This window comes from Molothrus aeneus, chromosome 5 (genome assembly GCF_037042795.1).
Source record: "Molothrus aeneus isolate 106 chromosome 5, BPBGC_Maene_1.0, whole genome shotgun sequence".
NCBI lineage: Eukaryota > Metazoa > Chordata > Aves > Passeriformes > Icteridae > Molothrus > Molothrus aeneus.
In genome coordinates, this window is record NC_089650.1 from 24,516,085 (window position 1) to 24,660,263 (window position 144,179).

The following is a 144,179-nucleotide window of genomic DNA, read 5'->3' on the forward strand; positions in this document are numbered from 1 at the left end:
AGTGCAAAGCAAATGCAGCCAGACTCACTAATCTTTTCTATCCTACGAGGTTTAACAGGAGCACTGCCTAGCTGGAGCTCCTGCCAGGGCCATTTCTGTGAGGTGCTTGTACACAAACCTAAATATACTTAACTCACCTGCTGCACCTAGGTACAGGAGTGATATCCTTCTTCTTCTTCTTCTGCATTTAGGAAACAAAAGCACAGGAACTGGTTCAAACACTCACAAAAAGGCTCTCAGAGCAAAAGCAGCAAAAGGACATGGGACTCCCATGTTTCCAGCTACCATGTGAACCCCTGCACCAAGTCTCCCCAGCACTAATGGTAGCTAATCAGAATGACAGGTTTAGATCTTGTACCATGTATCCTTCTGGCAAATATAGCTCTAATTCCAATGATAGCTTTCCCCTCTGTTTTCATCTTCAGAAAGGGCACTATTTTTCCCTTTTTGTACCAGTTCTGCTATGCTAAGAAATAATGATTAAAAAACATGGACATCATCCTGCTTCTTAAGCTCTGGCATCCCTATCATTATAAATGTTTTCCTACATTGTTACCATTACACGAGTTCTATAATGAACTATTTGTTCATCAGGGAGCTAACTTGTAAGCTGTAAAGATCAGAGCCTTATTTCAAAGGGAGGGAAAACATTATAGCATTTCATCTTATGCGCATTTGTCGTGGTTTAACTCCAGACAGACATGAAGCACCACACAGTTGCTCGCTTCCTCCCCACCCCCTCCATAAGATGGGGAAAAGAATCCATTTAATGAGAGTTTAATAGGTAAAGGAAAAACTGTGCATGCAGGCAAAGCAAAACAAGGAATTAATTCACCACGTCTCATGGACAGGCATGTGTTCTCAGCCATCTTCAGGACAGCAGGGCTCTATCATGCACAAGGATTACTTGAGAACAGTCAACAAATATCGTCATTCCAAGCATCCCCCCTCTTCTCTCTTCTTTCCCCAGCTGTATATGCTGAGCATGACTCTATATGGTACAGGATATCTCTTTGGTCAGTGGGGTCAGCTGTCCTAGCTGGGTCCTTTCCAGCCTCTTGTCCACCCTCAGCCGCCTCACTGGCAGACTGGTGTGAGAAGCAGGAAAGGCCTTGACACTGTGTGAGCACTACTCAGAAGTAATCATAGAATGGTTTTGGCTGGAAAAGACTTTTAAGATCATCAAATCCAACCAGATGATGCAATGCAACACTGGAGGCACCAAAAACTTTTGGCCATATACCACAGCTGTGACCAGCCACAACCAGTAACTATCTCCCAAAACTTCGCATTCAGCTAAGCCTTGTCAACATACAGACAAATCTTTAAAGTCAGCTGCACTTACCTGTCCAGGTCTCCAACTGCTTTGGAGTAGACATGAACGCAGCTAGGTAAGTCCACTATCCAAGAGTAAAAACATCTACTAACACTGATTTCAGCACAAATACAAAACATCCTCCCATACTACTACTATTGCTAAGAGGAAAACTCTATTCCAGCCAAAACCAGGGCAACTTTTAGGCAAATTTACAACATAGAGTAGAATCATAGAATAGAAACGTAAAATCACTAAGGTTAGAAAATAGCTCTGAGATCATTGAGTCCAATTGTTAATCCAGCAGTGCTGTGTTCAACCCTAAATGATTTCTCTAAGTGCCACATCCACATATTTTTTAACACTTCCAGGGATGGTGTCCGTCTCTGGAGAGCCTGTTCCAATGCCTCACCAGCCCCTTCAGTGAAGAAATATTTCCTAATATCCTATCTAAACCTCCCCTGGCACAATCTGGGGCCATTTCTTCTTGTCCTGTCAATTTTTATTTGGGAGAAGAGACCAACCCTCACCTGGCTGCAGCCTTTCTACAGGTAGTTGTAGAGAGCAACTGAGCATTATTTGTTCCAGGTCAAATAACCCCAGCTCCCTCAGCCTCCCCTCATCAGAGCTGGGCTCCAGACCTTCACCAGCTTCCTTGCCCTTCTCTAGACTTGCTCCAGCACCTCAACATGCTTCCTGTAGTGAGGTGCCCAGAAGTGGACACAGGAATAGAGGTAGGGCTGTACCAGTACCAAGTACAGGAGGACAATCCTTGCCCTGGTCCTGCTGGCCACACTATTGCTGATCCAGGCCAGGATTCCATTGGCCTTCTCAGCCACCTGGACACAGCTGGCTTGTATTCAGCTTCTGTTGACCAGCACTTCATGAAAGACATTACAGGACCTTACTCACAGCTATGGGTGCACCAAAGAGGTACAGCAGGATTTAGACATTTTGGGTATTTCCAGAAAGAGCTGTGGACTCCATTTTTCAACACATTTTATCCAATGATCAGAGAAGTTAGTCTGCTTCCAGTTCCCATAAACTCTCTTCTGCTGCAATCCTCTTTTTGTGCAGGTGATTTTTTTTTCTGTGGTGGACACCCGTCCATTTGGAAATATCCAAGCCACAAAAGAGCTGTTTGACAGTAGCAAGTTTTGGTTAGTTAGAACTAAGGCTGGATTCAACCCAACAGTGACTGAGAAGTGAGAGATTTGATATCATGTTAAGTGAGAGATTTGGTATCATGTTAGCAATTTTCTGAGCCATCTGGTTCAAATTTGTGCAACAGTGAAGGGTTTTTAAAACCAGATTATTTATTACCACAAATAATCTAGTAGCATTTATGAAGTATAAGACTAGAATGAACCTCCAAAAGGATAATCCTATCAACTTCAGCATATTACATGTCTAAAATATATCTACCATTCACAGTGAAGCAAAGAGATATATATATATATATATATATATCATTAAATCTAATGGAACAGAAAAATGATGCTCTTACAGAAATATCTCACCAAAGTGTTTGATCTATGTCAAAGTAACACATGTTAATCAAGACAAAGACATTAACACAAGATAAAGAATTTAGTTTGAACTACTGTACAAATCTCCACTAGAGTACTTCACTTTTCACATAAAAGGTAGAAAACATCTTCTCATGTACTGCACTATTTGTATGCAGTGCCATGAACCGTGGCAGGGTGTGACAGTCTTCAAAGCCTGTAGAAAGTAATTTAATAGCTTGCTTCTATCAAACCCACTGCTCTAACTTCTGAGTGTCCCAAGAATTTCAGTTGAGACAGACCAATTCCTGATAGGATATACTTTTCAGCCTTCCTTCCTCCACTCCTCCTTATGGCCATTTTCCAGGTGGGAAGGTGAAGCCCAGGCACCTACCAAGACCTGCTGAAGATCATATAAAAACTCTCTAGCACAAGAATAAGCTGACAGGCTTTCCTCCAGCTTCAGGTTTGCATCCTTGCTGGATGACTGCATGACTTTTTATTCTCCTCCTCCAATGTACATGTTATTTTTATGACTCATAGTTCCTAAGGTGTTTGGAAGCATGGAGGTCAGCCTGGGTGGACAGTCCTTGCAGCCATTTGGAAGCTTTATTAAAGTTAGTACACATCTAGGAAAATGAGGGCTATGATCCCTACTACTGAAATAGTACTTCAATATTATTTAAGATTTTATTTGAACTTTTAGTAAAATATTAATTCCTATCCTGGTCCTAATATAAAATTCTTTATTATGTACTGGTACCGATTTTCAGAATCTTGCAGTTTTAAAGTAGGCCAAATGTCAGGTTTAAATATCCTGAAAATATATTTCTAGAAGATAATAATCAGTCAAATGCAAAACTGAGTTTGAGAGGTAACGTGTCTATATGGATCGCTGCAATTTTGAAGACTAAATCATGTCTAATTAACTAGGCTGAGAAAGTAGCTTTTTTTTCCCATCTCAAATTTAATTTAATTGTTAAAAACCAAAATCTATATATTAACCAGCTCTCCACCTGAAATGTGGGGGAGTGCTGCTTGCAGAAATTTCTAAAATCAGACCTAAGGTATCAGGCTGTGCAGTTCCTTGCAGCTAGGAAATATGTCAAATGCTGCTCTCTGTGTATCACATCCCTGACATTGGCTTTTAAGGAAGGATTCAGCCTGAAAACCCCTTTGAAGGGGAGCAGAAACTTTGAAGGCATCATCAGAGCAAAATCATGTTACACTCTTCACATCAGTCTGTGCACTTGGCAGATGCCACACACCAATAATTTAAATTTTCATTTTCATCTTTCATTTTCAGGCATTGTGATAATTCCAGGGCATTTCCTCCATCATATTTGTAACCTATTCATTATACCATTTTACTGCATAATGAAGACAAATGCCAACACTTTAGCAACAGATTTGGGTAATGACAAGATGTACAATAACACAGAGTAATGTGACCAGGCCTTCAAGTTCTAATTGAATATTTTTCTGATCCTGCTTTCATTAATCTTTCCTCCTGTTTCATTTTCTAACCATTTTACTGCTGCCTTCCCCTTTTCCCCTTTCCCCCACAAACCACTCTCTGAAAGCTTTTTTGGGAAATAGATTCTGCCTCTATTGTGGGTTCAGGCTTTCTCCTTATCAAAGTACATGGCTCACTTGCTGATGAACCATCGAGCCTCTGATGGAGGCAGCAGCGTGCATCCCAGGCACGGCGCTTAATTGGTATGCTGGCCCATGCAAAGCTATCTGATTGCATTCAGTAACTGGCAGGGACAGAAAGCATTTCCAAGGGAAATAATATCTAGCTGTGAATGTGGAATATGTGTGTAAGAACTGAACAGTAAACACCAGCCTTAATTTTAATATCTCACATTATGCAAAACTAAAAAAAGATGAGTGCTCCAATATTCAAGCAGACCCCCGCGGGATAGGAATGTTATCACAAGAATATTATAGAAACCAATGCAAAATATCCAGCTGCTGTGAGAGTTTAAGGGGCATCAAATGATTTTGAATCACCATTTTCCTTCTACAAATGAAAGTATTTACCTATTAACAGCAGCAAAACTATATTATTTTGCTGGGCAGTATGACCGCAAGCAACATTGCCTTTCAGTTTAAGCTCTGATATGTTAGCACTTAATGTCCCAAACAGCCCTTAAAAGCTCCAAGGTAAAAATGTAAAACCATAATCCAGTTCTAAATGGTCATTTAAAAAATGATCATCCCAAAGCTCAAGAGTGCCTTTATCTGTTTATGAGGCATTCCAGTTAAAATAGTTACACTAGGAATGCAGGGAGGATGATACCTATTTAATTTTATGGTGTTTTTCTCTCTCTCTCCAGTGATAAAAGGTGGCTGGGACTGCAGCAAAAGCCAAATCCTGTTTGCTTTGTTCACACAACTAGTCACACTGACTGCAGCAGGGCTGTGAAGGAGATTTGCCCTCACCTCTTACTGTCTAAATTATCTTTCTTTGTAAGCCACTTCTTGTTTGTGTCCCACTCTCTAGTGAAACCATTACTCATATGCTTCCAAAAGGAATGTGGGACAGATAAGACCTAAGACATGAAAGCAGAAAAAAGAAACATCCATTCAGATCAGTGGGTTCAGATTAAAAATAAAATCTTGACAAAATAAACTGTCTTGCTGACACAATTTTTTGGGAGTTGGTCAAGGAAAGTTTGCACAGAATTGCTCAGACAATACCTGTATTGTTCATCCCTTAGGACTTACATCACCTTTCCCAGAAATGAGATGGCAGGAAAGAATTTGTGATATTCAGAGAAAATTTGTGTCCAATTTATAGATCATAAAGATGTACAAATGTTCTTAAGCTGATTCTATTTTTATTTTTTTTTCCTAAAGTAATGTGTGACATAAAGAGAATTTAGTGCTGATCTTGCTGGGCAGTCATTTAGGCCAGGGTGATAAGTAAACAACTTGGCAGCACCACAGAGCTCTGTGTTTGAATCCTGCCCTCTGAGCAGCCCAATGAGCTCATGCTGATCTCTTTTCACACCTCAAAGCTAGATCTCAGCAGCCTGGGTCAGTTCCTGGGTCAGACACATCCAGAAGCACCTCAGCAGCAGGTGGCTGCCCTGGTGTTGCTAGAATTGCTTGCTGCTGTCCAGAAGGACTTTTGCCACTTTGGTTGTGTGTCCCCACTTCCTCAGCCTGATCCCAGCTCTGCTTGCCAACTTTCTCCAGGGCTGCTCCTGAAAATAAATAAAAAAAAGTCTGTTCTCTGATGATGTCCCCTCTGAGTGAGGAGGAAGAACTGGAATTTTGTGGCCAACTTTCCAGGCCCCCCTTGAACTCTCTGCTCTTGAGGGATAGGGAGAGGGTTGTTCTGTAAACTTTGTTTTGTTCTTCAGGTGGCAGGAGAAACCTCAGCAACCTGGGCAGACTAGCTCCTTGTAGAGGTCCAGCCCTGTGAGAGGAGGGGATCTTAGTATCACTGTTCTCTGGGGTATGCCTCAGGAAGGAGGAAGAAATTTCTCTGCAAGAGCCCAGACATTCATCCTGAGAGACTGAAAAGCACGACATGGTACTGGGTCATTTCTGCAAGCCTGGAAGAAGCACTGAGAGGCCTTGGGAAACTAGCATACCTACTGAACAGAAAAACTTGCTCTTTTTTTGCCTAAAAAATTTGCTGATTGCCTAAAATCAGCAATTTTAATAATGCAAACACACTCCAATGAAAAAACCCCTGGGAAAACACCACTGTTATTTCCAGAGCATAAATGCACTATTTTAAACACCGTCCATTACTTTTTGTTCCAGAAAAAGATGTGGATCATATATTTATTTGAGACCAAGACCAAATCATCCTCAGTCCTTGCAGATGCCTTCCTTCTTGTAAAATAATAGCAGGGAAGATGAGAACTTTAAAAAATATTTTAGAACTGAAGATAATAGCAACAAATCTCCACAATGGCATAAACCTTCAATTCCCCCTATTGAATTTTTGGATTCAATTAATGGACATTAGGGACAAAGATTTGATAAACTGTTCTGTGCGGGTTGTGCTGTATTCTGGGTGTGTGTCCTACCCTGCAGCAACTGGAGATGCCAAGTCTAGCTGTCAAGGCAAAAAAGAAGAGAGATAAATGGTCACCCTGCCTCACAGCTGTAATTACTGCAAACTAAGCACAAACACTGTGTTTAGAGCCCTAACATTTGAATAGGTTACAATGCACCTCCAAATGAAAGGTGCATTTTTTTTCTTTAATTCGTAATTAAAGAAAAAAAAAAGGGACAGAATTTCTTTCCCTACTTATATAACACTTTTCTAAAAGACAGAATTTGAGAGAGATTGGATTCACCTCAGTAAATTGGGTGAACTTTTGGATTTCAATGCATGAGACTCCTCATGCGTCAGGATGAGACAATTCTGTGGCTTGGACGATTACTTCTGAAGGCAAAAGGCCAAAGTTTTCTCCTTGAACTTTACATATGAATTGATCAGCTCAATGCCTTGACATAGTTTTAGGTACCTCCCAGATTTGCCTAGCCACATCAAGGGAATAGAGTGGTAAAAAGCCATTTTCTTTCTACTTGTAGAACACATTAGCATTTGAGAGGGAAAAATCTGTAAAAGACTCTATAAAAATATTCAGAGAATGCATTAATCCCAGATATTTTGTCCATAGTTCCTTGCAGAGCTATCCGAGTGTCTAGGTTACTGACCTATAATCCACTAATAGGATTTTTAAGAGTTTTGTTATGGTTACTCTTCAGGAGATGAGTGAACAGATGGATAGGATGGTCACCCCCTCGCTGTAACCTTTGCCTAACAAAGCTGATTAAATTCAGTCGTTCTAGTTGATAAGGCATCAACTGTGGCTTTGTCTATAGATAATTAACTAAGATCCAAGCCAGAGAAGTCAGAGGAGGTGAACAGCAATGTGAACTTTCTAGGCTAAATCCAAGAGATTGAGGTCTAGAAGCAGGGGTGAGGTAAATGATGCTGTAAAGTATATGTCAGTAAGCACCACTGTGCCAGCCCAAGCTTTCGTGAGCAGAGGCAAGATAGAGCCCAGCAGATGAGCAGGCAGTGAGTGACATCAGGCACCAGGAGCATTTGCTGGAGCTTTCACAGGGTACCACAACTGCAGCCCATCACCTCATTCACTGCTTATTACACTTACCTGCCCAAAACATTTAAGCCACCAGAAGACAGTCCACCTGTGTTAGGCAGCACTGGAGGTGGCATAGAGCAAGCCCCCTGCCCTGCACAGGGGCATTTCCAGAGCAGGCAGAGAGGCAGAGGGAGCAGTGCTATAGCTGCAGATGCCCTGCAAACCGGTGGCAACATGGTTCTCCTGTTTACTTTTGTTTGGCTCTTTGGAGCATTTCCACAGACCTGTGCTGGACCAGGGGCTAGCAGGTCTCTGCCTTGCCTCATTAGACACGAGCTGTAGGGGTTGCAGCCATCTACCACACTTAAGACATTCAAAAGCACCCAGACACATAATTGACTCCAGCTCCTTTCAACCCCAAAGCAAGCTAGCTACAGTCAACAATGACAAATAAAGAAAGAATTCAGGCCTGGTAAATAACCTGAAGTAGAGCAGCTGCAATGGGAAGGGAAGCAGCCAAGTGAATTAAGCCTCCCATATTCCTTGCTTAGCCTTTCTTTTCTCTCTCTGACCTGCAGCTGAATGCAGCCTTTTACCACTGCTCCTCATGGCTTGCAGCTGCAGCACTCTGAGGCTGTCAGGAGCCCTGTAACTCTTCTCTGGGCAGTAGTAGGCAATTTGGAATACCAAGGCAGGTACACCATGGTGCTGCCCCTTTCACTTGCTCCTCTAAAGGCACATCTGCCTTCCTTGGCATCCTCCCAGCTCACCCCTGAGACCACTCCAGCACACACCACTGACTTCATGTTTGCAAAGCAGGTGTCCTAATAAAGTACCTTAGGAGTCAGCCTCAGCCACCAATTTGCAGCAAGGGGGTTGACATAGATATAGGTTAGCTGGTCCACTGCCTCACTTTTCAGTGGGGAGCAGAAGGAACACACAATCCATACCTTGTTGGCAGAGTGGTGGACATACTATTTTTCACTTCTTCAGTGCAGAACCAACACTTTCAAATGTTGCATCTTATGAGCAGCTGTGCAGAGGTTTTAATTCTATTTCTGAATGGAAAAAAATTAAATTCATTGTGCCAGAGCCCCCTTTTTTTTCCCAAGAACACAAACTGAAATACTAACACTAAAATAGGAGGCTGTGCAAAAGCTTTGGTGGATTTTCACACTTGGACACCAAATTCTGATTTACTAACTGCTGATCCAGCTGTGGAATAGTACCATAGCTTCCCAAACTTCTGCTTTGGGATTGCAGAATTTTGCATTGTGCTACTCCCAGAGATATCTGAATGTTGCTAAGACAATCCAGCTCTAACCCTATGTCATGCTCATGCCTCATCAGAGGGCACAAATAGGCAGCCCTCTTCTTACAGGCTAATTACCAAATTGAAGGCTCCTCTGGGGTGGTGTCATGTTGAGGCTGGCTCTCTGGAAACAATGAATTTTGGTTCAGTTTCTGTCCCAAAATCTATTTAATGTATTTTATTCTCTTCCTACTTAAGGTAAACTACATATGCAGCCCATAGGAGAGAACAGAAACCAAAATCAGATTTGCTGTGAGCCATAGTCAAACTGACACATTGCTCCCATAAGAAGCTATGATTTACCCTCTTTATTAGCTTTCTTTTTAGATCATTTTCTTAGAAGCTGTAAGACTTAACTTTAGTGCCATGCAGGCAGAGAAGAAACTGAGCTCAGGTTTATCCCGTCCTAGATTAGCTCTTTGAATACCTAAATAATGTATTAAAAGGTGACAGTGACACTGGTACATGCACAATGCTTTACAGTAAGGTACAGATAGGAATGGAATCCCATCTTAGCCAAATTTTAAAATTTTATACATCTACATACAAACTTACACTCAGGATTGTATATATACCAAATTTCAATAGAATTGGAAGGAACATGCACAGTTAAGCATTTTAACCAGTGCATAAACATTTATGAATGTTTCATGCATTTTTGTCTAGCACGGGTGTTTTTGCTCTCTTTACTCAAATGAGCAGTGCCACCAGAGAGGCTATTCACGTGAGCACAACAGCCTGATTTAGCTCTGTCTGATTTTTAAAACTCATAGTAGTCAGGATACAAGCTTCAAAATCAGAGTGACTTGGATATTTATTAGCACAATTACGTCTGCAACCCCTCCTAGACTGAACACAATTTTGGTAGTAATTTTCAAATCATTAGCACAGTCTTTTAGTAACATCTTATCTCAGCTATTAGACAGGCTTTACTTAAATTAAAGTCATTAGCAAACACTCTATTACTGTATTGTTTTGCAGTATGCATTTAGTATATTGGATTATTTTGTAAAGTAAATATCCTCTGAATATGAAACAAATCAACATATATCTATAAAACATAATTATAAGGCTACTTAATTCTGCAATGTATAAAAAGTATTTTCAACTTTTATATGAAGTAGCTTCTAAATAATAGAATTCATGGTACATGATTAATTATAGCAATCATCTATCTGTGCTAAAATATGACAGTTTAATCTTCTAAATCGCATCGGGAATGAAACAATTCTGAATCCAAGATATCCCTTTATAGGTTCTAAGTACAGCTCATAAATTACTGTGGCTTTTAAATCTCATCTATATTTCTGCAGCAGAGAGGCAAGACAATACAATGTTCAAGTCTGCAGTCTTCTTTAAGTAAAATTCTTGTTCATAAAAAATATTTTAGAGGTGTCTCCCTAAAAACAGTGCCATATAGCTAACTTCCTCTGGAAGAACAACTTCAAATTCAGTGTTTGATAGGGTAGATAATTTTTACCTTTTGGGGTTTTTGAGAAAGATTCCCTCAGGTAGCAGCTTTGCCACAAGGCACAGGTAAAATCTCTGTGAAACCCCTGTGAGATAAACCTCAGGTTTTTAGTTCCTTCCTTTTTCTGGTAGCATTGAAAGCTTATATAAGAATCAAGAGTCTCTTGCCTCATAAACGGCCTGAACTGTGACTTTATCTGTGGTTCACAGCTCCTTACGGCTGCCCTGATCCAGACTGGGGGAGCCTACACTGTGACTGAGGTAGCTCTGCAGCTAAGTTTGGGGGCCCCCTATCCCTGTGCTCAGGACACTGTGCCAGGACCTGCTCTCTAAATTACCTGCAGGCCACTTTGGTCATCAGTGGGAATCAGGGAAGCTTGAAGAGAAGACTATTGCTCAGTGAGCACAAGACAATTTGAGACTTTCATTTGGAAAGAATAGTTAGCTCAAACCTACCCCACTGGCATGTAGGTCTAGCTTTAACAAAACAGTGCTGAATAATGTCCAGATTGATTTAAGCTAATGGCACAAGGCAGAGCAGCATCATAATGTAGCTGAGGTGCATAGAACCAACCAATGGTAATAGAAACCTGGGGTTTCAGTAACTCATTGGCAAAAGAAGAGAAGAGACAAGAAGCTGTGTCATTGTGGTATACCTGGATGTCTATGCTGCCATCTTCATTTGTAAATCTTTGCCAATGCTAACTGCTCCTGAGAAAAAGACTGGTTTAAAGGCAAGGCTGGAAAAGGTCAGGCTATGGCAAATCTCCTTTCCTTTTATTAGCCTTTTCCTTGGACTTGTCTGCAATAATCATCAAAACAGCCACACTATTCCATGGTGGTGGGAGCAGGGGGAAAGGTCTCAGTAAAAAAATAACAACAAGTGAAGTTCCAATACAAATAGCACAAAGAGTAAAAATTATGGACAAGTTCTAGCAACATTTACAGAAGATTTTTAACCAAGTGACCCACTGGCTTTTTTTCTCCACCCTTACTATAAATATGTAATACCAGAGGGAAAAAAAATCTTCACTGCACAAGTATTTGGTTATAAAAGTGATCCAAAAATATGTTGTTGCATCAGAAGTTCTTATCAGGACGATGCAAAGGAAGTTCTCAGTAAAACCTTGGTTTATATCTGCTGGAGCCCTAAGAGCACTGCTGTGCCTCATGCAATGAGACAAGCAATGACTGTGCAGCTGCCTTTCAGGAGAACATCATTCTACTATCACACTGATCCTTTTCCAAAATATTTTAATGCACATGTCAAGCTCAGCAAGACATTTGGCTGAAAGTTGTGATTGCATGTAAATTTTCACAATATAAATAAAATTAAGTTTCCTTTCAGCTTTCTAAGCTGAAATGGTGCTTAGATGCCATACATGTATTTCCAGTTCTCTTCTCCAAGGTCAGAAGAATTAATAGCTTAGCGGGTAAATTGGCCAACAAGGAAATCCTCTCCTGAGTTTTCAGTAAAAGAATTCCTCTTCTGTTTATCAGACTGCCTGAAGGTAATTTGCCAAACATGAGAGAAAAAGGGGATTTTTATTTTGTTCAAAAATGCTTTTTAAAGAAATCTGATTTTTTTTCTTCCTGAGAGGCTTTCAATAAGAATTAAATACTCAAAAACAACACCCACTTTAGAGTTCTCATTTGGCTGTATACTTTTTACTTCTTTCAGCAACCTCTTCCAAGTTGTCCCTGATTTGAAAGCAAATGCAGAGGAAGAGGAGACTGTAAAATGTAGGAGAGACAAAGTGAGGCCTTGAGATGAAAAACAGCGGCAAAAAGCTTTTATTTTCTGGTTTTTTTTTTTTTTTCAATCCAACTGCATTGTTATTGCCTAAGAACTTCATGATAAAATAGCATAGCTCAGTAATGCTATACACTATAACATTAGGCACCCAAACTCATAATCCAACATTGCTGCACATATGGATATCCTCTGAGAAGGTGCTGGTTATTATGCATTCCAAGCTACTTTTTAAGATTTTTTTTCTCTGTAGTCCTATATATCAGCTCTTCAATTAGTTTCACTTTTCATGTTGCTATCTGCTTTAAGTTCATTACAATCTTTATTTATTCCTCATTTCAGTGCTCTATATCCATTTGTCCCTGTTGAGGGCACCTTCACAAAGTCTCAACAGCAGCAGGGGAAAGCAACTAGTGAACCACAGGGAAACATAATCTAGAAGCAGGTCATCCTCTGGACAACCTCTGCTTCCAGCTCCCATGTTGGCAGCTCCCAGCATGCTCCCACAAGCAAAACCTTGTACTGAAATACATTAAAATTCCATTTTACTTCTTCACTCTGTTTTAGCAATAGGGTCGATTGAGGAATTGATTCAGGAATTCAAACTCTGTGAATGAATACCTATATATTTCTGCCCATTTTTAGCAGCTCTAGGCAATGGATTTGGGAAATCTCTGCAAGCAAGATCTGGAAACCTGTCACAACTTCCATCCCTTTGGGTATTTCCAGATTTTTCATTGCTGTTCCCACCTGTCATCACTTTGAGTGATCAATATTGTTCTGCAAGTTATAATGTCTAAACATTTATGCATGGCTAGATAGGCTCCCTTTATATATTGCCCTAAAGATTAACTACCAGCTATCAGAGTTTTTCCTAGCTTAATCAGATATACATCTCTTTAGTGTATTAGATACAATAACAGCATGATAAATATCCACAATTTATATGGATATTTATATATGGATAAACTATATGATGGATTTAATCATTAATGGGCCATCATGAAAAACTTACTAAGGTTTTTTAATAACATCAATACATTCTCAGTTTAGCACATTTTGAATACCAATGAATGGTGATCTATAGATTTACTAAATAAATGACATACTCCATATTCCTCATGCTACTACTTCATGGGACTTCATTTTTCTTGCTGCACTTTTTCAAATATCTTCTAATATATCTGGAATCCCCTCATTTTTGCTGCAGTATGCTAAATATTACTTTTAACTGTGTAAAAATTCACAATTAGACATTTTAGAAATTATACAATGTACATTGCTTTGAAGAACTGCATATTTTTTTATCCAGAGGATCTGGTATTTCCACCAAAGTGAAACCTGGGACCAGACAATCCTGTGTTATGACCAGGGAAAAAGCATGTTTTCTCAAGTGGGTTGGATGCCTCTGGGCATTGATGTCTTTTACATTATAGGTCTAAACATAGTGAATGCAAAGTAAAATTCCTCACTAATGGAAAGTAGACTCCTCCTCAAATGCACCTATTGTCCTATCAATTTTAAGGTCAGGTGTAATTCCAGAGTAATCGAAACCATTTAAACAACAAATTGTTACCTATAACTTGGTCTAAAAAGAGATCACTGGGATTTGCAGATATGACAGCACTGAGGTGGCAAAATCACCAGCAGGATTTCTGGTGTGCCTGACTGCAGTTTCAATACCTATTACTAATAAATCATTCAATTTTCCCTCCCTCTGCCTCCATTCAAATGGACACAGTTCACATGGGTGGAATATGACATGGCAGAACATACTACTGCTGACAAATGACTCCCCAGCAGAATTGTCTGAAGCACAGGCTGCACAGATGATCAATAGCAACCGTCAGTGTTTTGGGATTGTTTAGCTTCCCATTTACGTGAAGTAGAATCACAGCCGAGAACCTGAATTTGCACAGGCTTCAGGACTCATCCCTGCTCAGTAACAGCTCTCCAGGAAGCCCACAGCAATGCCTCTGTCACATCTGTGACAGCCAAGCCCGGGCAGCTCCCCTCCCTGATGCACAGAAAAGATCTAGGAGTTCTGATATCCTGCGGTGACAAGGGGCTCCCAGCTGCCTGGCATGAAGCTGGTACTCAAACCACCACATCAAAACATGGATCATAACAGCTCCAGCACACTCAGACTGCCCAGAGATGACAAATCTTCTAGCTGTGCCACCTCTTACCAGCCATTAGGAATGAGTCAGGTTTTCATGAGGTTTTACCTTGCAGAAATCAGAGATTTTTCAAACCAAAACCAAAACAAACCCAAGAAAAGAAACAAAGAAACCATGAAAAACAAACCACCAAAACACAACCCATAAAGAAACCAAAAGGTAAAAAATCCACCAAATCTCTTCATTTACCGGTTTTTGTCTGGCAGCAATAGTTCCAATGACACAAAGGTTGAAGTTTCCACACCTGAGGATTAGATGCATTATATTATTTTCAGAGAACAAGTACTTGCAAGGCTTTTGTGTTCTGCACTTGCAAAAGACTTCATTGAGGTATTGGTGGAAAAGATGCTATCACAGACTAAAGCAGAGGTACCTATATTAGCATTATTGACTAGCAACACTGAGTGATCTATTTTATTTAATACCAGATTTATCTCCCTGGTGCCTGCAACTGTAAGAGCTGTAAGATTAGCAATTTATAGGAAACGTCATAGGAAAGGACAGGATGAAATGATGTGGTGGGCTTTCATACAAAAACCAAATTGAAATCCAAAATCAACCAATCCAAAAAAACCAACCCAAACCCACGTCACAATGTAGGGTGGTTTTTGTTTTTGTTGGGTTTTTTAATCTTTAATTGCCAATGTTGCATATTGGCTGGAGGTTTGAACCATTCTGTAGGTGCTATTCCAAAAAAGCAATGTCCCTGGAGATTAATAGCATACGATCACTAGAATAACTCTTCATAAGTCCCCTGAGTCTCTGTAATTAACATGTTAAACTGCACTTAGAGGGAATAAAGTATCATTATACACAGAATAAATCATTTGAAATTACTGAATTATTTGTCTGTAAAATTACCCAGATAATTATCTAAACTTTATGAATAAAAGGTTTCATTAGCTACCACTTACTCTGGATAGAGCCCATCGAGCTTTCACTCTCAAATACACGAACAATGCGAAATACAACATAAATGTTATGGACATTTTAAAAAAGCAGAACTAAATTATATGCTGAGCATGATTTTGAGTCCATATTTTTGTTATATAGGGTGCTTTACTGAGGTGAGCTAACTGGAGGCAGATTCTGCAACATAAAACATAAGAAAGTAACTGAGTATTTGCTAAAGCATAATCAGCCAAGGTGAATCTTAGGCTTAAGATACAGGGTTGAAATTGAAGAAAAGTGACCTGTGACATATTGAAGCAGAATTTAATGTACCAGCTTGCCTATATTTAAAGGTAGAACCTTCCTTCAGCAAATTTAGAGTTTATCTAAGCTATTTGCATGGTGGTAGATAGTTTGAGTTTAATACAGGGGTAAGATAACAAAGTGAGAACTAAAATTGACAACAAGGCGGCATTACTGAAAAGACTAAGACCAGTGCTTAAGCAAGGTCTTCCTAAGCAGCATGGCTGATCATGCACATGCCACTGCTCTGAGGGCAATGAAATCTGAAGGTCTTGCTCTTTCTAGAGCTGAGGCACACCAGATGCAGATATGTGACCCAAAGGGGATGACTTTATCTCTGGAGCCAAGGCTTTAACAGTCTTACACTAAATAAAACTGCCGTATGATCTCATTATTGGTAAGATGTAACACCTTTGGGAATTTTGCTTTCTTTCCTTTTAAATCAAGTCAGTAATGACTTTGTCACTGTTATAACCTGCTGCACATGCAGGATTCATGCATGCGCTTGGTATCCTGCTGTGGCCCCAGGTTCAACTCCATAATCCAGCCACCACATCAGCTGAACGCCAGTAACTGCTGCCAGCCCTCAGCAAATGCAAATTGAAATGATTGAGGTACAAAGTCGTATTTCCTTTAATTTGCAGCAGACTAAAAGCATGCACATGGACAGCTATAATGCTATAAACACCCGTTCTGCAGCTACCTCAGGCATAATTCAAGCACATGTCTAAAACCTTAACCATTATGGTACGTGAAGAGACATGTAATGTTTTATACACAGACTCCCTTGCCATTTATAAGTTGCACAATCACACTTTTCCTCCCACAAATCTCACTTTTGATCATACAGCTTTCCAGGAATGAGGCACAGAAATACCTTTGTTTTCTGTCTCTGAGGGCCTACCAATTCCTAAACTTCCCATATTAACTGTTTCCTTCTGGTACATCCCAACCTCAGCTGCACAACTCATAAATTTACTCGAGAGCTGTACTCTAAATCCTTTGACTTCAAAAAACACCCCATTTCCAGATGTGATACTGGTGCTGCTCATACTTATCCAGCTGATGAGTTATTAGGATGCTTAAGGCTTTACCTGAAAGCTCTTGAGCTTGTATTGGATATGTGAGTTGGGATATCTGGAGTGGAAATTCCTCACCCTTTCCAACTGAAGTTGTTCCACTTCAGGTGAAACCCTACCTGTCTTTGTAGCCATAAAGAAGATTGGGTCCCAAGTGCCCTTTCCATTGGCTTTGGTGTGCAGTGTGGGACCTTCTGTTAACTTACTATATGTAACAGAAGACTTTGCCAAAATGCATGTAAAAGATTGCTTCTCCCTTCTTTTGAGATTTGTATGTGCCTACACTTCCAAACAGAGACCTGGGCATCTTTTTTATTCTTTGGTTTTGTGCATGTCGCTTCATAAGTTTTTATGTTGTTTCACAATTCTATCATATGAACATAGATAATATTGAGGAACTAATGCAGTAACATAGTTCATTAATAATGTTGGAAAGGTCATAGTCACCTATAACTATTACAGCAATGTTGATACTTTTTTCCTAAATAATATGTGGTTCCAGGGTTTTGGTTTGAATATTTTTGGCAATCTGCTGAAGAAAACAACAGGCATAGAAAATTTCAGCCTGATCAAGGTATTGACAATTGAAAGCAACATATTATAATAAAGCACTGTGCAACTTTGACTTCAAGAATCACTGCTTCAGATAAATAAAGCTATTTATAGACTTTCACAGTGTCTTCCAACCTTAGATTTGAAACTGCCTTATAGTAGAGAAATATCAGAAACACTGGTTTTCCTTCAGCTAGAAAAATTGTCAAAGTCAGGACAGACTTGGCTACCATACAAATTCCAATTCAAGATATAACCTCAGAAAAAGATTGCTAATTACTGGGATCCTGCTCCCACTCTTGGGAATGGAATCATGGCAGGTATGAGCATCCCCTCTGAAGCAGCTGTAGTGATTGGAAACAAATGTGGGTTCTTACATATACACAAGCAGAACTTGATACCTTGCAGACACATCTGTATTTGCCTGGTGACTGAACAGGAGACTAGCATTTCTGCTTCCCATGGTATGGGCAAAGGAAAGAATTGCACCTTAATTTTTATGAGTTTATAACCCCACTTTTCCATATTCAAAGGTATTTCTCTGTCTTGAGAAGCACAAGAGATGGAGATGGATTATAGAAAGTCAAGCTTAGCAAGAAGTTTTGTGAATAGCAAGCAGTGTGCACAATCCTAACTGTTCATGAACCCATCACAGCTCAGAGAGTATGCCTGGCAGTCACAGAAGACCATGTAAATATATTTTTTCTGTATGTTAGAAACTGCATTACTGATGCAGGCTCATGGAAGGAATTTTTTAGAACAGAAATTATACCATGGCAGTGGAATTCTTACAGCTATGTCCCCAGGATTGTGCAGCCCCAGTCTGCTGTCCACAGCTGTGAGGGAGGACACACAGACCCCTCTGAGGACAACTATCAAAGCAATTTGACTTATTTGCGGAACTAGAAAAGACACAGGCTTAAAACCAGTAGTCCCTCACTCAGCATGCCCAAGGATTTCTGCCATTAAAATGCATAAGACACTGAAGGTCTCACTTCACCTATGTGCTTACTATCCAGCTCCACAAAACAGTGGTTGAGAATCAGCATGGTGGAGAACTGCCTATAAGCCTGTAGGTACTCTCATGAGCTGCTTTTCAGTGGAGAGAACTGTGCAGTTATGATGAAAGTAAGATTATTTCGTCTAACTGTTGCTCATTACTGACATGAAGTGCAATTAGGCAGGGCATTTGCTCACTTCTACCAAGGTGACAATGTCAATTGGCCTCCAACCTACCTGGTTGTCTCTGAACTGTCCCCCAAAGCTGCTGCATGATGTTGTCTTCTTGCCCCTAGGTCAGCAGAGAGCTGAACATTGTCACAGCCTGAACAAAAACAACCACCACTTTGCCCAGCTTCCTGCACTCCAGAAAACGCTGGTGGTGGAAGGGTTAAGAGCCTCTCTGATAGCAGACAGGTCGTATTGAATTCTTCATTGTGAGATATATAAAAGTGTTTTTCAAGATTACATATCTCCATAGGTTATACTGTCATTATAAGGAACTGCATTTACACAGTAGGGAATTTAAGTTGGAAATGTGACACTCCTAGCAAAAATGTGAACTGGAACAAAAATTACCCAGGGAAGAAGCACCTTAAACCTTTCATTTCAAAGAATCTGCACTAAGCCTGAAGAGAGCAAATAATGAGTGATGAAAGGCGTCTTTGTTATGCTGTGATTTCAAAGCTCTGCCAAAATGTCAAACAATCCATTTAATCAATCAGAAAATTAAAGAATGTGGTAGATTCCCAAGGTAGCTTGACGTTTTAGCTCTGCCAAGTAATTCAGCTACTGCACAAAGCTTATGTCACAATAGCAATTACTTAATAAGGCATTTTTGTCTAACTGTGTTGATGTAAAAATGCAGTTTAGTTTTCAAATGATTTGCAGCTGTGTTCCTTGGATCAAGCATGCAATACCTTCGATGTTTACATTTGATGCTTTAAGCACTGACTTAATTCAATTTTTATCATAATGTAGCCTTCAAAAGTTTCCTATTATCTCAAAACAGAAAGAAATTTATTTCTTAAAATAGGTGTTCATAAGGTCACGTAAGAAAAAGGAGACACTGTCTGTTGTTTCACATACAAGACTCATTACACACTTCAGACACCACTGGCAGAACTCCTGTGATTTCAAATACATATTCTTTATGATGTTTACATTTCAGATTTGGTTATTTATGTCAGGACAAAGTTAAACAATCTTGGGAATCCTGGATTAATATAAATTAAATTTCAGGAATGTGAAACAGTCTACACTGAACATTTTCTATATTACAGGTAATTTGTTTTCTATTTCTCCCAAAGGAAAAATGTGATAGACTTGTTACAAATGTAGATTGTTTTTTCCTTCTGACAAGCCAAATAAAATTAAATATCCATTTTGTTAATGTGAAATTAAATGCAAAAGTTTTAAGGTAAAAAGTTCAATGAGCACTTAAATACATTGTTACTTTAGAAAACTTGGGTATACTAATATTGTCTGCCAAAATAATAATCCTCAATAAAAATGAAATAAAAGTTCATTTTATTTATAAAAATAAAAATGCATTAAATGTAATGTCTTAGTTTTAAATCAAATTGTTTGAGACATGGTTTTATTATCTACACTTTTGCACATTCCAGAAATTTCTTTTGAGCTGTACCTTGTGTCAGTGGCAAGAAATACATTCTATGTCTACCTGCAACTATACGGACAGTATCTGCTTTTCTTTTTTATCTTTTAAAATCTGAAATGCTGACATGAAAGAATCATAAACTCCACCAAATATATACCTACACTGCAGTTTTTAAAGAAAAAAAGCATTCGGCACAGCAAACAAAGCCTGACCTGCACTCCTGACAGCAGGTGGTGAGTGTCTTTGTGATCCTGGAGCCTATTAGTATGATCTCCTTCAGTGGCCGGATGAATAGGGACCTTCCTTTCAGAAGCCACAGTGAGTTGCACAAAAGCTTCTCTGCAGAGGAGGGGTGGAATGAATCCAGTCATGCAGCTTTCACTAACCCTCTGATCCTTTCTTTGGCTCCCCATCTCCACTACCTACCTACCTCTCCCTGTCCCCCTACATTTTGTTTCCTAGTCTGGTCTTATTGCCAATGGAAAAAGACTACAATGAAGACAGCAAAAATATCCCACAGAAATGCATTGAAATAGATCATAAGTGGGGAGCTCCCCAGCATGACCAGACCCGCACTCACAGAAAATTCTGCAGAAAATGCAAGAACTTTGGCCAGAGATGAAGCACCAAATTTGTATCACCTCTGAGTACTGTCAGTCTCCAGATTTTATCAGAACAGGGCACCCCCACATACCTCCTCTAACAATTTTCAGATGCACAAGTGCTTCCAGGGCTGAAGTATCAAGGAGACACCCTCCCCACCATATTTTCTTGTGGAAGTAGGAAAATTTACTCTAAACACTAAGAAACATAAGTGAAACAACAGTAAAAAACCTATTTGTCCCAAATAGGAATCAAACATTTTTTTCTGTAATGATTATTGGAATTTCCCTTCTTGCTGATGTTTTAAAAGTAACCAAGTTAACTCGTTCAAAACAACACATAGGATTGACCAAATCTATTGAAAACTCAGGTCAAGTCAAGTGTTTAACTTCAAAGTTGAAAAAAAATCCTCTCGAAACATTTAGCTGATCAAGTAGCTAAATAGGAACAGGTGACCCTCAAGTTGTTTGCATTATTCAAGAAAGACTTAGGAAATCCTGCTTGGATCTGAGATTACCAAGACACTGCTTCTCCTGAGAGCTGGTATGTCCACTACCTCAGACAGTATTTTGGAGGTATAAGTAGAACATTTTCTTGCTCTTGACTAAGGCTGTTAATTTATTAAGAACACACATAACATGGACATTTACAATATATTAAACAAAGAGGTAACTTTAACATTTCATCTTTGTGACAAGACCTTGCTTTTTTCTGACAACTGACTACATTTTAAACATATACACTTTTTACTCAATTTGACACTGACAAGAAAAATACTCTCTTTGCCATCATGGCAAGGTGTCACTTAAAACCTGATTGTCATAGTCTTATAATGCATAATTCAAAGAAGTATATCTGAGTATATCATATTTCAGGATATATAAGAATGCATATTTCTTGCTCAGAAAAAAAAAATAGATCTGCTCCACCCAGGAGGCAGAAGGAAAGGAAAATAATTAGGATATAAATAGTAAATTTTTTTCAGAAAAGAATAGACTAAAGAAGGTTATCTGAAACATCTACAGATGAACTACTACTAGAACGAAAATATAATCCCAAAGTAACACTCTCTCCTCCACTAACACCTTGAGGTGTGACCACTCCAGGACAGGTCATTGCTCATTAACTCCAGGGTTGAACTCTCATGGGCACTTGCAGCTGCTTCTGAAGTAGTCAGTGGAGTTAAATCTGCAAACATGTCATGAAGAGAGTTATTGAAGCACATTTGGGCCATTCTAGTGCCTTGTTTCCAAGGATGAACTCACCTCTGATGTTATTTCAGAGTGCTGTAACTTTTGACTCTTGAAGTAATTTGGAAACAAAATACAGTACTGAAAATATACTCTACAGGTGGGATTGTAGACTACTTTCCAAAGTACAGTTTGCAGTAAAGATGAATTAAATTTACCAAAAGAATAGTTCAATTGCAATTCATCATTAATTGGTAGAAATGGAGGAAAAGAGTATGGGGGCCCATGTTTAAAGGACTTTGTCTCAGGTCTATGAAAAGTTGCAACCAAAGTAGGTATTGAAAAAACAAAGACAATTTTTAACTCAGCCAAATAAAAAGTTGAAAAATAAACACAGCTTATTCTCTTGGCTGTACACCCTGGATACTATTGGAAAAATTTTTGTTAACACATGAGAAGGAAAATAGTTTTTCTTAGAATAGGAGTCTGAAGATAATGTGATTTATAGGTTTTTACACTTTTCTTTCACATGGCACCATTGAAGCAAACCTGTGTCTACCTTTTTTAAGCCCAAGCAAGACTGAAATAATTGCCACACAACATCTGGGAATTTAATCGTGGTTAATTTCTCCACGTGCTTTTTGATTTAAAGGAGAAATTAAAATTTATATTAAAATGGGAAATATACATTCTGCCTAATTATTGCTGGGGCTTTTCACCAGAAGATGACCTTAGTTACAATAAAGTCAGTATTTTTAGCAGAGAGAGAGAAAAAAATCATACCTAAGAAAAATAATAAAGGAGTCAAAGTACAAAAAAATCAATAATGTTTTATTAACATATGCTTCAGAGAAATATTACAACAGAAAAATTGGAAATAAATAACATTCCCCAAAATATTCTCAAAGGAAACTAGTATACAAAAGCAAAGGAGATAGAGCAGTAAGGCAATATGTGGAATAGCAGCACTGTAAGGAATTTGTCAGAAATTTTTTTCTGAGCCCAACACTGTCAGCCTTCATTCCAGTTCCAGAGAGGAAAAGAACAAAGCATTTTCAGAAAGACATGCAAGCAGAGAAAATAATTCTTTTTAAATCCCTGGTTACATCTCAGATTTGCTCTTAAACATGTAAATAAAGAGTCTGGACCAGTTGCTAACAGGGTAGACCTTGCTTTGTTCCCTTCCTTATTTCCAAGCATTTAGAAATTCATTGGCATTTCTTTGTATTCATTTTGGCATGTGTTTATTAGCTATATTAAATTCTTAGCTAAGTGTTTCATATACAGTGTTATCTTTGGCAGAAAATGAAAGATGTATGAACAATTTAAATACTGAACACCGATGTAAAGATGGATAATCTCGTTACAAACTGATTTCCTCTCATCAACCTACATGGGTGAAGGATGAAGAAGGAAAATGCAAAAACATGGTAGTCAAAGTGATGACACACTAAACCATCTTCCAATCATTCTCCATAACTCTACAACTACAGCATGCTATCCTGATGGCCCCATCTGAGTTGATGATTTTTCACAATGTATTTCATGGCTTCCATCCCTACATGAGACTTTATTACTATCACATAGGAATAAAAAGCCATAAAACACTAGAGTGAATTTATCTTGATCAGATGCAATACTTATTTTCTTCACATGATTTCATCACCATTCCAAAACTAACCAATGATTTCATGCTACATTACTGAACATTTTAAACTACATTTCAATGACAAGAAAGACACTGAAATGGTTACATCACAAATTTACAAAGCTTTAGCCTTTAAACACATTCCTACCTACGAGAATCAAGAAACAATCACAAGACACAACCATTTAATTCACTGATAAAAGACAGGACGCCACAGAAAATATCACTTCCACATACATCTTTCAAGACATAAGGAAAGACAAGAGACACAAAAGAAACTGGTATAGATAAACGCTATGAAAGCACACTACCAGCATCTTTTTCCTAATTTTCCTTAGTAACTTCCTGACATGCATTATTAAAAATTCGCACTCCAACACTACGACATCTTTAAGACATCTGAGCTTAATTGAAGAAGCAGAACAAGATTCCCTACTTATGACACTGAAACAGCCACTGTCACACAGCTCCTGTCAAATATGACCCTCTCATCCCTAGGACTTTTACCTTCTTGGCTATGACAAATTTACTATATAGCTCCAAAGTCCATATTTCTCCTGATGAAAGACCAAATGAGACAAATTATAAAATATCCTTATTTTCTAACCCAGACTATAATACTGAGGTCCTGGTCTGAACACAGTTATTTATTAGTGTAATTACTATTCATCTTCCTATTACTACTAATTGGCCAAGTAGAAACACAAGTCTCTAGGGTCATTGAAAAGTCAATACAATAATTTAACTGCCATTTGAAAATAATTTTGCTTGCAAGCAAACTAGGCTACATCAGAAATGTCTCAAGCTAAAATCTCTGCTTTGCCAAAAATATTTTACATCTTCCCAGCCATGTAAACCCACTGGCATGGGACCAATATTAATTCTGATCTAGTGGTGACACTAGAACTCAAAATTAACTCAGGTTTGATTTATATACTGCTATCCTTTCTTGCCTACCAAATCCAACTTCTTGCATAATATAATGTTGATAGCATAGAAAAGAGTGAGAAATCATTAAATGAAAGGAAGTGCATAAATAAATTCAATTATCATGCATAAAACATGCAAATGACTTAAAGACTGCATATGAAACTCTAGTTTATATTCATTAATCTCAGGTTGCACTTTTGAGGGAGAAAGAGACACTAATCTGATCCAGATTAATGCACTCCCAAACCTTCCCATTTGTTTTTAGGTGAGGGTTAAAATAGATGTATTAAAATAAACACAGCTGCTCACCTCCCTCAACCCGATTTCATATGTGGAAGAAAGTGAAAACTAAAAATTATATCATAGGTTTGAGACTCTGGGTTTCTCCTCAGGACAGCTACTTTTCCACTCTCCCTTTTTTTTTTTTTTTTTAAATGGAAGACAACTTTGTCTGCAAACTAGTCCAAAACCAAGCTAGTGGCTTGACACAGAGAGCAGGGTGGGAAGTGTTTGGGCTTGCCTAAATCATCCCCTTCTATTCTCCCTTCCCTATCCTGAAAAATAATTCAGATGGATCATTTTAGACCACGTGCAGTCACACCCAAAAGGGCCTCCATCCAAGGCTGTCACATTGCTGCTTCATTGTGTAGGAAAAGGGGATTCACAAGTGGGCTTATGCAGCCTGGCTTTGCTTACCTAGCCAGTAGGAACACGATACAGAATAGGGCCAAACACCTTTAACCTGCCACCTGCTCCAGGTTTCACTGCCCAGGGATTCCTCCCGGTCTCTGCCCAATCATCTGGCTATACAAGTAGCAACCCCCCAGCCTCCTCTCACTTCCCCTGCTGGCGCTGGGTGCTGGTCCCTGTCACTTACCCTTGCCTAGGGAGCACTCAGCAGGGACAAGCCCCTGAGGACGAGACCAGTACCTGCAACAGTGAACAAAGGGGAAGTGGAATTCCTGGGGCTGATCCTGCCCCAGGAAAAAGGGAAGCACATGGAAGAAATGTGCCCAGAAAGAAAAAAGAATGGAAGGCCCCATTCCCATCCACTGGGAGAGGAAGGTTAAACAAAGCAAACAAAAAAGGTCACCAAACTAATTTCGTACTGAAACCAATGAATTTAGATTAGAGGCCCAAAGGGGAAAGGTTAGGATGTTATCAGTGACATAATTTCTCTTCCCTTTTGTTAAAATGATTGGATATTAAACCCCTCCAACACAATGGGACACACTTTCTGCAGGGTGGAGGGAAGCATTTGAAATCTTACATTTCTTTGATTATTTTTTACATATTATCCTCCTGAACTACAGACATTACACCATGAAAGCACAAAAACACATACATGTAGACTCAAACATATATTCACACATATGGTTTCAGACACAGACCAACTTCTGCTGACAGCCTGATTCAAGAGAGCTTTTATTAGAATTAATTTCTGCGTGTTTGCACATGCCAAATTAGTTGCAATAAATAACAACAATAAGGCTGAAATCTGTCAACATCTTGACAAATATTCAGAGAGCTATTTAGTATACACTTATAATATTCATTGCTCCTAAAAGAGAAAATGATCATACAGTAACCAAACCCTAAGTAAGAGCTAAAGATATTCACCTCATGAAGCCATTTCTCAACTAGCCCCTTGGCACTTGCTGGAATTATTCGCAGCACGAGATCTACTTTTTCATTTTCCGCTGACTCCATGTGGGTAATTTCTCTCTTGTGATTAAAAGTGAGCTTGTCAATTCCTTCAAAGCATTTCCTTAGGTTGGAGGTGGAGTGGATCCTTTGTCTCAAAAAGGATTCTTAATAGATCATTGCAGCATCTAGGGAAAAAAACCTGAAAAATGATAAAAAATGAAGTTTAGAGGTATTTATATAAACATATTTTACACCAACACCAACAGCAGACAGATGAAATGGACTGTTTACCTTGAAAAGAATAGTCTTTTCTCCACCAGATAATCATTCAAGGCCTTCCTGAATGTCATCCAAAAGCGATTCTGCCTCCTTCAACTTATCCAGCATCTGGGGCTGTGAGATAACCCTTGTGGCATTGGTCTCCTCCACTGACTCCCTCGTTATTAGCCTCCTGGTGGGTGAGATAGAATACAGTGAATGTAATAACCATACTTCACACAACAGGCTCTCTCTCTCTTTTAAATTGAAAATCCCCTTATTACAAAACAAGGGGTGTTCTTTTTCTTCTACCTTTAAGTAGGACTGCCACATTCATTGCTTTTTACAAAAATCCAGCTGCTTTTTAAGCTACAGATAAATAGAATCTGCTAGGCAGTAATTCTGCTCAGTCTGAATGTATTATTTTCTAAGTCACTTTGGTGAGGCACTTTTTATTATGAACTGGAATGAACAGGGAAAGTCCTTTTCTCGACTAATTATGACTATGCTTTGTTCTATACTATTAACTTACAATGCCAGATTGGTCAGCTTTTTTTTTTTTCCTTCTTTCAACAACTTCAACAAATTACCATGCTTTTTCTGGGAAATTAGAGAGTTAATTAATAAGACTTTATGTACTAATGATGAAAATATAAATAGCACTGAACAACAGTGTATCGGTAACATTCACACAATCCCTTTGATATGCACAAGGCAAACTCCTATCTTAACACCACTGATGTGTGGACAGGGGTTACTTTAACACAATCTACAGTATTTTCTTCTCAAAAAGATTTGTTAAACTAGGTACTTTCTAACTGAGGAAAAAGGAAAGCTGAAACACCATTTTTCATATACCTATCCCTAGTATACTATTATTGTACTCCCTATTTATGAAAATCAGGAAAGACAGAATCGAAAGAAAAGCTATAAAGACATTAAACCAGGAAAGCATCAGGACATCTGTTGTTTCCCACTACAAGACATAATGTTGTATGTTTGATTTGAAAGACAGTTGTGGTTTGTTTGTTTTTAATTAACTACTTTAGGGAATGGATTAGTTTGCAAAGAAGATTTCAATATTCCCCAGTAACAATAAAAGCTAGAATATCATTCTGAGGTGTTGAGGCCTTCAGCAATCCATAATGCCTGGCTTTAACCAGGTAAGTAAAACATAAAGTAAAACATAGCTACATACCAAGTGGAAAATAATATTTTTAGCTTCATGGTTGTCCATACAGACATTCCAAGAAATGCAATGTAAGCATTTGGATACCAGAACACAGATCCTTTTATGTACTATATAGTGTGCTGAATGGAATTCAAATAAATAAATAAGAAAAATATTTTCTCCTTAAAGTTTTTTTCCAATACTTTTGAGCTGAAAACCATCAGTAGAAAAACCTGTCAGCAGAACTGCTGCTACCCTGTATTCAGATTTGCAAATTAGAAAGAATTCTGGAAATAAGAACTTGTTCATTGAAAGAAAATTCACATCTCCACCACCATAATATCCCACTTGCATTCAAAATTATCCCATTTTTATCTATTTCTGCCTGAAATATTATGGGGGATATTTATTGTATGTTTTTCAAACACCTACCAAAAAAAAATATAGATATAGCACCAGTGACATTGCTTTGAGAAGCTAAAATTTGCTTCTTCCATGAGGTATTTCTCAGACCTCTGATAATTGGTAAACTGTGGACCCTTTTGGGTTGCTTGTCTCCATATCTAGAGACCAACCTGAATGCTGGAGTATTAGAAGCCTAATTCATGTAGACTGAAATACAGTTGATGGTACTAAAAAATAACTCTGTATCAGCAGAGCTTCCAGGATGTGAAAGCAAATGAACACATCCCCACAAACATTTATTTAACTTGATTTTAATACCAAGCTGAGTGTTCGTGTACATTCTAATATGTCCCTCCATATTATCTCTGAAACAAGGACACATTCTAGCATATTGCAAATTTAGGTATGTTATCTTCTGCACTAACCTAATAAAAGAATTCTGAAATGCTTATTCCTGCTTGATTAAAAATATAACTGGATCTGTCAATTTAGCAACATTTCTTTTCAGGAAGTGACAGTAAGGACACTAAAAAAATACCTGTGAATGTGAGAAACCTTACCAATGTGGGGTACTGTTTTTCCTAAAATAATTTCAGAATTAAAGATATCCTCAGTAATTTTGTTGAGAATGCCATTCTTTCAGGCATGAAAGGCCTTCAGATTACTGATTATCCCACTTTCAACATGGCTAGTATCAATGGAGCACAATATAGTTTGATTAAAACTGAACCTATTTCATTTTAGTTGAATCAATTAAACACAGTGAAATAGTGGGATTCTACCCTGTGCTCATCCTCTGCTGAGCACTCCCCGAGAGCTTTTCACAATAGCCAGGTTATGGTACAAAGTGATTGAATGACTTGACAAACATTACAGCCCTAGTAAGGGCCCATTTACGTACAGGGGAAAGATTTAGAAACTCCCAGTTTTGTACTTTGTCCACCTGACCATGTTTCCCTTCACTTCAGAAGAGAGAATCAAAATGAAGAATAATTCAGGGAAAAAAAAAATCAAACCTCCTATCTTTACCAAACCATTTTGTAGCTACTCCTTTTCCTTGCAACTCTATTAAGATAGCTAACATGGGAGACATATGTCTTCCAATGTATTACTTGCATGATTAAAAGGAAGTGTTTTACAGGTGCTTTTAGATATGCATGCATTTTGAATATTCTGCAGATCATTCATTAGCAGATCACATATATATCTAAACACTGACTCAATATTTCAGGGAAAAGAAAGCAGTGAAGCCCAGTTTTTTATAAATTAAAAAATAATTAAAGATATATTTTGCTAAAAACATTCTTGACCTGTTTCTAGTGGAGTACTTCACGGAGTACAATGAGAAACAAGACATGAGGAAATGGTTGCTTGTCTTTGTCACTTGAATCCTAACTTACTGAGAGGCTGTGTCTATTGTTTCTGAGCTCACATCATAAAAACTAATTAGAAATCAATTTAAGACAATGAACTTTAAACTTTACTTTTCCCTCATTATTCTAAAGTGGCACAGCTAAGTTGGAAAAGTTTTAAATAATGGAAGTCAGTGAAGCCTAAATCACACACAATGGTGAAAGCTGAGATGCGAGATGGAGATGAAATCTAAAAGCTAATTAAATTCAACAAGAGCCTCTCAAAGGCAACATACCAGCTTAGCCTCCCATGCTAACATTTCATTTTGAAGGGTGCACTAAATGGAGGGCCTTTCATGGCTGCAGTTTTCACAATATGATCCACCAGCTAAACCTGAGAGGGGAGAGAAAAAAAAGATTAGATGCATGGATTACTGTACTGAATAGATGCCAAGGCCAAGATAAAAAGAATAGATAAGTTAGGGCTTCTGAGGAGCTAAATTTGAAGCCGACCGGCAAAACGGATTGAACTTTATTACCTCTAGTCACTGAGAAATTCCCTAGACAGTTGGATGTAATTTGAAAAGGTCAGAAAAAAAATTTCCTTCACAGTATTATTGCTTCATGCTTTAAGGGTGTACGATTGTGAGGTGCCAGCTCTAATCATTTTTATTGACTTGCTCCAGAGAGACAGACAGATGCACTGGGAGTCACGACAGACAGATAAGACATATCCTACCTTTGTTTCCAGTTTTAAAACGTATCACACAGTATTAGGTATGTTTTAATGTTACTCATTTCATTTTATCCTTTGCCATATCTGAGAAGAATTTCCTTGTTTCTCTAAGCACAGGAAGGGGGAGGGAGGGAAACCCTGTGCATAACATTGGAAACTTGCTACAAATATTCATATTTGATTTGAGCACTCATTGAATTCTATGTGAATCTGAAATACATAACTGGAATTCAGTAAGTGTAATAGGATTTTCTAGGCATTTTTAGGTATGCTCAGTTGATTTTTTTTTCACCTAAAGGGGAGCAGATCTTCCTGAATAGATTATAGCAATGACCTTCAGCATACTGACAGTACAAGCTTTATTACCAGTGTGGGATGTCTTGGGGAAAAAAATCCCCAATATACAAAAAACCTCATGAAGAAACAGAAAACAAACCCACCCCAATTAAAGTAATTCAATTCTTTGACTTAGCATTCACAGATGCTTGTAATCAAATATAAACATTTGCTAACATTACACTTACAGTCAATTTTTTGTCATGCAATTAAAATCAAAAGAGACTTAAGAACACAAAAGAAGAATTATCCAACCCAACCCCTGGAAAATTTTAATTAACATTAGATTTTCTTTTGCTCAGAAGATATTTTTTCCTTCCATTCGTAACACAAGCATATGTATTCCATGTATCCTGACCCTGAATGCACAGCTGAGGCAATTAATGGCCATTAAAATACAGCTCTGTGAGTTTCTCTACTGTATTGTTTAAGAAATATTTTGAGGGGTTTATGACCCCTCCTGCAAGCTGACTAAACTGTTTCCACTTGGATAAGAAAGCCATTTCCATATGGTCATGTTCCCTCCCTTCAAGCCCTGTACTTCAGAGGGTAACATGAAATTGCAGCAGAAGAGTTGCATATATATATTCACTCCTCCAGCACTTTATGCCTCTGAAAGGAAGTAAGAAACAAATTATTTTTCCCAACAGAAGGAGTGACAGAGAAATTAACTTCTGTTGTAAGTTCTGACATAAGCTCAAAGTTGAACTCATGTACCCTATCAATCTTTTTGCCAAAAGACCCCTTATTCATCATGAAAAAATATTTGATCAAGACACAAACATTTAATGTCCAAACTCAATTTTCCAAAAATATTCCCCCATCAACATATTTTGATGCCATTTGCAACAATTTAGCATGATGTCATTCCCTGTTTACAAGACATTCACTACCTTTTTTGCTATTCCTTTTTTCCCGTCTCCTCAAGGGCAGCACACATAACAGGAGATTCATTGTACCACATATAGAAGGGGTAGATCTTTAAATGTTCCATATGACATCCCTCTCACTCTAAGACAAAAAACATGTGAGAAGCTGATCCTATTATCCCTTACACATAGGTGACAGCACCCTCCACCTTTTTATAATAATTTCTATGCTACTGTTTGCCTCCCATATGACTATTAGCCATGCTGATGGCAAAATTGCACAAAATCCAAAATACTGCTAAATTGCACTGTAACAATAGGTTTAATTAACCACCAAAACAGTTTGCTCAGAAAGGTGAGAAATGTTCACTTACTTCTAATCAGGATTTCATTTTAAACAATATTCTCACAGTTTTACAACAAATTATTTGGTTAGGTGTAGGAATCACACTTCTTTCCTTTAGAGCCTTTAAGACTAAAGTGTTGTGATCCAAGTGGAACACCAGTTGGTGTAACAGGATCCCACCAGTAGGATGTCTTACTTTCTGTTTTTCTCTGTGTGACCAGGAGACTGTGGCGTTTATATACATTCAATTTGAAAATGAAGACCTTGCAATTCTGTGTTCTAACAATGCAAGAGCTGTAGGTGCCTTTGTCTTGTGAAAACTAGATTACTGAAACACATCCAGCATGTGATATTAGCCAATTGAAAAAACATGAATCCACACAATATTTTTTTTCTGTTGGCATGAGGGCTACAAGACAGGTATTCCCTGTAAGGTCTTCCACTTGAATGAATCCTGCCCTTCATTTCTGATACAAAGCTCCTCCTCCCCAGACAGCTGATAGCAAAGGAAAATGCCATTTGTCTGTCCTGACCAACAACCAGAGTCCTCACAGGACTTGAGGGAGGGCTGCATTCCCATGTTTGTTTTACCAAAATTAGATATCACCCATGTATTCTTCAGTTTTGTTCTGACCAGCTGACATGCCTAAACTGTATCTCTTTTCTTAAGAGGAAAAAGTCCAATCAAACAAAAAACCCAGAAAAACTAGAACAATGAAAAGCGGGCTTCAGAACATGCCCCAGACACAATCCTAGTTTCAGATGAGCTCCAGCATCACTTCAGCCTGCAGCAGGCCATGTTGCTCACATACATAGCTCATGCAAAAGATTAGGTAACTATTTCACAGATGAAGAAGAAATGCTTGAGAGATGGATATGAATATAATTACTAAGATTTACTCCAGAAAGCAGAGTTAGGTGCTGGCTACCGGTTTTACTACTTCCAAATTCTCCAACAGGTCTTCTTTCTGAATGGACTAGCTACTGGAAAAGGCTGGTGAGCTGGTTTGTTTGTTTGTGGGCTTTTGGTTTTGCTTTTTTTGTTATGCTCAATATAAAAAGCTTCTCAATGAAGACATAGGAAACATTTCAGCATCTAACATCATACTGGGCCAGTTAAACCTGTTTTGTATCCTTCAGAATAGGTCACAAAGATTCATAGTCTTAAAGGTCTTTTCCAACTTAATGACTCTATGATTCTTTGTCAGTTAATCACAGCAAATATTTGCTTTCTCTTAAAAGCCACTCTGTGATGTGTGTAATTTGAACCTGTAGTTTTTTGCTATACAGAAGAAATAAAGCATTCTGAAAAAAGGCTGCAATACACTTACTAGACACAACATTTATGTCTTGAATGGCAACTCATTCTTAAAATAAATCAGACCTTCTTCAAGACATAGGAAAAAAACCCCACTTTTGGATTTACTATGCATAATAGTATATTTTGGCAAATTCTCTCATGTGAGCACTGATTCAGCTCCCAGCTCTAATATAATTAGACTTAACATGCAAAAAATTAGGTTTGAGAACAATGAAATGCAATTAAAATACCATATGTACTGCAGCAGAGATAACATTTTATGTAGGTTTAGTGGGAAGAAAGAGAAAATCCTTTCTTGTTATTAAAGTTATAATGAAGGGACCTCAAAAAATATACATAGGTAAAGGAGGAATTTATAACTGATTTTTCCTCTCAGCATTTCAGCTAGCAATTCACTGTTGGTTGATCATATTAATGAAAATCTAAACATTTGATAAACAACAGTTGCTATAATTTGAATTCTCCTGTGTTTCTAAGAAGAAAGGTGATTATACATTTCCAATCAGCAGTTGTTTAAAAGGATTCTCTGATAAGTTCTTCATGATTTGGGCATTGCACATTGAACTTTAGGCCCTTCACCATTTTTTCTGGAGAAAACTTAAATCAACTGTCAGAACACATCGTTATTCAGGATATTGTTGAATCCTCTCCAAGTTGTACTCACTATAAATAAATATTTAATAAAAATGAATGTCAGCTTTTGTACATTTTTTCCTTGATATTAGAACTGGTTTTGGAACCCAGAAGGTATAGGTGAGTAAAGTGTTTGGCAGTCCTACAAAAGTATAATGGAGATGCAGCCAAGGTTCTTCTCATGCTGTTTTTCATATAATCAAGAAAACTAGAATTTATATAAAGCAATACAGGCACCATAGGTTTCTTTTTCAAATTCTGTGTTCATAATAGATGAATGTCTTTTTTTTTCAGGCCTCAGATTTCACTCTGAGTGAAGGTGACTCTCTGTGCTTTCTACTCCAAAAATTGAACTCTGAAATCATTTAAACCTAGTAGCTGTGGTAAGAAAAGTTCTTTTTAAGGGCAGACTTTCTTTAACATCTACCATTTACCACTGAATTTAGGTATTCAATCATTTCTTTTAAAGAGTTTTGGAGGACTCTTTTTGGCTTTCTGTCCTGACACAACACTGACCCATGTCCAGCCACACAAAAGGTAGAAGGAAGTTATATGCACTTACTTTTTGCTGAATTTCCTTGTTTGTCAAGTAAAATTAACCTTTCAGTTACATAATACATACATATAAATATGTATACATCTATAAATGCATAATATATTACAAATAAAGCCATTGGTGAATGGTCAGGACCATCAAGAAGTCATTTTACTTTGTACTATATAAGCAAGAATGGATGCATCTGTTGCCCTGAAGAGTCTTCATTGAGTTAAGGAATACAGTGTTTTCATTATTTTGTAGCTGTCCACTGCAGCCTTGTAACATTTCAGTATTTGATCAGTTACAGCTCATTTGTCTTTGACAAACAAGACCAAGAGTTAAAATGGTACCATTCATATTTATGCCTTCCGTCTATGTCATGCTATTTATAAGAATGGGGCTTTTTTTCCTTTACTTGTATCAAATTAGTACCTGGAGTCCCCAGCTCCTTCCAGCACAGACCACAAACAAACAAAATCTCTACTTTTTTTCCTCAGAGGCCTTATAGCTGAAGTGGAAATGAAAGAAAAGCACAGTGACTTGCCTAAAATCTTTCTTTTATCTCTCCTTCCCACATGCATGGACTTACAGAGTCTAAAGAGAAGAAAGAGACCTTATAGAGAAATACATGAAACAAGTAAAGAATCAAAGTTCATACTATAATGAGGAAATAGGGAGAGAGTTAGTATTGTGCATAACATTTTAGAGCACACTACCATTGTTGAAGGCAGACTCAAACTGTATAGGTACAAAAGGAAAAGGAAAATCAAAGCAAAAAGATTTAAAAGTTACACAATCTAAGGAAAAAAAAAAAGCTGGGTAAAATATTACCAAGATTTGATTTTACACATCTGAGAGCTCATGTGCTTGGAAAGAAGTATTTTGTTGCACTGGGAATTTGTCTGAGTTTTCTTCCTTCTTTCCAAAAGTAAAATTTCCATTCTCATATCCAGAGAGAAAATTAACATAAAAATAGTCTCTGATTTAAATACAGTCTAATACTACTCTGGGGACTAATAAGCATACAGATAATTTTCATCCAAGGGGAAAAGCACTTTTTCGGCTGTTTGGAAAAAGACACTAGCAATTTCTGGAATATGCTCCAAATGCCCCCAAAATGGTCAACCAAAGTGGAATTGTCAGGAAAAAGAAGAGAGAGATGGTGAGAATTTTGAAACATTTTCTGTGTGATCTTCACAGCCGTTTTGATGAGCTATGCATTTGTACATGCATACACATGAGTATGCCAAATACAGACAGAAACACGTTTGTTATACTATGCCACCACAACTTTCAGACAGCCTTTTTCACTACTTTAAATGCCATTAGGCATATTTTTATCTGGTCTTGCAATTTTCCTTCTGAGAACCGATAGGCTTGGAAAAGCCATTATTCAAAAATCATGTCTCTTGCAGTAGGTACTCAACTTAAATGCTCTGTGTTTCTGGCAATATAAAAATGCCACACACAGACTGGTTCATAACTGCTGTGCAAGCATCAGTCAGTGCATACATACACATTCAGGAAAAATCAAACTAAATTCAAATACTCATAATGTTTGTTCTATTTCTCAGTTGGCGCAGCTGACAATTGAAACCTGAAATAGACACTTTAACATAAGAAAACTTACTAACTTATGTTGAGGCTTTACTCATTTCATGCCAGTTCTGTCTGAAACAGGAACAGGCCCAAAGTATGAACTTCATAAGTTCACACAAGTGCACACACACACAAACACATATACAATATTTGCCAGAAGAAAGGATTGCATCATTGTCATCGATTACGAGGAATGTAGATGGGGAAAACACAATAATAAATGAGGGACCGTTGAGGAGAGGTAGTGAGAACAAAGCTATGTGAGGTTGAAAAGAAGACATCTCTAATGCCATAGAGACAAAGGAGCTAATGCAGTTATCTATGAAAGGAATTTATTCACATGGCTTGAGTCTTCCTTTCTGAGGATACTTTTGCAGAGACATGCACAACACAAAAACAGACTATGTCTAATGTGGCAGAAAAGGTGGTACTGACCAGCTCTGCTTTTCCTTCTCTTACTATCTTGTGTAGTTTTAGATAGTTGAAAGTAATTTTAGATCAAAAGTAAATAGTTTCTAATTAGTGTAAAGAAATACAAGAGGAACAATTTAATCTGTGTTGAACAATAGAGAAAAATTTAGGAAATATAATTTTAAAGTAAAATTAACAAAGACCAGTGATGTGAAAAAGAAATTTTTAGTGTTCAGCCTTGATTTGATGGAAGCTTGCAGATATCATAGAGTTATTACACTTGCCCTTTTGACATACATATGGTGGCTTCAAATATAGACATGAAGTAAATTAATGAATGAATAAATGAAGGTTGAAGCTGAATCTGAGCAGAAGAGGCATAAGAACATCTAGCAGAGAAAAGCACATGAAAAAGTTCACATACAAAGTGAATGTGAATCTGGGATAACACAGAAATAGTTGATCAAATAGGAATTTGCAAGATGTTTTGAAATCCATGCTGACACAAGACACTTAGAAAAAAAATTCACTCTTAGTGATAGCACTCCCAGATGTCTAGAGTAGTCTAGTAGAATATTACACTTTGGTTTTGTCTTTCCAAGGTAAAAGAAATTTTTTTTTCAGGTGCATAGCATTACTCAGACACTATTAGAAAGACAGAGCAATTCAGTATAATGAAGACTAAACTAAAACTCATGGTCAGCCTTAAGAGCTTTAAGTAGAAGAAAAATATGATCAACTAGAAAAATCAAAATTACCCAAATTGCGTACCAAGCACAAAGAGAAAGGGACAGACATGAAAGAGGATCAGGGAAAAAGATGAGGTGAGATACAGTGATAGCGCAGAAACAGAGTGAACATAAAATAGCAACTGGACTATAAGAGAAAAGGAGTCTGGAGAAGGGGGGACAAAGAATCTGGAAGAGACTAGAGGACTTCACTTCTGGCAGGGTCTTGAAGGCATTTTTAAACAGGGACCCTTCATACCAATGGATACTTTGAGATGCAATGTGAAAGAGAAAGGATATGTAATATGTGCTTCCCTTTTTCAAGGGGAATGTTAATTGCTTAATGTTATACAATGAACTTGAAAAATAGCGAACATTTAACTGTGAAATAGATTTATACTAAAACAAACTTTAAAAAAGCTCAGGTGGGTAACTGAGGTGTAAGTTATTTTTTGTAAGTGCACTGTGAGGTGTTTTAGTAAACGTAGAACAAAACAACTACTTCAGAATGCATCAGATTTCAAAAATTCAATGCTGGAAATTAGAACAGATATGAAAAATGTCAAAAATTATCCATAAAAGCAGAAGATACCTTTTGACTTGGACTCTATAAAAGATTCCCCAAAGCAGCAAGAGTAGTCTCCTTGTTTTGAGAAATAACTTAAAAAGTCAAAGAGGTAGCCCACAGAGCCAAAACGGACATATTAATTGCTTGGAAGACCAGAAACATTGCCTTGATTTTGTAACAAAAAAATCCCTGGAATCCACTGGAAATACGCAAACAGAGGGAATGGATAGTCACTCAACTCATCCACAGAGGAGAGACCAATACAGCACAGTGTCTCATCTTTCCTTCCAAGTCAACCCTGTGTGACAAGAATTCCAATAATGTGGACTGACAATAAAAACCCAAAGGCATTTAAGGTGGAGATGAAGAGAGAATTTCTGCATTAGCAGCAGGTTGGTCTTTCTGTTGTAGGAAAAAAAAAGGCAAAATTCAACATGAATGGTTAAGTAAGTAGCAAGACAGATGATTTCAAATCAAATATATAAATAAATTGTGCTAGAAACCATTTCCATTTTTAGATGGGCTTGTTCCCGACCAGAGATGCAATGTCATTACACAAGGTGGGAATGTAAAACTGGTAAAGGTGATGTTGAGTGAGAAGGAATCTCCTTTTCTATTATTCCTCCTTGGTTCATGTCTGCTGTTCAGGTTAAGTACATTTCATAAGAACAAAGTCTCCTGGATACTTCAGATCTTTTTATGAGGGTGCTTATATCCATGGCTTTCACATGGGCTGTGCAAAAGTTTCACATTTCAGTTCCAGTTGACCAAAAGTGATCTATTTTCCATAGGAATTTGATGACCACTCACTTTTATTGATGCAGATTTTTTTTAAGAAATAAAAGCAAAAAAGGCAATTTGTCATGACACTATATTTTTTTCCTGCATGATTTTTGTGTCCTTATTTAAGGGTTGACTGCAGAGCTCATGAGTATTTATTTATTGTTATTTGGTTAGTCTATGCTTAAACTAGCTAATTTAGGGACTAAAGAAAGATATAATCTTAAAAAATGTTATTGTATCTCTTCAGTACATGATTTTATACAAATTCTGTAGAATGCATAGCAGGTGTCAGGAGATATCACACACACCTTTACACTGTTGACTGGAAACAAGAACCTGTTGCAAGGCTAAATCAGCTTTTGCAGCTGTATCATATAGATGCCCTGAGTAACAGCTGACTGCTGCCCCCAAGATTCTGGCTTGAACTTGTATTTTAAAGGCCAAAAGCAAATACTGTGGACTTCTTTCCTACTGATTTTGCTCTCAAACAATGGTAGAGTAAAGGTCAAAGTTTGGAGAGATTTTCTATATCAAGTGTTGTCTTTCTTTAAACATTTATGTGGAAGTTGCAGCTTTATTTTCTATGGAAAAAAGGCCTTGGTAGATTCTTCTAAGCTATGGGTTAATTGATTCTTTCTTTCATCTACCAGTTTATTTGAAGATCATCAACTGCCCAAAAGATCTTGTCTATGAATCATTTATTCCAGAAATTTCCAAGTGAGAGCAATGTCCGGACGCAAATTTTCATGACTTTTTCAAACTCCATCTTAAAACTAAATTTTAAACTTTGGATTTGTGTGTCTCCCTCTTTCTGTGTTCCATAAGCTGATGCTTCTCTCTTTTTCAACTACTCCTTGCATAAAGAAGTCAAGCTCTATTGAGGGTGGTGAAGTACTTGACATTAAATGGTCTAGTATAACATTTTATGACTCAGAGCTCCTGATAAATGTGATTTATTAGGGATAAAAGCTTTTTCCTAGGTCAGATGTCTGCACTGAAGAGACAGTTCATTATAGAGGATCACTCATATTTAGCGATGTAATAGGAATGAAGCAATTTTTTTATCATAGTGGTCCAAATCTGACTTGTACCACTACTGTTCTCTTCAGCCAGAGTTAATTGTCTGCTGAACAATGAAGGTACCTGGAACTAATTTATTTAGGAATATGTTCTATCTGTAAAGCCTCTGCTAATGGAGTACAAGAGGCCATGACTAAAGGATTCAGGTATAAAGTTTAAGACCTTAGATAATTACTTGCAGAAAGTATCATCAGCTCTACGTGTCAACTTACACAAAAACAGAACTATTGAACCTTTTAAAAAGGAGTATTGTGTCCACAGGACAATTTCTATTCACCATAATGGTGGAATAACAGAGTCAAAAGAGTTCTCTCTCTCTCATTGCAACGCACAGAAGAAAGTAGATTCCAACCAGCTGAGATCAAAAGATCTGACACTCTTTATAACTATAACTGTAGCTACCTACATTGAGCCAGGACCACTACAAATATCTTGAGAACATTTGTGAAAGAACTGTCCAAAAAGGAAAATTAGAACATTACCAGTCCAATTATTATTTTGGTACAAATAGGTGCAGTGCTTACAACCCCTGCTTTTCACTGTCAAGACATTGTGCGTAAAGCTTCTGATGGAATTACTGAATTTCACATGGGAGCTGACCCCTGAATATTTAAGCTCTGAAGCAAACGAATAAATGGATTGAAAACTGGACATATGCTGTGTGGCAGTTGATCTATATTAAGAGCACTTATGCTCTAGATATTTTTTTGTACCACTTTAAGACTTATTTACAGGTTTGCATCCAACTGAACCACTAAGAGGGATTAAGTGCAACAATGGAATACCTTAATCTGTGTGCTGCTCTAAATAAAATTAGGAAAATAGATTGCATTTGTCAGATTAGTGCAGTTAAAAGCCTTTCCACAACAATCTGAAACATGTAGCCCAATTGTCCTATTATATAAAAAACTGGGTATTTTTTAATTCTTGCAAAAGGAGAAATCTCTGCTGTTGCAGAAGTTCTTTTAATGAGATCTGTTTAATCTTTCTGTTATTTGGTTTTATTCCATTTACTATCTAGCCTTATTACATTTGCAAAATAGCTTGTTTATCTTCATTCTGGGAAAGTAGGTGCCTATAATTTGTAAATATGTCAGTCAAAAATAGACCAGTTAGATGTTCCTGGTTGGCACATTGTCAAGGCACACAATGAGGGAGGCTCCCTCCTCTCTCTCACACACACTCCTTTCTCTCTCACATACACACACTCAAAAATGTATCCAGTAGAGTAAAATATTCACATTAATACTGGAAGCAATGGAGAAGAACCCTGGTCGACATCCCATCTGTTCCCTTGAATTAAATTTAGAATTCATATGTAATATAGACATTTCTGTCTGAATATCATAAAGCCCTGACACATTCAGGGTTTCATTAAAAAGCTCTGAGATGTGACTTGAATAACAATCTGTCTTAGCTAATTAGTATTTTCAGTTTAGCATATTCACTTTCAAACGTATTGCTGTTTGCACATGGTAATTTAGGTAAACAGAGCCCATCCACAGCTGCATCAATTAACACTGCTAATCAAAACTGAATTCAGGTAATTAGGCACATTTATGCAAAAAATGTGTAATTTGTGGGGAAAGCTAGATTCTTCAGTAATATTTCAATAAGTAGGAGTCTCTTTTTGCAAATAAGGGAAGAATATAGTGATAAATCAGCTTTAACATATACATGATACATAGTCAGTCACAAATATCTAAATTAATTCTCACTAATTGGTCTGTATTTTCAGAAATTTGACAATATTTTTTTCACATAAATGCTTTCCTCAGTGTTTCTACACAAAAGAGTGGATTGGTTTCTGATGGAAGTTTTCGTGCCTTTAAAAGTTAATGTTTGCTCAAGCCGTTTTTGAACTGTTGAACATGATGGTCTGAGCTGTTCTCATTTTCAGACAGGAAAATTTTAATGAGAAAGCCCTCAACTCAATTAAAATTTTAATTTCTTCAAAGAAGGCGCATTTTGGTTTACTTGAAAGAAAAGCTAGTAATTTCTACCACCATCCATTTCAAGAATGTAAAGTGGTACGTACCTCAAAAATATCCTGCCTTGACCTACAAAGTTTCACATCCTTTCCTTCCCTTTCTCTCACTTAATCCAAAATTTGAAACCCTCCAAAAACCACAAAAATCCCCAAACCCAAGCAGTGTAAGAAACTGCATATTCATAAGAGAATTTTAATTTCTATTGAAATGGAATGAAGAAATGTTCAGTGAAACATTATACTCCAAGAGTTTTCATATGCAGCTATTCAAGTTATTCAAATTCAATTCTCTGTTATGCACACTTTCAGAAAACTACACAGGTCTGATGAACAAGGAATGCAATTATCAACTTGCAGCTAATTTTCCATGATGAAAAGAAATACTAGGCAATTGCTGATTTTTAACAGAAGCCTAAAATGAATCTGCAGGTTTTGTATCTTCTCTCCGATTTGAAGCTAACTCTGGGGGGAAATATGCAATACATTTTGTGCAGATTTGCAACATGGAATGTATAGCTTCTGCTAAATACATCATTGAGAAGAAAAAGAATTCTTTACAACTTTAAGGTCTAAGCCTAAGTAGCTACTGAAACTGCAGTGTGTTTTCCAATTATATGTAATGCAGTGGATATCTCACTATTCAGAAACTTTCCTCTATATAGAAAATTGCAGTTTGTTCCATTATAAAAATTTTTTTAATGCTTCAGTTAAAATGGCTTTAAACCTGCAATTTTCATTTAGCTATTGGCTGAGTAACATATTGAAAGAACATTGAAATGAGATGGAAGAGGAAAAATGAAGACTGTGGCAGGAGTAAAATTTTGAGGTGTTTTCTTTTCAAGTTATTGTAATGACTACTGATAATGTTAGAAATGCTGAACAAGACAATTTCTAAGCAATCATCCTACCAACATAAAAATATATGAAGTTCCCTATGCCATTTGCACTGGGAGCAATAGTGGGGGCAAACAAGATTTTAACTGCACCTTTTTTGGGGTTTTTTTTCAAGAGAGAAACATCACCTATATGACATCACATGCTAAGCACCACACTGATCTCTCACGTGACTTGATAACATTGACACACAGTGAAGATCATCAAAACGATCTTATGTGACCTTTGCCAATCTTATGTCTTTGAAAGAACCCGCTTGATAAATGCTTTTTCAAAAGAGCAAAGCAAAAGGCACAATGACTAACGGTGTTTATTTTAGGTGTTATGGTCTGTAGGAAGTGAGGACAGTGACAACATCCTTGTTGAGGGAGGAGGTCCCTCCTCCACCCGCCACATTGCTAGCCCTTTTTTTTGCATAAAGTAATCAGGTATGGTATTACAGCAAACTTCCCAGAAATACTTTACTACACTGGCCTGCCTCTTCAGCCTGACTGCCTCAGAAAATATAAGTAGACACAGTTAGGACAATCTCTTCACTAAACACATATGTATTTAGCATACATTATTACCTCCTCATGAATTTCCCTGATGCACCTCCCATTTGAAAATTTAATATCATGCTAGAGCATCATTATTTCATGTGATTTGGAGGGGGTTTTCCCACAGAGGTTTAAGAAATTTATGGCAGTATTAGCTGATAACAGACAAGGAAATAATGCCTATCTCAAAAGAGAAAATGCTATATATGAAAGTTGGCTGGTAAATAGATGTTTCTGACAGATGTAGCTCCAATTTTTTTTCTGTCCTGCATTGCTCTACTGTAAAATATGGAAAATAATTGAGGCATCTTTCTACTAAAAAAAATTTAAAATAGGATTTTACATTCCAATTACCATTAATTAAAATATGACGGATATGTATGACTACAAAGGATCTATGAATACTGCTTCCCTCAATTTAAATAAAAGTTTCATCCTATTACAAGCACTCAAGAGCATTCCAGAATTATAAGCAAAACAATAAATATTTGAAGTTATTTATTTTTTTCACAGAGCATGCAACTCATTATTCATAACATAAAAACTGTTGCAATGCTTCACATTCCAGGTATTCATATGGTTAATTCAAGAAGATGCAAAAATTTTTAGTTTGAGAAAAGCAAAAGCAAGAGCCAAAAGCCAACAATTAGTACTCTACACTTTACATGAGGAAAAAAAGCTCAATAATTTGCAAACGTTGAAGGAAGTGCTAGTTCCATAATTAAAAATCAGCCAGAGATCCTTTTGGCAAATGGATCTCTTTGTTAAACATCCCACTAATCCAAGCCTGAAGGTATAATTCAGTACCCTGGAGGATCCCCTCTATACTTTTGCCAGCTGTTCCATTTAGGTCACTCCACCACAAGTTTAGCTTTTATCTATTCCTCACTTTCTTCGCTGGGTCCCAGAAGCAGCAACCCATCTCTCTGAAGGCTGTTTAAAGTGTAAATGAAAAGACGAGACAGAAGTGAGCTGCTACCTCAGGGTCCTTAATTTCTGAACTGCAATTCCTTGGACTTCCCTACCTTGACAGATGCAATATAAAATCTTCCTTGATAAAAAGTGAGGAGATAAACTGAATATGGAATGCAGATGGCACATTCATTATCATTTTAATGCTTTACAGCTGCATGAAAGAATAGGAAATTTTACTAGGCAGAAAGTCCACTCAAGACCAAACAGTTGTAGAAGCCCTTCTGCCCTTCAGCCCAATTCCCAGCACTACTGCTGTTGGCATGCAAGCAAAAGCCTTCAAAGATCCATTTTATCTCTTCTCCGGTGGTCAGGGAGAGGTGGATTCAAGCATAGGAAATAAAAAGAAAGAAAACAAAAGGGCAAAAAAATCCTGCATAGTCTGATCCAGTACAGTGTATACCAAAGACCATGAAGATTCCTGGGTGCAGACCTGACTCTCTTGCCTCCCTCTTCTGGACTGGCAGGTGAAGAAAGGAGACAGTAATCCTTGAAGGACTTGTTCATGCAAGTTAAAACAACCCCAAATAACAAAACTACTTCTAGTTTACCATTATTTTGGTGCTTTTAACAAAAATATAATTTCCTAACAAAGCAACAAAAATCTGTGAACTGGATCCATTTATAACGGCTGTAGTCAGTGTAAATTTAAGTCCTCAGAGATTCATTATAGTCCTCCAGAAGGACTTTTTGACAGTATGCTGCTTTATAACAACACCCTGGTCTCTTACCCTGCGGAAGTTAAGTGTAATTCATCATAAAACAAATCACTGCTCTGACATTAATTTTTTCTGCTAAATAAAAATAAAGAGTCAGGCCAATACTCTGGGAGGAATTCCTAAGTGTTTAACTTTTAATGAAAGATTTATAAAAAATTCAGCAAGCATATTACTGAGGTCTTTCCAATTCAATATTAAGTAATAAAGTTTGCACACCCAGATACAAACTGTAATGTGAAGCAGTATAAGATCTATTGGAAATTAACTTTCTAGATTTTTTAAAATTCTGTTCAGTAGCATAGCCACAGCAACTCCGACAACTATCTGCAAGACTTTACACATGTGGAGTAATCCCACATGTTTTAGACATCTACTAAGATCATGCCCTGATCCTACCCATCCAGCACGACGTACTGGCTACAGCCTAAGAAGCAGCTTGTTCACCCTTGCAGGAAGGATGGGAATCACATCCCTGAAGCAGCGCAGCAATTCACACACCTGCACTCAGCCCGTGCTGGAGGAAGCGCTCTGTCAGTCAAAAGTACAGTTCTGCAAGCTCGTACATCCGACGTTTAAGGATCGGGGAGAAGGAAAAAGCATCTCAAAGAACATAGATGCAACTCAATTTCTAATTCTGCCATGGCTCGCACAGGTGAGCAACCCATCTCCGACACGCTGTCCCGTGAGGCTGGGCAGGGACCCTCACCTGTGTCACCTGTACCCGGGGTCTCCACTCGCAGATCGAGCACATCCACAGTGACTTGTTCCGCTTACCTCGCTGACGCCTCCATGCTCTCCTGCTGGCATTCCTGCACGCGAAGGCTCCTTGCAGGCAGCTGCTCCCAAGCTCAGCATCCCCGTGGCACGGCTGCTCCGGCGGGAGCCAGCAGAGTAAAGGCAGGTTGCCACTGGCCAATTCCACCACAGCCCGGCTGCGCGCTGTCTGCAATCACATCTCACTGAGTGCAAAACGAAAATTAAAACGTTTTTTCCTCTTACACTTAGAACAGTATGCTATATCATTTGTGTTTGCATTTAAATTGGACAGAATAATTTACTACTGGCTTTTAATTTCAGAAGGGTTAATCACCTCAGCAAAGGTCAATCAAACTTTAATCTCCAATAAAATTGCAGTAGCTTCAGTCACCTGCAGGACATTTATTATATTCCTATTTCCATGCAAAAGGATGCATCACTAATCTTCTAATTCTTTACATTAGCACATTTGCTATTAACATTTTACTAAAATTATTAATTCCTCCAAAACTATTACAAGGGCTCATTTCTACACATCTCAGAAGATAATCCTGTTAAAAACCAGCCACATCTACTGTGACATTGCTTTAGTTGTCTGCTCTAATCCTCACAACCATTTGATACTCCAACTGAGTTCTAACAATGCACGAAGTCTCAATTACAGAAAATATTACAGGCTTTAGTTTAGAACAACAATATACTGTTTTAGTAACTTAATCTTCCCTATTGTCTGCAATCACAATACTAATCTATTTTGTCACTGCTCACAGCATTTTCTATTCAAAACAAAATATAGATTTTTAATTTTGCTTAGCAGCTCTTGAAAAGCAATAGATTTACAAGGATAACTTAAAATCCATTACCAAGGATAGGAATAATAATCATGATAAGAATATGTTTCTGGCCTGCAGAGAAGTATTTCCTCACAAAATAGAAGTCTCTTTTGGGGTATAACCCATTAAAAAAACAAAGAAATAACAAAAAAGAGTAGGTTGTTCTTTAAATTTGATCTACCAGTTAAGAACAATTTATCTGCTATTAAATTGACTGAGAACTGCAAAGTCTCTCTGAAAAATTCACATCAGCATTAGTTTTAAACTACCATTGCAATAATATCAGCTCAAAATGAGAAAATTGCTTAACTCAAAACAGAAAATTATCCAATATAAAAGAGCACATCCCCTCAAAAATGTTGGTTTTAGATAAACATCTGCTATGCTAGCTACTAAACAATACATTCCTTCAAAAGTCTACTGTAACAATTCCACCTGCATGCCCAGAACTAGTTTACCTGTAAAGACATAGAGAAAAGCAACAGAAAATTCAGGGAGAGCTCATTACAGAACCTAAACAAAACACAAACAATTCATTTCCCAAATTTTAGAAGCTGGTACCAAAAAGTCAGAATTTATTGGGCAGAAAAATACTAATACCACAAAAATAAATGGGTCTCCCTTATCCTCCTACCATGGTCATATTAGCTCCTGCGAGAAAGAAATCTTCTGTCTATTTAAAATGGATTTTTTAGCCATAATAACATTTTGACATACCGTAATGTAAACAAACTGTTCTTTCCCATCCCAATATTTCCTTCTCTGTCTCTCTGTCTCTCTGTGTCTCCGTCTCTCTCCTCTTTTTGTTTTAATATATGGCACACAGACAGACACACGCCCCCGTCACTGTCAATATGCACACTCATTAGCAATATGTCAGACTGGCATTTTCAACACACTCCAGAGCATAACTGAACTACCACACAGTGCACACACACAGGCGTTAAAATACAATTGCAGAGAAAAAGAGCTCAGTGGAACAATGTTTGACTTGGAAAGCTAGGCAAACATACAAAAGGAGTAAGTGAGATTCTCGGGCAGTATTTTACAAAGGAGCTGTGAATTCCCAGCTAACATCATCAATGCTCCCCTCTTTTCATACACACAAACAGACACACACATACACAAAAGAGAGCATTTTAGCAAGACATTCTAATGCTGAATTACAGATGCAAGAACACGGGTTTTCCCCTGGTTTATTCTTCCAACTTTTTAATGCATTTAAGTTACATTCTAACTTGAAGTAATGCATGAAAATAAATGCTGAAAAACCCAAGCTGAATGACGAGTTCCTAGAACGTAGACTGTCAACAGCATTTCTCAGTTTCCAGCTGAGAAAATTAGCTACAAAACAACTGCATCCGCATTTTTTGGAAAAAGCATCCAGCAAGACACTGAAGACCACTTAGAAAGGGTGAGTATCACTGAACTACAGTGTTGATTATTCACCTCTTGACGCATTGATAAAACACATTCTAGATTGCTATTGCAACTGCTTTAAAATACGACAGAATAGCTTCACATGGGACCCTGAAATGAAAGGTATCCTCAAAGAACCATGCCCTTTATTTTTCAAAAGAACGAGCAGTGGAGAAATGCATAGGGAAAGAAACATACCTTCAGTTATCCCAGCGAACGACTTTTCAGCACATCTACATAGTCCTGCGGCTCCACCAGTGCAAAAGTCAACACTGCTGTGCTTGTGATCTCTGTGACAATGGCATCATACTGCCGGCAATTTTTTCGATTAAACTTCTCAGACATGGTAGCAACTTTGTTAATTATGATATTAGCCAGCTGGCGGGTACAATCAATCATCCACTGTAAGAAAGCCAGACAAAGAGACATCTAATCATTGCAACCAGAGCAGATAAATTTTGTTCCTTTCTTATACGTGTCACAGATTCTATCCCTCCTGACCCTCTACACAGCCATCGACTGTCAAATTTAGATTCAGCAAGCTCCCAGCTTTTCTTTATCCCTGCCTTAGATCTGAAACTCCTGGTTATCAGGAAGACAAGCGTCACCAGCTGTCTCAGAACAGGAAGGCAATCAGGTGAATAGTACTTATTATCTCTCATTGCCTTCTTAGGAGCAACAAGATTGATTTTGGATCAACAACGCATCAAGATCTCAGGCACAGCTACTACAGTGTCAAGTCTAGAATGCAGTGCATACCTAAAGCTGACCTCAACCTTTATTAATACTGCATACCAAAAGTTTGAGGGCTGCTCTTTTTTTAGTTTTGTTTTGTGTCGAGTTTGTTGGGTTGTTTTTTTTCATTTTTTCCCCTAAGAAAACTCTTATAATTTTTTTTTTTCTCCAAAGCTGCGTTGGATATTCTCTTATTCCAGGCCTCCATCCCCCCACCTCAGCAAACCCAGGCAAGCAGACCGCACGGTTACTCCGGGGACTCTGTTTCACAGTTGGATAGTCTTAATTGGGCCCACAGAAGCAGTTAGCTACCATTAAAGGCTTCTCTGTATACATCTTCCTCTCAACTAGTCTGATTGTACAGAAAACCCCACAAGTGAAGCCTATGCTTTGGGAAGGTTAAACACGCAAATATGTTATAAACCCAGAATATAAAAGCATCCTAACAGAATCTGAGCTGTTGGTGAATTTCAGCATTGGTCTAGAAACAGGAATATATTTGGGCTTTTCATTTAGAGCAGCATTAAACAATCATGCACTCTTACTGTAAGACCTTTTTCAACACACCAAATGCACTGCCAAGTAGTGGAAGGTGGCTCATATGAAGTAGAAACAAAGGTTTTGTTACAATAGAACAAAAGCTATCAGAATAATGCATTCTGGTACAAAAAGCCCCACCAACTAACTTCATACATTTTGAAATGCCTGCCGACAGTTCCATTTAACTAAATAGAGTATAATAATCAGTGAATACAAATTTATAAGGTGAAAAAATTTTCAGCATCAGTTGTGGATTCTTGGTATACTGGCTGTCCTGGCACTTGGACCAAAGACTGCTTTTCCAAAACTATTTATCCTCAGAACGGTGATCTTGTGTTTATGTCACCTTAAGTGAAAGCTAGTTTCCATTTAAAGTGGTATCCAGCAAGACCATCTCAAATCAGGAAGAAGATTTTGTGGACTTTACAGCATAAAATTACCTCTTTTTTTTAATAAATCCACTAAAAATGATACATTTTTTCTTGAAAGTTTTCACATGCAGTTCAGCTGAAATTTTCACGCTTTCTTTACATGCAAACATAAAATATCAACAGTTAGAAAATAGCAGCTAGTGGGAGCAACAATTACATCCTGACTTTGCTCCCTTCAAATTAAAGTTTTGCAGAACCTGCTATGCCTTTCAGAAGTCAATTTTTTTGTCCTATGTGACTTCTTCATTTGGAAAGTTGAGGCTGGATACAGGAATAGCAATACTGTTCACAATTCATTATTAAACACAGCTAATTGCTTTCTGATATTTGTTTGAAAGGATGAAGACAACAAAATAAATTACATTCTCAAATGTGATGTCATTGTTTCATTCATTTTGGATGACTGAAGTATTCAACCAGCTTCTCAGGCAGCTATTGAAGGCTACACCAGTTCTGCTTTGCATTCTATATCCAAATTGTTAACAAATTGAGATCTAGCTCAAGTACCTCCACAACACATTGTCACCAATGCAATGGCAGACACTGTTAGAAACTCCTGAGTAATTCACTTAAAATATCTACCCACAAGAGGATTTTACTCAGAAGGAAGACCTTAATGAATTATTTGCCCTCATTTTTAATGCTTTACTCAAACCAGATCTTGCTTTATTTAAGCAGCAGCTAAATATGAAGAAATAGTCTTGGTTTTAGCACAGAGATTTAAGGCAAGAAGTAATAACTGAGCATAGCAAATGAATGAGGGACTTGAGAAGCACACAAAAACAGGAGGCTGACATAACTACCGATTCATTTTTCTGGAAGGTTAAGCAAAATCATCAGATACATAAGCCTATGCCTAGCAGTATCTCCTCTCAGCCACCAGCATAGACCTGACTAGGTTTCTAAGCTGTCAGAACAGATCTGAGCAGGCAAAACTGGAAAACAAACAGGATGGTGTCTGACAGACACACATTGACCTGACCAATTATTTTAAAGATGCAGGAATGAAGTATCAAACTTGGGACCCCAGAAGAACATGCTTTTGTCCATTTTCAACAATTACATCTGATTTTCCTCTTATTCACACTTTTTTTCCTTTTCATTACTTCAAAATTCACTGTGGGAAAATATGGAATTAACTTCATGAACCCTCAGCTATAATAAACAAAGCAACTGGGCTTGTCACAATGCTCTTCTCTGTCATTACTAGGATGGACAGCATGACAGGAATCTGCTGAAAATGAATTATTATACCTATTTACATACTTGAATACTGGTGGAACAACTTATACACTGGATGGATGTACTATCTCTATTAGCTCTCATGGAGATTGCAAAACTGGTCTGAATTCAGTTTTAACCCTGCTTGAAGGAGGAGGCTGAACTAATTGACCTCTGGATGTCTCTTCCAAATTGAATTATTCTATTTATCTATGAACTGTCTAAAGCAAAAACAACATAAATAGTAAAAATTATGAGATTATCCAAATTAAAGGAATTAGAGATGTAATTTTCACAAGAGGGCAGGGCACCTCCTCTGAGTACTTTGGCCCTCAATTTCTTAAGTCATTTGAAAAATTAGCCATATTTGGTTGGGGGGTTGTTTCCCCTGTCCTTTGAGACATAAATATTAGAATTACCAAATCCTCCATACAATGAGAATTTCAGATAAAAGGAAACATATCAAGGGGAATACACAAAGGAAGTGAACAAAGACCTCCACGGAAGCAACTAGACAACATACTTGATATAGGAGGAGTAAATTCAGGGTCAGGTAAACGAAAAATTTCATTAGAATAGAGGGAGATAAAGGATAGACCATGGTTAACTAAAAGTATATTCAGTTTAAAAAAAGAAAATGCAAACCATGGCCATAATAATGGTGGTACAGGCTCAAAAGAGAGGTTTATTTTGGTAAAGACTGGATTACTCCAGGATTTCTACAGTATTTGCTACATTCTTAGCATTCCTACATGGGATGGGGGGGGGGGAACCAAAAGAAACAAAAAACCCCTCAAATCCCAAAGATCCAATGTAGAAAAATATAGTAAAGAGTAGGAGCCATTATCTAAAGGGAAAAAAAAAAACCAAAAAACAAAATAAAACAATTTATTTGTAAGCTTAACTTAAAAAATGTCCATCTAATAAACCTTCCATTGTACTCTCATAAATCCTCTAAATCTTCCATTCAGTACCTCATTCTAAAAAATTAAGTGAAATTAAGCAATAATATATGTAAATTATACATTTAAAATAATGAACAATGTAATGAAAGGAGTACTCTTCACATTACAATCCAGTGGGCTTTTAAATTAACTTCTAATGTTCAGCGGCTGCCAATTAATAAGGAGCCTACATGCTTGATTCTGCTAGAAAACACAAACCAGGAGAAGGAAAAGTGTAACACAAGGGCACAATGCCAGTGCAGGAGGGGTACACTAACACCAGTGCAGATCTTTAAGGGAACACACTTAGTAGAGCCTGGGTCCAAGGACCAAAACCTTGGTCTGCAGTGAAGCTCTTCCTGAAAACAGCAGCTTTTAAGGTTTTGGGACACACTGATTCCCATCTCAATCCAAGAAAAAGCATATGCAAGTGCAGACAGCGACCTTATGGTATGGTTTCTCATTTTGCCGTGTCATACGCACCTGAAAGCCACAGATATTTTTTCTTTTAAATTTTGTTTTAAGCAGCTGGCCTGCAGTTTAAACTGCACATATATTCCACTGAAAAGAATGAAATAATAAAGTCTCACAGTGCAGAACAATGTCTGCAAAGGTCACACGTAGCTTCTCGAGGGGGAAGCGCCATGAGGCAGATGTGAAGAGGCCACATGTTGTGTCAATCCTCAGCACAGAATGAGCAGAGGTGAAATATTAATGCATTGCAAGGAAAACAATCTTGCCTATATTCTAGGAACTGATAAAGAAAGAAAAAGGGGGGAAAGACCATTTCTCCACCTGCAGCGTGATGAACAGGTCCAGTTTTGTCCCACTTTAATATTGTCAGGACATGTGAACTAAAGGACTTTTTCTGCCCTGCTGCGGCCAGATGCCGACAAGACTAAAAGCTGCAAATGTTTCTTCCTTGCCACTCTGTTTCACCAATGCTCTGCTGTTTTGCTACCTGCACTAGTAGTCTGACATACCTCTTCTTAAACTGACTATTAAGAATATAGACACTACATATATATGCTCCAGTACCCTGCCTTTGACAACATCCAGTAGCACATGTCCAGGAAAAAATGTAAAGGCAAGCAAGGAGCAATTTTCATTCCTGATGTCCGCTCCCAGCTTCTACCCGCTCATGGCATGGAAGCTAACTTGCCACAAAGCCAGGACAGCTTAATGCAACACATTTGACAAGAATTTCAATTCTGTTACCTACATAACAGAATGACCCAAAAAATCAGTAATTTACAATATATCTGTGAAACAGAAGTGCTTGTTGGAATAAGAAAGATTGAGCTGAAGTCAACAAAAAATTAATCTGTCCTAAACTATTTGTTTGCCTATTTTTTAAAAAAGACAGGCTGTTCATTAACATTCAGACTAAAAATTCTGGATTTGAAATGGGGTTGGGGGTTGTATCATTCTGTAAAGATGAGGCAATAAAAAGCTTGCATTGTCTTAATGGAACGACAGCGTATAAAAGCCCTTTCCCAGAGAGCCTCTCGCTGGGTCAAGTGAGACATCTGAGCACCACAACTCCAGGAGCTAGTAATACTTCTTCCCTAAAGGCACTGCTTGAACTGTTTTACAGGAAACTCTTTCCCAATGTTGTGGTTAAAAAGCCTTTTCTACAGCCTGAAGGCATCTCCTATGCAAAATTTCTCACCTGCAGTAAACTGGAACTGGGATGGCAGACACACACACAGAACAAAATAACAACTGAATTAAACAAATTCTTGTTCTGGAGACAACAAACACAAAACACATTGGAGAAAACATATTGCCATGCTACAGCAACACAATCTCTTTAGATTATATGGTACTTATGTTTAATGTGTCATTTTATATTTTTCTCCAAAATAAAAAATGCACTTACTGCTGAAGTAGTCTCATAAAATTACCCATTTTGTCTGAATAAAATTGAAACATGTAAAACACTAATAATGTGGCAGAAACAAACTCTGGTGCATGACCTATTAGAAAGGTTGTAACTTCAATGATCCAATCAAAGTGACATAAGCCAAACACCCAACAGACAGGAAAAAAAAAATTAAATCCAACAACATAAACCACTAAAAGTGTCTGATAAAATTTCATTAAAAATAGAGTATAGAGTTAATGTAGTTACATTTTGAGTCTGGATTCTACAAAGATAGGTCTCAAATTGTGAAAGTGCCTGACACGGGCATCCAGGATATTAATAATTTTCTAAATTCACTTAATGAGCTTCTTTCAATATAAATAGTTAATTTCCTGACAGATAATACTCTACAACTGATTCCTTTTAGAGCAGTAAAAAGGCAACAGCTCCAAAGGCAAACTAAAAAAACCAAAAAGATAAGGAGGCCAAGTCAGTCATCACTTTTTCCCCAAATTCTAAATTTCTTCCTTATATATCTTTAAAGGTTTTGCCATCAATGTCAGCTACCTATTATTTTCAATGTTAGAGGACAGAGAGCTCTTACAGCGTGTTATACCAAAGAGTAGCTGAAAGAAGATGATCTAACAGCAAGAGAAGCATAGTTTGGGGTTGGAGGGAGGGAGGTGGGGGGTTTATTTGCTTGTTTATTATATCAGGCAAAATTATCACATTTTTTGTTTTGCAACAACAGCAGATGTCATTGTATTATATCAGATTCAGGTCTCTTTTTACTTCTTCATTACAGAAATTATCACTAGTAACAGTGTCATATACTTACATCACAGTGAAATCAAGCCTAAAACAAATAATTTTGTGAGGCTATGGTTCCTTTTAAATAAAGCCTAACGAATTCAAAATTAAAAATGTTGTTCTTTCCCAAAACTTACTGGTTTATGCCTTTTTATCCTCACTTATACAGATGGTATTTGCGCAAGGATGCTATAAGATTCTCCTGTAAGGTGACTGAATGGGTCATATGTCATTGACCAAAGAAGCACCTCTGGAGGATCTGTCTCCATTTTTAAATGCAGATTTCCCCATCACGTAATAATCAACTGCCCCAGGTTTTACCACAGTAAACAGGGAAGTGGAAGTTCTGCACAAGGAGCCTTCTCCAGAGAAACAGCATTAAAAGAAACCCACAAAAACTTTAGTGTTCAAATGCTGGCTATTCCCAAAGGGACAAAATATGTTCCATATATGCAACAAAATGGGGAATGGCTCTGAATATGCCAGAAATGTAAGATGCTAGACTGAAGTGAAATATATCAAACCTCTTATGAGCAAAGACTCAGGAGTTTTGCTGATGTAGACTTTTTGCTCATTTGAAAATGCTCTCTCCACTCCAGCATTACCGATCATGAGAAAAATTAAATTTCTACTCTCACTTGAAGATGAACACTGATTTAAATCTTTTTAAGAACAGAATTTAAACTCTATTGTACGTGTAGAGGGATCAATCATACCATTAAAAAATGCTCTGTTGGTGGTGCTAGTTTCAACTGAAAAGTATAATGAAAATTGTTAATTTGCTGCCTTCATTTGCAAAAGAGTAGGGTTGTCATACTTAAATTTAGGATGGGGTGGGGGGGGAGGGGTGAAGATAACCCAAAATGTAACTGTAGCTCAGTATTTGACTGAATTAGAACATGGAATTTTGAATGTCTTTAAACTCCCTGGAGTAGGATAAACCCACAACTAAGAAAAAGAATAACTTCTTACCAGTTCTTAAGGAGCTGATTAAACTCAAGTTCTGCCCACTACTGCTCAATGCCACTGTAGTTCAGGTGTCAATACCCAGCAGCAGGCTGCTCCAAATGTGTGTACTGTCCCAACCTACTTCTTTGGCATGTCCACTATTTATCACCACTATCACCAAATGCACTAATCTGTAAGTTTGTAACAAATTACACTAATCCCTTTTAAGGATTCTGATCAAGGCTCTAAAATGCAAAGTGCCAACCCTGAAAATGACATGGCTCTCAGAGTCTTTGCCTGCATTTTAAATGCCCGTACCAACCTAATTATCATAATGTTAAAGCTGTGCAATCAAGTTCCTTGAAAATAAAAAGTCATGCTAAAAGAACAAAATAAAATTGATGCATTCAAGTGGAAAAAGGTAAAATAAACAAAATAAAGCATTAGCTAGAAGTTAGGAAGATCATGCATTAAGATGAAAGATGAAACAGATGCAATACACAGCAAAGATCAAAGAGCTCCATCAATTCATTCTGAGAGTCAAAATCCAGCTGAGCATGGGAGCCCTGTCCGCATAATAAGAAAGGTTGACTAAAACATAAGGATTAAACAGATGAGCTGTCTCCAGTGAATGTATGGCACAGGAAGCCCTGCTGAGCCACTTGTAAAGACACTTTGGAATTGTACACCTGCTACTCCACAGTGAAACCTACAGGAAGCCAGCATGCAAGGAGAAAGAAATCCACTAATGGACTAAATAGCTATCTTTAAGAGGAAAAAAAAGAGTTGATGCAAGAAAACAGCAGCTAACAGATTTCCTCTTTCCCCTCCATTTCATTTATTTACCAAATATTTCCACCACAAATGATCATAAAGAAATTGTTATCACCACCCTCTCACTATCTCAAAACAAAAGAAAAAAGCTTACCACTTAAACATCAGCACAGCCATCCTTACAGGATCAGCCTAGTGTTCTCAATGATACTGTCTGTCACAATATTACTGGTTTGGAAGCTCTTTTTGTACTCCAGCACTTGCGTTAACCAGCCAAATCTCTAACAACTTCAGTGCTATGGGATTAATTTTAAGGGTCACTAAAATTTGTATTATTTCTAATGCTGATGGCATTTGAAATAAGGTTATATAAAAATCTTAATTTTTCCTCATCCGCTTTATGGATAGGGATGGAGACATTTCAATCAAAATTTATATCTTATGACTAGTTTCTCTTATCATCGGTAACAAGAAACAAAACTAGAAAAAAGTTATCAGGTAAGAAATGCTATTCAATTTCATTCATTCATTCACTAACTCTTCTATTAAAGTAAAATCCCTATGACATGCATGTAGCCAAAACCACAGTCTTCTCACAAAAAAAAAAGAGAAAATGTCGGGCTAGCAGCTACTCCATGACTCATAGAATCTGAACTGCTGGGGTTTCCAACACCTCTGACAGGATCAGTGCTATCCATTACACCTCCTCACAAAGAGCAGGTCAGGGATGCCCTCACATCATAAGATGGCAAAGCATAACTTAAAACAATCAGGAAGCAAAGCCCACAAGTTTCTTAAGGCTTTGTTTTCTGACAGATGTACAATTAATGTCCACTGTGGGCTACAGGTGGTTCATATTTATTTTTCAAATGAATGTTACTAGCCTGCTTGTCCCACAAATGTTATTTACAATCACATCTTTTATTCTTGTTTTAGCTGACAGGACAATCTCCTCAAGGATCTCTGCAGAGCTGATATATTTGATTTTCAGGTTATCTACTGCCTGCAGATACAAGCACTTTGATTGTTTACAATGCAGGAGTAATTGGTAACTGTTAAATAACTCCAGAGACTGATTTAAGAGTTCTTCACCTACTGCATGAAAGTAGGGCTTCATCCCACAGTCCCTAATCTGGCTAAATACTTTAAGATTTCACTACAAAAACAGGATATTAAAAAATTAGCAAATGCAATGATAATTTAATCATCAATCACATACAAGCATTATATTCAGTTTTAATGATTTCAAATCAATTTATATTTCAAAGTGGAAATTAAAATAAGAAACAAGCATGTTCCCTCATTATACTTCCAAAATCAGTTAAAAATATTAATTTGTGTAGCTCAGTTTAAAGCAGAATTTCTAGTGCTGCTTTCAGCATCTCAAGCCAAAGTAAGGACACTAAAAGACAATTCAGCCAGTGTTCCTATGAGGAATTTCACATGTTGTTTAATTGGTGATACATTACTTTTGATTACATAGGTTCAAGTTGATGACAATATGTAAAATAACTTTCAGAAGCATTTGCCTGGTCTTGCACAGTCAAATAGAATTACTTAGCTATAAACAAATTTGACAAAAAGTCACAGAGGGCATTTTGACTATTATTTGACACCATCTAATTGCCACTGAACTTTCCTGCTTCACAAAATGGCGAGGAAGCACAATACTGCTGTGAACACACTTTTCGTTGGCAGAACTCCTCTGAACTCAGCATTTTGTACTAGGAAAGAGCAGTGAAATGCATCATTGCAGACAGCACACATTACCAGACAGCACCATCATAGATGTAGCCTAAATCAGATTCTAAAGCACACTGTGGGAGACCATCCAGTTAGCATTGCTGTGAGCTCATCATGGCCGCGTTTCACCGCAGAGCCCTCATCCACCATGCTTGGAGGAGCAGCAAGAGATAGGGGTATGTCTCTCTTGTCACTCTCTGCCCCTCTGGCTTCTTTGGGGAGTGCAGCACCAAGGCTTCTCCCCTGCTTCCATGTGAAAGCAATGTGGGTGCTTAAGGGCTGATAGCAGCAGCTTCCCAAAAGAGCAGCTCCACATGTTTGTGGAATGAAGGAGACACCAGTGGCAGAGCATCCACTCCTGTGCAGCACTACAGCCGACCTAAGGAGTCACAGGATCCTCTCCTGCTCCATATAACTCTAATGCAACCCCTCAATCTCATCCAGACAGAGATTTCTTTCCAAGCAGAAAATGTAAGGAAAACTGAGATTGTTCCTAAATAATTAGCAATGCCAATTGTCTGACTTCTTGGAGCATAAATGTACATGCTAGCACACTGTAAATTAGTCAAGTGGAAGCCCAACGTTTTACAATTTACAGCCAGCATCAAGTGACACCTGGACTCCTGCAAATCCCAGGTGCACATCCTGCAAAAATCACATAAGATATACAGCAGAGACTGAGCCAAGTGCTCTTCCAAGTAAGCTGGTGGATATACTATCACAAATTTTACCACCCATGGGCAAACCACAATACGTTCAGACCCAATCACAACCGGTCTCATAAAGACATTTCAAACACTTTTCTCCAAAGAGAGAACTGCCACTTAGAAAAAGTTCAACCTGTTTACCCAGCTGTTTTGGCCCTACAGCTGTCATTTAAAAGGTCATAAACATTCATTTTTATAATGAGGTAATGATTTTACCTTCTCCTGCTCAACAGTTTTCCCTAAAATATTGAAATCACTTTTGTGCTGAAAGTTTACCATTGAAAATTTTAGAACAGTTTGCGAAGAGTACAGAATGTTATGATAAGTCAAATACAGAAAATGTCTCTATTGTTAATTTAACCACTAGGCTTCTATGCAAATTCCACATTGGGATGTATGTACTCATTTATTTGTTCGGTTTTTACATTTGAACACTACATCTGGAGCTCTGTTGCTCTGCATTTTTTTAAACATTTACGTATATAGAATTAGCAGATGGCAAACAATACGTCACCTCACTCTTTCAAGTAAAAAAAATCTCACAACAAAAATCCTTTATAAGCTTTATAGTTAATTTGGAACTGTAAGAAAAAATCCAAACATTTGGACATACCTGTAAGTACGCTAAACGAGGCAAAAGGTGTGCCCTCACACCTAATTCTGAAACATTTCTTCTTTGAGTCTCCCTCAAACAAGGCTTATGTTTGGTTCAACACTAAATAAGAACTGTGGTAATTTACAACTTTTTATATGGAGGTAGGAGCAAAATTTTCAAAAGTTGTGCTCACATGTTCACGTGTGAAAGAGACACAGAATAAATTAGTTTAGCATACTACTCTGGCTTACCTCTGTAAGCTTACTTTTCTGAATTTCATTTCCTAGACTGAAATTGTAGCTCTTCGTATTTCTTGATGGAGAATCACAGAATAAACTAATTGCAAAAGAAAGTGTCATTTCAGAGACTAGAGTCATTTGCAAAACTTTTTTCCTTCTCCATCCTACCTTGCAGTTTGTTAAAAAGTCTTACATGCATTGTATTATAACCTTGGTTTAAAAAAAAAAAAAGAACAAAAATTCATACAATTTTACAGTCATAGCACACAGAGAAAACTCTGCCTTATATGAAAGTATCTATTAACGGGTTTTGTTTTGTTTAAATATAAGATAACACATAAAAGCACGAGTAAACTGTATATGTTGTTATACCCTGCATGAATCCTGTTACTATACTTTACTTTGACACCGTGTCATAAATAAACAAACTCTAGGTCAAATCTAAATACTCAAGTCTCATCTTGATCCTTCACTGTCTCTTGGTCCAGCTTCTTTTAGAGTGGATAAGGTGTGAGAAAAGAGTAAAGGAGCTTGGCCTGCAGTTTATATCTTCAGCAAAGAATATAATGTGAGACGTAAATGAAATTAATAGTAAAAAAAACCAAAAAAACCAAAAAACCCCCCACCAAAATAAATATATTTCCTTTTAGGTTTTCAATAGATGCCCCTATAAAAAGTCCAACAATATTTCCTCAGTCTTCCAGGTTCAGCTTCCACTGATCAAGCTAACACAGCATGATCACACATACGTCATCATGCACAGCTACATACATAGGAAAATCTATTAAAGTTTTATAGAGTTCATAGTCTGAGCCCTTCAAAATGGATTACTAGCATTTCTTCAAGTGATTTCAGGCACCAAATGCTACAAACACATTTAAATTTGCCTGACTTCAGCAATGATCATGCATTTACTGTAGTTTTCATTATTTCAAAAATACTTCAGCTTCATTAGCAACAGATGAATTAATTATTTTTTTTATTAATTCAAACGATCTTTTTTCCAATTTTTTATAAGCCCCAAGGTTCTTTCAGCAATATTGGCTCCTTCTCTCTTCCATAAAATTGTAATCAATCTCTATTATTGTCATAAAAATGGTAGTTGTCACTTTGCTGAGAAAAAAACAATCAATACGTCTTGCAGAGTAGAATAGGAATTTAATGCAGTGAATTGATGTCTGTTAGAGAAATTTAGCTTGCCAGCAGTTTGGGACAAGCTAATAGAAAACCAGAAAATTCACTGAAGGTTGACAGATGAATACACAGACATGCCACAAAAATTAATATTTGGGCACTTTGTATAGCCTGTCATTTCATATGCTGGAGAGAAAATAGAGGTAGACAAACATATCCCCCAGGAAATCCTTTTTGTTTTAAAAGTCAAAAGCCAAAAGCATGTAAAAATGAATTCTTCACTGTATTATTTTTAGGTTTATGTAAGTTTCTGAAAAATAAGTATTCTGAAACAATCTTCCATTTAAATATTTTTCATCAGACACGATACTGAATATGAAACACTGCTGAGTGATAAAATAACACAAAGTTTGTGAGGCAATACTGAATTCATGATCAGTCTGGATAACACTGCATTGCAAAACTAAATCAGAGCATTACTTCAAAAATTAGTACAGAAACTGAACAATAGGACCGCTCACAAAATGTTCTGGATCATGAAGAGAAAAAAAAAAAAGTAAAATTTTCATAACCAATACCTAGAAAGAGATGCAGTCATACATTTCATGATAAATACAATACCCTCAAAAGAGCTGATAGAATTATTTGAGCATTATTTAAAAAAAAGTTACATTTTAGGAACATAATCCTCCTTTCTGTCTATTGCCATCTGCAGAAGCTGTCAAAACACTCCACCTTCCAATTACACGCTTTCTGTCTTTCACTTGCTCCAACATAAGCCTATAATCTGTTTAATTCCCTTGTTTGATTGGTTTAATAAACAATGCTTTTAAGTAGCAGGGCTTGATAAACCCAGCATCCACAACAAGCAAGCTGCAGTTATCCCTCCCTCCAGCAGAGCATCAGCACCACTGACTGCAGAGACAACACGATGGCCACAGCAGGAAGCAGCACAGGGCACCCAGCTTTGGAATTCTGTGGCACTACTTTCTGAATTCCATTCTTCCTGTGAAATCTGCTGATTCTACACTGGATGTAAATGGGACACAGTCTTCAGGGTCCTGCCTCTGGTTCCCAGAAAGCTGTAAGAGGATGAATTTTAAGAGCTCAGGTACCCACCAGATGAAAGAGAAGCAAACGGGTCTCTAAAGCCTAAGGCAACCAGCTGATTGTTTGTGGTAAAAAGTTCATGCTGTCATTCCAGAGACTTTAAGTAAGCCTGGCATATGAGCTCTGTTTCAGTAAGAGGAACAGCTTTTTATCATGTGCAAAAGAGCATTCTTGGGCAAAAGGATGAGATGCTAAAGATGTCAGTAATTTTACAGGGAATCACACATGTTTAAACATAACAGAACAGAAGGGACAAAATTTAACAGCTCCTTTACTGTAAAACTGAAATATGACCAGACAACAGAGGGCTACAATAAGGTGGATATTGAAGAAAATCTGCATCTTCTACAGCCTTCACCATTCTGTCACAGATTTAAAGATACCCATGTGAATTAGAGGTCTCCCCTGCCACTCCTGCACTCCTTTCTGATGACAATGCTGCTAAACCCTCCTTTCTGATGACATCAGAAATTTGATACAGGAAGTGAAAAAATGCTAACATTTCTGAGGTTCTGCAAAAATAGGGAACTTAATCTAATTTTGTCCTAATTTGTAAAAGAATTTGACCTTCAACCTGATGAAAGATCAGGTCAAGTTTCCACCACCACAAAATTTAAGTTAAACGGTAAAAGGAGAATAAGCTTCTACTGAGACTGAGCCAGTCACAATTTTGCAACCCTAATAGAAAGCAAACACTAACACTACTTGTAAGAAAGTTATGCATTCTTTAAAAAAAGGATGTCATACTCCATAGGAATTTCACAACACTAATGTAGGAGGTCCCAAAAGCCAACTGTGTGGTCTTTATTTCACAACTGAGTTCCAGCTGCTGCTATTGTACATTACAGGATCATGCAGCTGATGGTAATGACAAGAAATCAGTGTTGCATGACACTGTCAACTTTTCATGACTGCAAACATTTGTGGTTCACCCTAGGAAAGGTAAAGGGTTATTACAGAAGGTGACAGAGTATTAGCAGAGCTAGTTCAAAATAGGAAATTTTCTGTTGTACACTGTCAAGTCTGATGCATCAGATTTGCATGTGTGGTGTGAAAACGAACACACATGTTATGCCCTGGGAGTTACATATGTATTTTTGTCAGAAGTGCAAAGCAGAGTTTGGTGTAAATGCAAGCTGTTAAAAAATTTATCAGAGCTGTAAGCATTTGCAATTTCACTGGCTCCACATGAATGTATACACTGAATCTCTTTCAGCAAAATTTTGTGAAAATATAAACATAAATTCGATATTAAGCATGGATATTTTTTGTAATCAGTGTAGTGGATCCTGAGGGAAATATTCCCATTGAATTTTCCTTGGGCTTTCTAAGATAATTTGTACAAGACTGATGATGAATTTGAACAGGTTTGAAAGCTCAGTCCCACTGAGGAAAAGGGTAACAGGTATTTCCCAATTAAACTCTTTCAGATTAGTTTACTGACAAAGGGACATGAATTTGAACCCACAGCGTACATTAAAATTAGATGAGCTTCTACTAAAGATGGCAAATTTTCAGATTTTTTTCTTAATTTCACAAATACTTTTCAGTCATTTCCACAGAAGCAGCCAGAAATTTTGCTGTACTCATAGAACAGACTAACAAGTAACAGCAATGGCTTGGAAATGCCTTCCATCTTTATTATACACCCCAGTCATCAAGTGAGAATTAGATCATGCAAACCTTTCTAGCACTTGCCATTAATGCAAATACCATCAATATGAATCTGTTCTACTTTAAAGTCTTCTTCCTCATTTTCTATACATAATCGTAATGTAGTCTGTTTTCTCTGAAACATGAAACATTTCCAGGGTCTATGTGAAGACTTTTTCCAATAAGACTCAATAAAATTATGATGCAAGGGCATGCTCCTCCATCCACTGAAGTTAATGAAAAGTGTACTCTGGTTTAAACAGTACAGAAAGAATGTCTACAAAAGAAAAAATTTAAATGCAGCCAAAATAGTGGACTTTCTATCTAAAATCTGGCCTCATTTACCACAAGTGTCAGTCATGAGCATTAGATAAATACTAATCAAATGCCTTACAAAATTCCTGCAGCTTCATTTCCCATGCAACTCCAATGTTCATTAATATCAGCAAATACATTTGCTTCAGGTGGAAAAGAGTTTTTCAAAAATACCCAGTAGGTATCATCTCGATTTCTCATTTTGCTATTGACCAAGCAATAACAGTTGACTGCTAACTACTGAATCATTACTAGTTGAATTTGGATCTGATTTCTCTTATGAAATAGAAGGCTTTATACCATACAGATTTTCTTCTGAATAATCTCTTTCCCCTCACTTCATATTTGCAAAAGCACTTAACTGATCAGCAGACAAGGGTTCATATGGTGTTGAAGAAAAACTTATGACAAATAAAAAAAACTTTCTAACTTCTTCTCAAAATCTTACCTTCATTTTCAAGAACAACCATCATAGGTACTTTGCATAACATGCCCTTTAAAAACTATATTTAGTTTTAAGAGCAATCTTTGAATGGATCCTCATTTAGGATTCATTTCTATTCTGGTTTTTGTAGGAGGCATTACCTTAAACCTGTTTACAGAATAACAGCAGAGAGAGGTGGTCATATACACCCACAGCTGTGAGCAATTAAAGATAGCAGTGATGTCCTCTAGCAAAGAATAAGTTGTCCTAGCTCTGTTTTGCTTCCTTTGTGAAGTGTGCTAACACTTCTCATTTGGTTAAGAGATTTGAAGTCAAAGGATCCCCAAACTTGTCTGTTTGCATATTCATTGACATACACCAGAATGTTTCCCGTTTTAATTTTCAAGGAAACTGCCTGCACTGACTAGTTAGAAATACAGAAAGGCATTTGACAGCAGACAAAATGGGCTAGACAACACTCACACCTCCTCCATAAGCTTCTCTTTTTGTCTTCTCATAAAGCATGTTTGCTGCCTAGCCCAGTCCTGTCTTTTCTGTAGCTCTCTCCTGCTCAAAGGTAAGCCAAAGAAAGCCTCCACAGACATCAGCAAGAGGAACCACGACTGAGCAGGAGGGACCAACTTCACAGGGCTCACCAGTTGCCTCCCTGTATCCATCCAGAGGGATCCATGAGTCGGACCTCAGCTGCTCCCAGAGAACAGATGGGTGGAGGAGATGGCCACTGGTGACCAGAGATACGTACTTCACCATGTCTTTCCCTTTCCCAGGGAAGTGATTTCAGATCTTAATTCCTTAAACACTGGCACAGTCAGATAAACCCACAACTTAGTAAACTTCTTTGACAAAATCTTTGCTTTGTATATAACTGAGAAAATGATGATGAAAATAATTTTGGTGTTGTACAGTACAAGCTGTTATAAACCATTTAGTCAATTAAAATATGTGAAAAACTCACCATAACACTGAACTGCAGATTAGCATTTATTTTAAAAACAGTTTTGTGCAGGTATAGTTAGTAAATAAACTGTTTTCAATGGCTAAGGGATCTAGCAGTCAGGTTTAGATTTAATCCTGAGTGACCAGAATTAAAATTCAATTGTTCATATTTAAATAAAAATTCAACCTAAATATTTTGTGAATTTAATTTTGAAAAAGCTGAAATTAAACCAAGTTACCAATTAATTTCAATCTACATACTTTGGGAATTATTTTTATCTATAGGTATCCATACAAGACACATACAAGATACATGAAGTCAGGTCAAAAAGAAGTAAATGAAACCTCTCTGTTGATGCTTTCCACTGATTTTTGTGAGTCAATAGGATAAGGCAGAATGGACCCAAGAGTCAATATTAAAATTAATTGAATATTTAGCTAGAAGTTCAACAACTTTGGTGGCCATCTGCCATTGTGCAGCTGCATTGGTTTAAGTACCTGCTGTGGACTTTAGGTAGATGTCCACAGATGAAAGAAGCTGGTGTACAAGGAAAATCCTTAATATCCAGAGACACTAACACTGATCTTGCTAAGCACATCCTCCAACAAGTCAATTGCAGAACCTGTAGCAGCTCAAGGCCAGTTTATAGTGCACTTGGACAACTGTGTCACTCTGAGAGAGGTGTTTGAGATATTATCAATGTTATCCTGTTGCAAATTAAAGTTTGAGTTTATTTAAAGTGGAAAGTTTTATTTCATACAAGATTTAATCATGGCACTCCAGATCATTAGGAATATGTCCTAGCAAAGAACAACCTAATCCCAAAATTATCAAAATACCTCGCCATGGAATTAAGGCTGTATTTATATGAGAAATAAAAAATACATATATAGGTTTTAAATAGACTGTTAGTCCAGAACTATAGACCAAAGAAAAACAGAGGCAAACAAAGAGCTGTTAGCAGGTTAAACAGGGAAATACACAATAAAGATGCCACAAAACCTTAACTTTGGACCATATATCTTCTTAAAACAAATGAAAATATGTGCAAAACCAGAGTCAATTTACTATTCAACACTGAAATTTTTCAAACACATTCATGTTATACCTACAGGACTTTTTGATTGGATGGAATCAAGACAGGTTAGATGCTGAAGTTGTAAATTCCTGTATTCTGTTCAGTACTCTTTTTAAAATAGAATTTCAAGAATGAATACATCAAGTGTTATGTTTAAATTCCCAACTTGAAATACGCATTAAAAAGTTGACTGTTCTGTTCTATAATGGCATCAATTTACCAGTAAATGTTGTTCACATGATGTTATGAAATGACATGAATAGAAATCTTTTCTATAATTTTCAAACTGAATTAAAATCCTAGTGAAGAAGGTAAATAAAATATTAAACCACTTGAAGCATTAACTTCCTTCACCTTTCTGAACACTGGTAAAGGTATCCATTTTTATATGGGTTTGTTCAATTTGAAGAGCAGGAGGATGCTCAAAGTTTATATATAGTGTGTGAGAATGGATTGCTATACTTCTATTATACTTACCTCATGATTCAGTTCTTAAATCCATTACCTTACTAAATGTGACATGCTATGATTACTTCTCCTCAAAGGACAAAACAAACCCTGTATCAAAAACTTAACAGTCTCTTTGGTGTTCTGAAAAAGCTGCCTGATCTGTGCCTCAAACATCACTGATATGTTTCTTTTCTAGCTGCAAAGGAGGGGAAAGATGTTTAATTCACAGTTTGACTCCCCACCACTTGCAGGAAGCCCACACGAGGACTTTTGCTTTTGTTCGCTGTTAACAGCACCGAATACGAGGTGGTTGTCAGAAGCTCAGGGAGAATGCTTTCTGTGGGCTGCTCCCAGTAAGGCTCCGCTCCAGCTGGGGGAGCAAGGGAAAGGAGAGAAAGAGAGAAAATGGCAGAGACCAATTAGCCAGCACAGCCTGTCAAGCAACCTAGCCCTGGGAACCAGGAAGCTGCCTCATTGCACAACCCCACCACAGAAACAACAGGTGGAAAAAATGTATAATTGGTTAAAGTAAAGTAGAACCTAAATGGCATTTCTCACACAAAGAAAATAAGATAAGGAAACTATCTTTTTAATGCTGCTGGAAAAAAACCCAAACATATAAAAAGAGAAGCGATAACCAAAAGTTGGAATCTGATTTAGACCCTGAATCTGTGATGTTGACATTATATGGAATATGAAAAAGACAACTAAGAAAACAGAGTATTTGGAAAAATATCAGTGCCAAGGACAGTACTGATCTGTTTGTCTAACTTTCCTACATAGAAATCTTATAACTTTGCTCAATCTGCCAAAATAAGCTATAAAAACAGTACTCTAAATGTGGAAAGTGGCTGCAGCAAAGCCCTGCACATAATGCCTTCTCACAGAAAACTACAATGGGAAAAAAAAACATTTAAATGTTGCGGAAATTATGGTGAGTGGTAGTTGTTGAGGAAACAATCTCAAAAAAAAAAAAAAAAAAGGGCAAAAAAACCCAAACCTAAAACATAATAGTGTGTGCACGTTTACCACAGCAGCAGTTTCAGAAAGGACAAGGAAAAACTCAAATTCGCCTCTGAACCAATGCTTCAGGGAGACAACCCCAATAAAGTGGGGTAAAGATAGTCAGATATTTAAAGGCTCTGCAAGAGAATACTTTACTTTTATGTGTAGCATTCATTCAGGCAAAATAAAAGAATGAGGCAAATACACCTGATTTAATTTGTTTTATTTTACTACTGAGGGCAGAAAAGACAAAACTGATTTGGGCTCACCCATAGTTCCTTCATTTAGGCAGCTAACTTCCATGAAACAGTTCTCGGAAGAGCAGCAATTAATTCCAAAGAGAATTAATTTTTCTTTGCCAAATCAGATCAAAAGCTGTTCTTTCTCTGAAAGGTTATTAAAACTTACTGGACTTAAAATATCCTTCCTTGATCTCTTCACAAAGTCAGTTACATCTCTTCACAAAGTCAGTTCATGCTTTAACTGCATGAAACTCCAGCTTACTGTTGTTAGTCAGATAGTAATGACACACGGCAGGGAAGACACAACAGTGTTCTCCCTCCATTTGCCTAGTTCTGATCAGCAAAGTAACAATTAAAGTGTCTCTGTGGATGGGTGATAAATGCTGAAATTATGCTCATTTCTGCAGTTATAAAAACAAAGTGTAAACACAGAACACAACACACAAACATCCATTATAAATAAAACCCTTTTTGAAATGTTCCCTCTATGCATTTCTCTACCTGTATATATTCTCTATTCCCCATAGGGATATTCTCCATTTCCAATTCCACTCAATGGATATAATTTAAATGGGGACTGACTTTGAGTTCTTCCAGATTTAGAATAAGATAGTAAAAAAGTTTTCAAGTATTTTGACTCATTCAAGAATTAATAATATTTCCAGGCGATGGGTGAAGGAAAATTATGTCAAAGCTGGAGAAAAAAATTAACTTCAGGAGCTTCAACCTGTTGTTCAAGTCATACTAAGTACATAATGTGGCAGTAAAAGGTTTTATACAGTTTCAAAGTCTTGGCTTTATTTGGTATTTTGGTGATTAAAAAGTTAGCCATTTAGGGAGCTAAATGGCTTGGAAAATATGCTATACTATTTCACAGAAGTATGGACCGAAGCAGTAAAAGAAAAAGAGCATCTTACATCAGGGCTGTCTCTAAAATTAATTTTAACATCAAATAGATGCAAAAAACCATACACATACATATTTAAACCACTCTTTCAAAATATCAGGACATCTGTCTTGTAGGAGTTATTGCTCTTGGTGATAATACTTACAGCAGAACAGGGGCTTCTGATAATTAGTTGAGTCAAAACAGGCCTACTTACTATGAACAGAAAATAAAATTATTTCTTACTTTTCCCTTCTACATTTTGAATTTTTTTTTTTTGCTCTTGAACAACAAGGCATTCCCATTGTGATACCCTGAAAAGCTGAAATCTCTCCTGTGACTTTCAATCACAATATCACAAGCTCATAAACAACACTATTTTTGACCCAAAAATTTACCTACAGTAAGTGTAAAAGTGGTATCTCTCATGATTACTATAAAATGAAAAGACACAAGCAGGCTACAAGCATGCAACAGAAGCCCTACTACCCGTGATTAACCGAGTAGAAATTAGTATTCTCACATGGTGCTTCATTGCGCACTTGCAAGAAATAATACCAAATAATTCAATAAAGCGGTAATTAAAAACCTGTCTCAATTCTCCTGGTACCGTGGCAATCATGCTCCCACAACCTCGCAGCTGAGCACGGAGCACTCAGCTGCCTGCACTGCACTGCAAAGAAACAATCCACCCACCACTGACTCCTGTTGTTTCATAGGGGATCCAATTACTGATATCGTTCTGACACCAGAGATTAGCTGATTGCCAGTTCAGTGTGCTTACAAAATCTTATGTGTCACAGGAGGCCCTTTACTTGTTTCTGTAAGACAAACAGTGGTTTTTTTAAAATCTATTAAAAACCCACTAGAATATATTCCCTCTCGTGTAGCTCTTCAGCCCCATCGTGTTGGACTCAAAGTAAATTCCTCCTCTAAAATTGTCATAGAACTACAGTGTGGTGACTGTAGCAGCAAAAATACACTTTTAATTGTGCTTTTCAAAGAAGAGATTCAAGAGAGGCAGAAGCTATATATGCCACTATTTTAGCACTCAGAAAGACTGCAGATCTTTGCAAAGTCTTAGAGCACAATTAAAATTTCTTCTAATTAAAAAATGCTAATGGAACTTTGCACTGCTCTTTTTCCAAATCTAAGAGCACATTGGAACAAGCACTTGTGTGGAAAACAATGGTTTGGTTTTTGTTAGAAAGTGTTTTTCTAATCCCCAATGCTGTAAATAAAATTCATTAGGACTGTATCATATCAGTCAGTTAAATTCTATTACCATTCAAAGGAAACATATCAGTGGGGCTCCAATACAATTTTCCTGTTACAGCTCTTGAACTGAAACAAAAAGAAGAAATGGAAAGGCAAACTACAGGTCGGACAAATTAATATGAAGGCAAGAAAGGTCAGATGCTAAGAAAAAATAAGGAAGAAAGAGAGCAATGAGCAAAAAATACTCTATTTTCTCACCACCAAGACCAGTATTTTTACAGGGAGACATCCTAATGACTCTGCTGCTTATTCAAGTGCTTAAGCTGTATCTACATATGAGAAACCAGGAATACCCTTTTTAATGCTCCAGTGAACTTTACCATCCATTCTAGAAAACAGTGTCTTCATCAGCTGTGACAGGACATATTTTATTACTTTGAATACCATAGGATTTTACTGTAAATAACACCATCTCTAGAGAACCGAAGCTTAAATTGATGTGGGAAATGATGTAATGCTACATAGATTTAGAATGAAAAGGACTTTATTTATTTATGCTACCATATGAAAAAAACAAACAGAAAGGCATTTTACAATCTCCAATTTAATTAATTTCCACAAATCTTTTTTAAATAAAAATGGAAGTTAACCTATAAATTTCTGGAATTTAATTTTATCTAATGACAATATGCAAATTTTGTTTCAGACTATTAGAAAAAGATTTCATTCACAACATCCAAACAAAGAATACTGCCAAATAACACAAAATAAGGGCTAAGATAGTATTAAACAGACATGCTGCATTTTCTTTTAATACCCTTCCTGGGATAAAAAAAGCTGTGGAAACTTGCTGGTCAAAAGTATATCTAGGTTTTATCTTATACCCTAACAAGAGCAAAGTAAGAGACACAATCGTAAAACAGATCAGGGTAAAGAAACCACTGCAATGCAAAGTTTTTAATCTCACTGCCTCCCAAGGACAATGCAAAAGCAGGGCTGACCTAGACAGGGTGGGTAGGGATGCCACGAGCTGTCTTTGCCACCCCTCTACTCACAAGGATCACTCAACTGCCTCTGACAGAAGTTTGCCTAACTCACTCCCAGAATCTTCAAGAGGGACGCTGCAGCATCTCTAATCCATCAGCTGCTGTGCTTCACTAATTTTACACTTACAATGGTTTCCCCAATGCCTAACTTAAATCTCCCTCACTAAGAATGTAAAAACATTATTATTCTTCTCCTGTTCCCCATGGACAAAAGGACAGTTTAGTACTTTCTTCTTTGCAACAACCTCTCATGTATTTGAATCTCAATCCAAAATGTTTCTTCAATTGACTAATTCCTTCAGATTGCAGATTTGGGGAAAGTTTTCTAGAATGCTGACCATCCAAATCCTGTTTGATTTTCTTCGGACTTGCATGGAAATCACAGATCAACTAAAGTATGATAAAGAACTACAAGCACACTGTTAACTTCCACAGTACTGTCCTTTCCATGCCAACATACACAAATGGTACCAGCCTACTGCACTTAGAGCTTGCTGAGTGCTGCTGTTCTTCAACTAAAACGGCACCTCAGCACTTTTTACTAATAAAACTGTTGAATGTGCAATAAAGACAAACATATGCTTAACTTAAAATCAATTTAACTATAAAAAGCCCTAAACCAGACCTCATTAATTTAAATTTTGCACTCTGTTTTGTGGTGTGATTTACCCTTGCCACATAATATCACCTAGCCAAGGCACATTGTTTCTAAACAGTATTATTTCATTAGGTAAGTACTTATTGACAGACATTTCACATACACCGATTGCAAGTTGCTGTGCAAAGTCGGGGGGCACAAAAATAAACACCATGTGTTCATACACCTGAAGAAAGTTTAATCCTTTAACTTTCTTATTAAATAATAAATTTATTAAGAAATTTAAATTCTTATTAAATAAGAAATATAAGGAAGTACATTATTTCATGAAGATAATTAATTCCTTTTGAAAGAGGTGACAATGACAGTGAGCTATAAACAATAGGAATGTTCTAGATCGGAGGGAATCTCTTGCTTCTTTAAACCTCATATGAATTACGTGTCATTACTCCCCTGGCTCTTTTTAAACATTATCAGCTAAACTTGCTAGACAGTGTTCCCAAGGCAGGCCTCCTGGAGCACTGAACCTAAATCATCAAAATAAAAGTGAAGTTACTATAAATTAACCATAGGTGAGTCCTTACTAAATGTTAATTTTAAACTACATTATTGACTTACATCATCCATCATTAATGAAACACCAAGCCTCTGACTACATACCCTTCACCAATTCAATGTGTATGTGATTAGGAAGAGTGATTTTTTTTCCCACTGAAGCAATTGCTCTATTTTGATGCTTGCTCCAAGTATTTTACCATCCCATATCACCATTGTTGTGACTTCAGCAGTGTTCTTGCTTGTCAAGGTTACCCAGGAACCCTGCGCAGATGTACTACAAAATAGAAATGTATGTATGAGATAACACATGCCAAGTAGGTTTGCCATTCTGTGGCACGAAGCATTTCCAACCACTTATCAACTGTAGAGTTGCTATTTGCATTTTATACTCTGTACATGAAAGCGCTACATCTGCCTGTGGCAACAAAGGAAATGCAAAACTTGATGGAAGAAAATAAATAAAATAAAACCATTTCTTGTGGGACAATTGAAAGTCTCACCTCATCATCCTGAGACATCAGGGATTCTGTGTTGCCTCTGTTTTTTATTAATAATGCAGCAACAGTCTTTCAACCACTCTTTCATAAGAGGAGCCTTTCCTTTGGAGGTGATATGAGTCATGTGATTACCTCAGTCATCTGGAGTCAAAGGCTAAAAACTGGTAGAGGTTCTCACTATCAACTAGCCTATAATTTGGCACCCAGAGAAGCAGTAATAAATGAGTGTTTATCTACTCAATGGGGAATTTCATTTCACTTTCTGCCCCCAAAGTCATTACCTGCACAATAGGAATGAGCAATGGAAATTCACAACATAATAAACTATTACAGGCTTACTGCTTAAACAGCATCTCAAAATAATTTTCTGGACCAGAAGCTATAAGCAAACTGTGCTCCACAACATAAGAAAAATTTGTTGATATGATGAAATAAAAGGTATTTGCATCTCCGAAGAACAGGGAAGCATTTTTTACTCCAGATAAATAGTTTCTTCTGTCCTCAGTATTGTTTTCCTTGGTGAAGAAAAACATTAAATAGTCCTAATTTTCTTTTTGAGAAACCATTTCACTTAAAGTGTCACTAAGCAATATTTGTGTAAGTCTTTTTATCTAACTGAAAGTTAAAAGACATTTTCTATCTTGTTGAAAAAAACTTATGTGATCAAAAGGATAAGTAATAAGAAAATATTGTTCAATTAACTTGTTAGGCCATTTACACTTAAGTGTATTGCCAGTAAGTAAAAAAACAACACTTCTGGTGTAATATCTACTCAAAATCCTGCACAAAAACTTACTCTGAATATTTTTTTTTTCTAAAATTGGCATTTTACTACGGAAGAAATTAAAATATTTGTAAATATACCAGCACTTAAAATGGTCAAAATTCATATTTTTATTCAGTATTTTTGTGGAATGTATTGGGGTATCATTTTAAAACTAAGATATTAAAAGATAGTTTCAAGCAATACCTTTCCACTGACTTAATCTTAAAAAACTAGTTTCTCATCACTGTTATATTTGTTCAAGCATGAAAAGCATAATATTTTTTCCCCTTTTTTTCACATTCTGTTGAGATATTTCAGTCTAGAAATCTAAGATTATCTAGTCCAATACTGATATGACTGATATGAAGTTACTGTGTAGTCATCCTGTGATCCTATGTGAGGAAACGCAGCAAGAAAATTATGTAGTCATTAAGGGAGCAACAGAAGCCACTTACATAAATGACTGTACAGTAATTCAAAAGAATATGAGGAGAAGAGATGCTTGAGGCTTATGATTCTTTATTCTGTAAGCCTTGAATGTATCATCTGCCCAAATCTTGGGTAAGAGACCACCTGGTATCTCCTTTTTAAGCTTAAGTGAACAAATCAGTTTTTCTGTTTTTTCTAAAAATAATTCTTTTTTTTAAGCAGATACTATGGTATCTACAGTTTCTTACTACTGTAAAGTGACTGAACTAATATCCCTTAATATTAAAATAAGCAAAAATCCTAGCTCACCATGGGGATTTTCTGTGTGTTTTCTTAAGTCACAGGGGAAACCAGAAGTGAGGATACCATCCTTTCTCTGACCAAAGGAAAGTAATTTCTTCTAAGAACATATTTGGTTTAATGAAAATAGTATATTTCCTTTCCTAAAGCCTACTGACATGATAATTTACTCATTTTAATTTTCCCTGTCTATAGGAAAATAAATACCACAGAAAGGAACAGACAGCTCCAGAAAATTTGCAGTGAGAATCAAATGAGAATCTTGATCACAGAAGGTACCAGCTACATGCACAAGTCATACAAGTCCCCCCAGTCTGGTTGATTTCAGCCACCATGGAAAACGCACACCCTGGATTTTCAGTCTTGCCTTCAGGTTCAGAATAGAGACAAATTATTTCACATTATTCAAATTATTTCTCAGGCAATAAAATTAAGTTGATCAGACGTTGCTCTCCAAGCATCAGTGAATAGTGTTCCCACCATGATGTTTACAGATGTCATTCTCAGCAGAGGAAAACCTCTCTGCAAGTTTCAGGGCATTCCCACATCATCAGCCTTTGTTCTCTGACAGTATAGAGTGTGGAGTATTTTTTTTTCCCTTTTTTGTGCACATTTTTTGACTAAAGGAATAGGATTTCAGTTCCTAACTATGAAGTGTGCACTTTTCATTGACCATAATATTTCAAAAGCTTCACATTGCACCTGATCATAATTGTAATAGCCTAGAAACTGGCATATACATGAAAAGTATCAGAATTGTTTATGAGGCCTGGCTTGTGTTATATAGAACTTGACTCATTTTTTATCAAAACTTCACTTTTACCAATCACTGACTTGTGATTTATCAGAATATATTCATGCTTAGAATCAGCATTCTATCTCTCTGCTCTGATACTATCTGAAATGGGACTTTCACTAAGAAGTCATCAGAAAGGCTCAGGGAGATACAGGAAGGTGCAGCAGAAAGCAGAAGAAGAACAGGATGGATCAGACCTGTTGGTGAGCCTGAACATTTAATGTTGCTCAAAGTCTCTGAAGAAGAGCAAAAGGAGTAGAAAAAAATACCTGATATTATTTTCTTAACAATGATTTCAGGACGCTCTAATTAATTTTTCTCTGTTAAGAAAGAGGAGTGGACAACCTAAATTTCAAAATCTTCAAATTATCTGCATGAATCAGAAGGCTGCATGCATGGAGGGCAAACACTGACATTTATTTTGTATAGTAGTGCATGTCTTGAGATGAATTGCCACTGGAACATTATTCCCACTCTGCATGTCAAACATTAATATAAAATCAATATGGAGCCATGATCCCAACATTTTTCACGCACCTGTGTTACCCCCCTGGAGGGTTTTGCCACACTTGGCATTTGGCTCCCCCAGGACATGGGAAGAGGTTCACTGCAATCCTCTTGCTCGGCACAGCCTCCGAGCATTGGCAAGGGCTCAGCAAGACCCCGGCATCTGTGGAGGGAAAGTGCAAGGTGAGACAAAGGTGATTGGTGGTAAATTTGCTGCTCTGTCAGCAAGTCCTGGAAAATAGAAAGTAAAAAGGGTGTCTTCCACAATACAGATGACATAATACATAATTTGAAATTAATACAGCTGGAGTTGCTTTGTGACGGACATGTTCCTTTCTGTCTTTAGACATGATAGGAATAAATCCATCGGAACAGCTAACCTGCAAAATACACTTAGGCTCACATAAAAGCTTGACTTCATAGATCCCAATTTTTTCCCCTGAAAATATAATTTCCTTTTGAACTCATAGTAAATTAGCCTTCATTTCATAGCTGAACTAGTTCTCAGACATGCTCTACACTTCAGTTTACCTCATGATCAGACATCGTCAAAAACATTAGTTAATCAAAACATCACAGTTTTGAGGAAAGAAAACCCCAGAAAACCACACCACACTATTGTTTTCTTCAAATAGGATGTAGCAGATCTCCCTCCATGTTTACATTCTCCTGGAACACTGCTCAGACAGCTGGTTTTGAGCTCAACATTCCAAAACTGCCAGTCTCAGAGGAGCTTCATTTTTTTCCCAGACAATGCGCATCTCTGTGAATCACTGGCACCTTTCAAACCTGGATTTTAAAAGATTCCTAAGTCAAAGGTATTTTCACTGGCACCTTTCAAACCTGGATTTTAAAAGATTCCTAAGTCAAAGGTATTTAAGGATGCAGTTTTAACACGTTTCTTCTGGATCTGGTATAGGTATGCCAACCTGTTTTAATGTATACACTCAGAAAGCCACAATAGTCTATTGTCCTCAATTGAAATTACACCAGCTAAGGCCACTACTTACTCTTTGTTGCTGATATACTAAATCATTGCTCCTAAATATCATGACCTAGTGCTCAAAAATACATTCAAATTCCCATCTGGATTTTGTTCCTGGGTATTTTGCTTTATGGAATGGAGCTCAGTTTCCTTTCTTTTTTCTCCACCTCAAGCTTCCAAAGCTCAAGGCCAACATTTTCTGAGGCCTGTGGGAGAAAACCACAGCTAATTTCCATGACATAGATGGGAAAAAGATCTTAACCACAGCTCCCTACCTTCACTGGCTGCAAAAGATACTACACTCAGTTATCACCGGCAGTATGTTAGATATATTCTAGTCCAATGAGATCAGGGAGGGGACTATTGAGAGAAGCAGCTCCTGCACACCTCCTTAATGAAGGTGAAGAGTCAAACATGATCTCGATATCATAGGAAAAACACGTGGCAATTTCTATTGTGGCTTCTACTGCTAAGAGTCAAAATGAAAACTTGTTATCCTGGACCAAAATTTTTTGTCTATTTTTTAAAACAAGATTTCCAAAAGAAAAGAGGTCTCTGTGGAGAGGTGACAGCAGGTTTGGACTCATCCGTGGATGCATACTGGCAGCAGATCCTGCATGGGGATGCCAGATGAACTCAGAAACCTACATGGGGGCCCATGTAATTTATTGTCATCAGTTTCAGAACAGTTCAGTTTTAGAAGCAGTAACCCTATAGACTGAGACCCTACAAATTAAGGAAGCCCAAGGCAAGTTTAGAATCTACTCCATTTGTGTTGTTGGGTAATAGCACACGATACGAAGTCATGGTGCCACACACCCATTTCCTTAACGCATGACATCTTTTGTTTTCATTGACGCATGCAATGCTTCTGAAAACAAATTGAAACTTTTCAAAAAATATGAGAGGATCTTATGAATCAGTGCACAGACTAGTCTTTTCACCAGCCACTGAATGTGACTTTGTTCAGGATGGCTGGTAGAAGGGCGAGTGTACGCTATGGACCACATGACTAGACAGAAGTTTGGCCAAAAGAGCTTACGGTTATACAAAGAGCCACGTCTTTCGTAGTCAAGAGAATCCTGTATTATAGGTGCTTATAAGAACAGCCTCCACAGAAAAAAATCTCATCAGAGCCCATTTTATAGGCTTTCTTTAAGTGAAGGACCAAACAATCCCATTCTGGAATGAAACCTGTGATTTTAGACAAAAAAGCATTTCAAAACTCATTGTTTAGACACAATTCTCCTTCAAACTTAGGCTGAAACTTCAGCTTCTCCCATTACTTCTAAAAAACCACAGAGAACGAAATATCTCATGCAAAAATTACTGTATAATGTAGGGAATCTATAGAGATATACTCAACATTGAATTAAGTAAAATAATCACCACATCTTTTATTAGTCAAATTTTCTGAGTACTCAAAGATCCCAACCTAAACCCCACTTATCATGAGCTGAGAAGTTAGCTGGTTCTTATTCCTAAGAGGCGTGGGAATTCCTCTGCAATCTATTGAAAATATCATTTGTCTGTGTACTGGTACTTACTTAACAAAAAGAAAGCTATTCAAAGAACTTATTCTGTTAGTGCTACTTTGCTACAACTTTCTTTTCATGCATGAACAAAAAAATTATTCTTCTATCCCAGTAAAACAGAAATACAAACTGCAGGAAACAATTCCTTCAGTCCTTGTGGAATAGGCATTATAAGGTTCAACAAAAGTTATTATCTCAGACTAGACATTTAGTAGTAAATTATTGATGATCTGCTTCCATTGTCATTTTTACTTCTGTTAACAGAAATTAGAGCAAATTTTAAATTTCTAAATACACCATGACTAGGGAAAAAAATCATGTTCATAGGCAGCAGGATTCTCTGCAGTCTCAAAGGAATTTTCATAATCTCACAGGTATCTTCAAGTCCTAGAATTTGCATTCTGCTTCTCAGCTCAGCTTGCAGATGTTTAAAAATACATGCAACAAGACAATTCGCTTTTGGCTACACATCCAAGAGGTTCAAACATCTGAATTATTCTGTCTGAGGTCAACTACAATTTATGTGCCAAATTAGGTTGAAATCAAGCTAGGAAGAGCTAAGAAATACTAAGATCATTTGTGCTTGGGAACTTGAGGCTATTTCTGCCCAATGTGAATCATCTCCAATCTTCTTCCAGGAAAAGGAGGCATTTTCAGGAACCAGATATGAAATATAAGCTTACAACTTCTGAATCTCTAGACTTCAGTGATTTAAATTTTGCTGTGCAAACAGATATAAAATGTGGATTACAATAGCAAAATTTTGTAAGAGTGTTCCTTGGATTTTGGAATTCTAGAAAACAAAGGATGCACGTATTGTCATATGCACTTGCATGCCAACAAGGTTTGCAATAAAGACAAAAAGACAAGTTTCTCTGGGCTTTAACAATCCACATTGCTGTACTGTTTAATATAAACAGAAAATATTTTCCAGGAGCTCAGGTTCAAGGCTTAAAAGAGGTATACATCTAAGTGGTATAATTCCATCAAAATGTTGGATGCAGTACTAATTATACTAATATATATCTCATTTAGTCAGTTACTGAGAAAATCAATGTTCATCCCAAAATATATGGGCTATTTTTTGCACAATTCAAAATTGTGAACTAGTAACTCAAGTAAACTTACTATTTTTACTCTAAAATAATTTTCCATAAATATCTAAATGATGGAAGATATTTCATATAACTATCTCCTGAAACTTTTCAATGCAATTAAGGTAGAGCTAAAGAGAGCTCAAGTGACTTTCCTCCTCATTTTTAATTCATGTTTAAGTAAATTCCCAACCCGCAACCTAAAACAATCTATGCATTCTATTTTCTTGGAACAGATAACACCAATATTAAAACTAGTTTTGGGAGGGGACAACTTGAAACAGAATTATCCATAAATGAAAATGCTAATTAAATTAGCATTTTTTTCCTTTACTAAATATACTAAACTTCAAAGTCCAAGAAGGGATTTTAAAAATCTAAAGTAGCTATCAGCCTTCAGTACTGTTAATGTCTCTCCCACTCACCAAAACCCATCCCCACCGGCTTCCGAGTCTTATCTTACTTCTTCCAGGAACTGAGAATAGAATAATGAAAGAACAGTGAGGAATGGACTGAGATGTACTGGAAGATATTTGTTTTAAGACTGAAGAACTCAACAGATAATTCACTATGTGCCAGGCACATTTTTCAGAAATAATCAGCATATTATCATAAACTTGGAATTAAGCTTCAAATATGTTTTAATGGGCTGATTCCAAAAACATTGAAGATTGCCATCGATCAAGAAGCTACAGGAAAAAAAATTACTAACAAGTAGTAATTTTTTTTTGGTATTTTTTCTTTCCTAATTATAGAACTTTTAATGGAAAATCAAACCTTAAATAGATTGTATTCAATCAAAGCCCTCTTTCTGTACCAGTACAAAATGAAAAAGAAAAAAAAATCATCCTTATCAGGGAGAGAAAAAGTCAGAATCTATTAAATCTATCTTGTCTGACACAAAATTACAAGTGTGACATAAAAATCTAGCTAGCCTGACACAAAATTAAGGTGCTCTTGGCTTAACTTTAAAGAACACAAACCATCTCAAATGCAATAGAGGAAACCACAGGATGCAGTTTCTAGAAGCACAAAAGTGGGATCCAAGATCCCAGTTGAATTCATTCTGTAAGAACGGAGTGTGATGATAATGATGTAACTGAATTCCTACAAGAGACTTGGAGCTGCACAAAGAGAAGAGAACTCTGGTAAAAGATCCAAGCTGCCTGATCACTACGGGTTCCTAATGAACACCTGTGCATTGCCTCCTTATGCAAATCAGAGCAAAGGCTGAATACTATAATTTAAGAATCCATTTTCAGTGCAACCTTTAAAAAATACGGAACTAAACACTGAAATAAGCATCTCATTTCTGGAGAAAAAAATCCAAGCCCCCTGACCTGCAAAAATAGTCGTACCAGTGCTGTGTATGCTTGTCCTTGACCATGGCTCAGAGCAGGCAGTCAAGGAAGATTATAAAATTAGGACATATTCCTCCTACTTTCTGGTTAAACTGGAAATTTAAACTTAATTTGAATGAACAAGGTACATGATGACAGTTATATTGTACAGCCACTGTGATGTCTACCCTCCAAGAACCTCACTAAATCCATTTTTAACTTACACTTTTGTCCTCCTTAATTTCTTCTGGCACTGAGTTCCACAACTCAGCTTCACACTGCCAGGAAGGGTTTTAAAACTTGTTCTTCCTGGGCAGCAGAACTGGCTCTTCTCTGGTCACCTTCTCCTCACAATGTCCTCGTGTAAGGAGAGCCAAATCTGAACTAACTGTGTCATAGGACAGAGAGACTTCTCTTCCTTCCCCCCCCCTCCTCATTCTTGTTTCAACCCATTCATCCTGTGAACACAGCAGTAAATTCCTTTTCTAAGAAACTCTCTCCTCCCAGCACACTCCTGCCAGGAGGCTTATGACTGCTCTAGCAGTCAACCCTGCTTTGTTATTTCAGTCCACGAGTCTTTCCTGAGCTGACTCTATTGAAATTAAAGTTATGGCTGTATTTAAATTAACCATAGCATTTGTGAGCATTAAAATCACCATGCAGGAAAGCCCTCTGACCTGCTAGTTGATTCCTTTACCTTAAAAAATATTCAACCTGGCCAAAACTGCCACTTTATGTACAATCCCAAGAAAGCTGAAGGCTCAGCAGCCTGCTCAGAAGAGGTAAAAAAACTCTCATGAGACACAGTGAATTTATCCTGAGCCCAACCAAAAATAATAAAATGAAGGGAAAGGAAATTGATGGAGAATGATCAAGTTCAAAAATAAGAAACAATTTCCTTCAATTTAAAAGAACTGATGATAACTGAAACAATGGCCAAGGGAACACATTTGTCTATATTTCACCAGATTCACTGAATCACTTAGTGTGACATGGAAGATATGATAGTTATAATGAGATGGCTTTAAGAAGGGAAAAAATAAGATGGAACAGTAGAAAACAGCATCAGTTAGTGAGATTTGCTAAACTAAGAAATGGTCCTCTCTGTCAATGCACTTTACATTTCTGAGAATATTTAAAGAAAAAGGATAGTGGAAAAAAACTTTTATAGAGAGAATTCCACATGGAGGGGGGGAAAAAACGAAATAGATTTTACAACAATTCCCTCTATTCTAAGAAAAGCTGCACCAATCTGACCTCTGCCTGAAACAACCTCTACAGAGTTGCAAATGCTGATGGATGGCTATCATATACTCACCAGGCAGACAGTCCTGTGGAACACGAATAATTTGAGGGATGAATCAGATTAGCTCAAGTTGCTTCAAAGCCCCCACCTCTCTCTCTGATTCTCTCCCTCCAAGGGCACTATCTCACATGAGTGTGACATTCCAGAACAATGAAATTGGTAAAGCAACAAAAGAAAAGCTCATAAGGATGGATTTTAAAACAAACGAACAAACAAACAACCTACACAGAAGCAGAACCAAGGATGCAAAATTGCTTCCTAAATATCTCTTCCAAAAGACACATTCAGAGAAAAAGTTAACATTTGCTCCCCACATCCTGAAAGTGCCCTGCAGTAAGTACTACTGTAAATTAACACTTCCATTTCTACAGACATGTCTTAGGACCTATCACATGAGTATCTAAGTGAATGATATCAAAACTGTTAGCTTTCTTCCCTCAGTGTGACTCATGCCAGCTGGACTAATCTAAATATTATTAAACATCATTAAATATATTAAGTTTGAGCTTAAATTGTGCCAGCAGGGCTAGTTCAGAAAAAGAACATAAAAATAATGTTTTAATTAATTATGTTCCCAGGGTGTGGTGATGGGTGCTACCCTCACTACTTAGATACAGTCTCAATTATTTTCCACAAATGGATAGGTATGCCTACCAATCCTTCTGGCAGCATTTCCACTGCTGATGTGTGGTGCAAGATTTAAAAGGCCATCCAGGAAATTCTATAATGTGCTATAAAACTTAGGAAGTATTTAAGTGCCTAGATCACCTTCCCAGGGGACTTTCCACACTTACTTGACTAAATTTCGTTGACTGTCCCTGGAAAGAGACCTGCTTTCTGTTCTGACAGCAGTATAACCCTACTTTTATTCTGGCATCTCTAAGAGATACTCAAAACAGCACTTACGAGGCACGGTGCTGGGGAAGACCAATTCTAGGACCAGAGGGATTATTTTACAGCAGTAAAAATCTACTGAAACTGGCTTTTGCATATTATAGTTCCTACACTGTTGCAACATTCAATATTTTTATGAATGTTCTAAACTTATATCTGTGTATATACACAAATATATGTATATGTACAGCAAGCTCTAGCAATTGATGTGTTTTGCAGTTGGTTTTGCTGTTGTTGTTTTTTATGAAATAATGATGTTGATAGTCTTAGAAGCTTTTCAACAGTGACAAATACAGTATTTTAGAAAGTCAAATTGTGTATTGCATGTCAAATCCAGCATGCCTCTGGGAGGACAAATCAGCATGTGTTACACTTTCAAGTCTGCAAGCACAACAGTTAAGTATATTATGATCAACAGGAGGAATGCAGAGTACATCAAAGGGAAAAATAAAACTCCTGGTAGATAGTAACCATTTTCTTCTTTTCTGTAGGTAATACTAAGATGCTGGAAATTGCTCATACTTAAATCACTATTAATTAAAATAAGCCTTAGCTACTCCTTCCTCAACACCTTACTCCTTTTCCTCTCTCTGCTTCCAAATCAAGACTGAGAAAAAATGAAATGTCTGTGTAATGGAGACCTACATAACCTCCAAAAATTTGCATTTAGAGGTAAATACAATTTATTTGGTTTATACTATAATGGTACTTCAGTTTTGGTAACTTTTTCTGAAGGTTATAGAATTTTTGTATGACACTTTAGAAAAAATTTTTGCTAAATGCACAGAGTTCAAATGCCCTCTTTGTGTATATGCCCTTTTCCAGCAAAATAACTTTTCTCATTCAAATTAACCAGACACTTTGTTCTCTGCTCCCACTTGTCCACACAAAGAGATTTTTTTTTCTAAAATTTCAGAAGTGCCTCTCATCTGAGGTATGAAGTGAAGGAATTGATTCCAGCTGAAATTTACCTAAATCAACCAACACTGTTCCCAGTTTCCACAAACAGCTGATTTCTAATCTTTGCCACCACTTTGTTTCTCTGGAGAATTTTCTCAGCAGCATCACACAGCCACATGCTCACAGACATGCCCATCAGATGCACAAGTGGCCTTGGGGAGCAAGTCAGACTCTGGGTACAATATGAAAAATAGGAATATTACTGTGCACATGTGATAGGACAGAGAAAGCAGAGACCACACTACTGCCCCAGGATGTCAACTAGGTGGTCTTCTCATTCTGGTTTAGCATCTGCATGGATCATTATATTAAGCTGTGGACTTCTCACCTCTCTTGAGTGTACTATTTTTCCTTTGTTTTTAATTTCTCAATAGATTTTTAAAAATTGATTAAGAAGCTGAGTTGCAATCTCATCTAGTTTCTGTATTCTAAAGGTTAATACAAGCATCCAAGCATCACATTAACATAACAGCAGCAAAAATCAATCCAGCATGAGACTGAAAGCACAAAATTCACCCTTAATTCCTATTATGGCCTGTTGTATAAGTTTTGAATTTTATGTAAAGAATTGATACAATCGTAATTTCCCACTTCCTAAATCCTTTGAGGAGAAAGAAGAAGAAAAAAAAAAAAGTAAAATGGAGACTTGGCAAACAATTCCTTTTTTCACTGATACATGATGACCTTCTTCTAAGATCTTTCTTGGGAAAAACTTCATAAATTTTTTCCTGAAATATTCGAATATCTACATTAGAAGTTGTCAGTGTAGGGACAATGCTGTGAAGGATAAAAGAGAAACAAAACAAATTTAAGGGAATAGCAACCTAGATCTTGCTTGCCATAGGGGTAAAACACACCAAAAATATTTTGAATGCAGTAAAATATAGATATATTTTGCCACAGTTAATATCTAGTGTGAGTTCATGGCTTAGAAAAAGCCTTTGTGCCATCCTTGAAATTACTGCATTCAAAAGGACAAAAACAGGGGTGGAAAAACACCTTTAAAATGCATTTCACGTCTTCTTCTAGTCCAAAATTACAATTACTATACACTTTATAAGCCTGCAGCCAGGTTGAGTAAACTGCTACTTACAGGTCTTGCATGACAGCCAACAGATGAAAGTGGTGTGAGTGAGAGCTCTCATTCACTGCTGCCGGCAACCCACTGCCTTTCTGATTTCTTTCTTCAGAAACAAAGATTAGGTGGGGGAAAATAAGGTAAAGGGTTATTTTTAAAAGTCCTTATTTTCAAATCACTATCCAGGAGCTGTCTGAGTTGGCCTCTTATTAGTTGTCTCTCATCTTCCACCTCTGTCTCCATAGAAACCTTGCAGCAGCATCTCCTGCCTCTCTAGCCTGAAGTCTTCAGATCGGGCTGGTGCCAAGCCTGGCTGGGGAAGCTGGGGGAGGATCATGGCAGCACCCCTCCAGTGCTGAGGTTCACCATGCTGGCCCCTGTCACATGGAGACCTTGGGCACAAAACAGAGGCATCACCTCTAACCCATTGCACAGACTGCAGCAGACGGCTCATCCCAATTCCAGCTGCTTCCCTTTGCTCTGTCACCCTCACAGAGATGGATATACATGGATTGGGATGAAGGAAACACCTCAGATCTCATACACTAAAACCCCAAAAGCTGGAAAATAAGTGAGGTGGAGGGATACTGAGCTATGTAATCAGCACAGGGAAAGCCAGCTGGCTACAAAGTGGGGCACTTCTCAAACTCTTGCCCAACTTCCCCTGCTTCTAGAAAAGGGCAGGGGATACTATCAGGAAATGGATTTAAAAAACAAAAAAAAGATCAGTCTGAATTTTCAGAGGTACTTTGTAATACCACCTCTACTGTGGAAAAACACATTTGGAAAGTTTTTTTTCCATGGTGTTTTTCTGTTTAAATGGATTATCTATGAAAAAGCCCACTTTTTTCTAATGTCAGTCTCTTGTTTTAGGGAGACATGTACTGAGAATTAATTTGTATTTTTTTTAATTTATATGAATGGCCTGCACATGAATAAAATGGTACTTTCTTTTTACCTGCTTCAACTTTTCCATCATTATTATCCCAATTGGAATATACCAGAAAGTATCATTTTGAGGTGACAGCTATAAGTCACCAGGTGGCCAAAACTGACCAGTCAAATGCAAAAGAAAGTTACTACTCTCTACAGACTGCCCCAGGGGACTACCAAAAACTCTTAGCTGGAGAATTGCTTTCTTCCAAAGGAGAGGGCATGTTTAGGCAGACAGTCTCTCAGAATGGTTTTCCCTGCCAGCCCAGCTAATCTCTTTTCAATTTGAGTAAATTGTTCTTAAAATAAAAAAATCTCTGCTCTCAGGCGCACAAACAGAAAGAAGTGGGTTATGGAAAGAAAAACACAATAACAACTTCTAGTAACTTGCTAACAACAAGGGAGCCTACAAAACACTTGGTATTGAGTAAAAGGTAACAAAATGTATCCTGTGAATATCCAGAGAAAAGAGGGGCTATCCTCCTGTGTTTGAGAACTACTGCAACAGTACATGAACACAATTTCTCCTCTTTGTAGTTATTAGGCCCTCCAGACAGTTTCTGTTCAAGAGATTGTGCACAGTGTGCCAGAACTCCAAACAATCTAGAAGAAACAGAACTGATTTTTATTTTTCCAACATATTAAAGCCTTAACCTCTATATGAAATATGTAGTTACTGAAAAATCAAACTATGCATTACAGAACAGATTTGGAGCTTTGGTGCGTGTGGGTAAGTTTAGAGGTTGCACAATAAATTAATGTGAATATATATATTAATATATACACGCAAAGGGTAGGTAGGAGATAACCCTTGTCTATTGTTTTCAATCAAAGGCTAAAGAAAATTGACAATCCAAATGTTTATCGCGGTGCAAAGAATATATCTGCATATTGGTTTTTATTCTATTTAGAGTTGTGAAGAACTTCTAAATATAAAGAATGTGTAAGGAAAAATATTAGCTTTAAAGAGCATTTCATGGACATGGAAGAAGGTGAACAAAAAGAAAAATGTCAGATTTGTGCCATAAGTTTGAACCAATATGCTGAATGCAGACAGCAGTGATCACAAGTTACTTGCCGTGATGATGTTTATTTTCTTCAATATCATTACACATTTACTCACATAGGCAAAATCAGAACCACTTAGTAGTTCCTTCTTCCAGAAAGCAATTTTCTAAAATCATGCACTTCAACCTACTAATAAATAGTTTGTTTTCTAATAAAAATTTTCCAAGGCGTAATTTATGGGGAAACAATACTCTGTATTATGCTCTTTTTTAGTGTCTATTGCACTTCACTGAATGTTAGGTGTGAATTTGTATTCCTCTCATAGAAAGAAGAGCAGTCTGCTCAAATCAGCATTCCTGGTATGGGACAGTACAGTTGCCATCTGTGTCAATGCAACAACCCTGCCAAGACATGCCAAGCTCATAGTTTAATTTGACAGAGAATCTTACAGTGCCCCCATCACATTCACTCGCTTTCAATTTACCATACTTCCTCAGTGACGGAAACCAAATGTTAAACAGCAAAATGAAGGCTGGTTCAGTTTCCAACAATGAGATCATTTTTCAAATCTATGGTTTCCAGCTGATGGCCAAGCGAAGGTCTTGGATGCCTTAGCTCTCCATTCTTAGATGCAAAGGCCCTGTCACAACAACAGGAATACAGATTTTTGAGAAGAAGATATTAAACAGTAATGAACAGAAGATAGCTACTCTAGTTATTTGTAGAGATCATGTTGCTGCCTATATAGCATAGTTGCTGTAGTAAAATTTAAAAATTTAATATTGAAAGCTGAGAATAACACTATAAAAATTAATTTCTCCATTCAAGTCAATGCCATCGGCCAGGAGTACACTGCCACCATTTTCTGATGCCACAGGCCCAGAGGAAGATGACAGCTGTTATTGAAGATAAAGATGATTTTGTAGAAGTGCTTGAGGATTTACTAGCAAGAAATGAAAGCGCAAACTTCTCCTATCTCTTTAAAGCAGAGGGCTGGAACCCATGCAATCAATAACAGTAGACTGAACAAAAGCAGAAGAAGCTAAAGGAAATACCTTGACAGACAAAAAAAAAAAAAAACCACAGAGGTAAAAGACACCTCTGGAAAATGGAACCTATCAATTTTAGCAGTGCACCTGCAATTTAATCACAGCATGGCACACTTAGAGCATTGAGAATTGAAACTAGAATTCAAGGGGGTCTACATTCTGATTCAGGTTTAAGGGAACAATATCATTGTTTAACAGATTGACCTACAGACTGTTCCAAAAGCTTTTTTTTGCAAGAAATGACACTGTGTGGAGCAAGAAACATTGGATCAGATCTCTTTCAAGATGCAAGTGCAGAGAAGAGAAGAATCCTAATCACACATCATTTGACATTCAAAATCACCAAGGCAGGTGGCTTTTGCTCCAGAAAGTGCAGGAACGAGAGGGGCAGGAGTGTAACAGAGCTGCCTGTCCACAAACACTGCTTTAGCTCCTGCTGAGAGCTCAGGATGGACCCAGCCCAAAGGGCTGACCTGCCCTCTCCAGCCTCGTGCCCTGCTAGAGCTGCCTCTCCAATGCAGGCACCAGGATGTGAGCAGCCATGCAGTCAGCTGGATCAAGTGATTGATCCAGCTGAAAACTAACCCTACCAGAGAAAGAAAAGGAAGATTAGTTTTCAGTTGATCAGCAAAGCTTTACAAGTCCTTTCTTCAACAAAGAGGAGACAGGACCAGCAGTTTCTCTGGCATTGCTGGCCCAGGTCAGCAAAGCTGCTGCAATGAAATGCTCCTGCTCACTCCTCCATGCACACAATCACAGCGCTGCCAACCAGGTGACCCTTCCTCAGCTGCTTCACATCACAAAGGTATTTAGTTTGGTGGAGGACAACTTGGCCTGCAGTTCAAGCAGACTCAAGTTAGAGAGCAAGTGGTCCAAAATACCTCCAGCCAAAGAGGTTGTAACTAATTCTTTCTTGCATTCTAAAGAGAGAATGACATGTCACCCTGTACTTGAGGCCTGAAATTTTTTTATATAATTGGTCAATAGTATCATCAAGATGATTGAAGATGATGATAGAAGATGATTGAAGAGATGAAGATGATTGATAGAGAGAGACAAAGCAAAGTGTTCTCACTCAGCCAGGCTCTGGTAGAATCTATTGATTCACAGCAAACCAAACAATGTGGGAAATAATATTCAGACAACCTTTTGGGTGTATTTTGGTTGCCAGTTCATTTCAACAAAATGGATGCTATTCAAAGCTGCAATTCTCACAAACTTTAAGCTAACCACATACACACTCTCTCTATATAAAAACACAGAAATTAATATTGAAGATTATGATAGAGGGTACAGAATTTTCAAATAAATAATAAGAGAGGAACCAAAATTAAGGTTGATGATGAAATCAGAACTGGATCTCATTATAACATGTTTAATTACACAACTATTTTTTTCCTGTTTTGGATAGGACCTCTGTCTCATTAAGTGCTCAGGAAGACTTTTACTGAATGCTGGATTATTTAATCCAAATTACTCTGTTCTCAAGCATCTCTGGTCTGCAGAGTGATACACAGACAATAGACACGATGAGAAGGAGAACGGGGACGGCACATTGATACCTGGATCAACCATCAGATATTAAAGGGGTTTGTGCTGTTCATCATCAAATTTTCAAGTCCTCCTCTGTAGGCAAGAAATAACAACATGAGCCACCAAGAAACTGCTTCAATCCTCCACAAAACTTGAGTCAATAAGGTATCTCAAAAGAGAGGCAAGAACTGTGGAGAGTCAGACACTGAGCTATGACAAATTACAAGAAGAAATTAAGAATAAAAATACATTAGTAGCCTTAGATCAATTAGGTAAATACAAATGCATGTGTGACAACAAATGTTGACCATGATAGAGACAAATATGTGGTGTGAGAGCAAGAGGATTGCTCCCAGCCTCAGGTGGGTGACTCTTGGCCCAGTTGAAGGGCAGAGGAACCAAGGACTTTTACCAGTAAGCCAAATACTTCGCTCAATATTTATGGCCGGGGCAAGAGCAGGATGGCTAAGACAGACTTTATCTGGTCAAATATCAAATGAGGAAGCTGCCTCATTTGGTGTTCCCAACATGTGAACTGTGCCAAAGGAAAGTGAAAAAAAAACCCCAACACATTTAGTTTATAATTCCTCTCCATTATTTTACTATGTATGATCTACTGTAGCCTAGTAGGTGTAGAAAAAACCTTAGCCAAAATTAGTGTACCTTTCAGTAATTTATTCTTGCACAGTTTTTTGCTTTATCCAAAATTCAGAAAGTCATGGGAAGTGGTTTTACATGTCACAGCTTCCTCATTCTGGGTACATGCTAGAGAGTATGTTTACTTCTCATGGAGAATATGAGGGAGAGAAAAAGAAACCAGCAAGATTTGTGATGGTGTAATTATTTATACATAATATTATTATGCAATCCCTTATTTTTCTTACCAAGCAGACTATTAGTTCACTATTAGTGAAGTATTCACTGTTTGTGAACTATTATAGTTCATAGTGAACTAATCTAGATCATAATGAATGTATCCAAAATACGTACATGTTACTGGCATGATTACATGCAAAACCATGCATTTAATAGAGCAAAAATACAGGGATTTTTCACAGTTTTATTTTAAAACCAGGACTATAAATCAGCTAAAAAGGCAGCTGTTGACAAGAAATGATAATGACTTTATTCTCATATGACCACTGATTAAAATAAGCTTATAAATTTTCCTGTTTTCTTGCAACAAATTGCAATTTGATGGATCTTACCTACATGTTTTCATAAATGGAAAGTCTGGGACAAAAACCGAAACTGTACTACTAGTAAAGGAAACTCGTTTCATAAACTGAAGGAACTCCCAAAAAACAGTAAGAATTTTTTCCTCTCACTAAGGTACTGCACCGAGGGGGTAGTGACATTTTTGCCAGTTAATCCACACTCTTTTATTATGCTCTACTGGAATACAAAGACAGAACGTCTGCATTTGCTTCTCTTAAGAGGAATTCTGTAGCTTTGAAGAGAGTATTTCATATTACACTTGCATTTTAGATGACCAAATCCTAACAAGAAAATCTTACAAACATTTATTCCAAAAGCAATTTATGCGTAAGCATGCAGAAATCAGTTAATTTAAATACAAGTGTGCAAAAGACAAAAGATACAAACCCTTCAAAAAAGCTTCTTTAGTTGCTGTCCTACTAAATGAAAAATTTTCATAAGATCAGCAAACTAGCTATTCTTTCCTTACATTTGCAGAAACAATTAATAAACACTGAAACACATTATAGTCACAACACATACTCTTGATTAGTATTTTTTAATGTTTTTTTCTAAAACATTTCTCTTCCAAAAACATGGTCTTTTTGTTCAGTAGTGCTTATATTAAATCTCACAAACCTACTTCCAAGTGTGGAGGACTGATTTAAGAGTGTCTTATTGTATAAAGCAGTCAGTAGGTGAACATTGGACTATTACAAAGCACCTCTATAGAAAGAAAATCCAGGTTAGTTCTGTAACTAACATCCCAGACCATTTTTAGGAATAGCTGCTAATAACTCTTAAAAGCCCTGAAGCAGTAGCACTATTGTGAACTAACCCCAAGGATCTGCCTCTGCAAATTCTGCTATCAATCTGATGCTGCAAAGCAGCTCAGTAGTTCCAGAAGCCTTTGTAAATTCCATCTCTGAGAATTGATTTCAACAACAATCATCTACTGAGTATATGGGGAAAATCTGTCACCACTGTAGATTCAAATGTTAAAAATCCACCTCAGGAGGACTAAAAACCACTCAATTAAAATACTAACCTTCACTGTAGCCTAATATTAAAAATAAGCTATGAAAAGAAATCAGGCTTCAGGAAATACTACTTTTTCTTCTAATACACTACTTTTAAAAGGCATACAAATGAAGAATGATTTCTGTCCAAAGCTATGCTGAACTCTATTATATCCAGGTATTATTTATACTTTTAAAAAGAAAAAGTTTTGGGTTTTTAAGCAATATATTTATAATACTGTCAAGTACTAAGATCAGCAATTTATCTGACTTTTCCCTCTACGAACTAGTAAAGCTACAGTAGCAAATTTTGCAGGAGCCATTTTAACATCCAGCTTTTTATAGTTTTATATATTTATTACTACTATATTTGAAAATAAATCCCTTTAAAAAACTAAATAATAACAATAATAATGACCAAAAAACCCAGCAAAATATGTTGCTTTTGCTACCGTCCATTCCGTATCACATCTGTTCAATGTACGTCTTGAATGGCTACAATTTCAATGCAAAAAAATTTACTACTCATATCATGAAAACCACTCTATATTCTCAATTACCTTTTAGAACAGCTCCTACTGAAAGAAGTTCTAATATAGATGAAAGACCAAGCACCACTAAGAACCGCACAAGTAGTACATGTCTGGAAGTTTCATATATCTGCTCTTACTCGAAAACAAGGAACTTGCCTAGGAAACTGGGAATTTCCTGCAGCTAGGACACAGTTTATTTGAATGCAATTACTTTTGCAGTTAGCAATAAGAAAGTGGCAGGCAAACCGCATAAGACATCATATTCGTGACTTTTTAATATCTGTTCAGAATAAATAAATTCATAATTGATCAATTATATATTCAGGCGGGGAAACACAATGCTAGCCTTTCATTGTCCATGGACACACAGTCTCATCACCAGAGAGCACAAATGAAATGCTAATGGCAGAGAAGATGAATGCCAATTTCCTTCACTTTGCTCCAACTTTCAGTGGCTCTCTACAATAAAAGATAGCTATTTGTGGAGACTGGCTTGTTCCATACCATTAACTCAGAACAAAACATATTTTTAGTGGGACAGCAGTGTTTACTTGTAAGAACTGATGAATTGTACACCACCATTTATCACTTGTAGACAAAGACATTCAGGCACAATTTTGGACATAAATCAAGGTACATGCTCCTAAATAAAAAAGGGATTGCTTAAGTCCCTAAAACTGCATAGATTGAGGTCAGATTGGCCATAGCAACCACGAATGGTACTTAGGCCTTCCGTAAGACTTAGCAACCAATAAATGAGCTCAGATCTCTTTTCATCTCCACTGGTGTGAAAGCCAAAATTAAAAAGATTAGATCACGCTGCACCCATCACAATAGACTTCACAGTGAAAAAGTCATTTCTAGCCTTTGATTCACATCCAATAAATAACATTCATCCCTTCCATAATGAACAACTTTCAAAGTAAATTGAATCTCCATAGTGCTGCTTTCCCTTGCTGCACCGTATTTACATAACAATATATCACAGGAAGCTCAGAGTGGGTCTTGCAAATGGAAGACATGTCTTTAGCACTGATTATGCTATACTCAGCTTTAAAATGTTTGCCATTTAAACATAATGCACAGTAGACTATAATAAATAATAACCAACACTTTAAATCTTGCGGTATGAAACTTTGACAATTTCAATATGGAAATTTCATAGTAAACAGCTCCCTCCCCCTTTCCTTTGAGTCCTTCCATTTGAGGATATTCAGCATATTCTACTTTCCAGGAGCACTGATGATACTATCTGTCTCGTGTTTCCAGGAAAAGGGAGAGTACCTAATTTCATTTTTACTGCCTCTTTTTGCACTGCTCCTCTTCTCTTTTATATATCTTTTCAAGTACTTGAACAATTCTTTTTGATGTTCCAAACACATCAGTAACCTATTACTCCAATCTCACACAAAGCACTAAGTATTGCTCCTTTTCCTCCCCCTAGAGCAGTAGCTATTTGTAAATAGGTGAAACTGATCACAGCTGCATCTAACACAGATCTAACACATGAAATAAAAAATGCATCCAGCAAACGTTTGTTTTGTATTGCTACAGTATGCCCTGTATTTCCCATGCTCAGTTTGTCATTATTACAAATAGATTGTCATTCCCTTCTTACTGCAGGTTGCATAAATTGATGTTTAAAGGAGTGTTTGACAGAAATATATTGAAACAAAAATTCTACACCTAATTAAAAACATGCAGGAATAATTTCAGCCCTCTGCAGCAACAACTCATGTAGATTATACTATGCGAACTCAGCAGGGAACCTCATTAATTTTTAAAACTCTCTGACCCTAGTGCAGTTAAGGGTGTAAAAATAATTACAAATTAGGGTTGAGGGAGCACTGTTTTATTATTGCGTGTGTGCTATCAGCTACACAACATTTTATCAGATATGGATATTTATGATAGCTAAGCATAATTTTAACACAGCCAAAATAAATTTTAAAAATGCAAATATTAGACATCTTATATTTTCAATAACATAACTATAGTAGCCACCACTTCCACAAAAAGAAAGCCTGTCAGCTCTCTGCAAACATTCTCATAGCACAAAGCACGTCAGTTACAGATTAAACGCTAGTAACAGCCTGGATACGACAGTAAACTAAGATATTTCTATAGCAAGGCGTGTTTGCAATCTACCAATTTCTAACTTATTTAGAAGGCTATAAAATACTTGGCAGAGGGTATAAATAGTGTCTCTTACCTAAAACTTGTCAGAAGAAAGATCCTTCTCCATTGTTGTCACCTCCAGTGCCCCCTCTTGCCACCATGGAGATTGGTTCTGCTATGTTTATTGCTCTGTGCCTCAGTTACAGCCGTGACACTAATCTGCCTGCACAGACCAGCACAGGGGTGTGTGTGGGTGTGCGGGTGTGTGTGCGTGTGAGAAAAGAGAGCCTGCTGACTTCAGGACTGGGAACCTAAACCTCAGGCCAAGTCAAGGCTGAATGAAAATGATCAAAGCTCTGTCCCTCATCAACAGAGTAGACAAGATTTCTCTCCCCCCTCCCAATGAGAAGCAGGGCTGTCATTAGGGATTCCCACTAAAAAGCCTCTAACGGAGGCAGACCTTCTCCAGACTGCTAGTGCCTGCCCAGCAGCCCGTGCAGAATACAGGTAGCTATTGTTCCTGAGACAGATATGTAGCCAGCCACTCAGACTCTGACAGATCTCAACAAACCAGTGAGCCTGCCTTCGGTTTAACTCTTTATTTACTAGCCGTTCACTTTTTACAAAGATCTCCTTTTGCCCTGGAGAGGGAGGGACAGGGAAGGTAAAAAAAGAAAATCATTAAATTGTTCTGCCTTTGTTAAGCAAAATGTTTCACGTATATAGGCAGTAATCCTATACAAATTTAGGAATATTGACTTTCATTTTGAAATCTCATCTAGTCTGGTGCTGGACAACAAAGCAATAGCACACTTCAGCAGTAAAACAGGATTCCAGTCCTGTAAGCCAAGTAAGTCCTGCTCTGCCTTCCTCTGAATTTTCATCATTCATGAGGAAATAAAACAGTTGGAATAGATAACACACATCCTTGCTCAAATAATCTAGGTATTAAGAAACGGAGAAATTTGGTGCAAAAGCTTCAGCAGTTCAGATGCACGTTTTAAGCATTTACTGAAAATGAAGTTAGCATCTCCAGCAGCAAATTGTGCTGGAACAAGTAGATAGTAATTAGCTGGCATAAAAAGCAGAGATACTAATTCCAGTCTCATAGTAGTTATATATTTCTATAGGGAGATTTTATTTGCACAAAAATTTCTGGATTTTTAAAAATTTTCTATGACACGCAGCTTAATCATTTATTTGCAAACATTGTCAATGAAAATGTTGGAGGAAATATCCTGACACACTCTGTGCTTGACTTTTAGGAAGTAATGCATTTTTATATGAAAAGCTGTGGGCTTCACTCTGTATAGCTATTGTATAAGTTCAAGCCAGGTGCAGACTTCAGCTTTAAAACACTTTTTTCCCTTCTTCTGTGTAAGTCAGTCTTAATTTCATTTTAGGCATATTGTAGTAGGATGTGTATATGCGTGGGTATACTTGCCTTAGGTTGGTTTGCTTGGATTGCTTTAAAACAAGTTTAAGGCATAAAGGCTGAACATTACCAGCAGCATTTTCATGTATCAATAAATTCAGATTTATAAAATGCAAAGTTAAAAAAAAAATAAAATTGAGACTGCTAACACAAGAGCATATTCAAGACATGATGTCAAAAGCAGTATTTTACCCTGACAGACCCTATCCTATCAGAGAAGCCTTCCTACCCATTACAAATAAACAGTCATTTCATCAGCAACTTCCAAATGACATACTAAAAAAACTGCATGTGATTTAATTTGAAAGTTGCCAATGGTCAGTTTGGAGTGTTTTAAAGCTACCTTTTCTGCATGCTTGAGAATTTAGTTACATTCCTACTAAAATGCCAGGCATTCAGAGCCATTCACAATTCTTCCAGTGCAGTGAGGAAACAGACAAACAGGAAAGCAAACCAGCATTATTCAGTGTAACACACCCTATGTGGCAGAATACCTCTAGCCTACTCCATGCATTTTAAAGAACCAGGACTTTGCATTCAAAAACCTGGTTGCTGTTTAATTCCAGAGTATCTCTTTCATATTAATTGGAATATCAGTCTTTCATGATAGACTTATTCTTTGGACTGTGCTTTTCATCATCAGTTTATGTAAATGCCTGGATCTATGTAGGAAAATACCTTTCAGTTATAAATATGTTCACTATTTACTTGTGCTCTTAGAGAAAAAAGATTAATTTACTATGAATTCTTAATAATTGTGCCCCAGTTTCCCTTTTTTTTGAGTAAACTAGTAAACTCCTGCCATTAAATGGAATTTAAAATTTTTGAAGAAGTCTATGCCAGGAAGATCCTCTGCATGTGGTGTACAGCATGGAAAAACTGGTGAGAACATGGCCATGGAGCTGAAACAACAGGAGCCTGTGGGAGTACACGTCACTGTCTGGAAACACCTACCCTGCCCAGCACATGCACTCTGCTGCCAAACAGAGACCACCAGTACCACGCCACGGAAAGCCTGTTTTGAAGCCCTTCTAAGGGCCATGTGACAAGCTCCTGAGCATGGTCACATGTGATTCCAACCTCTGGCAAGGCCTTGCTGAGTGTAATAACCCCGGGGTGTTTCACCCTGAGTCCAGGATCCCCCACATCTTGCAGTGCTGGTACGTGCTCATCTGCTGCTGGCGCGGTATCTCCATGAGCACACATGCCATTCAAAAGCATTGGTAAATACCCCTTGATGAGAGGAGGAGAATGAAAACTTTCTGGAGGGAACTCATGTTGGAGCTGGGCACTTTGTGGGAAGACAGAGAAGTTGGTGCTTGTTTCTGACTATAAAGTATAAGTTACGGGATTTATGTAAAGGATGATGTCTGCTTCCAGTGATTGGCCCTAATTCTTATTCTCTCACTCACTCTACTTTTTTTTTTTTTTAGTTCTAAACAGCAAAAAACACACAAGCTCTAAGTGGAAGAGAAAAAGGGGCCACTTAAGAGGAAGGAAAAGCAAGGCTTTTTTCCTTTTTTCTTTTAAGTTGTGTAAGTCATCTACTAGAAGCAGGCTTTATAGGCACAACACTGGGTAACTAATCTCACATACCATCAGATATTTGAACAGTTTGAATTTTATTCCCACAAAGAGAGAATAAAGAAAGCCAGGTATGTCTTGCATAACAATTCTGCATCTGAGAAATTTGCTTGAGACTGCTGGAGTCATTTCTTTCAGCTAACCCCACAGCCCCACTTTGGCAAACAAAGGCGCACACCAGTATCACATATCCATTTTCCTTTGGAGATTCCATTTTAATGATTCTGTAGTAAATACTTTTGTATTTAAAAATGATACTGATATGAAAAGTACATACCACATATGAAAAAAACAGTGTTTCAGTAACTCTCTTACAGAGGTGAAATGCACATAATGTATTCAAGTATGCAACCTCAATTAACCTTTTGCCTCACTTTGTGGACAAACCTATCCATAAAAAGTGAGCTCCCTCCATGATCAAAAGTCAGTTTTACAACTTCACATTGTTTGTGCCTAGTTCCCTATATAAAAGAACGTAACAGGAGGTAATCTTCATGAAGTGAAATTTGAATTTAACTCATTGTTATTCTTGATCTTGATTTCCTTAATACAAAAGCTACTGTAAAACATCATATAAGAAAGCATTGACTTTTTTTTTTAATCAAAGATGTTTATTTATTATGTGGTAACTAGACTTCCTTTATCTCAGAAAATACTGAAAAATGTAAGATAGCAAACATAAAGATATAAAAATATTTAGACCGAAGCCAGTACTTCTTTGGCTTTGGATGTAGGCAAGTAAAGCATGTAGTTTAGGAAAGAACTTGCAATTAACATACATTCAACTATGTTGGTATACGGCAATATGAAACAACCTGGAATTACAGTCAATAAAGAAACATTAATGTTCCCAAAATTTGGTATGCACATTATTAAAAATTTGGTTTTCTTTAAAATGCTCTTCTAAAGAGCACAACTTTTTTTCACCCTCTACTCTTTCACAGAACCATAATTAGAGTATTGCATTCTCCACTAGATGCTTTGTTAGGGATTACAACTCAGCAAGATAATTACAAACATTCTACATAAAGGCATAGGAAACCAAGATCAGAGGTAGATTTCTCCAGTTCACATTCTTCCTACAGATTACATTTTTGATATGTGATCTGTTGGAGAAAATTAGTAGAAGCTGACAGTATCTTTTTTTTTCACCTCTGATTACTTTAGAGCTAACATCAGCAGACCAAGGCACTGTTCAAATAAATCATTTTCTTTCTGTAAAGTTTCAGACTCTGAGTCCCAAATACACCCCCTCCAGTCAACACTGAGCCCAGACACTTGCCTAGCTAACTAGCAGTACATGAATTACAGCAACAGGGCATATTCACACATTTAGAGAGAATTAAACCATCTCTTTCAAAAAAGTTTACTTTTTAAGTCAATCTTGTACCCAGTTCAAGATCAAGACAAGAGATAAATAGAATAAATAGAATATTATCTTTTTAAAAATCCCCAAACAAATAAAAAACCCACAAAACATACCCCAAATCCCCTAAAAATATCAACACCACCCCAAATGTGTTGAACATTAAGAGGAATTTTCTCCTCGCTTCCTTAAGAACAGTGATTTAAGTAGGCACACTATGCTACAGATATTCCAGTTTGCCAATTTACTTGTTAGCAGAAATTAATATTTATCACTTGTTTTAATCTTTTTGTTCCTTGGATAGATTTGGACCTACCGTTTTAAGCACGGATCCCTGGGAGTTGCTGTTTTTCGAAGGGACACTTTTTGAAGTAAAGTAGTTGGATGGAGAAAGGCAATTCAGAACTGCCCTGTAGCTTCAACCTGCCGTGGATAGTTTTCTTCCTTGGAATCTTTTGATAAAAGCCAGAACACAACCTGATTTATTAATGTAGCAAAGTCATTACAATTCAGAGCTAAAAATGTTATTGGACTTCCCTCCAGCTACTGCTGTTTAAGCAAGCCTTTAAAAAGCAATTTAATTCCATTTCACAAAGTCAAATTTCCTCCACAGATAATTGGTTTTCATTGTATGTATAAAAAGCTGCAATGAAGTCAATAAGTCAAACTATATATTTTCTTAGAGTTATATTTATTACAGAAAGACTGACCTGCTCCTGACAGAACTGTATTGTTTCTATTTTTCTACTGTTAACCTGGAATCTTTCTGTTAATAACACAAGCACACTCTATAGTAGCATTCAGCAATGTACTGTGAAATCCGAACATAATCAAGAATTCTTCTGGTCTCTCACATTTATAGCCAAATAACTTTATGCTGTCAGCTGTCATAGATTAAATCTTCATAAACTTACTGATTAAGAGCTAAAGCGTTCACTCTGTTTTGAGAGCTTAAAACAGTCAGAAAATACTTGCCTGGCTTGGGTCATTGATAATTTGAAAAATGTCATACTAAAAGAAATATTAAAGCCTTGTTTTGTGTATGTATATATAAATAATATAAAATAATATGTCTTACTTATGGGCATGTTCGTATTCCAAGAGTCTGGGAACAACAGTGCTCTTTTGAGCATCTTGAAACATCAGACTTGGAAAGCTTGCACACTAATAACAGCCCAACAGCAAAACAAAGAAATCCAAAAACTATCAAAGTTGGAGATGCAAAAAGAGGCATGAAATATTTATATAACTAAAAAAGTTCACAAAAGCCCCACACTCATTCAAATCCTGTTTATAGCAGATACTTATGACTAAAAGCAATCTTCCATCTCAAGCAGCCAAGTACAATAAAAACACTTACCAGATATCTTGCCTTGCTTGGAATTAATGTATTTCTCTTTTTTTTTCTTTTTTTTTCTTAACAGGACAAGGAGATTCATATTTAAAAGCTGTATTAGTTACTGTCCTCCTGCTCCCGCAGCTCTTCGGTTGTAGGAACGGAGGAGCTTGGCTGGTATTGTTTTAGATAAAGAGAATGGCCCGTGTGAGCCAAGATATTCTGTACTGTCTGATGATCTCTGCAGTGTTCTTAAACTCCTCCACCGAGACAGGTATTTTTTTTTTGCTGTCTGTTGTCCAAACAGGTTCATCAGAGCTCTTACAGCCACCTTCATTTTTCAGTTGTGGAGGCCCTATGTGCTGAGAGGAGAGAGGTTTCTTCCTCTCAGTATTTATTTGCTTTTGGATTGGAGGAAGAGGCTGAGAGATTTTCAATTTGAGATCAAAGACAAGCACATGCAATGGGACGAAACATAGTTTTCTCAATTGTGCTCAGAATAGTAGTCCCTGAGTTCCCACACTCGGTGCTCTCAATTCTGTAAGCTTTGCAGGGTAAAAAAGATGGATAGTTATATATATACACACACACACAGACGCAAGTAGACACACACACACACACATATTTTAAATATATTAGTTTTCCCCCTTGCAGCACTGCAGTCTCTCTATTGTCAAATAATAACTGTATCTGAAAAGAAAGCACTTAATAAGGCTAAGGTCAGACTGCTTAGACTTGGCATTTGCTGCGATAACAAATCAGAGATGATAGCATCGTACAGATTTATGAATTTTTTGCCCCCGCAGTCACAAACATCAGACGTTTACTTTATAAAGAAAGCTTTTAGATTCTTCCTGCAGTTTCCATAGTGATTTCATTTTTTCTCTTTTATCACAGATTGGCTGAAGTACTGCTACCCTTTGTGCTTTAAAAGGCTTGTGCTACCAACTGTCGATATAAAGGCACTGTAGCTAAAGCACACATGCAACACAAACTGTCAAAAATAATTGAAACAGATAAATACTGGCTGAAAAAGGTTTTGGTATTTTCTCTGCCTGTCCTGAAGAGTACAGTAGAATAGTATTTCATTTGAATAAATGTAGTTAACTTGACCCAACCACACTTCTGTTCCATTTCCCATAATCAATGATACTTCTATTAGAGCACTTGTACACAAAAAAATTACTTTCTTCACAAAAAGTTTTAATACAGCCTACATCAAGCAAAATGCCTATGTTTGTTAGATATAAATGAAAACACATCCATTAATTTTGGAATCTTCTAAAGACACTGCTTTTGCCAATTATATTCTTCCTCTAAGAAATTTATACTTTTCAAGAAAAGGATGATTTAAGGAAGAATTACACTGTTTCTGACAAAGCAAACAATACCCTCTCTTGCTGGAGAGATAACCACCTTTCAAAGTAAGCCTAAAGGATTAGTTTCTGTTTAACCCCTCGCAAACAAATGAGACTACCATCTTCTCCACAAAACAGAACTCAGCTAAGTAAACACATCTATTCAGTTATCATTCCTTTAAAAATGTAGTCTTTAGATTGCAGAATGCAAGCACAGTATTTCCCTACCCCTCTTTTAACCAGCTTAGTAGATACTGGGTGTGTAGTTAACCCCAGCCATTTCTTTCACTCTCATGAGTTTCCAGACTTGTGAGTCAGAAATGGTCTAACTTATTCAAAATACTGAATTTTATCAGTAAAATATCATGAAAAGATAAATATACTACAAAAATCTTTTGATTTTGAGGTGACTATAAAGATAATGAGTTTCCTTACTTTCATACAATAATGGAAAACTTAGTGCAAAATTCACATGGACAAATATCTTAAAACCCAACAGAAAACAGTAGAGTTTACAAGATATTTTAATTTAGAGAAAAAAAAAAGAGAGGGAAAAACCAGACATTTTGGATGCATTTATGACAATTAATTCTTTATTTGCAAATAGATTATCTACAGAAAACTACCAAGCTCCCTGTTATATTGTCATCAATTTATACAGTGAATTATACAATTAACTTTTGCTTTTGGAATATTAAAATCGACAGGGATCCACAGCCACTAAATAGCCAGTAACTGCGAGTATAAAGTATGTTAGTACTTACAATAAAATGTATTGGAAAAAAGAATTTGCAGCAATGGGTAAGTGAAGAGCTAAATATAAACAAAAAAATGAGAGTTACTAAGACTGTGCTGATTACTGAAATATTCCACAAGTGGCCCTGTTCAAAATTGGTACAGAAAGATGCAGCACATTTTGGAAAGATGCAGAGACAGCTGTTGCTGCCCTGGGACATGAGGGTGGGCTGGATGAGCTCTCCAAAGTCCTGTTACCCTGGGGCAAGCAGTCACTAAACTGCCCCTTGTAGCAAACCTGACAGAATCTGAACCTACACTTCATATCTATTTTCCCCCAGAACCCTCTCAGGGGCCATTTAATGAGTGTATTAAGCACTGTGTTCAAGTAATCAACATTATCTGACTCCCAATGATAAATACTGTCCTTGTGCAGATCCTTCCTGCACTGGAAAAAAAAATAACCCATGCTAAACATTAGTGAGTGGAACCCTGACTTTCTAATAAGATTATGACTTTTCACACCCCCTATTTTAAACACTATAGTTGTTTTAAAATCCTGTATGCACACATACCTCAGCACAAACCTTGAATCACTGAGGAGAATATCTATGTAACAAGGGGGAAATGCAGATCCTTAAAAACAACTCATCAATAAAAAGAAATAGGAAAAGCTTTCTCTCTGAAGGGATAAGGATAAGAAATTTATCTTTTACAAAACAAAAATCTTTCAAGATGGTTTCATCCTACCTAAAAACATTAAATCATGGTCTCATAGTATTTTATTTCCAAACTTTACATATATAAGATGTTCAAATGGCTTCTGCAAGATTCACAAGGCAACTGACTTTCTGGGGATTATATGACACTGTTGAAGTTATCCCCAGTCTTTCCCTAAGCCAAGTTACCCTCAGGAATTTACTTTTTTAGAAGGAAAACACAAACTAAGTTGTTTTCTTTTTAACTGTTGGAGGCTAAAGAGGGCATTTGAAATGAAGAGTTGACTAACAGTGTACATTAAAAAAAGAATTTCATGCTTCTTTGCACACAGCTCTGCATATTCTCCTTGGAGAAAACTCTTAAATACAGCAGGAATGTGCTAACTAAAGTAAGTAAATATTTATTGCTATACTCTTTTAGTTAAATCTCTTTTAATATAAATGATTGTTCAGTCATACAGCCGACAGGCATCCAGGACATCCACTCATTCTCTTCATCAAATAAGGGAAATAGGTCAAGCTCAGAGTGTGACAATCCTTCCTCCTGTCACATTCTGCAGGTAGACCTCACACAGACGCTGTTTGTCTTTTAGCTTAGGCGGTAGAGGTCAACGCTTTTAGATCTCGCATTTATTAATAAAATACATAGTTTAAAAAAAAATCTACAGAGAATTTTCCTTTCTCAAAAGTTCTTCAGAAATGAGACCCTTTTTCTCATTGTCCAGATTAGAGCGGGAAGGGGCAGGGGAGCGGAGTACATAGCTAAAGAAACAGGCTGTATAACTACTGGCTTATTAGTCTGAAAATTACCCACAAAAGAAATTGAAAATACTTTTCCTGGACATATAGGGAGGGATCATGTTCTTTAAAACATCCTTTGTTTCACTCATATAGAGCTTTCTTAATTTTTCCTTCTGGGGAAAGCAATTTGCTACTTTCTCTGATTTTCCAAAACCATGCTCCACACAAAATGTGCTTAATCAAATACTGAAAATCTGCAACCTACTGTGAGACATGAACTACAAAATATTTTAAAGTTTGCAGTCCTAGTTCAATCAGTCAAAAACTGCAATCCTTAATCATAGAATATCTCAAGTTGGAATAGACCCATAAGGATCCTAGAGGATCTCACTGCTCCTCAGAGGACTACCTATAACTAAATCATATGACTAAAAGCTTCATCCAAATGTTCCTTGAACTCTGTCAGGCTTGGTGCTATGACAACTGCCCAGAGAACTCCATTCCAGTGATCAAACACCCTCTGGGCAAGGGACCTTTTCCTAGTGCTAACTCTGAACTTCTCCTGGTGCATTTTCATTCCATTTGCTCTTGTCCAAATGAACTCCCAATTTATTTACCCACCAGCGTGAGCCAGTAGCGTATTTTCTATCTGTCAGAACCAATGTCAGTAGCATGAGGAATTCCTTGTCTAAGGTATCCATCATTTTCTGAGAAAGACAACCGAAAGTCTCCACTGAGATCTTTAAATATATATTTAGAAATAAAAACAAGGCAGACTTTCAGACTATCTTTAGGATCACAAAGATATTTGTCTTGTACAGTAAGTGGAATCTAAGAAGCCACTTGCTTCCTAACGAAAAAGAAACAGCAAAGTATAGGGGGTGAAGCACAAAGTCAGGCAGAGCCAGTTTAAAGCTCCTAAAGTTAAACACTTCATTTGGGTCAGTGTTAGAGAATACAGAAGTGCTTTGCAGCTTTGTTTTCAGTGACATCTCAACTTGATAAACATGCAAATATAAAATAGTTTGCTGGAAATCCTCCTTAATAAATGAAAGCATCAGATGCATCCAGAAGAGTGTCAGCTATAAATCAAGGACATAACTAACTGCTTATGACAGTTTAGCAGAAAATTTGCACGCAGATTTTCCCTTTCAAATAGATGGAGAGACAGAGCTGTGCTACACAGAAAATCTTTGAATGTACCTCATTCTTCATCATAAAAAGACATTGCAAATTTTTGCTAGAGCACAACGACTCTGAATGCCGTTACTGTTGTACCTAAGACTGCTCCAGCGTACAAGGGCACCTTCTTATCATTGGAAATCAACAACTAATCACCAAGATAAATCTTTTTTAAGCCATGTCTACTTGAACATTTTTGTGAGCTTATGCATGACCACTTCTGTACATCATCTGGCACAGCTGTGAATGCAACTATCTAAAGTTACTTCAATGCATGCATTGGAAACAACAAACACCATGATGAATTTCAGCACACCAGCAAGTTCACATTAAACTGTTGTCTGAAGGATTAAAATGAAGGGAACTACGGTGGATTTCATTTTATTTTTTCCTGTATACTGTTGTGTATTTACACTGGCAAGTTCAAAAATGTTCCTAACTATGAAAAAAAGACATTGAAACAAGATTTCAAATATGATTCTTAGCTTCTGGGAGAATCCCAGAGCCTTGATGTGAACCCTAAGGTTGAGGTGATTTTTAACACTACCAAAGAAGCTTACATTGTAGAAAAAGAATGATATTTGCAACCACATTTTCATCTTGGAGCTTTAGACAACTTAGATTAAAAGAATTCATGGGAGGAACTTTCTCAAAATCCCTGATTAAAGAAAGGCTAATTTAATTAGATACCACAGTAGGAAAAAGTGGCCTCAAGCAAAAGTGTAAGAGCAGAAAAAGGAAAATCACATTCAAAACACACACAGAACTAACTTTACAATAGATAAAGTTCCTCTAGAATGCTCCTCTTACTGTGCTGTAAATTTTGCACTATACATATTGCTCCTTGGGGTTATGCTGCATATTTTAACTTTATTGATAGAATTTTCCAGAAATACCTCTGACATACATTTAAAAAAAGAAAAGTACTTCCTATTTGAGCAGGTTTGAAACAAGAAGAGAAAAGAAAAAAATGCAATGCTTATCTTCCAAGGAATGTTGTGAGAGGGATTAAACATGAGAAGGCACAACTCCAGGCACCCCAAAATTCCAATATTTTACTCTTTGCTCTCCCAACTTAGAAAAACAGAATCCATTTCCACTATGTAATTTGTTTTTACTTGTAAAATGTTGAAAGAATGCATGTGGTTTTTAAATGATGCTCTTTCTGTATACTGGAGTCTGAAGAAAATAATTTAAGAAAATATCTGCAGAAAAACATTTTACATATGGTAATACAATAACAACCATATATTCTTCAGATGAAGAAGACCTGTACAACATTTGCATTTCAAAGACTGTCATTCAAGAAAACTCTGATAATGTGCACAGCTCTAAGAGTTTTATGCAAGTAAAAGTTAGCTTTTTATTAAGAAGAATTATAAGTGTTTTCAAGAGATATTTTGTTAAATCCCTTATTAAATTCAGGACAGGCTTTGTGAAAATCTAAGGTAGTCAATACTGAACCCTAGCTCATAAAGCTGTGAATTAAGATCCAAACTTGATCATTTTAGAGAGCAATAGATCTTCTAAAATAAAACTTAGCATTTATTACTTATACTAATTAAGCTTCAACATGCCTGAGAGGCAGGCAAGTAAAGCCTCATTTTACAGACAGGAACATTTACAGCAGACAGAAAGGTTATGTACATTGTCACTGATTAGAAAGAAAAATCTCTGACCCATAGTTGAAATTCTTTGAGCAAATTATGAGTACACATCCACACTGTCAAGTTCCTCTTTCAACAACTTACAGAATTTGCATTAAACACAGAACAAGGAAAAGTTAGACAAATACAGAAATGCATACATATTCTCAAACCAAAAAACAGTCCAGACAAGTAATATTAAAAATGGTCAATATCATGCCTGTCTTACTCCCACTTCATCAAGTTAAAGGAAATACAAAAGTGGACAGAAAATGGAGAGAAATATATATGGATTAACAATCATAAAAATGTTGAATCCTATCTAGATCCATTCAAAGACTTGAGGATAATTTTTCTTATTAGAACTCTGTGATTACCTGCCAAGGGTCAGAGACAGTAGAGATGAGCTCACAGAAGCAACGTTGGATTCTACTGAGTAGAAAAATATCCTTCAGGGAACTAGTTTTCTCTTTTCTGAAACAAAACAGAAAGCATTTTTTGTTCTTTTGGACAGATAGAACAATCTATTTGTGGTGTTTGTTCCCATCTGAAAGAGTGACTTGATTACTAAGTCTTTCCAAAGTCAGCTGTACAAAGAGCTGCTCCTGTTAACTTCATGGAGATGTGCCCTGTCTAGTGCATACACTGCTGCAGAAGTGATGGGCAGCTGAATGTGCCACTTTCAATGACAGATGGCCTCTGAGATGAAGGATCTGAAATACACTCCATTGTGGCAATTTATGTAACACACCCACAGTGGTGCTGTGCCGGAAAGAAAAGATTTAAATGTTAGTATGACAACTCAGTTTAAATTCTTTTACATAGAACCAGATCTCCACTTTCATGCAAAGCTAAACATGGTTAAGATTAATTAAATTCAACATGTTTTGAAAAAATTGTCTAGAAGGACTTCAAAAACTGGTGTTTAATAAAACATGGGCAATCACCTCTAACTCTATGTACAGCCCCTCCCATCTCCCAAAGAAGTCTTGTACTCAGTGTGACAAAACAGTACTATAGAATTGGAAACAAACAAACAAAAAAAAACATGAGGCATCCCAAGTCCTACATGTCCAACAGTGTGTATCCAAATATCCTAAAACGGTGCCTTGAAAATTGGTATTGCAGCACCTGAGAAGTGTAGAGACCTGACAAAGTCTTGGGTCTTCATAGTGAGAGAGACTCAGCCTGCAAAGAATCTGTAGACATTCTGTTTGTCTCCTCAACTAAAGTAAAGTGGTATTTGTGTCAATGTATTCACACATAGGATTTATAAGCAAGAAGAAAATTTCTGGGTTTTTTTCCTTAAAAAAATGGATTTTTTAAATAATCTACAATGCTTTCTTCTGTTACAGATATGGATTAATTTATGCCACAATCATGAAATATGTCAAGCAAAGTAAAGAGGTGAAATGGTGAAGTCTTATGTGAACTAATAAAACTCAAAGTGGAGACAGGCATTTCCATACTGATTTTGATTAGACCAAAGCACACAAAGCAAGTCTCATGCTAAAATATACTTGCCATCTCCTTGGGCTGTTGTCAGTGCACCCCTTGCCTCTGCCTTACATGTGTCAAGAGAGCAAAATATCTGCAGAAGACAATGTATAAACTCAAAACTGAACCAAGAGAACTTGAAAGTTTACAATTCTAGCATGCCAAAAGGCAAACTAACATATTTAAGACCAAGATAATTTTACTTTTCTCATGTACTTGTTTGTTTAAATGACACCTGCTTCACATCCTCATTTGGTGGAAGTATGTTCAAAGAAGGCAGCAGTGTACTGAGAACATTATGAAAGCCTTGGGTAAATTTGAAGTAACTGGTCTGTCTAGGCAACGTGCATACATTTTGTTAAATGAATATCAGGTAGTTTGTTGATATCAACAGGTAGTGAGTTCTTCCATAGCTACAGAGAGGATGCTTCCTTAATTTGGTCAGAATTAATACAGAGTAGCAGTGGGCAGCACTGGCCACGAGAAGGAGTGGAGGAATAGCATAACACACAGCCCAGTCCCTGTCTGTGTCATACAAAGACAGTCTTCCCTTGATACAAGGAATACTTCTTTCAGCCGAGGCTTTGAGATATTTCAAGGCTGGGATTTGAAACGTGGTTCAAGGGTAGCCTGAATCTGATACATCCTAACTCTCAAATTGTTGCTTATGCCTCTAAACCCATAGAGAGTCAAAATCTTCTCTCAACATTATTTGAAGAAAGCCTAAATGAGATTACTGCTCCTCTGTGCAGATACTTGTATATTCTGAAGAAGATTAATGTCTCAGCTTTATATTACATTTGCATTCTATGTACTCATTCCATGGAAATAATGCATTAAGTAGTTAGCATATAATTTGGGTGCATATCAGCCAAGCGTGCACCCTACTCTCAACATTGGCTTCCCACATTAACATTATTGCTAGACACTGAAAAGATTAACTATGTAAGTGAAATATTCTCAGTAGCCTTAAAATGATCATAACAGATCTACACCATATCTTCAAATTGCTTTTCAAAGCCTGGTTTCTATTTTTATAATCATTTTCCTAACTAAACTACATTTGTCATTATGAAAACAAATCAAGTCATACACACATTTTTGTCTCCTTGTGACAGACATTGCTTGAGAAAGGAACAACTAGTTTCATCCTCCAGTAAACAGCTGGTATCCTTAGATAAGAAAATCTCTGCACATGGCCAAGCTTCCAATATTGTGAAAAAATGATGCACTAAAAAGAAAAAGACAACAGAAGTCCCAAGTGCTTACATGAGACAACGTAATTTATAACCAATATTCATAGCATAACTTAATTATCACTTTGGGGTTTTTTTTGTATTCTGTCACCAAACTGCAGCCATAGCTTCCTTTGGCATCATTGGATTTGTTCCTGGGAAAATAAAAGTTATCAGAACAGGAAATATTTTTCCTTTAGTATGAGCAAATCAGAGAATGATTGAAGGATAAACTTAAGCAATACTTAAGCTTTGATATGTGACAGTTCACCCTTCATGACTCAGTCATAAGATCCGCATGTTCTGATAAGTCAGAGCCAAGTTCAATCCCACTACCAATTTAGCAAGTATCTCAGGGTAGAACTAGACTGTCTGATTGTCATTTTAGCATAAATACTGTAAGAGTAATTCAAATTCCCTGCTTAGAAATCTTATTGCTGTATTGAATAATTTTAAAGACATGCCTTCTACAATGACTCATCCAGATATAAAATGGGGCAAATATACAAAGAACAATAAATAATAAAACTTTAATAGAGATAATTATTGTTCAAAGTCACATTCTGGCTGATTTATAGGAATGGATTGAAGTGACCACACATACACTTTGAAAATAAATTAATGAGGAAAAATATCACTTAGTGATGAAAGAGCAGAAAGTAGGGGATTTCTTTGTGAATATAACCCCTTCCCCCTTTTAGTATGGGGGAAAAGAGAGAGACACAGGATATGTGATGTGTTAAGTGAACTCCTCAAAAAAAAGTATTTTTCGTATCTTCTACCAAGGTAAAAGAAAAGCTGAAGAACATTCTACACATGCTTAACATAGGTTAGGCCATCACAATCCTTCATAAATGAGGGACAGAGTACTATAATCTCCTTATTGGCTCCCCCTTTCTTCAGGATGCTAGTTAAAAAGAAATCACCAAAGAAGCTGTTGTCCCTTCTGTGCAGTGCACCATACTCTTGGCAAGCTAGTCAGGAACAAAAAAGTAAGCATGGTCCTCCTTCAATTAAGCACTCAGGGCAGACAAAGTGGCCTTCAGCTTCCATAATTAAAGAAGAAAAAGGCAATGGCTGACAGGCCATAAACTCTTGCTGAAAGAGTAGCTAAGATATGAAAGGAGCAGGAAGAACTAAAGACCCGGATAACAAAGCTTCTAAGTAGGAAAAAAAAAAAAGGAACAAAAAAAATCATGCATATAGAGAATTATGAAGAAGGGCATTTTAAACTTCTTTTCTTTTTTTTGGGTTTGTTTGTTTGTTTTTCTGTCCCTTTCCATTAAATTCAATTTATTTGAATTTTTCAGGAAGCATAATCACTTTTCAGGGATAATTTTCTTGTTTAAAGTAAAAATTTAAGCTTTCGAACTGTTCACATCAACAATAATGAATTACACTTTTAATATGCTCAGTCAATGGTACTCAGCCATAGTTTTGGCTATACTGTGCCTCGTGTCATTCTGGAGGTACTTTTTTACTGTTCTGTATTGAAGTATGATAGATGACAGCTCATAATAAATGGTTGCATGATATGTTTTCCCCACTCTTCAGGAAAAGGTCACTGTTGTCAGAGTCTACTTGTGGGATAGAAACAGGGATCTGGGACTTTATGAGTTTGACTATTGATAAATATCTTACCACTAGAACTGTCCAGGAACACCCCCATGCATAAAAGGCAGCAGGAAAAAGAGTAGGTTACTACTTCTCCTAATTCTGAAGAAAAAAAAATACCAAACCATAATCTCCTTTTCTTTGGGTTAGTTATGAAATAAGGTGTTGATTTCACATACTGTAAATCCCTAAAGGACCAGATGTTGCACTGACTGGGTGAAAAAAAATCACAAGAATTCTCCAAAAAAACAGACATTTTTTAAGGTGCCATGAGAAAAATGAAAAGAACAAGAAAGATATTGAAGTCATAGAGTCATATTTGTTCTTTACCTATGCAGTAAGCAGAGATCTTTAAACAGAAGATGCCTTTACAGACTCCTTACAATGATACACCAGTAGGCTCATTTGGTCCAACACTTCATCTGGAAAACACCTAAAGCTCACTGCTGCAAAAAGATTCAAAAGATTTTATCAGAAGAAAAAGCCAGCACAAAGAAATTTATCCTGATCCAACCAGAAGCATCTGCTCACACTGTCTGCCAGTCTGTTCTGCAGACCTAGTAAAAATGTACAGCTGAAGAGACAGACTTAATTTCAAATGCATTAAATCATAGCCAGACTGCCATTTGGCATAATAAGAAAGACCTTCCCCAGTCCTTTTCTGTTTATGTATATTGCCTGTCATTATTTAGACTGACTGACCTTGAGGGTTCGTGGGTTTTTTGTTTTGTTTCTGTTCCTTTTTAATGTGTGTGCTGGATAAAAAAACACTGTGCAGTGTGATACAAGTGAAGACTTGGATAGGATGAGTTCTCTGGTTTGGTAGAATAGTACATCATGACTGGGTTGCTGTTCATGATGGGATGAACTGCTGGCTTAGGCTGCTCCTTGTCATGTAAGGAGCATACATGTAAATATAACTGATTAATTTCTGTCAGTTAATGACACTTATATGTCCCGTTCATAAGCATTTTAACACACACTCCCCACAGTATGCAATTCCCTGGAAGTATTATATGACTGCTGTGGCACTGCAGCTGGAAGGCTGAGCAAAGCTTCTTTCAGAAGGTCAGCTTTCTGAGAAACAGAAGCACATCACCTGTCAAGGCCATCTCCTGTCTGACATCTAACAGCAGCCAGTGCTGCAGAAGTCCTTACACCAAGATGAACACAATGCACCCACAACCCAGTCGAAACCAGAAGGATAATGAATGCCTGTGAGGACATTGAATTATCACTCCTTGATGTTCAATGAAGGTTATGAACAGCCATGGTCCCAGAAACCTCTCATGTAGGAGAAAAGCTGCAGTGCCTGAATTAGGGCAGCCTGCACAGGGAAGATCATGGTGTGTAGCCAGGCCTGTACGCACACATCTACATTATACAGAGATGTGCAATCATGTTACAGCTCCTCAGCATGCTCACAGCCAACAAAACTGTCATGCCACATCCAGCTGTGATGACTTGCCTGTGTTTTCAGAGACCTCCTCTTCCAAAACAGAAAAACACTTTCAGAATTCTTAAGCACACTAGCCAAAACAAAGGAAGCAAAGTTGGAGCAAAAGCGTTGTGTACCATGAAACCAAGAGACAGTTATGAGTAACTCAGTTAACAAGAGAGATGGAAACAAGCACCAGTTGCTGCCAAAGACAATGCAATTTGATGTAGAGTGAAAAAGAATCAATGCAAGGGAAGGTAAACAAAGGAGCTGTAAGTGTCTGCCTGGAGTACTGAGGGTTCTTCTTTCACCTTAATCATTAGTGTGTGTGGTGGTGGGTTGGGCAAGGCCTGGTTCTGAAAAGAATTTGTAGCTATACTGTGTTACTTGCAAAATCTGTTGAGTAGAAAGCAGTCTCATTTGGGTTTGAAGTCCATGGAGATATGCATTTAAATTCAAGCCAAAGGTTATTCCCATGGCTTCAAAATCTTCAGTTGCTATATCTGAAAGGAGAAAGTTTTGACAACTGAAATTTAGATCTTTGAGAAAAGATTCACTTTGAGACAGTGAATAAATGTCTCTGAATACAACACCACAGGGGTCCTCCTCACAGACAGAAAGATACCCAAATAACAGCTAGACTTGTTCTTATCTAATATTCTTTCTGCTATCTTCATATAAAAAGGAAAATTCAACATCTTTAATTCATTTTTAGGAAATAAAATGGATCACCTTATTAATATTGAGAAGAAGCAAAAGCTACCATTCCATCGGGTGAACTGCAGGGACAAAAAGAGTCCTGAGGGCACATTTTTTAACTGTTTGACCTTCAATTACCCATTTCTTAATGAACCTGTGGAATTCAACTATTGCAATATATCTTCTTTGACCAATAATAGTAATATTACATTGCAGCCTATTTGCTATTCTTTTCCAGTGGAAACAAAAGAGAAAAACACTTTTCTCTCCTTTCTTTCTCACATTTCTTAAAAAAAAAATCAACAAATGCAAGTCTCCTCCTCATTATTAGCTACTCTTGGCATTCACATCCATTAAGGAAGGAATTGAGGTCTCTTAATTATTCACTTTTCATATGTTAAACAATTCAGCTTCCCAACTCCTACAGAAACAAAATTATAAAAAAAGGTGAAATATTTAGGCTGCTCTTGATATTCATGAACCTTAACACTGGAGGGGAAAATTTACAATTTCAGGGAGCAGCAGAAGTGTCAAATACTTAATGGGAGCTTATTTTCTGAAATCCAAGCTGAAGTTCTGGAGTTGCCATAGGTCTGTTACAAGACTTGAGAATGTTAAAGCATTCTCAGAGCTGACTTTTCTACAGCTCAGTTTTCCTTCACCTCTATTTTCCCACACAAGGCACCTCCTCTTCCTTCTCTCTCGACAGTCACTAAGATCAGAACTGTCATCAGATCTGCAGTGTTCAAACCCACATTTTCTTTTCTGATGATGCTAAATCTCACTGTATGGGGGGTTTCAGAGAGGCCAACAGGAGACAAATGCTACTTGGGATAATTTCCCACTGGTGCCAAATCCACATGTCCTGGTTCCATTTCTCAAGAGGGAATGAAGAGACAGTAATTAACTGTATTTAGATTGGTACATTCCTCTCTAGAGAGAAGGGCTATGGCAGAGCCCTGCCTGAGGCACAGAGCCATCCTGCAGCCTTTCTCCTGGCCCACCCTGGGCTTTGGCTGCTCACAGCTCGCTCCAGTAACACTGCTGAGTAACCTGGAATCGGCTGCTGGGAAAGTGCTGCTGCCTGGGCCCCTCAGCTTAGGGCTGCATTTAAGCTCCAGCCCATGGCCTGTTCCCATGTTATGCTGCAGGCAGACCTGCATCTTACTGCTTCTGGCTTGGCTTCATCTCCACCAGCTCCTGGCCCGGCTCCCCCTGAGCAGAGGCTACAGCGAGCAGGGAGGCAGCAGCAGAGGGCAGCACACTCAATGCTGAGGGCACCTCTTCAGTCCCCACAAGTGCAGAAAAACCCGAGGAGAACTTTAAGAAGTCCTTCTACATGGTCTCATTGCCGAGCTTGCACCGGTCAGCACAACTCATGAGCACAAACCTGCAGAGCGTAGTTGAACTGCATGGCAGTTTTAATTTATAAATTTCAGTTCTCTAATTTCTATTCAGTGTGTTGGCAAATAATAATTGTGGCTGATAACAAAATTGCTTGGGGGGAGGGGGGGAATGATATATGAGCTGTGTGTGATGAAAGGGAGGAAGATAAGGCTGCGATGCAGACCTGAGTGAAGCACAGGGTATCGAGTGACTTAGCTGCTTATTTCTCTGCTGTTTGCTCCTGCAAACACAGTCTAGCACATCCCACTCCAGAAAATGCCTGATGACATTTTCTGGATGTATTGTTTTATATTTATTATATACATCCCACTTATATATAATAAAATATATTTTATTATATACATCCCACTCCAGAAAATGCCTGATGACATTTTCTGGATGTATTGTTTTATATTTACATTTCAAAACATATACACAGTTAAAATTAAGGTTACATCAATACCATCCCCAATCAAGACTCAGGAAATTAAAACCCACTTCTCCTAATTGAACTGTACATCTGATCCTTTAATCATTGCTATTAGAACTGTTTAGCTATTGACAGTGTACAGAAGGCAGTGTATACCTTGCAAGGAAGGGAATTTCTTCCATGCAGAGCAAAACAAATGGTAATATAATAAGCTTTAGAAATCTACTGGGGAAAAAATTCTATTTGTGCAAAGAGGCTGAGCTAGTGTTACCCTGAGAACATTCCTTTTTCCATTTCCTGACTTGACTTTCAAAAAAATTTACTTTTATTATAAAAAATTAACCCAAAATTAAGAGCCCTTTCAATTCTGTTTCTCTTCCAAGATGCAGACAAGCATCACCACAGATGAGACTGCTAATCTCCAACTTGTGGTTCAAAAAATCTACAAACCCAAATAGCTCCTCAGCTTTTCTAATTAATTAAGATGGAGACTGCAAACAGAGGGACATCTGCCTTTTTATACCTCTATAGGTTGTTAGAGTCAAATGTTGTGTTCCTTCCAAATGAATTTGAAGGAGAAAAGGAGGAGACTGCTTATTTTAGATTCAGCTTCTACTGTATCACTAAGAGAAAGAAATGTTTTAAAAACAAGCTTTGCTACCAGTTTTCAAGTTCCACCAGAATTATGCTCATTCATTACAAGAAATTATCTATAAATCACTACAGTACAGCCAATCTGGGGCAGGACAATGACTTAGTAAAAGGCTGCACTGAAAGCCAGCCTATCTACCTATTTATATCACATTTATCATAATGGCATAAATTTTCTTTGGAACTATAATTTACTGTGAGTGATTCTCACTTCCTATACCACATGACAAGGAAGCATTAGAGGTTACATTTAATTTTTATGGGTTTTTTTACCCAGTTCCCTAGTTAAGCAGGTTAATGAAGTCAATACTATCTGCCTTGTCAGCCTGCTTACCACCCTCATTAATCACTTTCTGAACTGTTAGTTTTGCTAAAATTAAACTTTGGGGTGGAGAGGTTAAACACAGTGTTCCCCCAGGTACTGTCAAAAGAGACTTCTGGTGAAAGGGAGAGACCTCCGACACACACCCCTGAGAGGGACAGGCTGTGGCCTGAGTGTATGCACCAGAGAACACAACATGGGAAAGAGCTCAGGCACAAAACCTATGGAAATTACAATCAATGTTTATGTCATTCCAAGGCTCCAAAGTAAAATTAACCACAAGATAAATCAGTAGAAGAGATTTCATTAGTACCAGCAGAACTGGCACCAAGGAACTAATGGCTGTTATTACTTCACAGGGTATATGAGGAAGAGAAATGGTTTTCTTACACAAGAAATAGTGTGTTTATCATTAAGTGTAAAAAGGGAAATAAATGGTGAAATGGTGTTATTGTAAACAAAATTTGTATTTCTGTTGCATCTGCTGGAAGGACATAAATTCTGTCATACTAATGATTTTTAACAGCATTTCATTAAACACCAAGAAAGGACATTGCCAGCCGATTCTCTCTCTTTCCAATATGTGTTTGCCAACAAAAGGGAAAATTTAAAAAGCAAAAACACTATTCTTACCCTTACAACTTCATAAAAGCCTTCTGCATTGAATGGGGACTGCTGCTTGCATTAGTATAGATGACTAAGGGGAATCCACAGCTAAATGAAAATAAATTTTAAGAAGTTGCTACAAAGTATACAGCTAAAACTATTTTAAAACATAAGAATCCCATGTTCAATGTAGGAATATATACATATTTACCTTTTATTATTTTAGTCTTTTATATTTCTTAATAATTGTGTTCATTTTTAAAAAGAAATGCCGTTGCTTCAACACCCAGGTGGTAGCATGTGGATCACACAGATCTTCAAGGTTATCACAGAGGCAATGAAACAGTACAGGCGGGATTTTTTAAGCTTAAGTCATAACTAAACTTTTACCAAGAAATCTCATAGGAAGCAAATAAAACTTTCACAGGAAGACCAATATTGCCTGTCAACAAAAACAGACTTGGCAGAATTTATAGATGCACAAAACTGCAGAAAACAAAGGATAGACATAAGCTAAAAACCAACCTCTTAAGAAATTATTGCTAATTTCATTTGGTTAGACAGTTTTAAATAGTTCTGTGAAACACAATTCTCTATTTAGCAGCTAGCATTACTTATATTTTAAGTCATTGATTGATATTTGGTTAATGTGTGATCCAAATAGAATCACCCAGCATTGTTTTGTCCTCAGGTAGCAAGAGAATAAATGGAGCAGGCAGGCTGTGGAGGAGACACTATGATTCCTTCAAGCTTATTAAAGCTCTACAGCGAAGAACACCCCTCAAGCACACAGCAGAGCAATCTTACCAAGCATCTCTTCTGAGGTGTGTTATTGCTCTGTAAAACTGTGAGTGTTCTCTGGAAGGTGCACACCAGACTGCTCCTGCTGCTGCTGCCCTTGTCCAGCTCCTGCTTAGGGCTCACATCCAGAGCTGCTCAGTTCAGGTCTGTTTGCTGCTCCTTACAGCTCCGTGGTCACCAACCAACGGGATGCCTGGAGTGCTGCAGGTGAGTCACAACACAGATACATCTCATAAACCCCTGAGAAAGGAACTTCTGGGACTGCTGTTCGGGTCATAAAAGTGAGAGTATAGTCAGGAGGGACGTGGGCACAAAGCACCAGAAGCAGGTTGGTATGCAGTTCCTTGACACTAAAGGCAAAGAAAACGAGGAGAGAAAATAGAATAGGTCTTGTCTCCTCAGAAGATTCACTTTTATTTTGCTTAAAATGTGTGCCTAAAAATTGAAATATTTATGTTTGCAGAAATCCTGCCATAATGGGTAGTTAAATATGAAATGAAATGCAGTTTCCTTCTCTTCACTTTCCCCTTTACTGGCTTGATTGATGAAGACTGATTTCCCCTACTCATATGGGACTGCCATGGTGCAAATCTTGTCTTCCTTGGGAAGGAAAACCAATGCCTCAACAGTGTTACAGTTCAAAAGGTGATTAAAGGTACTGAGCAAAGCATCTCCATGCCACAGCCCTTCTAAACCCTACACCATCACTTAACATTGTAGTACTTCAGTATTTCATTACAAAATAAGCCCAAATGGCATAGTGGCCTAGAAAAACAACAAGGAGGCTGCCAGACCTGTCCCTTACTGCACGAGGCCAGAACCATGCTATGGACAGTAAAGGACAGACCTTCAAATGCCTAAGAACGGCCATAACACAACTTGAAAGGCTGCTGAGATGACAGTTCAGAGGAAGGGAAGAAAAGTCATCCCAAAATGTATCCAGCTTTAGACTTTGGAAGCAATATCAAGACAATCTTTAGATTTTTTCAAGACTGACTCACCTACAACAGAAGGATGTAGTAGGAGTGCAATATGCTAATAGAGCATCCCTTTTATTTGTATGCAGATGCACAGAATTACAGGCATAAAGATGTTGGGATGTACCTGAAATAATGTATTTTCTCCCTATAAAATATTTATGGCTAATCTAATCTTACATTAAATGTTTCTTAACAATGGCAAACATTTGAGACATTATAATTGTTGAATTGCTAGGAAATGTCATGAAACTAAATGCTTAAAATGTACAAATTACCTTTAAGTCATCTCATTTGAGTGAAATTATAAAAAATCATGTTCTATTCATTATTTTATGTATGTTTCATTATAATAATATGGTTTAGTTTATGTAACAAAATGATCCTAATTAGATCTTTCCTAAATAGATACAAGTTTATCAGTTAGCATATCCTGGATAAACCATTCCAACTAATGCAGCTTTTGCTGCTAATGCCGTGTTTTAATTCCTTCCAGTTACTAGAGGAGTTATTTATACGCACAGCATGGAGGCTTATACTCATGCTTCTTTGACTGCACATGAAAATAAAGGACATTTAAGTAGAGAGAGAGGGTAGAAAATTAACAATTTTAGATCTCAAACCAACCCACATTTTCAATAAAGGAAAAGACAAATAGATGAACACACCATGATAAATAAAACATGTGCTTTGACATCTCCTGGATTTAGTAGACAAATTGATTTATATCTCTCAAGTAAGAGACAACAAGGAATACTTGCTTTTTGAAAACTGGCACACTACTAAGAAACCAGAATGTTTTTATTTAATTATGGTAATTGTCTATTAACATTCTAATGCATGCTAAAACATTAGAAGCTCTTCTTTGCCTTTCTTCTCCCATCATGACGATAAATTCATCCAAATTCCCTTCCTTCCAACTCCTTTCTGTCAACACAGATGAAGTTAAAGAAAATCAGTGAGAAAAAGAAGAGGAGGAGAATCATTTTGTTTTAAAGTGTCATTGCCTACGTTACAAATTCACAAGTATCAAAATACATGAGGACAACTGACAAATTTTAGATGTGATTCACCAGCAAAAAATCTTCGCTCCCAGCCCAAAAAAATCTTTAGTTCTCTTTGAAAACACAAAATGCTAAACACATTTCCACAGTTCCTTCTTAACAGCACCATATCTTTTTGTCTTAACACTTTGGCCTGATTTCTTAGGAAATTAGGCTTAATGAGATCATGGTTTTTTTCAAGGTACAGTGATTTTTTAACTTGTTGGCCAACTATAATCAAATCCAAGAGTGGGACAGTGAACTCATAGTAGTATTAGAGACCATTTATGATATAATTAGCTCATGGTGGTAAGGTCAGCACACTTTGGAATACAAACCAACATTTCCTCAAATGCACATGCCTTCTGAAATCCAACAGTACACCCGCCATCTCAAAAAAATCCCAAAAAGAAGAGTTTGTGTACTTTTATTTACCCCTTATTCTTACTTTTAATGAAAGACAACTTTCTTGAACTTTTAACAGTAAAAAGAATTGTAAAATAGTAGCTTTTCCAGAATTTTAAGCACAAAGTGTCACCTGTTTATTCTGGAATTTCCGTTCAAGCTTTAGCACATTATTATCACAGTCCATGAGGTAAGTTTTATATTTCTCACTTACTCATGATATAAGTATTATATACATAAGACTGTGTTTTACATATATGAATATGTATATATACACACATTTGCACATCAGTATGTGCCAGTTGAAACATTTCATCTTTACTTAACTAAAAGATTTTCTGTTTGTACTATAACATAACAGTTTAGCATTTCTAGAAACAATCAGATTATTGAAAGGAAGCTCTTCCAGAGCACTTCTTACAAGCAGTCACGGAAAATACAAGGTGTAATGGGTACAAGTTACTCCTGGGGAGATTCTGATTGCTCATATGAGGAAGAATTTTCATAGTGAGAACAATTTAGGCATTGGAATAACTTCCCCAGAAAAGTGGTGATTTCCCCAACACTGGACACTTTGGCAGGACATGGTGCCATGCCATTTTGTTGAGACAAGAATGGTTTGACCAGGTGACCCTTGAGAATCCTTCCAACATGGTACTCTTTGTTATCTGGAAAATGTTCTTCACTGAAAATGTGATTAGGAACTGAAACAAGCTCACCAGTGAAGTCATGGATCCAAGCCTGCCAGTGTTCAAGAAGTGTTTGAACAACACTCTTAGACATTAGGTTTAACTGTTAGGTTGCCCCATGTGGAGTCAGGAGCTGATCCATGAGTCCCTTCCAAATCGGGATAGTCTATGATCCTATGATTTACTATCATGGCTTCCTGGACAAATGGCAACAAATAGATTTTCCTGGTGAAAACATAGGTTTGATACACACAAAAAGCAGGAACTTGAATAGCTCACAACACAAAACAGGAAAGCATATTACACAGAAAGGAAATGTAATACATGTATTCCCTTGTATTACATTCAAAGGAAATGTAATACATGTAAGAAAATATAAGCCAAAGACCCAAATAAGGGGAGTAGTCCTATTCCTCACTACACACTGCCCGTAAATTGTCACTCACCATTTTCAGAAGCAAGCTCTTTATTCCACTTTAGGAAATAGTTGCTCTTCTGTATTGTTTTCAGATATAACACAGTACTGCTCAGCTCTCTCAAGCCATTCATTGACCACAGGTAGGCAACTCCTTTCTTTGCCTCTTGACGTATTATAATCCCACTCTGTTTTCTCTCTATTTAATTGCAGTCTTTATAAAAAATGGGCTCTCCCAGATATTACAACATGTGAAAATCTAGGAATATTTTCCAACAAAACAATGAAAAAAAAATCTACACAATCTTAAGGACTGGGGTCAGAATTATCTTAGATGAGTAATATAAATTTCTGTAGATTAAGGAAAGCAACATGACTAATTTGAAATTCAGGGCCCGTTTTTGAAGAGATATGGTGTTTTATAAAATTGATAAAGAATAATAGAGAGCATGCTAAAATAGAAGCATTTTCTCAGTGCATCATTTCCTCTTCAGCTTTGTCCTCCTTATAATTAGGTAGTGGAACATACTTAAATAAGGATAGGAGGTAGTATCACTTTACGTACAAGGAGGTTATAATTTAGCAGCTCTACTACACTTTTGAAAGTCAAGAAATTTAATTCATTATACACCTAAATAAAAGATCTCTGCTTATGAAAATAACATTAGCAAGTGTACTACCCAATAATGAATCCTGGGTTGCACACTTTAAACAGATTCCCAAGAGTAGCAGAGTCAGTTCCCTAAAAAAGAATAAATTCAGAAAACTGTAACATTAATTCTGTTAAAGCAAAATGAATAGACGGCATGAGTACATTTACCCTCCCTTGGACAATCCATTTCTTCACATGGACAAGTCTAAAGCACCTTGATCCCTCTGTCTCTTTTAATCACTTTTTCCTAGACAGAAAAATAGCAGAAGTAATGAACCGGAAAAAAAATTACAGATCTCAAATTAAACAACAGAGACCTATTTAAAATAAAAAAAAGTTATCCATTTATCACTACAAATTTGACACTACTGTGCCAATATGAACTAGAATTTCAAACCCCGTGGTCAATGAAGCATAAAATAGATTGTCAGAAATACTGCTTGAAATATGAATCCACTGAAGAAAAATGCTTGAAAATACCTAAGATAATATAAGAGAATCAAAATTGGCTGAATACACCTCTAAAAAGTCTCTACCTCCCTTTTGCAATTTCTAAATGGTTTTCTCCTAGTGACTGTTTCATAGAAGTAGGAAAAATAAGCTTCTGATTTCTACATTTGAAAACACTGTGCATTTCTGTGGTAAGCTAAATTGCTTTTCATCTGGAAATTATTTATTCTCTAATAGAAACTAATCACAAAATAATAAGCTTTCCCCTACACTGAAGCAATCTTCTTGGAAAATTCAGGAGGCTGTGTTATGAAGCCCGTGGTGCGCTAACCATGACGTTGTATGAAGTAGAGCATTATCACAAAAATTACAAATTAAGAGGCACATCAAAATTCATTTTTTCTAGCTTTAACTCAAAACAGAAATTGGAAAATGAACTTTAGGAAAAAGTCATACTTTTTATATGCCAGTTGAAAACAATCATCCCCCAGCAAACATCTGAATTTTGGCCAGATGGATGGGTTATATAGTTAGGGCAATGTACATGGGTAGTATTATGCTCTCTAAACATAGTAGGGCTGAGGTTAGGTGGGTTCGGTGGAAGGCTAGGCCTAGGCTGCTTAGGGTGAAGTATGAGTAGAAGCTTAGGTGGAGGTAGGACATAAAGAAAGTTATAGGGTGAGAGCTATAATTTCTTGAGTCGAAATCAACTGTCTTGGTTAGATTAACTTTCTGTTACTCTGCTCATTCTAATCCACCTTGGATTCATTTGTACACCAGTCCTAAGGTAAGGAGGAGGATAAGTGCAGAGGTTCAGGTTAAGGTGGTGATAGGGGATTGTAGTTGGGTGGCTCATGATAGTGGGAGGAGTAGGGCGATTTCTAAGTCGAATAGGAGGAAGAGGATGGCCACTAGGAAGAAGCGGCTTGAGAAGGGGAGTCAAGCAGATCCTAGGGGTCGAATCCGCATTCGTATGGGGATAGTTTTTCTGAGTCAGGGGTTATTTGGGCGAGTCAGCTGAATCCTACTGCACCACGTTAAAGCTCACTAAGAATAAAGATGGCTACAGTAAGATGCAGTGGTTGTCTTTCCAGGTTGGTTGCCTCAGCTAAATATCCTCCATAGGAATACTTTCAGGGTTTCTGGACTAAACCAGGGTAATGAAATGCTGTGTGCCCCTCTTAGCTCACATTTTGGCCAAGGTGGCTTTGGCTCTGCTGATACAGTCCTGCTGGGCTGCTACTCTATTTTGATCATCCTTTTTCTATTTAATGAGAATCCTGCAGAACTAAGGTAATCCAATCCTAAAATAAGAGCAATTATGTTAAGAAGGTAAATGATAACAAATATTCCTTTATATATTCCCTAATAAAAAAAACAATAATTAAAAACAACAGTTAAACCCAAAGAGCATTTAGCAAGCTTGGAGTTTTTCCTTATCCTTAGAGCTCAATAAAAATGATCACAAGCTAATCTGTGGTATAGTAAATAATGGTGGGGAGGGGAGTCCGTATATTCTAACTATATTTTTCCTTCTAAGAATAAACAGAATGGAATAGAATATGAAAAATAAATATTTAAATTTGTTCAGGATTATTTATAAATAAGACAAAATTAATAAGGAATGAAACAGGAGCTGCACTCACATTGAAAAAATTAGAATCGTCTCAGAACACCCAACTATGGCTTCATTCAAAACGTTGACAGTCTCCAACAGAGAATTCCTGAATTTGTAAACAACCTCTCACCTTTATTTTGGCCAGCAGACAACAGTGGCTGGTGAGGGAAGCATTCAAACAAATTGCAAAGAAGTAAGACTCACTGCCTCTGAAAGATGGCAAGACTTCAGGATTGAAACAAACCTGTTTCTTGGTATCAGTTCCTGGAGAGATGTATTATTTGCAGCTGGAATTGTGGAATGTCTGACCACTGACAGAAAAAGAGCTAATGCCCCAGTAAAAGAATGGGAATAAAAAAACTGCCCTTTCATTGTGCAGATACTAGAAGGCACTCCAACCCTCCAGGTGGTTTTTTGACATTTTTCCCTCCATCTTCCCCACTACATTTAGTCCCTGTAATCAAACAATACTAAGACTTCGGTCCAAAACATTTTCCAGATATGGAATCAGGAAAGGGTGAGTTTAGGCTTTTGTTCCCTCACTGACCCCATCTGACAAAGTTTGGAACACTTTTGCAATATTTACAGTGATTTAGAGGCAGGGCTTTATGAAGTACGATTAACCTTGATTTGAAAATCTGAGAGGCAAGCTAGGAAAGAGTATCCCACTGCAGCTTTCAGCCCACATTCAGAGGCAAAGACATCCAATAATTCTCAGCCGTGAGCCTCAGGACTGTAAATATAATGGCAATCTGAAATCTTCATGAGTTTCCATTTAGTATTCTTACATCGTAAGTAGGAACACGATATTTACCAGTGATTGATATCCGAGGAACATAATCTGTCTTACACGAGGTTATTTATTTATGAAGAGTCCTGCAGCTGTGCCTGGAGACAGAGTGGATGCTCTGTGAAATGGAATGGATATGTATATATATGCCCTGTATTTGATATCAAACTGTGACATTTTATCTAAAATTCCATGGGTGGTGCATCTTCATACAATCTTATGGCAATAGCTTAATGATGTTAGCAAAAGAGTGTAGCCAAGAACTCCTGTCTTGTCCTCCTAGCTCAAATTCCTTCATGGATGGAATTCTTACACATGAAAACAATTGGCAGTATTTTAAACATAGCTTCTTGGTTTGCCATATCTACAAATAAATCAAGCAGTGAACTCCGGAACACCACACATGAGCAGGCTTATAGTCAACTCTTACTCTTTTGCTTCAACAAAAGATAAAAGCATATTTGCAGTAACATTCAAGTTTCATTATTTCTATGAAAGGAAAATGAAGGAAGATATGGGTATGTGTGGCTAACAGCATTTCAAAGTTATCAGCTGCTTGGAGGGCAATTGGGTCCATTCTGAATATTAAAAGCATGTTATTTAAAATGTTATGACCTTTAGCTTAAGGGATAAATCCTCAGTAAATTCCTAAGTAAACTGCACTAGTGACAAGGATTCAGCTACAGTTTTTCATTCCTTTGATGAAAGCACCTAACACAGAACTCCTACACAACCTTACTCAACATATTAAAGGACAATATCCAAAGTTCAGAAAGTCACAAATCTGAAAGTCAGGTAAGTTCTTTGTTGGCATCACAATTATTCCTGGGAGAATCATAGGAATAATTAAAATAGATAAATAAATAGAAGGTTTTATCTTTAAATACCTCAGACTTCAGAAACATGCCAGTCTACCTGAACTCACATTAATATATTTGGCACTTACAAAATTACCATCAAGCGTCTTCAAGGCATGCTATTGTATGGGGTATCTTTATATGCACATCTTCAGACAAGGACTTGATCTCCCTGTGATTGATAGAGGCACTTACCACAACAGAATCCTAATCAAGACACAGATCCTCTGGAGAAATAAGAACAAATAATAATGACAGTAGTGCTTTAATATCCAACTAAACGAGAATCATCTCTGCTTTCTTGAAGTGAACATTTTTTCCCCTTTCATTTACATACATGAAATGTTGGGGGTAGCTGGTATCCCTATGAGCACACTGGTCTTCTGCAGAATACCAGACAGAGCCAGACAGTAGTGTGATGAAACAGCATACACGTTAGTGAGTCTGGGGTTTTTCATATAAATACTTTTGCAGTAGAATGACTTGCCTACAGAGCAGAAGGGAGAAGCTTGAAAAAGCAAACAATTATTCTATGATTTCAAAAAATCAAGAGCCCCAGCATTTTAGACCACAACAGTGTGTGCTTTCCGAAAATAGATGCATCTGTGAATTCTGCAGGCGCGAGGGACTATAAGAACCCAAAAAGATTTTTATGTTTGGAGGTATATCAGATGTGTTGCTTTAGGCCAGTGGGGAATGGGAAATGAAAAGCTAATGGAGAAAGGCTGGGTAAGGGGCTGGATTTAGGATAACAATCCTACCAAATACTTGAGAATATTTGCTGTCCCCTTCTCCTATGAAGTACGTAAGACACCAGCATTCCCTGTTAAACCCTGCAAAATGCAGATAAGACACAATGTTTGATGCAGATAAACTACAGATATTACAAAATAAAAACACAACTGAAACATAAATATTAGATGGAAGGAATATACCTATGATAAACAATTCTGCTGATGAAATACAATTAGTAATCGTATTAGTTGATTCTGGAAAAACATGTTTGTTCAGAGCCTGCAATAAACAACCAGACATTCCTTCATCAGAAAGTGCAAATCAGCCAACTTAGTTAAGAACTATTCTAAGAACACTTAATAGCATCCAGGTTCAGTGACTGATTTTCTATCTTAAGCAGGAAGAGAGGTACACCACAAACAATCTGGACGATAAAAGTCTGACAGCAAAATCTCCACACATACCAAGGAAAATAACGTGCCTATGACAGCTACAACAGCAGCAATTTTCACTGCTTCTTACACTGCTCATGCGACGCACTCTGCAGTCATCCCTCTTGCATAAATCTGTACGTTATAATTTTGTGTTCCAATGGATCGGTTTGTGTGCTCCATATCTGCAAATGAGCCAGATAATAGGAGTGTGAGAAGTGATTTGTGCTATCAGTGACATCAGGAGTTTTGCAGCTGTAGTTATTAACAGATTTTTTTTCATTCAGCAGCATTGACTAAAATCAATCACTCTGATAACCAGGCATGGCATGAGCTGTCCGCCCTGTCATTTCAATCTGATTAATCACACATACACAGACCTTTACCTTAAAGGAGCAATTGTTCACATTTAATCACAAAGATACATTCAAGCATACCATCATAGATTACTAAATTTAAGTGCAATTTATGTCTTATAGTTTAGCAAATACGTTTATGATAATACGGTTTTGGCATATAGATGTATTGTTTCATTCATTTTATAAACATTAAAATCTAATCTAATGTGTTGCACTTTGAATCATTTATCACATCAGATTTGCAGCTTTTGAAGCTTCCATTATACACGTATCCTTATCTGCAGATTTATCCTAATAACCCAGGTACAAATAAGTTATTAGTTACTATGGCTTCTTTACACTGTGCTTGCTTGACAGTAGGCACCTTCTTCATCGTGGATGAAATGACTTTATTTTACCTAAACATCCTACATTCTATTAAGTGGGCATTCTTTCGTTTCAATTTTCCTTTTTAACCTCAGAACAAAGCACAATTCTTTCATTAAGAGTTATGCAAGACCTTTAGTCTCATTTGGGTTTTGGGGTATATGTATTTTTGCTTGTTTGTTTTTTCTCTTCAAAAGGAAAGGCATACAAGAGAGTCCTTACACAATTATAACATTCTTCAAGTAAAAAGCAGGCCACTCTGCAAAAACCCACTCTTATGCCAAAAAAAAAGGTTGAATTTAAGATCTATTAAACCAGTAACATATCTGACTTTGCCAGAAACACCGTACATTCCAGATACTTCTTGATCAGGCCTAAGTACACAAAAGCATTCAAGTGTCCTGGGGTCCACCACCATTGAGGAATGTAAGTGGGCATAGGTTCCACTTTCAGTCCAGAATCCAATGAAATATAAGATTATGCTGAAAATTTGAGAGTAAGTGTAAATGTTGTGTTGATAAGATTGCACAAAACCATAATCTTTGGCTCTGTTGCTGAAGTCATATGCAGCAGACAGGTTATTACTTGCTATGCATATTAAGTAGGTGACTCTTTAAGCTTTCAGCTCCTTCAGAAGTATTAATTCACCAACATTTCAGAATTGGGTGTATTTTCTGAAAAGCCAGATCCATATGTTAGAAATCAGTTTTTATTTACTGTTTCTAAACTAGATAATACTTATGTTATAAAATAAATTCTATTTCAAAGACTGTTGTCTAGATGACTGTTGTCTAGATGTCACTCATCTATATATGAATTGACTGAATAACATTTTTATGTTTTACATTTAAACAAATAGTTTTTAAAATATTTTAATCAAATAAGGCAAAAAACCTTTTAGTTAAATATATAACATTATGAATATAAAGTGAGCTGTCCTTTTATTTGTAGCACACTGTGCAGGAGCCCCCCAGAAGCAGGCTACTGCTCTTTATGGTCCCCAACTGTATTCTCAGGAAATGACAAGTTGAATAGGTTGACAAGCAACTCACCTCCTGAAGGAAGAGAGAAAGCATTCTTGTGCCAAATAATTTTAAAAGAAAAGCCAAAGTCTTGGAGGCAACCAGAGACATGCTTATGGCTTAAGTAAATGGCAGAGATTCATGAGCAGACTACACGTAATTACTCAAAACTGCACAATGCATTTATTTCCTCAGTCCAAAAGTGGGATGCAGAAGGATACTGCTTTCCACCACATGTCATGCACCGATAGTATATACATTATAAAGCACCCAGAGGTTCCACTGTCATTTTGTAATGCAGTCAACAGGAGCCAGACAGAACATAACTGGGGTGTAATCACCACCAGTTTTAATATAAATATCCCTTACACAGTAAAGGCTGTTAAAAGACTTTTAAAAACATTCCTCCTCATCACATCCTAGAGTATTTTCCACAGGAAGAACAGCTGTTAACCTTATTGTGCCCACCCAGTTTAGCAAACCTCTATCACCTTATCAAGGAGAGCACAGGCAATGAACCACAGAGCAACCCCATACTTCATGCAGAGTGTTTTACAGGGATACACTACAGCAAGTCAGTTTTGGATCTTTCTTAGGCTCTGGCAAAAAGATTTAAGCATTGATTTTTGTACCTATATTCATATTCAAACTGGAAATCTACAAAAAAGCAGCCGCAGATCAGAACATTAGTCCATCTAGTACACAGTCCATCTCCATAGCTGCTACTGCCAAGGAATGTGCAAAATACCTGTCAGTAATTAATGAGGATAGTATCTCACAAGTCACAGGTTGTGTCCACACAATTGCCAGTTCTCTTGTTTTTCCAGTCCCTTTCTATATCAGCTTGTACTTTAGACCATGCAAAATAGTAGAGGTGCATTCCACAGTTTAAATTCTGTGGAACAGAGGAAAAAAAGAAATGCTGTGGGTTGGGGGTTTTTTCTCCCCTAAGCCTACCAGCCCACAGGACCAATCTTGTCCCCTCTGCAGCAACCATCTCTGTACTGACCTCCACCAGAGTACTTCCCACTCTGTTCTTCAGAGTGGGAAGTACTCTGGTACTATGTGTACCCCTTCTGTTCTTCCAAGTTCCAGTCTGCTAAGCCTGCCCTTACAGACCAAGTCATTTAAGTACATTGACTTAACTTTTTTCTGAAGACCATTTTAGTAAAGAATTTGGCAAATAGTCTGAAGTTCAAAGTAAATTAGATGTAATAGTCAAATTCCTGTTAACTATTTCCTACTATACCACATTTGATTAACTTGAGGGGTTTTTTTCATACTATGCACCAGTAGCCTTCTGGAAGAACTCTTTCAAACATTTGGAACTTACCACCTCACCTTCCTGTTTTACTGAGTAATCTGTAATTAATAAAAAAATTCTAACCATAAATACCAAATTCATCTATTTGAAGATGAAAAATTTCAGCCTTTTTTGTTTTTTGCCTTTTAAAAACATCTTTAATGCTCAGGTTTTCCTGTATTCTCTCCAACATTTTTGTATTGTTACAATATTGCACTGAGCATTTTAAAGAGTAAAAATGAGTGGCTAATTCTTCTCAAAAACAAGCAAAAAAGTAATTTTTAAATGCAGTAATGCATTTTCAGCCTCTTGAAAAGAAACATTTGCTTTTACTATAAAATTTATTTCAAAGAGTTGAGTGCCACAAGACATCACAAAAGCCATGTGTTGCACTGGGCCTTTCTTTTTCTTCCCAGACCATCATAAGTATCTTTCAAGAGAGGACCTAAATAGGTATCCATTAACAGGGTAGGATGAATTTCTCTCAACTAACAGATTGCTTTATTGTCATATACTCTTCCAAAAGTGCCCAAAGTCAGAATTTTAACTTATCTGTACCTGTCATATTTTTAACTCATTTCCTAAATGGAAGTACATTTAGGAAATAAGGAAAGTTGTATTTATCAGAACTGAATATGATACATTAATGTGGTGTAAGACATTAATTGAGGAATAATAAATATAGACTATTGCTACAATCCTACTCCAGTCTAATGCAGCTCACATAGACAACATGCATTTCTAAAAGCGTAAAAATGTTTTTTCCTATTTAACACATATCAGGAAGTCAATATATTATCCATCTTCTAAAAAAAATCCTAGGGGAGGAGATGTCTATTTTTTTTTTCAAATACACTGGTTTTCTCTAGAGTCTGTTAAAGATTTGTCACAAGAAAAACAATAAAGAAAGAAGATGATGCACTGAACTCTCTCATCATGCCCTTATGTGCCAAGCCCCTAGACACAAAGACATTAGAAAGTTCTTACATCTAATGCAATGACTAGATGGAGAAAAAAAAGAAAATAGGATAGAAAAATACTCTCGGAATCTGTAAACAATATTATTAATTGAGGGGGGAGGGGGAAATATCCAAAACAGTACTTTAAAATAAGGTCACTAGACACTTTTTGTGCATATTGTATCATTAATTGATGTGAATATAGACCAAGAAAACCTTTACTGATAATGAAGTAAAAAATACTTCAGAAATTGCATGGTATGTTCTAATTGCTTTGAACTGTCAAGTGAGATGTCGATGGTTAGATAGGTCTGAAAGACCATGTATAAACTTTTCATTTTTTCTTTCTTTTTAATACATTTGTAATTATGACATTAAATTCAACTTCAATAACATAACTGAAATCAAGATATTGCTATATATATATATCAAGTGCTGAGCAGGCCTCTCCTTTTAGTTCCATAGCAGTGAAATGGTCATAATTGACATTTTTGTCACGTTGCTGTGTTAAGTCCTGGCTTGTGCTGCATAAATGCACAGAAATTCAGCTGCATTACACTTCTCTCTCTACCCTACCTACCATTTCACTTTTTGCTTTCTTCCTCTCTGTCTTTTCCTTCCAGTCTTTCATCATCGTATGTGAGAATTATATATTTTTTCCTCTGTTTGTTGACAGGGAAAAAGAGGCTATGTCTGCACACTACCTGGTCCTGAACAAAAACCAGCAAAACTGTAATCAACATCCAGATAAGGGCCTCTAATTTCATTCTGAATATGAGAAGGATAATTTATATCACAACACTACTAATGCTGAAGGTAAAAACAAGCAATACACATGCCTCAAAAAAAAATCAAATTCTAAACCCAAAAATATGCATGATTTCTTATGAAATGACAGAATCAGAGGTGATTGATGCTTTACACCTAATTTCAATTTTAATAGAATAGACTGAAGATAGGAGACATCAACCATATTAATATTCAAGCCTATTCCTTAAAGTATCACACAGCCACTAATCAGAGCTGAAGGGGACTGAGCTTTTCTCACAGTTTTCATTCTCATTTTTAAATGACTTAATTTTGTACTATTTTATATTCAAAACACTTTTATTTATCTGGCATGTAACCCCTACAGTTCAAGTACTTAAACAAACAGCACCTAATTTGATATTCTGTAAAATTAATTTCAATAGAGAAGCTGATGAAAAAGAGAAAGGGTTTAGTATTTTATAGGTATTACTAAAGCTTGTCCCTCCAGAATTAAATCTTCACAGCAGTCACTTCATAAACAAGATTCAGGGGTTTTGAGGTGTTACATATGCAGGAGTATATATGTCACAAAACACATTGTTATGCTATTGACATATAAGCATATCTTAAAGAAACTAAACTAACAGTTATTGAAAAGAGAAGATTTCATCAGAGAATTACAGAGCAATTGTGGTACCTGAGGCCAAACAGTGCTCCTGTCCCCACAACATTCACACATGTGCTCTATACAGTGGCAATGCTCCCTTCACAGTTATCAGCTGTCATCCATCTGATACTATCAGCTAAGCCTTTGCTTTTATAATAGGCCCACTGAAGCTGTATCTAGTGTTTGGGGTTTTTTTAAAATCACCATTTACTGATTCCCTGTATTTTAGTCTTTTTGTTCTTCTTGTTGGATTTCTGATAATAAGATTCAGCTCACCTTGTCTCACTTGAATTGCCCAAGATAACCCTTGCTTTCCCAGGCTAACATTGGTCACAAACCAGAATTATCAGAGTGCAAAGAGGGATTTTTTCCAAGTCCCACTCAACCATCTGGACTAACAGAATTTTTACATTTGAAAACCTTGTAGAAATTTAAAGCATCTAAGAAGAGAAACAAAACTTAGATTCAACCAATGCAGGAAGAGACAATATTAATATCCAAGATCTTTTATTACTTTTCAAAAAATCAATTATTTAGTCTTTTATGTTTACTGGGCCCAGCTTAAGGACACATCTCCCCATCAGTTTCAGACAGCTTTGCACAGAGTTGCCAGGAGTGGTACGAGTTCCTCCCTCTGTCTCAACCCCAACAGCACTCTGAAAATGTGGTTGCAAAAGTGTGCAAGAGACAGCTCTTAGTCATCAGCACTTGTTTTCGTCACTCAGGTGACTGAGCCATGCTCTGCTGTATTCAAAACAATATGAGCCCAGAAGGAGAGAAGCCTCAGCTGATGTTACCAGAGAAAACAGCCTCTGAGGATGGAGATGGCCACGACAGCAGTTCTGAATGAACCTTTCCCCCACTCCAGCAATACCAAAGCAAAATCCCTCCTGCCAGCTCTAAGACACTCCAGGAAATCTGTTGAGGCATTGGGAACTCAGAATTGTTTGCATTTTGAAAAATTGTCTTATGGGTGCTTTTGATTGTTTTTGTCACTTTGTGTTGATTCAGTTGATCCTTCAGAGAAGCTTTCATAATAACATAAAAAACGGGGAATTGTGGAGACCCTGGCGGGGCATTCCCTGGTCTAAGGAGACACAAGAACCTTCCCTCAAAAAGCTGTTAGACCGCATTGGCTCCACCCCTGTTCCTACGTCTGTTCCTATGTCCCTGAGCCACTCCTCCCTATTCCCTGGTTGGCCCTTATCTTTGTACTGCACGAGACCATGGTCAGCCCCCAGGCCCCTCGGAAGAGAGAAAGCCGGACTTTCCGTGTGTGTGTGTCTGCAACCTGATCATCTCACCATGCAGCTGAATTAAACATCTCTGGATATTATGCAAAGGCCCTTTTTGCTTCTTTACCCTGGATTATGCTAGCAGCAATTCAGCTTGATACCAATGGGATCCCTTTCAGAAAAAGGAGCATAAACTCAGTATACTAAGCTAGCAAAAGACTGATGGAACTGTTTTCCCAGGCAAATAATACATACAGCACCCACACTAAGATCTCTAAGAGACCCTCAGAGCAAGTACCAATGTACACAGAAGGAGAACAGCCAGCTTGCCTCTGAACTGCTCTTTCACACATATTGAAATCTAATTGAATGCATCAGTCCCATCACACCATATTTATTTCTGGTTCTACTTGCACAAAAAGACAAGGAGTCTTCTTGGCAGGAGACTCTCCCTGCCTGCTTTTCCACATCGCTTGTCAAATCACAACAGGCTTCACCGTGGCAGAAGGAAATGGGCAGTGAGATCCTTCCAAATCTGGACAAGACAAACAGACCCTTCTATAACTTCCTAGTTTCTCAGTATCATCTACAACACTGGCATTTTGACATCAGCCTCTGATATATACATCTTCTCTTTTGAAACCCACACATCTCACCCACCTTCTCTCTCTTTTTGCTGTGTCTGCTTGGCCAGAGAGCACAGCACTCCATGAAGCTCCTTACACCGTAGGAGGACAGCAGCAGCCACTGAACATATTGCAGAGGTTAAATGAAACTTGAACAAATCTTTTCTCTGTGAGCTTTCAGAATAAGTAAGAAATCAGAAGGGAGGAAAACAGTGATATGGATAAGAACAGTTACTGGTTTTTGAGCATGTCTTCTATCACATTTCCACCTTAGAGTAATCCAATCACTATTCTACTTTTCACTGAAGATATATAAACCTCACATCCTCATTCTCTGATCAAAGGTGCCTGCATTGATACATTGGCTGTACTCTCTTTGTCCCTTAAATTTGGACAATGGTACCTCTCCCTTCAAAAGCATGCTATCAGCACTATGTAGAGCCTTCCTTGCAGCAATGGCAATAAATCATTTTAGGGGCTATAAACCATTTGTAGGAGAAAGAGACTTTCCTAATGGGCCATATTGATGCCCAACTGCAGTACATTCCTTTGATTCCACCCACAAAAATGAACCAAAATGTTCAAATCCACACTTTTTTTCTTCCTCAGGGACTCCCCCTCTCCTATGGAGCAAATCTTGCTTTTTAAGAAACAGCATCTTCAACCTCCAGTTCTTCATGCCTTTGCTGAACCAACACTGTCTCCTCATGAATGAGAAGTGTCTCCCTTTGAGTCCCTTTTTCATTTTTTTTTAATTGAATTGCCAGCTCAGTCACAGAGAAGCAACTCTGTGTACAGGTGTAATAACAAAGTCACTTGAGTGGCAGTGTTCTCTCCACATGCATACCAGTGGAGTTTGTGTTATGCTCATAAAAATTGTTGCATCTTTCTCGTTTTTTTTTCACAGAATCTGTGAAAAGTTACACATCATTTAATACAGTAACAGAAAAATGGATTCTCCAAAAACTGCCCCTTTACCTATTTCTCTATTGGACTGGTTTCTTACTGATGCTGCTTTATACTTATCAAGGTGGTCTAACCTTGTCTGTGCCACTGGGTCGGTGCCAGATACCTCAGTGAGCCCCACACAGAAGCACATCACAGCAACCTCCCCTGAAGTGTGTGCTGCTCTGAGTACAGGGATCAGTGCCCAAACATGCATAAGAGTACTGAGCAGCATGTGACAGCTGTTAGATTTCGGAAAGTTTGGGTGACGACGCTTCCCACCTACCTTGCTCACCTGTGTGAGACCAGAGCAGTGAAGCGAGGCTGGCTGGTTGGACCACATTGACAAGATAAATGCATGCCCTTGAAAAAGCCCCACTCCTATTGACGTCAAAAAGCAATGGATTGGGTCCCCTGTCAGACACAGAAAGCAGACATCTGCTTCACTGCAAATGCAAAGAGGAATTCATTAAGTCAAGCATAGCCTTATTCCAAACCAAACACTATTAACATTTGAAGCCCTTAAAATTTTGAACTGATGTAAATTCTCTTCAATTCTCTTCTTGATTTCCTGTGTTAAATAATGATAAGTATTCAAATCAAGAAATTTATTATTTCTTATTCTTTTATTTTTAAATGTTGTCGAGGCTTTTTGATACTTTCCCTGTGCTGCCCCCCTCCTCATTCTATGCATTTCTCCCCCCTGCTGTGTGCATCTGCTGTGTCTCTCTCTCTCACTTGCTCTCTCCCTGCTGTGTACATCCACTATTTCTCCCCACCACTCCTCTGTGTATGTTTGCCATCTATCTCTCTCCCCCTCCTGCTGAGAATATTCACTGCCTCTCCCCCTCCCCCCAGTACGTGCATCCATCCTGCACCTTCCTCTGCCATTGCAGTGCACATGAGCCTTTTCTCAGCAAGTCCTACTGGCATTCATACACACCCTTCCTCTGCCTGCCTTCCCTCATGCCCTCTCCTCTATTTTTCATCCCCTCCTTCATGCACCCCTTATCCTTGCTCATCTTTATACTATTCTCCCTTCCATCTTTTTGATATTCTGGTTCCTTCTGTCTCCTTATCTGCACCACTCTTCTCTCAGGCTCCCCTTTGTACCATTTCTCTCCAGTCCTCTCTGATCTGTTCTCACAAATTGATTCTACAGGAAAAATGTTCTTGTTTGCAGGGCTGTGCAAGCCTGCATTGCAAACCATTCAGCACTGTGTCAAATCTGAGGTAGTCGGCTTAATTTGCAGAAGAATCCTTGCTTCCTGCCATCATACACACAGGGTAAAGTCTCTCAAAACACTTTCCTGTGCTTTTTTTTTCTCATATGACTGCCCTGCACGATTCATTTGCATGTAATGCAAAGTATTCAAGATATGCCTTTGCATACCTGCAAGGTTCTTATTAGCAAAAGAAAAGGATATGACACTAATCCTAACTGTTGCAGTTTAGGTCACAAAAAAACTAAACATGTGCCTTAATTGGTAAAAAATAGCGGGGCAGAATCCAATCCAAATGCTTCCTATGAGTCTCTAGCTCCCTTTCAACAGATGAATAATAACAGTGACTTAGTCATTCAGTGATCAACTAATTGAGTAAGCTCTCTTCCTTCTCATGAGAAAATTTCATCAACTTGCTTTCATTTTCAGTGTCCAAATCACTTGAAAAATTTAAGACTGTTCACAAAATTCATCCTCCAAGAACTCCAATAGGGATACCTACACAACCCTGTACTTTCTCATTCAGTGCTATCTTTCATTTAGCTAATCACTTATATTACTGATGCAGACGCCCAGTTTTCCACTTCTGATAATTAATACCTAGCTATTAATTACCAGATACCCAGTACAGTCAGATGATGTAAACCAGAACTCCTTGGTCTAGAAATTCATTAATTTTAGCAAAGATAATGTCTCTGCCTGGCACAATGAACCTTTAGTAAACCCTTCTAGGATTTACCCCTTTGAATTACTTTCAAGCCTTAAATATTTATATTCTCTGTAAAATGTGTCCTATTGTCTTACTTAGGTCTTGTTTAGATTTTCTTTTTAGAACATACACAATAGATTTGCTATATGCTCAAATCTACCTATTTTATTGGTCCTACAATAACATACTAGCTTTTTTCCAGAGTCAAAGATGAAAATTATGCAACATTTAGGGGGAAAAGCAGATAATTTCAAATTTGCTTCTGCTAACTTCTACTTACATGTCTAATCTGCTGACTCCCACTTATTTAAGTGGAAGCCTAGTCTAGTCACACCTCCTTTGTCACTTATGTTCATCATTGTCACTGCCAGAGGTGCCTATTTTGTTTAGGATAACAGTCCTAGGCATCTTGCTAATTGTCTCAGGCCTCCTCTAGTGCATCTTCCCCTCCCACCCCCTGCAGATGGCTGCCTCTAGCTAGAGAGGCACCATGGCACAAGCAGAATTACTGGGGTTCCTGAGCACTTGGTGCTTTCAACCCCTGAAATACGTCAGTTATTTCACAGGCAAAGAAGCTGCTCTTGGTTGTGTTACTCCCATGTGGCTGTGGCATGTCAAACCTAGAAACACTAACAATGCCTGCCAGAGGCTGGCATTTGAGAAGGCATATACTCGTGATCCTGCCATCCGCACATCTAAGTCTTGCTCACGTTTTCTAGATCATCAGCTGCCTTAAAACAGATGCTCTCACCTGTCAGTTCTGACCCTGAACTTGACTAAATAGTTTCTGCTCCAATCTTTGTCAAAGTCTTTTGTAATTGCGGTACTTTACGTGACAAATTGGAAATACTTCCACAGCAACTGACAAATTTTATTGAACTGTGTGTTGAAAAGACTTTCAGTAAAATATTCCCTGATATCAAATTCAATTTACTTTCATCACAGAGGTCACTACTAATCTCCTTTTTTATTAAAGCAAAAAGAAATTAGGCAGAACTTTATATTCAAACACATAAACATATCTGCTTTACATTTTGTATTAAATAACCAAATTGAGTTTTAAGAGTGACTTGTCAACATCATTGTAGCAAGAGGAAATTTTGGCAGTTGAACAGAAAAAATGGATGAAGGCTTTAGTGCTTCAAATATGACCTGGGCTTGAGAAATAGGCTCAGTTGGTGAATACTTCTGTGAAAGTGATCAACACAAAAATGGATAACATTGCCACTGACATTTTTATCACACAGTTTGAGTGTTGACACTCCAAAGAGATAATAAGAATGGTCCAAAAGATCAAAGTTCCTATTGCAGGCTTTCTGCACTTTCAAGGAAATGATGGCACATCCATTTATACATGTTTCAATGTTTGGAAATGTTCTTTTTCTTTCTTTATCCAAAGAACTTTAAGACTCATCTACATGACATTGTGCTAATGAATAGATTCTACAGAGAATGACAAAATAGGCAGGTCCATACCTATACATAAAAGCTTAAAAAGAAAACTAGGCTATTTCTAGTGAAAAGCACCTTAGAAACATGAAAGAACAGTGGGAAAATATTATGGATGTTCTTTTCCGCATAAAAACACCTGCAATATTTTTGTTACCTTACTAAAGTTAAAAGCTCCATTTGTATTTTAAAGAATAAGTTGCCACCATATCCCATATAGACTAAAAGTAATTTTATCTTGGTCATCTAGAAACAGGTCAAAGCAGCAGTTTGAATTTCCTGTTTCTTTTGCCAAACAAACGCTCTTCATTTGAGAATAAATTTCCATGCCCTGACGGAATAAGCAGCTCACAGGAGAGTGATCTAACAAAAATGACTGAGGCTCAGGATATGAATGTAAAACTGATTGCTTGACCTGCTCTGTAACACAGCTCGTATCATGCATATGCACCTGAGAAGCTATTATGATTTGCACATCTTCTGTCTGAATGACTGCCATCCTATCTGTAATAACTTTACCAGTTAAATCACCATCTGTTTCACAGGCTTTCTAATGTTTATATCTCCCTTTTCTGTCCTAGGAAAAGAGCAAAATTGTTTTCCTCTACTGCATGAGAAGAAATATCCCTGCACTCAGCTGGGGAGCTAAGCTAACATATCCTAACTATCTCTATCAAACCAAGACATAGATTTTAGCATTAAAATGAACCTGAATGAAATCCATGATCTGCTACCCCTATAGAGGGCCACTTAGAACAAGAAACACATTACATGTTTTCCTTTGTCCTTCCATCCCATCTGGCAAACTTGCTGAAATGCTAATGTAACTGGTGATAATGAACGTACAAAAACCAGAACCCTGACACACAGCAACAGAGATGAGATAGCATTTACAAGGATCCCAAATAGATCCCAGTTCAACATAACCAGAGGAAATTTGGATACTCTCAGATAAGTTATAAGCTTTGGAAACTGTAGGATCTGTTCTTCCCTGAATTACAATAATAAACTGGAGTTTAAACAGCTTCCATGCTGCTACTTAATTCTTCGTTATTTAAAAAAAACCAAACAATACAGCAAACTCAAACAGCAAACAAAACCAAACCCAAAAAATCTAAACTCCAACAAAGCTACATTTGACCTAGCCTCACCTGCAAAGCTCAAGGAAACAGGTAACATGCCCTCCACCATCAGGGATGTCCATAATCACATTTCTTGCATTTTTACTACACAATAATAAATGCAGACAATGATGGCAGCTGCTATAAGTAACTCAGATATTAAAACTGTGCAAGTCAGAGACTTACAGAAGTCTGGCAGGAGGGGGCTCTAAGGGAACCTTTGCAAAAGATGTATCAATATGGATTTGCAGAAGCATTCTGGAACAGTGAGAATTGCTGTTCACCTCTCAGGACCCCAGATTAAAAAGTCAGAGTAGAGATCATAGTGACTATATATAAAATCTTTCACAATGGGCAAGATTAGGATTAATCCTTTATGCCTCTCCTGGACATCAACAGGATCTTTTGGGTTTTGTTAATGCTGAAAAAAAAGTGTTAATTAAAATAAGAAATGCACATTAGAAACCAACCATTCACAAAAGGAGCTTCTACTATGTTTCTCTATTACTCAGTTTTACTGACACAAAGAAAAATTGCTTTCCACTAGTTGTTTGTCATAGTCTGCTCCCTTCCCTCCCCATACAAGCAGTTCAGTATTAGCAATATGGTGCCATCTATCAGAAAGCACAGAGGCAAAACACTTATGAAACCACTTTCCTAATACACATACATACTTAGGGATCCCCTCCTTCCAAGTCGCACACGTGCTTTTTGTTGGTGAGATTTAAAATTTGCTGGGAACAGCCCTGGTATCCAGGATGGATAAAACTTTCAAATAAAACAACAATTGAGCAAAGAGCCCTTTCTCTCCATGCAACAGTTCTATCCTCCCCAAACTGATAAAGAGCCTTTAGAACATTCAGTTGACAACTTAGAGATGTAGGCTTAACACTCATTTGTTGTAACACTAAATTATGCTGGCAGAAAAGGAAACAGCCTAGGAATCCCCTTGCCTGACCCCAAGCAAGATGGGACAAAAGCACAGAATGGCACAACAAACACAAGGAGGAGCCCCGGGAGCTCACATGGTGCTTCTCTTGCCCTGAGGCATGGTTACCTACACCTGCCCTTTCCCCAGCCAAAACTACCCAGCCTTTTATCAAAGACTCCTTGATAGCAGCACCTTCACACACATCCTGAAACAGCAACCTCAAGTCTGAGTCACCTTTACCATAGCCATTAACCAAAAACATTTCCAAGCAAGAGTTAAAGATTTCAAAAGTCTCACTGGGAACAGCTGCAGAAGTTGCCAGCACAATAAGGAGGGAACAAGATGGCAACTAGTTCACAACAAATTTTGATAAAATAATGATTGAGAAAAGCAAATCTACTCAAATTTAAAAAAATAAGAAATCTCAGGGAAAATGAAGAGGGAAACTACTATAGCTCAGAACTTTCTTAACCTATTACTATAAGATAACAGGAGTTCTTATGGTACTTTAAAAAAGCCACATAGCATTCTCAATGGAGAGTCTTCTGGAAATCTGAAACTAAAGCAAAGCTCCCACAGTATTCCAGGACCAAAAGCAGGTCTCTGCAAGCTTTGAGATGTTAACCTCTCTTTCTTTTCAAATTCTTTTCTAATTGCAAGGCTAGTAGTAGGGACAGTATCTTGGGCAGAATTTTATAGTCTCCAGAAGAAAAAAGTTCCAATTGTTCAAGAGGAAGTTGGAAGCTGGCAATGCTACACTGTCTTCTCATTGGCAAAATGAAAGCATTCGTGTACAAACTCTTTGTCTTCCTTCTATTAAATCAAGCAACAGCTGCACAAAGCAACTCTACTCATCCTTCTTGTAGTCACCTTCAAAAGTCACCTAAGATTTTGAAGAACAGGGCACTAAAACAAATGTTCAGTGTCTTTTAAGGTGTCAAAAATGAGCTGCCAGACTCATCAATTTCTAGAAACCAAGGTGACAGAACTATCAAAGACCCAGAGAAGTAACCACTGCATTGTCTTGCCTGACCTTCTGTGATGATGTGCAAGGAATGAAGGAGCCACAGGCCTTATTACAGGGAAAGCACTCTTTGTTCTTGTAGCTTTCAAAACAAAGTACAATGATCTTTTCCACTGCAGCTGAAGCAATTCTATCACCAGAGTCATTTTTTCTGATGTCTGAGCTGCCTACTTCAGAAACACTTCTCTGTTTAATCACAAAGAGCCAGTGAAAAGACAGAACATGGGTAGCTGGGCTTTTGTCCACAAGCCCAGTAGCAAACCTAATTAAAGGAAGGATGCATACTGAAAGCAATAGTGATGGTCTGTATATGCCCATGTTTATTTGCTGTCAGATGCAAGTCCAGATAGGGGGGCAGCTAAGCACACAGTCCAGGTCTCTTGCAAAGCTAAGCCTGCTGCTTGGACAGAGACAATGGGATAAACAGACACTTGGAAAACCTGACTCCCTGAAATCTGGATACAACCTTTTCTATTGGCACTCAATTGTCCTGATCACGAAAATGAGCTGGAATAATCTCTTAGGACAAACTGTCAGAAGCCTGCTCTGCCCTTCCCACTGCATTTCTACCCACTCCCTTCACTGCAGTCTTGGCCTTCTTGCTTCTCCTTTGTTTGAGATTTTTTTTTTCTCCTCTCCTTTTGTTTCTGAGACATAAAAAGAGAGAAAGAAAGATGATGGGTGACCTGAGGAAAGGATCAATCTAGACGCTGAGAGAAAAGAGGGCTGACGTGGTTGTCAGTAGATGACACAAAGAGGATGATCTATAGTGCATAGCGCCCGGATTACCTGTCCTGCAGCAAAAGAACATTTTAAAAATAATTATTCTTAGAGAACAAAATTAAAATATGACATCCAACTCAAATACATAGGGAATAATTCACATACAGGTTATCTGATAGCAAATTCACCAGTTTTACCTATTTAAAAACAAATTGAGCTCCTTAATAAACCAACTAATTCAAATGAAAATTTTAGACAACATATAACAATTCTTGCAGTAGTCGTGTCCAGCTACTGTACCAAAATAATATGATTAATTTATGATCAGACTGTTTAGTGGCATGCTGTTGCTTTAAACATGTGCAAGAGAAAGCTTAATTTAAGCTAGTTTAAATTTGAAATAATAAACAGGTAGTCAGGGAATTATTATTGATATTTTTCACTTCCTGAGATCAGTAAAATAAATACAGTATCTGGAAGGAAATTTTTAAAAAGATACTTTTAATGAAAAAAAGTTTTTTAAATAGGCATATAAAGACAAGAATAGTAATGGTTAAGACTGCCACAATAAAATCTGACACATCAAGGAAAATTTAAGCTAAGATTTCAACTGTCTTTTTTAATTAAAGTATTTTACCTCTTAAAAGACATATCATTGGCACAAAAGAAGTTGAACTGCATTCTGTTCTCAATTGCCTGCCATAATCTGTCAATTCACAGTGAGATAAAAAGAAATGGTATCCATAAGTGCTGAAACACTAGACCATTTATTAATCAGTCTGCTTTTTGAACAGAGTTTTCTATTGCTATATTAGGAAATCTAATTTTGTTTTACATAGAGAAGCATGTGTAAAGTCAATAGCAAATCCTGTTAGAGCAAAAACATTCAAAGCTTTTATATACAGCATAAACTGCTGTTGCAATTTAAACAGCAGATGTAAAGAGCAACAAAAGTAAAACAGTGCAAGGTATTAAAATTCTTGGGAAAAAACATCTTACAGATTAATTAAAAGATTCAACATATTGAACTCCAAAGTTCTCTCTTGTACATACCTCACCATCTTTACCCTGTAATTCAAATCACAAACTTTCCATAAAATATTGCACATACACTATGCCTATTCCTCTTGACCTACACCAGATTTGTATAGGTACAGCTCTCCCTATATTCATTTGCTACTGTTTTTGGATACTGGCTTTTTTTTTTTATTGCATTCATTATAAGGTTTATTCTACTTTCTTGGCAAAGGGGCAGAACTTTTAAGGAAGCATTGGAAGCAACACAGCTGTTATACAAAGCAAGATGTGTGACTAGCTGTGTCTGTCCCCTACCCCTGTCTCCTACTTTTCTCTTGGGTTTATTAGAATAAGTAAAGTCCCTTCCAGCTACTTATTAACAAAATCCTGCTTCTGTACAGGTCACCTGGTAAAATGGGAGACAATGAAGTGCTTTATGTGCTTATTTGCCTAATTTCTTAATGATTGCTCATCTTTTAAGGATCCTGGGCTTTCCAAACTAAAAGTAAAGCATGACTGTAGGCTGTGCTGAATTCAAGGACCTCACCAAATTCTGTTACCCAGTAGGCCTATACAAATCTCTTTTCCTAAATACCATGACTCCCAGATCCCAGCTGTGAATGGACCCAGCTGTCCAAACTCCCCCTACACCCCTTTTACCAAGCAGTGCTGCAGGCAGTTCCTCCCAGCCTGATGCACAGTGCTTGTGAGGTATCCAGGCAGCAACTTCAATTACATTTAATTTCAGCAAGAAAGACCTCTCAGGTGTAACAAAGATATCACAATACCTAAACTTAATCCTTTTTACCAGATTGTCCTACATTGCTTTGGGTCCATGACTTAGAGTAAGAGGTGACCGCATGCAATTTCCTGAGGATGAAAATGACTGATGTATAACTACGAAATAACACCTTAAGTAAAAATTGAAAGAGATGGTCCACCATCACTTTGTTGAGACAAACAGCAATAACCTTTCCCTAAAAGGAAAAAAAACCCTTTGGGAAGAAATCTTCTCACTCCACAATGCCTTCAGCACAGAGAGAACTTTTATTTCATCCCCCTTCCCTTTGGGACTGCATTTATCCTCAAAAGCAAACACCTCCTGCCACCACCTTCTTGTCAGATGCTTTTTGGCTGAAACATGGCAGACAGCGCCCTCAGAATGGAGATGCCCCAAAATCCTTGTGGTTACCACAGCTCAATAAAGCAGGGAATAGAAATGCCAGTGCACAAGGACTGTCTGCATCCCTGTCCTTTTTTTTCCACAGCAGCAGCAAAGGCATTTCAAAGGAATGGCAATTAATAGCAGATTTCTTGATTCAGCCTGACTGACTATTGGGAGCCCTGAAGAATTGATACCACACTCATGGAGACAGATCCAGAGACATCACATGGCCCCAGTCACCAACAATCTGTGGCTTTTCCAGAAATATCAGTGCTCACAACATGTGAGAATCAGGAAAGAAAATGTAGAAACTCCTAACATATAAATTAAGGGAAGAAGCTTTCCTTTCATCCCTTTACAGTAGATAAATACCTGGGTGTGTAATACTGAGGTCAAGTAGAAAATTATACTCTTATACCAGGCATTTCAAACATTATTTGATACTTCTTTTAAACAAACAAATGGAAAAACAATCCCCAAATTAATTTATATATCCTAAGTACAGCAATAATTATTACTTACTGAGCTTCTGCAGTGTACATGAACACGTACCTCAGCAGGATAAGCATGATAAACTACAGAAGTATGTTTAAAACTGTATTCACCACATGACTGTGACTTCATTACTTAGGATTAACATGCTCATTTATATTGATCAATATTGGTTCTGTGATGGCATGCTTCACACTTCCAAACATTTGTTTCTATGGGGTAAAACGACCCCAAAAAATAAAAATAAAGCCTAAACCATTCAGGAAGTATTTTTCCTTTTGTTCTCAAATATGTAAATTAGCCCTCATATGGTATTGCCTTTAGAATTAGATGGTCACTATTGATTCAAATTTTATATTTTTTCACTGTATCACAAAAAAACCACAGGATATATTATTCCTTTACAGTCTCTCCCTGATAGTAAATCTAACAGGTCACAAAATCCCAGACCTCAAACTCTTCCGTACTCCATGCCCGTAGTTTTGCACAGTCTCTTAGGCAAGCCTTTGGTTATACTGCTTTCTTCCTAGTCCCTAACTTCATCAAACAGTAAACCTAAATAATTCTATTGACTTCAGAGATCAATTTGGAGATTCAATACAGTTCTGGATGAGGGTGAGGGAGAGGAGAGGGGCTACAAGGGGACATGGGACCCACAGTACTCAATACAGTAACATTGCAATACGGCATTAGAAAGCACCATGACCTGGAATTATTAATCTCTGAGGAGCTTTTTTGTACATGTACAAGATTTATGCTTTAAATAAAATAAAATCTGAATGCCAAAATGCCTATAGAGTCAGAAA

At 37.3% G+C, this 144,179-nt stretch overlaps 2 long non-coding RNA genes across 2 annotated transcripts; both read right to left on the reverse strand.

The window, feature by feature from the left end:
- Window positions 1-22,667: 22,667 nt before the first annotated feature.
- On the reverse strand, window positions 22,668-106,247 carry LOC136557193 (uncharacterized). Its single transcript, XR_010783741.1, has 9 exons — window positions 105,924-106,247; window positions 99,190-99,710; window positions 98,146-98,281; window positions 74,893-75,025; window positions 47,537-47,740; window positions 45,105-45,289; window positions 29,565-29,662; window positions 26,374-26,533; window positions 22,668-26,281 (listed from the first exon to the last, which is right to left on the reverse strand). It is a non-coding gene; the product is annotated as an uncharacterized lncRNA (long non-coding RNA).
- An 830-nt stretch (window positions 106,248-107,077) lies between these two features.
- LOC136556362 (uncharacterized) lies at window positions 107,078-110,323 on the reverse strand. Its single transcript, XR_010783666.1, has 3 exons — window positions 110,223-110,323; window positions 108,141-108,274; window positions 107,078-107,137 (listed from the first exon to the last, which is right to left on the reverse strand). It is a non-coding gene; the product is annotated as an uncharacterized lncRNA (long non-coding RNA).
- Window positions 110,324-144,179: the final 33,856 nt, after the last annotated feature.